The sequence below is a fragment of the Anastrepha obliqua genome, chromosome 2 (assembly GCF_027943255.1).
Source record: "Anastrepha obliqua isolate idAnaObli1 chromosome 2, idAnaObli1_1.0, whole genome shotgun sequence".
In the NCBI taxonomy this organism is placed as follows: Eukaryota; Metazoa; Arthropoda; class Insecta; order Diptera; family Tephritidae; genus Anastrepha; species Anastrepha obliqua.
This window is the reverse complement of record NC_072893.1, coordinates 65,302,234-65,403,903: the sequence shown is the minus strand read 5'-3', so window position 1 is coordinate 65,403,903 and position 101,670 is coordinate 65,302,234. Positions and strand designations below refer to the sequence as shown.

The following is a 101,670-nucleotide window of genomic DNA, read 5'->3' as shown; positions in this document are numbered from 1 at the left end:
TTGGATCAGTTGTTATAGCAAGTCGAATTATTTCATTAAACTGAATTAAATATTTAGTTTCGCGGCTTCAACAAGTATGTATTTTAGCCCAGACTTCACAAACAATTTTTTAGGGGAGTTGTTGGAAACGCGCGTATTGACCTACATATAGACGTGTGATGAGGAGGTGCCAGCAACTTCAGTCTACTTATAGCGTGATCTTCGTAGATTTCCAATCCGTAACGTATTGTCTTATACTTAATTATGCCTAGTTTGGCGCCTATTCTAACTTTTATGTACGAATAGTCCTGTCCAAAAAATGCTTAGAGTTTAGTATTATAACTTAAATTTATTTGTACAATATATTATTACATTTGAGAAAATTAATATTAAACTATTACAATTCTATATATGTAGACATGCAATAATTTCAATTAACTAGGGGATATTAAAGGGACTGAAACCACCAGGAAGTTACATGTGAAAGGATTTGTATCAAGGTTCTCAATACGGCTGTCTGTGGAATTTTAACCAGTTAGCCGAATTGGTTTTGTATTTTAGCTTTGGTTTAGAAACGGTGAGTGGGCGGTTTAAATGGATTTTAGTTAGGACGGAGAAGTGGTCGCTTCCATGCAAATTACAATACTTAAGCTCTATGATAGGTTCCCTACCCCTTCTCTACCCACAAATCTTTTACCCATACTGTCCTCATCCTATGTTCAACTTCATTATCCATTTGGTATCAATTTGGTAGATAATGAAGTTGAACATAGGCTAAGGTCGGTATGGGTAAACGTTGTGTGGGTGGAAAAGTGGTAGGTAATCTATCATAAAGCTTAAGTATTGGAGGTAAGAAACGAGTATTCCAAGTTATTTATCATTGCTAAGGTTGTTTCTTTAGCACCGTAGTGGTTGTTTGCCGCTTATGGTATTTACTGGAATAAGCTTAGGCAGCCAGTTTACAACCTTTAAAACAAACTTTTAAGGGAAATTTTGTGCAAATATTATTTTCAATCAAAATAATGGGAACTGTTTTCTTGTAAATTGGTGTCAACAACATCTACATTGTCCGTTGCACTATTAAGAACTCGAATATCTTCAAACTGTATATCAGTATTTAGTTTATTGCTTAGATATATTTGTAATAATTCGCCTTAACTACAGTGCAAGCTTTAAATATTACATCAATCAATTGCATTTGGGTACTTTGTCACTAAATTTTTTACATGCCTGATGAATCCGATAGTTTTACTCGATGACTCTTAGTATATGTTTTTGCACTTGTACGGCAACGTTGGCTATTGTAAATGTGAGGCAATGTCCAAATAAATGTCAAAACGCAGATTACTACCAGAGACGTTCTGCGCGTACCTAGAAAAAGAAAACGTTGAGTATTATTTTACTTTTTGTTTCTAATTAAATTAATAAAAAATAAGAATCGAATCGTTTTCAAGCTAAATTTGTGAGATAAAGTGATTGGTAAGTTCAGCGCTTCTCAAAAAGAAAATATTAAAGTTGCAGAAGAAAAACCGTATGGAAACGAGCGAGTGAGTGGAACGAATGTGTCTGTCGGTCCATGCCGAGGGGAAGTCGGAAGGCTTTGCAAATTTCACTACATTTGAGAAAAAGTGAAGTGAAATTGTGTAAAAAAAGTATTGATGCGCAAAATGAAGTGTATAGAAAATATAAGTAGTGTAAAATAAGAGTGGCATTGAATAGTCTCCTGGGATATATTAAAATGTGGCGGCTAACAAATAAGTTTGAGATTATTTCAATAATATAGTGATATTTTGACTGGTAAAGTGCGATGTGAGTTAAGAAACAAGGGAGACAGTAAAAGTGATGTTTGATGCGCATAAAGCAGTCGAAATTGAAGCGCAGCAAAGACGAAATAGTGTAAAAATGTTATCGAAAAATGTTAATGTGGATGGCGTTATGCTACGCAACGCCCGCGCCGCCGCAGACGCTGTCTACGCTGCCTCATGTCATCATAAATGTAGTGAAGCTCAGCGACATTGACTGCTTTAAAAAGTTCTAAGTGATTAAGGAAACAATAAAATACAATTTGGGGTGTACTTTGAAGGTGTTTATATTATTCGTTCATTGACAAAAAAAACGTGTGTCCACAAATGTATGAAATATACGATGTGTAAAGTAGCGTGGAAAACGCATGCACTGCCGGTGTAGCGTTATGTGTACATAGTGACGACGGTCGGCTTCGCGCCGTATAACACGCATACGTTGACGTCGGCGGCGTTGTCATGCGAATGGAAACAAAAGAAATCAATGGCAAGAGTTTGTTCGTAGTGTGAGTAAGCGAGTGCGCTCTATTTTATTTGTTTGCCGGACACGGAGAGTGAGAACTCGGTGACTGAAATTGAGCATTGCCATCGCTCACATTTCACTTTGAACTATGCTGTTTATAATTATGATAATCGTAAAGAAAACATTACACGAATAAGTGCGTGTTTATCGACAAGTTACAATATCAATGGATATATAATACGGGGGTTTCTTTTGTAAATTAAGTGTTTGAAGCTACTGCATACCTTTATGTTTGGAAGACATATTTGTTGAGGAAGAGGCTCCTGGTGGAAATAAATACGAACATTTTGTCAAAAAAAAGTATGGAAAAAGAGGTTTGGTCAGGAGATTGTTTTGAAAATTATCAAAAGTGTAGATATACCTATTACATATACAAATATTTTAGCATTATAAAAAGAATGCAAAAATATAAATGCTTGATTTTAAACCGTACCGGTACTGTAACGGTCAGTGATGTATATTTGAACAAAGTGATAATATAAAATAATAAATAATGTTAACATTTTGCTTTGACTGAGAAAAGTAGAAGGTAACCACCAACTAAATTCCCCCTTTGCTTTCCGTGTTTGTCCTCGAACTTCAGGTTATGTATATATGTGTGTATATGCATAACATTCCACTTCTGGCTCTTACTATGTTTCTAATTCATAGTATTGCCGCTATTCAAGTAATACGCTCGCTCTTTTAACACATGAGCAGCTTTTACGTTACAACCCTTTACGCTTATCAGTGCTTTGTAATAATTACGGGCAAAAATATACACCAAGGCATTTCTATTCTGGTAAAGCATTTTCCTGCTAAATCAACTCTGCACAAAGTGCAAGACGTTATTATATCTGGACCTTAGGCCTAATATTATATCGTGATTTGGATCATATTAGATTTATACATTTTACGCTTCTTCGTTACGTAGCTATTTGCCAGTTTCTCCTGCAGACCGAGTCCCAATATTAACAGTACTGTGGACTGTGAAGACGTTATGCAGCCTCGAGCTTCACTATTGCAGGCAATTGGCGGCATGATGCAAGTGAAATGGTGCACTGGGCGCTTGCTATATTACCACACGACTTTCTTTCGGCTTCTTTACGGTTGCGCTCTCGTTTTTATCGTACTATATCGTTTTGCCCATTACTGAATGAATAGATTGCAGAAGTGTAGTGGTTGCTGCAGTAAGTTGTCCAATGTGAAACTGCATTCCGCTCTCCTACAGCTACATCTCCACACATTGTTGCATTACAAAAAATGTGTAGATACTCGGCAATGGATAATATACAACCAATACGTGAGATGAAACCAATGGGCAAACGAAAATAGCGGAAACGATTCGATTGAACGGCATGTGATATTTTTTTGATGGTTCAAAAGCAATATTTTCTTCTCTATATTGTGGCGACATAAACAAAGCGTAAAACTTCTTTACAATAGGGAAGCTAAACCATAGGTGTAGTGAGTTATTGAAATTCGAAAAATCATTAATTGTCAGCTAAAAATGCAGATTTCGAAGCCAAGACGACTCGAAGTGCATCGTAGAATATCCTTGAATATATGAGAAATTATGTGGAATAGAAGTGAAAGTACATAATTGTGAAAATGAAAAGATAAATGTGAATTAATTGATTTAAATGTAAAAGCAACATTTTCCGGCATGCTCCGAATATCTCTCAAATGACACGCCTCTGTTGTCTATTACAGTTTCATGGCTCCATTTTATGTATGGGCCACAGTGTATGCTTACTACAATTATACGTGTATCGAAATAATAAATATGCACAAACGAAACAACTGACCAGTTGAATGAAAAAAAGTGTATGAAATAAATCGACTCTTCTAAAATTGTTTATTACGAATTATTATTATATACAAATATGTATGCCTAAACACATTAACACTAGAAACGTCTGTAGTGGAGTACAAACGTCAATTTCTTAATATTTGTGGATACATCGTTCTAAATACATAGATGCAGTTATGGCTTCAAGTTGGAGATATCCAAATAGAACCAAGTATCGTGCGAAAGGTAAGGAAAAAATCACTTTTAATTGTTGCTAGACATGTGACTACACATATATTTATAAGTAAATATTTATATTTGCATATGTACATAGAAAAGCCTAACATATTTTATGATTCTTAATTATTGAAACAATCTCGAAAAATCCCATACGAACAACAAACATATTTGTGATGTTGTGACATATATTTTAATAATATTATTTCACAAATCTACGAACTGTAATTTTTACAACTTCAACATTTTTTAAAGGCCCACTTGAAATTAACCTAAAATACTTCACTAGTTTTGCATATTTGAATGCCACTTGTATATAACTCCATCCTTCGTACTAAATATTAGTGCAATATATGACCGTTCTATATAAGGCCTGTTCTATTCGCCATTTTCCCGCTCGCTATCTCTATGCTCGATTAACTTGAAAGCAACAACAAAGTTAACGAGTCAGATTTGCCGCTGGCGATTATGGCTATAGCTCATTAGGCCGCACTGCCTTACCAGCACATGTAATTTGGGCAACTCTCTTCCCGCGTTGCCGACATACTTATGTATGTTAATTTGCTTCATCTATTCGCCACTTCCTAAGTCTTGGCGAAAAAAAGAGGCCTATAGTACTACTGGCAGGTTATGAAATCCGTTGTTACTATTACTCCCAATACATTTTTGAGGAACGCTCCTGAAGTGGCAGTACTAATATATGTTACATCCATGGTGAAACGATTTTTAGAGGTGTTCTACCTAGCAGACCGTTGTTCGGCTGTGAGCGAAGTTGACAGATATGCCGACGTCAATCGTTTTGTGTGTCAAGCTAAATTTTGCGAAACACAAAACGAATGACGTAGAATCCAAAGTTCCCCTAAAAAAAAATTTTTTTTTCACCATACCTCACAAGCAAACCTGGTACCTATCATCTTGGTGTAACATCCATATATACATATGTGTGTACGTATTTATATATTTATTTATTTATTAATCAACAAACACGATGCTTACAGACAATATGACTAATAAATAACTTCTTAAAAGTAATCTCAGAGTAAGAAAAATCAAAGTCCACGGAAGAAGAACTAGCATTACATCGAGCCAGCCTACTCCTAAAAGGAGCATTCATTCCAACGAAAAATAGAATGAATTGAGGGAACATTAGAATGAATTTTCATCAGCAGAAAATCTATTGAGCTCGCACAAATATCAAAGACAAAAAAAACAACGACAACAAAGCGATAGGACGAAATGGGATAAACGAATTTCATCGAGCGCACAAAAGCTCTCTGAACAGACTCAAATATATTAATATAGACTGCATGAAACGGTCTCCAAACGAATACTGCGCTTTCTAATCTCGACCGAACTAAGGACGACTGCAACAGTTTGAGAGCATAGGGATCAGAAAACGAAAAACTATTTCTTCGAATGAAGGCTAACATTGTGAATATTTTAGAAATAATATAGTTTATGTGAGTGGGGAAGTTGACCGTCTGGAGTCAAAATGAACACCCAGGTTTTTTAATTCACTAATTGACTTTAGTGGCGAGTTTGAGATGTAGTAAGATGTTGCAACAATATTGAAAACTTTCGCTTACGAAGTTTAGTGACATTTACTAATGTCAAAGAACAAACGGTTACGCCAACACACCAACTCTGTATAAGTTATTCAACTCATGCTGGAGAGTCGATGAATCTTCTGGATATTTAACTTCATAATAGATTTTCTGATTATCCGCGTATAGAAGAAAAGTACACACGGAAAAACAGTAGGAAATATAGTTAATGAAGAGAATAAATGTAATAGTAATGGACCTGAGACACTACCTTATTGGACAATAGAGGAAACAATAAAAGAAAAAGACGATACATTATCGAGTCGAACGATACAGTGGCTATCATTAAGATAGGAAATTAACCACCTGAGAAGCTGAGAGTCAAAGCCAAAACCCTTAAGTTTAGCTGCTAATATTAGATGAGATACCCTACCAAAAGAATTATAAAAATCTCTATAGATTTCAGCCATTTTAAACCCCATTTCAAAGGTAACCAAGCAATCCTCCGTAAAGTCAACTAAATTCGTTAACGCAGATCTGCCCGGTACAAACTCATGATAGTTTGGGACAACAAATATTTGAGCTGGCGCTTACAACCTTTGTTGGTATTTTTCGCCGAGCTCTCCTCCAATTTGTGGTGTGTTTCTTGATGTTGTTCCATAAATGGAGGTACATACTTTTGGGCCATCTCCAAATGGCAGATGAGTTTTTTTGAGAAGCTTTTTAATGGCAGAAATACACTCGAAGTTTTCGTATTGCCTGCTGAGGGGCCACCGCTATTAGAAACCGACCGTTTTAACTATGACGTACGCCTTGGATGTACATATATAAATCCAACTTGCTCCAGGAAAGTTGGCCGGACTGTAGAGAGAATGCTGAAATACATGTTAATGTTGTTGTAACATCATAAACATTCCCAATAAATGTTTAGAGAATGATGCTGGAGTGACAGCCCTTGGATATAAATCTGTGTTGTTCCGATAACGTAGAATCGATTGTCGTAGGAAACATCTGTTATATGACTTCAAAAACTCCACAGAAAATATTCTTACATTTCGCATTGCGTAATTTACGTTTTTTGGATCCTATTTCTATGAAGCGCGATGTATGTCTATTACAATAATTAACTTAAAATCATTGCAGAATAGGAGAATAATCTTTTTTTCGTCTTTCATTTTCGATTTTATCCGTGGTGCTGTTGACTGTCCGGTGCTTCTTAAAAGGATTTTCTTTAATATTCCGACCAACGCTCTTCGTAGCTCGCAGTTTTTCTATGCTGTTCTCTCAAAATATCTCGCCTCGAAATTCTCCTATTACTATTTGAGCTTAATAAAATTTCTAAATTTGTTGAGATAGATTTTTAATTTTCAAAAGTTCGCCAATGGAAATTCTTGAATATTTATTATTGTAAGGCTATGTTACCTATATATGTCATTAACTAAGAAACGGACGTCTTAACGCTAAGAAAGAAGGCTTTATTTGAACTGTGAATATAGGACACAAAGAATGTTGGAAGCAAGGCGATTCTATAAAAGGTGGTGTTGGTAAATCAGCTGGTTGGTTTTTTCTTTCGCCGTGTCCGTGTGGCTGTCAGCTCAGAATGAAACAAGGCGAAATCATTATTTGTTTTCTAGTTTCTCAATACTTTGCTTTGACAATCAAACCTACAGAACATTGTTGTTGGCCTAGTGCCGCCACCTTTAATGAATGCGCCTTGGTTGGATGATACAAATGTAAATGGGTTGCCATACTTCTTACAATTATAAATACAATAGTTTAGTTGTACTTTCTTGTTTTGTTAATGCCTATTACCCTTAAAATATGCCCACTTAGCATGAAAGAAATGATTATATTCATTGGCTTAATAAATAAATAAAAAAATGGGGGTTTTTTTATAAAGAAACTTGCATATGCGGGAAGACAAAAAAACAAATTTTTTTTTCGTCAGAAAGGAAAAATTTATCACTTTGAGAATCCTAGATGAGTACATCTCGATGAACCAGGTCCGTCGAAGTCAAAGCATTATACGTTGACAACAACAACAACACCGTATTCATTACGACTAAGTTAGCACAACCAAGGGGTTTTGGGGTTAAAAAAAATTGCTGAAAACAAGCGAAGAGTCAAAATCAAATTTTTTTAATGCGACTAAATGTATTTATCTGTTCCATTGTGATTTGGATTTAATTTGTTTTCATTTAAAATACTTTTTTGTTATATTACTATTTTTTTTTTGTGGATACCAGATACCAAACGGAAAGGAATTCGTCGATTTATGTGATGGGTTTATTCATATTTACTAAGTGAATTAAGAATTATGCATAGCTAAACATGGAGCTCCATCGATCTCTAAAAGAAATATGCAGTGAATAAGTCAATTGGAGAGTGCAAAAGAGTCCATTGGTATGCTTTAGTCCACTCAATATCTGCATCTGTTATAGGAACAAATTAGTGTTCAATGGACTACTTCAGAACTATGTGAGGTGTTGGCTGCTTGTAGACACGTGTTTTGGTATTTTGGGCTATTCAATTCAATTTATCCTATAGTAAAATTTTCCATTATTGAATTTTGAATGCTTTAGTTTCAAACCCGTCCAAGTGCATTGTAATTGAGTATTTTTAGCGCCACTTGTACAATGGGACACCGCTCGTTGTTTTTCATTCTTATTGTTTACTGTTCAAAAAAATCTGAAACCAGCGTACAATCCGAGACCACAACAATGTACGGAAGTTAGTTTCTACAAATGTATCTATATACATTAGGGTGTATCACTTTCTAAACAAAAAACAAAACAGAAATTCGGTTAACGAAGTAAAATTTATTGTATTTTAAGATTTCCATCAAAATATTTCGGAAAAATATTAAGATTTACCTATCTCCAAAAATCTCATCATTTTAATTACGTTGATAAATTTTTTAAACATTTTTATGCCTCAACTGTTCTACCATCTGAGGTAATCTTTAGATAAAATATGTTTGGAAACTTGTTTTATTTATAAACAACTCATTTTTCGAAGGTATTTCATGATGATTTTGGTGAAATATTTAGGTAAAAGTCTTAAAACATAACAAATTCTATGATTCCGGTGGAAAAATTAAATTCGCTTTGTCTCAATTGCATGTTTCTTTCTAAAACAGAAAAAAAGAAGCATTTGTTATTCGGTCTTAATGTATGGTTGTGAATTCTGGCCAACATCAGTGGATAATGTTTCTAAATTGCAAACGTTTGTAAATTGATGTTTCCGCCTAATAATGCGCGCTTGCTGACTTGCACGGAAGGTGCAATCAATTTACAACTGACGTCGAAATCCGTAAGAGGAAGTAGACGTGGATTGGACGCACCCTCAGAAAACCAGTCGAAGAAATACCAACGATTGCTTTGGAGTGGAACCCACGCGGGTATAGACGCAGGGGTAGACCAAGGGGATCCAGGCGACGTAGCCTGCATGACGGAATAACCCGCAATGTTCTTATCTGGACTCAATTGAGGCAACATACAAATGAGAGAAATAAGTGGAAATCACTAATTTTGGCAATATGCGCAATATAAGCAAACTATAATTCGTTATATGGAAAGTGCACATTACCGCCAGAAAAAAAATGTAAAAATTGTAAAAATCATGGATTTTTTGGGTCACTTCAAGCTTCCTACTTACTGACAGCTTACTATCATAATTTTTTGACAGATCACGCGTGACTACTGTCAAACTAAATACATTTTTTTCAGTATTCATTGACATTTCATCTTGGAAAGACTTACGCTCTCAACAACGTTTAAATCGTACAACTCTACAAGGTCAAGTCCAAAATAAACAAGACTGGCGTCATAAAAATGTGATGGCACCATCTTTTTTAATGAGTTAGTGCGTTGGAAGTTACATCCCTAGCTGACTTCCAGTGAAAGCTTGGTGACATTCGGTTCAGTGGAAGCGAAGTTATTGCGTCTAAAGTGTCGATATGTTTGTGTCATCGGTACAAACATAAGTTTCGAACAAAGAGCTAATATCAAATTTTGTTTTAAAATCGGTAAAATGTTTACCGAAACATTTGAATTGATGAAAAAAATGTATGGCGATGATTGTCCATCTCGCGCCAGAGTTCATGAGAGGTTTACACGTTTCTGAGATGTTGTGAGGACATATGTAAATGACAATGACGAAATCATTGTGAAATTTATAGAATCGGGGTTGAATATCTCCAAAATATCGATTTATCACATTTTAACTGATCTTTAGGCTTACGAAAGATCTGTGCACGTTCCATTCAGCACAAGTTACCTGAGGACCAAAAATTGCTCAGAATTCAACATTCGAAAGAACTCATAAAGAGGCGAGAAAAGACCAGAACTTCCTTTACAACATGAACCTGAAACTAAGCGTGAAAGTGACGAATGGAAGGCCCCAGACGAGCCACCACCTAAAAAATCGCGTTCGGAGAAGTCAAAAATCAAGTCTATGCTCATTTGCTTTTACTATTCCAATGGAATTAATCCACTTTTGTGACTGATTTTTTGACTAGAAATTGCATGAAAGGAAAACGTTTTGCGTCCGTAGTGGCCATCTAAAAGGCTTGCACCGACATTCTGAAGGACATTCCAGTCAATGACCTGAAACACACTGTCGAAAAGCTTTTAGAACGCGCAAAACAGTGCATCGAGGCCAGAGGGGACTATTTTGAATAAATAAGAAGTTATCAGAACAAAGTTCCTGTCGTTTCCATTTTAGCTCAGTCTTGTTTATTTTGGACTTCACCTTGTATATATAGTAGGAGAATGAGTTATATTTTGGGAGAATGAGTTATATTTCCCTAGAAAAATTATTAAAATTAAATAAACAAATAAAATGTCAAAACTTGACAATAAGTTTTGTTTTGCAGTTATTTAACGCGCTATTTATGTTTCTATCCGCAATACATTAAGTAAGTCTGCCTTGCCTTGGTCAATTGTACATAGTCTGTAAAGTTCTGTAAAAGGTATGCGATTGATTGTGGTGGTGGGGGTGATTGGTATTAGAAAACTCTCTCCAATCATTTTGTGTCTCATTTCCACTCTGGTCATCGAACCCTCCACCAACCGTTTGGTAGTCATTTACAAACCTACACCGCGTAGGTTCCGAAATATATAAACAAATATGAAAATAAGAACCTCCCTAAGACATATACACACATACATGCAAACATTTTTTTACTTAAAGTCATACATACATACATATGTATCATATTTCTGTTGTTTTGTAAATAACGCCATAGTGTATTGCATTGCATTGATGCACAGTTACACGTGCGCCACACCATCTGACGAGTCAGCTAATAGCCCACAAGAATAATACCTTAAATAATTGACTGCGCAATTGATGCAATTTCTTACAACGTAAATAAGAGCAGACTTTTATATACACATACGTACATACATACATACAGATATTAATGTGGATGTCGGCAGGTGGGAATCATATCAGAAATAAAATAAGAAGTGCTAAACAGAATTCCATTAAGCTTGTTGTTGTGCCAAAATGCAGTTTGTATGCTTTTGGACATCCTTATGTAGAACATCCAAATCATGCGTGTAAGCATTCCATGGAGAAAATGCTCAAACGCGTGATATCTCTTATACTACGAGCTCCAATGCTATGTTAAGGTAAAATTGAGTGCGCTACAAAAATGTATATGCGAAAAAATTGAATTAACAATTAAATTTTACAAACCCGAAAAAATTTAAAAAATCTCGTATAACATATTTTGAACATTTGATGGTGTACTGTAAAATTGTTGTAAATTTTTAAAAAGCTTGGGACTTTTATTTACTCTGTTTTTCTGAACTATCTTCTTTTACAAGGTAGCACAAAATTAATCATCAATTTTGTTTTTGAATAACTTTTTTACTAACTCAAATTTTTAGTGATGGAAATCTTTATTTTGACCTTTACGTGCTTTCCACTCCGTTACTGTTTGTATACTGCAGCTGCCAGTTCACAAGTGTCAAATATGATTAACCCACAATGCCATTTACAAAAATTAAAAATCTTCCGATAGGGTGATTAATTTTGTAATGCCCTGTATCTTTACTACCTATGCTACCCAAGGATGAGAGATTTACAGGATTTGCTCTTTAATTGTGGTGAAAAAGAACATTGGGAGGGGAACTTTGGCTGCCACTTCACTTGGGCGACTCGGCAGCCGAATTCTGCACGATGATTTCACACATATTCCCACATTCGTCCAATCAGTCCTTGTTCAGGGGGCGACGAAGTGCCATTGGTTGATTTTTTTTTATATCACCAACACAAACTCAGTTTTTTTGTAAACACATCCCAAGGGACGTCAGCCCATCATCTGATTCTGAAAATCAACAGAGAATCAGGCAACTCATAACCCTCCATTCTTATAGATCATTGCAGATTGCGCAGTCATATGCACAGGATTGGGATATTGTCTAATGTGTCCTGTAGTTTTTACGACTGATGCCCGGAGGTTCGAGCACATCTACTTTTTGAATGCGACGCTATAGCGACGATGAGGTTGAGAACATCTCGGCCAGATGTAGTCATAAGAAAGGAATATAAACCTCGCTCTATCTTAAGTTTATTAAGCGAACTGGGTTTGGATGGGGTACTGTGATGAGATAGAGGGCACAAAAGACAATGAGACTGCTGCTAGAGTCACAGTTCTAAGCCGGATATAAATCCGTGTCGTTCCGGTAATGTAGAACCATGAATTGTTCGATACTCTTGCTCGTCGCATCCGAGTTCACCATAGAGGATTAGAAGAAGATATACCACAGTAAGGGATCACATAATGCAAGTGAAATGCTGTATTTTTGAGCTAAGTCTAAATACTCGTAAATTACGGCTTGCAAGTGGCTGTACGGGGAATACTGCTTGCCGTACGGGTAACGTAGAACCAACTATTGTAGGAACGCTTGCAGGTGCCTTGCCATCCTTGTAAAAATCAATATAATTTCTGAGCAGTTAGGCAGATTATAACGGCACTTCTTATGGCGACGGAAGAAAAACTATCTTACTCACTTGGTGGGGCGTTTGATTTTCCTGTCGTGCGCTCTGTGCATCCCAGTTTTAAACTTGTGCCATGAATTTGTACTGGCGAGCTAAAAGACTTAAACTTGAAGGCACTTAATAAAAGAAATATTGCAATTACAGTTTGCAAACGGCTTGATCCGTGTCAAGTATTACTTGAAGCATTATCTGCATATAGCGGCTCCACTCGATGGTAAATTGAGTCATGCCATGCAATAAAAATTACGGGTTGGTTGCTCTTCGAAAGGTGTTCGCGAATAAGCTGTTCATCTGAATATTAACGACATTTCTGCGTCCAATCTCATAGTTGAAGATGTAATACAAGGCGGCACAAAATTAATCACCCTATCAGACGATTTACACATTGCAAATGGTGTCGTATGTCAATCATATTTGACGCTTGTGAACTGGATAGCTGCAGTATATAAACAGCCAAACAATGCGGCGCGTGTAGGTCAAAATGAAGATTTCCTTCACTCAAAATCCTTTTTATTTACTTAATAAAAAAGTTATTCAAAATTAAAGTTGGATGATTGAAAAATTCAAATTAACCTAAAGTTAAAAAATTACAGTGACCATAAAAAATCCAAGCGAACTTTTGCAAATCCAGCTTGACTTTTACTTTAAATAAGTGATATTTTCAGAAAATACCAATAAAAACCGGACTCATTTTGGGACCTGTCGCGTAGTTTAATTTTAAGAGTTTTTTTTTATATTTTTGTTTTTCTTAAAACTATTAAATAGCGAATTTTTTGCGGGCGTTGCTTGCTATCGCTGTCATTGTTTCATCCTCTGCTACTCATACTGGAATTTTCATGTTAGCTCCGTCAAATACTACAACGCGGTACTCACGCACTTGGCAGCGCTGCTGACGTCCTGCTCAGCACACTAACTGCTCAGCTGTTTCTGTTGGTTGCTCTCGTCGTAGCCGTCGTAGCCGCCGTTGTCGAATGTTTTATAGGTAGTACATATGTCATGGAAATTTCACAATTCGCGAAATAGCATATTATTGTATAAACAGCGCTAAAGTTCATGCTCGTGCAAATGAAACGACGAACGAAACGCTAAAAACGCAAACAAAAATAAGTATAAAGCATAAAAAATCAGCAACCGTTTTGTGTTGGTTCATATTGCAATGAGGAATAAAAAAGTAAGATGAAATAAAAATTGTATGTAGTACTTATCTATGCAAAAACATACATATGCACGTACATACATACATATATACATATATACATACATATATACATACATATGTATATATATACTTGCGTTAGTATTGCTATTGAAAGTGCTATTTGTTTCAATGAAAGAAATTTTGACTTCTGGTTGGTTCCTTGCTCATGCTTTAACGCCTCGTTCACTCTTCAACTTAGCCAACCCCACCGCCCCTAAATAACTTAGGCCCGAATTCTCCCTTTGGGTCATTTGTGTTTCTTGCGTATTTCGAACGATCAACTTCGTTTACTTTGGCCTTCGACTGCTTTGGTTTTTTCGACAGTGGTGGTGTTGTGCGTGTAATGTCATTCTGGCAAAGTTTGCTTTTCCATATCATGTTGTATTGTTGTAATGGTGTTGACGTTGCCACTGTTGCTCTCCGTTCCATTGTTTGTATTGCTGAATCCAATATGTGGTTATTGTCATCGTTGTGGCTATTACTATTACTACTGTGTCCAAAAAATAAGGTGACATTGTATTTATTTTGAAAATTCTTTATTTATTCTTCCAAATCAATTTCATCCCCTTCAAAGTAATCCCCTCCCGACACAATGCACTTATGCCAACGTTTTTTCCAATTTTCGAAACACTGGTTGTAGTCACTTTCCGGGATGGCCTTCAGTTCCGTCTTCGTTGCGGCTTGAATCTCCTCTATCGTGTCAAAACGGTGTCCCCGGAGCGGTCTTTTGAGCCTGCTGAACAGCCAGAAGTCGCACGGTGCCAGATCAGGTGAATACGGTGGTTGCGGAACGATATGGGTTGAGTTTTTGATGAAATGATCACGAATTACGAGTCCAAAAAATTCAATGTTTTCGGTACCAGTCGAGATTTGACGCGCTTGAGGCCCAAAACATCCTTCAAAATGGTATTGACTGAGCCTTTCGATATGCCAACATCATCAGCAAGGTCTCTAATCGTTAATCGACGGTTTTTCAACACCAAATCTTTGATTTGTTGGACGTGAGCTTCGTCAGTTGAGGTTGATGGTCGCCCAGGACGCTCTTCGTCTTCGACACGTTCACGACCGGCTTGGAACTCACTATACCACTTGTAAACATTTTTTTTAGACATAGCCTCATCACCAAAGGCTTTCTGCACCATCCTCAACGTATCCGAAAATTGATTCCGCAAACAAAATTTAATGCAAATTCTTTGCTCAACAAATTTCGACATTGCAAAAAACGAGAAACTCACTTTTAGCAGCTCACAAAACGACGCGTATCTCAAACAGTAAATGAATATTTCACATGAAATTTGACATAGATGTCACTCACAGTACTACCAACCTAAAAAAAAAAAGAATTCTCCTAATCCTTCAAAGCGCGCAGTTTAAAATCAAATGTCACCTTATTTTTTGGACACAGTAGTACTCTGTTTTGTGCATTATAAATTGTTATCATCTCTCATCTTCAGTGCCTGTTGGCTGCTTTCGCCTGTCAATGTGTGCGCTTTTTAGCTTCAATATCGAAAATGAATAGGCAAACACCGGTAAAATGAAAGGAGTATGTATATTGAATGCCAATTCAACAACTCAACGTGAATTTGAGTGAGTCTTTCAAGTAATTTTTTTTGGACAATAGGGATTTTGTGGAATTTCGATAAAACAACTTATTGATCTTAACAGGTTCTGCTTCTCGATCAAACAGTTATAATTTTTTATACCAAATTGTATGCTACAGTTTGTAGTACATTTTTTATTGTTTCAAAAATCGCGACAATATTTTTTTCGTACTATTTTTTTAAGTATATTTTATTCTAAAATATTTCACAAAAAAAAAAAAATTATAAAAATGTTGAAAGCACCGAATGTATTTCACTTTTCACATTTCCAACATTGAATAAATCTAAGAATTATTAAATTATTTTGCAAAATTTTTTTACTAAGCTCAAGTCCACAAATAAACCTAGACTACTTGAGTTCGAGGGTAACCATAAAAAATAAAGTAGTAGGCGCCTTCGATTCGCCACTTCTCTGCTCGCTATCTCTGGGCTCTGCTCACTTGATGAAAAATTTGCATTTGAAAGCAACAACAAATTTATTGAGCAATATTCGGTTATTCGAGCAATATTATGATTATATCCAACAAAACTGGCATAACTCTCTATTTTATATGCTGCCAACTTAATTTCAAGAGAGTTTCATTAGACCGCGTTCATACAGGGAGACATTTGTTGCTTCAACATTTTGAATTCTCTTTTGGTTTTGCCCGTCGTGTTTAGTGTCAGTGTTTAGTCTACAGTCAACAACAGCATTGAGAATACCGAAAATACAAACGGTGTTGACAGCACAAGCATCACAAGCAACGAGCTGAAACAACAAATGTTTACCTGTATGAACGCGGTCTTACTAACACTCATTAAGTGCTTCCAAACAAATGTAATTTTATGCTGCTCTTTTCCAGCGCTACCTACCTATATTTATAACAGTTGCTAAGTCTATTCGATACTGGCTAACGCTTGGCGAATCGAAGAGGCCTAAAATAAAGTAAAAAACGTTAATTACTCACGATTATGGCTGAACGATCAATGGGACCATGATCATGAATATTAAGAAACTACTGACGCGCGGGAAATAAATTAATGACACGATTTTTAGAGTACTTCGCGTGGCCGACACTTTTATCGAAGCCTTTGAAATGTGGCCTGATGAGAATAGGCTGGATTGGCAAAGTATGCTAGGTAAGGTTGCTGTGGGGCACACTCAGGCTCATAGCCAGTTCTGATGCCGCTTGGGGAGCTTGTCCCTATATTTCCTAAATCCAGTGTGTGCTTTTCAAAAATTTTAAAATATCTCTGATTTCTACAGAACTGAGATCTTCCAACTCATTAAAAATTGTTTACCTAGTTTAGTAAACCTACGTCTGGATAGAGCAGGACAGTGGCACAGTAGGTGCGAGATTGTCTCTTCCTCCTCCTCATCTAGACAACTTCTTTAGAATTCATGTGTTTGCACACCCATCCTTTGGGCGTGCCTACTTATTAGGCAGTGCCCCGTTATGAATGAAATCAGTGTCCTAAGACTATGCTTATTTTGGCTTAGCAGAGATTCTGTGCGTTTAGCATTGAGAGTCGGCCACAGTTGTCGGGCGATTCTGCAGGTGGTTTCATTACTCCATCTTTTGTTCGCTTACGAGATCTTCTTGAGACTTTTTTGTGAGGAATTTTATCGCCGCTTGGCTATCAGTGAACATTTAGATATCATTTCCGGATATCGCATCGCACTGTATCAGTGTCGCAGCTTTCATTATTGCCATCAGTTCAGCCTGAAAGGCTTTACAGTAGTCGGGGAGCCTAAAACTAAAGGAGATCCCCAGTCTTACATCGTCCGTTCCCACTCTTCCCTTCAGGGTAGGAGGGTCGTAAACGCTGTAATGGCAAGTGTAGGCGAGAGTGCATAGTCCACTAGTGACCATTGTTATTGTCGATGGTGTGGTTGACATCACACCGGTTATAAGAACAGATGCTAGTCTTTCAACCTTTTTTTTATATTCACACCCTTTTCAAGGGCATTCTACCATACTACAGAATTGGCCTAACCACTGCTGTTCAGAGCCAATGTATCATTCTCGGTTCCTATCCCCATTTCTTCCCAATTAGCCTTCCGCAGGAGTACAACGCGCTCATAGCTTTGCGTGCTCTGTCTGCGACTGTGAGCCTCCAATTTAGCTTCCTATCCAGTACAAGTCCTAGGTATTTTGCCCTATCTGTTACTCTAAGTGGTTTCCCTCCTAGGAATATTCGTTTGAATGTTCGTAAATTTTCAGTTTTTGAACAATTTGAGCAGCGAAACTAAAATTGTCAATTTTATTTGTCAGCTTTTCTTTAATTTTCCAACGACATTGTAAAACTTAATAACAGTGCTCAGAAAAAAATCTAATTAATCGAAACAACCATCGCTCAGATTACTTGAAAAAGCTCGACATACGACATCGAATTCATGTTCGAAAAATTTCAAGTAATGAGCATCACACAGGTGTACGGGTACAGGTTGCTCAAAAGCCCATGCCGTAAATGAGCGAACTAAATTTAGAGCTCTAGTTGAAACTAATAAAAAACTCAGATCGAAGATTTGATGAAATCATGCTCGTAATAAGGGGCAGAAGCAATAGGGAAACAATTTATAAAAAAATTTAAACCATTTTAATCTTATTTAAAGTTACAATATTTGAAAATATTCCGTTCATGTTAATTTTTCTTCGCGGCATAAATTTTCCTGGGCCTGGCTTCATCGCTTTATCTCTTCCGAATGTGCATTTGATGAATTCCTTTAAAAGTTCCAGTCTTACTCCATTCTTTCTGTTTTTTATAACGAAATTTCTTGAGGGCCTGGTCGTTGACCATGCAGATCTCCACTTTTGTAATATTTTCGGAAACGTTTCGACGTCTTGAATACACTCTAATGATGCTTTACGGATATTATGACAGTTCACGTAATGTTTGATGAGTCCTAAGATCACAAGCCCCCTTTGATATGTCCCAAAGAGGAAAATATCAATTTTTTTTTTAATTTTTTCGAAAAATTTATCGCGAGAAAGAATCTTCAATTACGAAGATCTGCTGCTGCGGCAATGTGGAAATGTGTAAAAATGCGTAAAAATGCTCAAAACTAACACTCTGGTGTTAATGATTTTTGATATTTAATTTTTGATTTTGAAGTGAAATGCATTGCTGCCTCCCCTCATTGTGTGTTTGTGCATGGTGCACCGCATTCCACAATAATGTAAATAGTTTTTTTTCTAATAACGGTCGCCCCTTGTTAGCGATCAACATACCTCCGAGTACATTTCCGCTAAGAAAAATGTCTTCATAAAAACCGGCTGCCGTTCAAAGATGGCCTAAAATTGATTAATCACCACAGCGGTGTTGAATACTCATTTTTGTTTATGAATTTATAAAAGTCATTGTTCCAAATTTGAAATACTTTTGCTATTATTATAATATTCGGTTATCAAAACGATGACGTTATATGTAAATCCAAAAATATTTGCATAAATTAAAACACAAATAAGAAGTAGACGAAAAACAAACCGTGAGCATAGCTATGCATAAAACGGAACTAAACGGTGCGTCAGTATATAATACATTTGCATGTATGTATGTGTGCGCACATACAGTTGAGGATGCAAAAATAAATATACAAAAATCCGGCCAGGTAAAAAAAAAACTAATGAGCTGTTTTCCATTTGCCACTTTTCTGCTAGCGTAAGGAACAATTTATATGGGATAGCAATAATAAATTAAGCGAGCAGAAGCGACCTCAAGCAAATTTAGCAAGGTGGCACAAAATTAATCACTATCTGAAGATTTATAATTTTTGCAAATGGCGTCGTAGTCAATCATATTGGACATTTGTGAACTAGACAGCTGCAATAGCTGATAGACATGCACTGGGCGCTCCAAAAAGTCCAAAATTAAGATTTCCATCATCTGAATCATAACCTATCAGGAGTTCGCTTAGATCAGTGCTTCCAAGTAATACACTGCGTTAAATAAACATAGCGCTAGGACTTATTGAGAATATTTCGTGTGAAAAGTTACAAAAGCCTCAGTCTTACACGAGTTCAAACTTTGTGCAAGCATAAAAAAATCAATGAAATTTTCATCAACATTGCTTACTTTGTAATGAGAATTTTTAGAAAAACTTTGGATATGCAGTTTTATAACTTATTATTGATTGGCTGTTTGTGCACTGTGATCTAAAACTGCTGTAGGCTTAATTTCTACCAGGAGGTTTGGATCTATAGCCTCATTTCCCAGGTAAGTTAGTCTGCGTTGTGCCACTGCTGGGCAGTCGCATAGAACGTGCTTTACTGTTTCTTGTGCCTCTTAGCAGGGTCTACAAGAATCGTTTTCTATCACACCTATCTTTTTCATGCGATAATTAAATTTACAGTGTCCTGTTAGTAGTTTAGTGTAAAGTTTTATGTCCTTTCTGCTTAGGTTAAGGATTGCTTCTACCTTTATCCGTTCTGGATCTATTAGTCTTTTCGATTGCCGAAATGCACTTTTGAAGCTGTTATTCACCGCAGAAAGGTTCAAGACCTATGAAGGGCGTGTTTGCCCCTTTTTTCGCTAAAGTGTCCGCAATTCCATTCCCTTCGTACTCCTCATGTTCCGGAACCCACATCAAGGTAACAAAGTTTCTTGATGCTAAGGAGTTGAGCATTTTAAAACATTTCCAGAGCAAGCTTGATTGGAATGAAAAGCTATTCAGCGATTTTACAGCTGCTTGACTGTCAGAGAAAATATTAATACTGGCACCGCGGGTGCCTCTCCGTAGACATTCTCTGGCACACAGCTCTAAGGCGTGGGTCTCCGCCTGGAAAATGGAAGGGGTTTTTATCATGTGGTCCGACAATTCCAGCCCCGGCACTACCGTCTTCCATTTTAGATCCATCAGTAAACCACACCTGTGCGCCCTGTTTTAAGAATATTTCATTGTTTCTTAGAGAATTCTAGCTTCCTTTCCATCTTGTTGTGGACTGTCAGGCACGGAGGGTTGAGGATTGAACCCAGAATTCTTACATGCCCTATAAGATTGCTTCTTTGAGATATAATAGATTAGGAAGCCTGAGATCTGCATTGACTGCCGTCCCTTTGGCTACAAGATATAGTGCAATGAGTCCAGTGACCATTCCTAAAGCCGCTGTGGGGCAGGTTCGCATTGCTCCCGTTACTTCTGTATACCTTGTTAAGTGTTATCTGTCAAGTGTTATCTTTTGGCCACTATTATTGTCTTATAAGACCATGCCATCTTCTTTGGCCGCAGACTCCATGTTTTACCGTATAGCCTTTGACATACGTATATTGCTCTCAAGGCTTTATTTGTGATGTACGATAAGTGATTTTTCCAGGTCAAGGTTTTATCAAGGATTACTCCCAGATATTTCATGTCCCAAGATAGAGTTAAGACGGCGTCCGCTAGTTTAAAGGTCGTTAATTTCCTTCTTCGGGTGAAGGGCACCACACATGTTTTGTTCGGATTTAACGAAAATTCTTTCTCCCATCACCAGCTTTGCGTAATGTCGAGAGCTGGTTGCATGCGATCAGTTATAGTAGAATCAAATTTGCCTATAACCATGATGACTAGGTCGTTACAAGTTACTAAATTTTGTTATAGTAAAGTGCAAGTTTTAAGTAGGTCAAAACCGCGTTAATTTTTGAAAAAATTTTTTCGTCGGCAATTTTGTGAATTTTCTCCATTTGTATATGTTTTGTATATTATCTCACTACGTTTGTTAGCATTTCGTTTCTTTAACAGCTGCGAACGAAATCATTCAGTGCTGCCGATACATATCACTAATTTGTTGCAAGAGTGCCGTATTTCAAAAAACTAAAATTTCAAGAAAAAAAGTTTTTAACTTTCTATGTCTATGCTGATATCGATATGTTGATATCGCTACAAAAATTGTTTACATTGCATAAAGAGGAACTTGTAATATCTGCAAACTTACGTAAATTTTTTTTTGATTATGCACCAATGGAGCGAAATGTAACGAGTAACTCGTTTTTTTTTATTCGCAAGTGATTGGCGGATCGCAAGCTGACAAAGGCATTCATTAAAGGGCGGTAGACCTCGCTATTAGAAAAACTTTTTCTATAATTTTTCTAGAATTTTTTTATTAAGCTCCTTTATATAGCCATTTGTTCAATAAGCTTCTTTATATTATTAAAAATAAATCAAAACATTTCCAAGTAAAAAAGTTATGCAACAAATTTTCCAATATCTTGGTGTCCACATTTTTATGCCCGCAACTGTAAGTAGCATACGATGACAATTTATTTTTGGCAGCACCGAATATTTATTTAAAAATATATATTTAGTTCCTACATCTGCTTTGGCTGCAAATATGTAAAGATGTTCATATTTATTTCTTCTACTGTTGATGATGATTTTGTTGATGTTGCCGATGTGGGCGGTTAAGTGCCACCATTTAAATTTAGTTGCAATGACAAACAACTTAAAAATACATATTACATGTTTATGTACGTTTCTATTTTTATTATTTATTGTATTTAAATTGATCACTCGAATAAGGTAAGGCAAGCAGTGTAGAAGTAGAAAACTTGGTGTTAAATGAACCCTATTAGTATTTAAATTTGCACTAACGCAAGGAAAGATGAAGATGGTTTAGTTTACCTTGCAGAAGTTTCAGACCAAATTGCAGAGAAATACACAAAGTTTACTATTAAAATTAAAATAATATAATAATTAATATTTTTACCAACTGATTGTTTTTAGAGAAAACCAAACTCCAATTACTCGTATTCGCACAGCCTACGATAACAGCTCAACATTTTGGCCAGTTGTGACTATTTTGCTTTTCTCTTTAGATGTTCATTATTTTTTTTTTATAAAAGTATATCTCATTGTCTAACAAAAACCAAATAAACTTAAAATTCAAACTTTATACAAAAACTGGCGAAATTCCCCAAACAGCTTATTAAATTTTTGTATAATAAAGTGGAAGTTTGAAGTTGCTGAAATATCCCATTGATTTTTTATAATTTTTTCTTTAACAGGGTTTCCCATATTCTCCCATTCAAATTTTCTCCCAAAATTTTTCGTGCATTTGCTTTGCTTTTCATCAATTGTTTGATGGGCTGTACGTCATTCTGCTGAAACCTGTGATCGACCAAGCCAATGCTTTCAATTTCAGCGCTCAATACACATTTAACTGGAATGGCGTTGCTAGCAATATTTTCGAAATAATTTGGCAATTGCTGCTGGGTGTTGAAAATCCATACCTGGCAAAGGCTTTGACTTCCCCACCATAAAGATGTGTACACTCAGCCTTGTTTCGTTCAAATTCGACGCCTAATTCGAGCTGCTTTAAGACGCTAACTGAAATGTGAAAACGAAGTATAGGGTGGTCCATCTAGAGTTAGGAAATACATTTAATGTGACTGTTAAAAAAAGCATACATAAATATGTTTCCATGCATTTTCTTTTATTGCCAATAAAAATGGCATACGATTTCATTCAAACTACTCTACGGTCGGCTCTATCTTTTAGTCCAATTTTTCAGTACATACTCGAGAGTTTCGACACTTATGTTAGCAATCGTAACTTCGATTTCATATGCAAATTTGGAATCGTCTCTTGAGTGGTTTGCGTAATATTTGTACTAAATGTCGACTCACAAGAAATTGTTTATTGGAGTCAAATCGCAGCTTCGTTTTTCATAATTTCAAATTTCGAGGATTTTTGAAAGGTTTTTAAAAAGCCTTTTTAAGTATTTGCTAATTTTTTTAAGCACAAAGCGATCAATTTTGTAAATTCTTAGGTTAGCTTACTGCGTTTGCTACTCACTGTGAGGACAGATCCATTATTATTGTTTGGACTCAAGTCTTACCACTTGGCTGATGTCATACCTCTTTGGCTGATATTCTAAAGTAATTTTGGAATGCAGTAATAGAGGTAGGAGTTTCGAATACAAACCCAATATTTCTTCAACACTATTTCGTTTTATTGACTCATATGAAATTAGTTTCACTGCACGCAATTTTAACTATTCGATTTCATATTTAAAACGTGGAAATGGCAGAAAACTGGCAAAGGCTTTTAATTTCAAGCATCGTAAATTTTTCTCAAGATAGAAAACGAATCAAATAATAATAAATAATTTTTTGTTTGCAACAGAAATATTAGTGACGCTCGATATGTCAGTGATGCCACTGCCTTTGGGCTGGCAATGCTTGAGAAAGTAGCAGTGCAACCTGTGTTTAGAATGTTAGCCTTCGTCTCTCTAATAAACGAGTAAATAAAGTGGATGCTTGCAGATTCCAAATCTACCAGACTTGTAAATACCAAACTATAAACTAAATTTCCTACCCATTATTTTAGTTGACAAAGCCAAGAGTCGCTAGTTCAATTTCCAAAATCCTTAATAGCTTAGTTTATTGAACCTTTTAAAAGAATAATACTTTTTTTTCATCTTTATAGGATTAAAACCTGTTCTTCAACAAATTTTGTTACAATTTGTTGGGATTATATTGTATGTAAAAAATATTAGTTACCGATAGAACTGGATGTCCAACACTCATTCCAGCGTCCTCGTGGCCTCGTAGTTATCGGTTTTCCCGTCATTGCTGATTTAGCCAACCTATTGTGCACCACGTGATTTTTCCATTCGCTTCTTCGTCTTCGGCTCCGCCTAACAATGTCTTGCGTGTCGCATATCCCTCCAATCTTTTCGTTTCGTATAAGATCTCTGCGAGTATGCCCTGTGATTAATCGCAAAGTTGCCATCTCAACCTTGTTCATTGCTTGTTGTGTTGCAGTTGTATCTGCTCGGGTTTCAACTGCATAGGTGAGTACTAGTCGAACGCATTTTTTAAAAATTCGGACTTTGCCTTTTAAGCTAGCATACAGCGATTTGCGCCGCTTTATGTGGTTGTTTACCTGGGCTGTTAATTCTTTCATAATATGTTCGATACTCTTTCCATATACTGCGAGCTTACACCTGAGCGACTATTTAGATATTGTCTTGTACTTCGACTTGGCTACAAATATCTGGATATTAAATGCAGAAGCAGCCTTCTCGAAGGCATACATCATCCGCTAAAGGTCGTCTTCGTTGTCCGACATTATAACTGCCTCATCGGCGTATCACATTATCTTGACTTCATTTTCCAGTTAATAACTGCTAGAATATTGTTACGGATATTGCGTTTTTCGAGAATTTTAATTGCACCTTTAGGCAAAACCTTATTAAATGCTTTTGTCAGGTAGATAAAACATAAAAAAGCTGTTTTTTTATATTCAATAGTATTTTCAACTCTTTGGCGCAAAATAAAAATGGCATCTAGTGTCGATCTGTTCCGTCTGAATCCTTGTTAAGAAAACCAGTCTTACTTTCCAACTTCTCACAATTTCCTATGTCTATGCCCTCTTTTTCACTGACGGATCCAAGATGGAATCTGGAGTGGGAGCGGGGGTTTTCTCTAAATCAGCCAATATTTCAGTCTCCTTTAAACTGCTGGAAACGAGCAGCGTTTTTCAAGCAGAGGTCTTCGCGATCCTGCAAGCATGCAAAATGCTTAGGGATTGCTGTTGGGAGGGATACATTAATATTATTTCCGATAGTCAAGCTGCGATCAAGGCCCTTTCGTTGACGTATTGCAGCTCTCTTCTGGCTAACTCCTGTAAGAAGGAACTCAAACGTCTCGAACGTGCAGGAAACATTTCCCTTATCAGGGTTCCTGGACACAGGCATATAGAGGGAAATGTAATTGCCCATGAGCTTGCCAGGAAGGAGTCGAAAGGACCGGTTTCAGTTGCCACCTTCTCAGACATCGGTATCCCCTTGACGGTTGTTAAAGGGAAACTATACAATATCTTTCTCAAAAAAAGCGCAAGATAGATGGATGGTCTGTCTCATCGTGTGCTATTTCAAAAATACTATGGCCTCAATACGATAGAAACAGGACGCTTAAGGTGATGGGAATTCCCCGCCATTCAATTTCCTAACTCATTGTGGGGTTTACTGGGTGATCGGAACTCATGCGGAAAAGCTTGGACTTCCGTACAACCCCTATTGCAGAAGCTGTGGGGCTCCTGCGGAGAAAGAGACTGTTGAGCACTTTCTCTGCAAATGCCCGGCTCTGACGGATAGGCGCATGAGATTCCTTAGCGTGCCCTTTGGGGATTACTTGAAGAAATTCTCCAGCCTAGATCCCTTTTCTCTCCTCCACTACATCAACAGCACTGGTTGGCTGTAGATGGTTTTCTCTTCCCTAAATTTTTTCGCAGGTAGTGGTTGACATTATCAGTATCAAAACGTCACGTAAGTGCTACTTGAAGCGTATCTGTGGTACTCTTGCCATCTAACCTATGTACCTACCTACCTATGTCTTATGCACGAAGCTGAAAACTCTTTTGCTCTAAAGAAAAAATGGCAGCAACTTAGTTTTATATCTCCGCGGTACAAAATTCAATGCTTTGGGTTTGCCCAAATATTTTATGCTTTTCTTTCGGCCCATTTTATAAAATTTATTTCGCATATTTTTTGACTCGAGTCAATAGTCGTTTTATGCAAAATTGGTGCTTAAAAAATTTTAGAATTGTGGGTGAGTGTCATATCACTGGCTTTGCTTGCACCACTTTTACAGGCTCACCTGGTCTAGAGTTCGACGTGTTTTTTCAGCTCTTCAATAGTATGTTTTTTGGTAAATGCGCAGTTCGCAGACAATAATGAGATTCGTTTCCGATTAGATACATATTAAAGCCCAAATAAAGCAGCACTTATTGCATTTATGCACAAGTAACAATAGACAACATTGTAATCTAGAAGGCAGTCGATTGTCGGAAGGCAATAAAAAAAGGAAAGCTGCTTGCTGACTTCACCTGTTTATTACACCACAATTAGAATACAAGTCGGAAACTTTACTGATCGGGTTTTTGTTTTTGATTTTTATGCTGATTGTTTTTATTTCTGTGTACAATTGCCATATCTATTTTATAAAAACCATTTGCATGTATCCTAGGGAGGTTCTTAAAAGATGGTCAATCAAAATTTCACAATCTATATCTGTGCACCATGCCAAAAAAATAAAAAATGAAGAAGACAAGAGGTTGAGGATCTGAGAAAAAAGTAATTCGTAAATGAAAGACTTGTCGCGTTGACATGAACTACGTGGTGGTTGAAATCCAAAATTGGCGCACTTAAAATTTTTTTAACTTTTTAGCCGTAATTTGTTAAAAAAAATGTTAATTGATACTTACTATTGTAGTTCATATGTCCAGAATAAGTTGTAAAAATGTAACCGGATCGAAACAGTTGTTTGTCTGTTGTCTGAATCATTTCCACCAGATCGTAAAGCATTGTTTCGAGAAAAAGGCGTTTATAGTTAAAATGCAAAATTATTATTCCCCCACAACCCTATTTACTATAAGAATTTTCACTGTTTTGAAAATCGGTTGTTTGATCATTTTCTTTGGTACTAACCTCTTAAAGAAGAAAAAAGCTATCACTGATTTGAAATCCTCACTTTAGGCTTTACCATATATATAAGTAATATTTTTTAAGCTCCAGTTTCTCAGTGTTAGTTTAGTTGTGATGAATTTCTAAACTGAGTTTAAAAACCTGCAACATTGGGCATTTCACCTTACTAATTTAGTTGGTAAGCATACTTAAACTTGCACTGAAAACTGACCCTGAGACATCATTTAGAATCTGGATATTTGATTCGTAACTGCAATAAATACTGTTCTTCTTCTTCGCCTGTTATATGAAAAAAAACTAATGTTTTTCTTCTTCATCTGTTGTAAGAAATTTTGTGTGTTTCTTCCACGAGGAAGGAGCCACGCCTCGCGTTCGGCTACATCTTTAGCAACTTTGATTGAACAAGCTGGAGCTTTGCATGTCTTGTAAGATTTATTGTAATTTCAATAAGACACAACTGCTTAATTTAGGAAACCTCAGACCACGGATCGAAATTAATAGTTATTTTAGAAATTTCAACTAAAAAAGTCAGAATTTGTTTATTTAACATTTGTATGGAGCAATGTGATGCATGCCAAGAAGTATTAATCCTATCTGATTTAAATTGTTTTCAGTTTTTTCAAAAAAGGTAGCAATTGCCGTTATTTTTTCAATAAAAAGAAAAAAATCAATTTTTATTTTTCCGCTCGAGGTAAAAATCAAATTTTACCTGGCCGAAATTTATATCTGACCGCAAAAAACCAATTATAATTTTTATATTTGACCAAAAAACAATTTTAACATTTATATCTGACAAAAAAATAAAAAAAATAAAAAAATTTTAATTTTTATATTTGATCAAAACTATTTTCCTTTCGAATTTCATAGAACAAAGTAAAATTTTAGTATTTATATCTGGCCGAAAAAAAAAATAAAAAAATTTAATTTATATATTTGACTAAAAAAATTTCCTTTCCAATCTTAAAGTAAAAAGTCAAATTTAACATGTATACCGAAAAAAATAAAAAAAAACAAATTTTAATTTTTATATTTCATCAAAAAAATTTTCCTTTCGAATTCCAAAGTAAACATTAAATTTAAACATTTATATTTGGTCGAAAAAAAAAAAACAATTTTAATTTGTATATTTGATGAAAACTATTTTCCTTTCGAATTTCATAGTACAAAGTTGAATTTTAAAAATAAAATTTTCAATTTTTTTTAATAAAATTTTAATTTTTGATGAAAAACTAAGTAGTAAAAAATACCCATTAAAAATAACAATTATTTATTGACAGTTTGAAAAAAAAAAGTATTACAGTTACGGTCCCTGTTATACGCATTCTACAAGAACTCGTAATTCTACCTTCTTATAGTGATCTCTAAATATTTAAATGTCGACCGTGGTATATGGCGTTCCCCATCCACCGAGCGCACTTGCCACTCAAATTGGCGATGATTAAATATTTTTTATGTATGTATATTACAAAATATGACCGTTTTGTAAATTTTTAATTTTTTATACATTAGTTTCGACCTTTGGTTGTTTTATTTTAATTTTTCGAGTTTTACAATTTTTGAAAGTTTTAAAATTTTGTTGAAATTTGTTGCATATAACACAATGAAAGGGTGTCCCATACAAAATTTAAGAATTCATTTTTAAGGACTATCCTAATGAATGCACAAGTATGTATGTATATATATGTGTGTATGCAAGTACATTTGTGTTGATTTTACATTTTATCTGCAAGGGGATGATCTGAATGAATGCATAAAACGATTCAATGGAATATGAATTTAATTATGATTTTTGTTTTCTAACATCATTTTTTATAGCGTTTGCTTTAGATTGTCTTTTGCTATAATTTAGTGATTTTCGTTATTCCTATTGTCAGCAGTGATCTTCTAAGCATACTTTGAGCTGCAAGTGATTGCGCGATCGCGCACGTTTTTTGTCGCATGAGTTACAGCCAATCTTTTTACTCATGTATGCGCTAAGTGTGTGTATGCAGGGGATATTTCTGTTTTAGAAGTGTAGAACTTTGTTTCAAAAAGTAGTGAAATAGCAAATATTTTGGCTACAAGATGTTTTACACTGATGTGAATATTGGCTCTCTTCGAAAAATGGCATAATTTCATCAGCCGAAATGGCACTTAAAAAGTTTATTAAATCATAGTTTTTTTCTGAAATAAATCAACCTTATATTTTATTTGTATACATTTGTAAGTATGTATAGCGAAAGTTGTTTCTGTAAAAAATTATCAGCAGTCGCATACTGAATTGATTTAATTTCATTCATATATTTGTTCTATTCACATGAATGAATATATGTATGTACGTAAATAGATCTTGTTATCGGACCAATTCAAAAGTATAAATCTGCGGTAACAAGATTATTTTTCCTTGTTGCATGTGTGCGTGTTTGTCTACGGACCCTGTAGGGAAATCAGCAGGCACTGAACTGGTGCGCTTTTAATGTTCTAATTTAGAGCTATGACAAGTTCGTGTTTCTTCTATTTTCCAAATACGAAATTGAGAGACTGGGAACGATGACGTCCTAAGAAGTGTCACACTGCATTCTGTAAAAAGAATGAAATTTGATAATTCATATCTATGAGACACCAAATTGTAACCCAAGACTATTCAAGATGTCTGAAAATAAAAAAATTTTTAAATAGGTAAAACAATAAAAATAGTCGAACTCTCCCCAAATTTCACTACAGTAGAAGAAACCACAAATATCCGAATCCAATAAAATAATATTGAAAATGGCTTTATTGTTTTTCAAAATATTCCTTTTGGAAGTTAACACACTTTTACATTCTCTTGAACAAATTTTGAAAGTGCTTTTGCCACTCAGAAGTGAAACCAAAACGAGTTGTTTAAAGGCTTCAACAGCTTCTTCAGGTGTGGAAAAACATTGATATTTTATTTTTGATGTTCGGGAACAAAAACAAATCATTAGGTTCCAAATCAGGGCTGAAGGCTATTAATTCGATGTTTTGAGTGCTCAAAAACTCGCTTGTATGAGACGATACATGAAAGTTCGCATTTTCTTGGTGAAAGATGATTGTTGTTGTTGTTGTTGTAGCAGCATAAACATTCCCCATACTTACATACATACGGGGAATGCTGCTGGAGTGACAGTCCTTGGCCGGATATAAATCCGGGTCGTTTCGGTAACGTAGAACTGACTGTCGTGGAAACGGTGAAAGATGATTTGTCTTTGGCGGTTGATTTTCCTTAAGAGGTTAAGAGTAGTCAAAATTTTCAAAAAATTTGATTTGTTTTGCATTTTCTTAGAAATATTGTGTGAAAATTTGAAGTGAATCCGACAAATACTTTTCGAGTTATTCAATAATTAACAAAGGGCGCTTGGGCGCTCCGGAGCGTTCGCAAAACTTTAAATGCGTTTTTCTCAAAATTATGTTATTTAAACTGGTGATCACTGTAACTTAAAACCCGTTTGGTAGATTTCAATAAAATTTATAGTGCTTTTGAAAAACATAAAAAACTCGTGCCTAATCGAGAATTTTTTGTTTTCAAAAATTTCGATTTTTTTATATTAAACAATTAATTGCCATTTTTTTCGAAAATCCGAAAAATATATCCTGAGTCCGTCATATTGTTAATTTTGAAAAAAGCTACGATCAGACACAAGATTAAATAAAAAATAAATAATTGGCGCGTACACTTCTGTTAGGTGTTTGGCCGAGCTCCTCCTCCTATTTGTGGTGTGCGTCTTGGTGTTGTTCCACAAATGGAGGGACCACAAGATTATCTACAATATTAATAACACTAATTTCTCTTGTCCGATTGATTTTAGGTGAATCTTCAAGGACTGGTGATGATCTCACTTTTTTTTTTAAACTATGCTAAAGTCAAGTCGAAACATGATGTATTAATGCTATGTTTTTAATTTTGTAAAATAAAGCAACTGACTAGCAAAAAAAAATTATTGAAAACCATCATATTTTCGGGTCTCTGACTACCCCTAAGCCCTTAATTCTCCCAAAATTTATGGCAAGCAAGTATCATAGTTGCCAACCACTCAAAATTTACTGTTTCAAGTTTCTCTAGTGGTACAGTTGTGATATGAGCTATTTTTTCGAAAAATAGGCGACTATTTGCTCTGAGGTGGTTCTTTCAGGAACAACTTTTGTTGGATTAGTCGCATCTTGGAACACTCATCTTATCCACTGCTGTTTTGTTCTCGGCTCATATGCATAGATCGAAAATTCGCCACCTGTTACGAAGTCATAGAAGGGCTTTGAACCACCGAGACTGAATTTCAGCAACATTTCATTATCCAGTAACCAATAGACACGTGCCCTATTTTGGGCAATTGTCATATTATGCGGTATGACGAGAATAAATCATCTTTTGCGATATTGAATGTATGCTGATCCCACTAATGCCCCAGGATGCACCTGTTTAAATATTTTCCATTTTATATTTTTTTAATTTACTTATTAAAAATATAATTATGCATAGTGTAATGAAAGGCTTCTGTTCATATCTGGCTAATCACCAGCGAACTCACAAAGAAACGTACTCAAAATATTATTATATATCAAGGATAACAAAGATTATGAATGCTACTTTCAAATCTATCTACTAGAAAACAGCTGAGGTAATCATGTTTAACAAGCCAGGATAATCAGCACACGATTCCTAGCTTATGAGCAGGCTCTATCCACATACAATAAAGTACTGTTATATAACCAGATGCTCAAACAATGTGGACGTATGAAATCCAATTATGTGGTTGCTCAAACACCAGCAATACCTTGCAGATACAAAGGTTTGAAAACGAAATATTGAGATGTGCTGTTGCTGCGGCAATCACAAAAATATGCCATATCGCACATCAAGAGGCTCTCGCATCATGTTTAAAGGGAAACTTCAGCTCTCATCGATCGGAATGAGTGGAGAGAAAGACTGAAGCGTAAAAAGCCGCATCACCTTACGCAGCAGCCAACTACAACTGCAAGGAGTGTGCAGAGCATCATAACTCATTTGTATAATGAAAAACCCTAAACATACCTATTGTTCGTTAGTTACTTATATTCACTAGTTGCAATAAAAAAAATTACTATCGGCTTTCCAATTTATATTTTTGTAATAAATGTGAACTTGAGAAACATGCCCTTATTAGTTTTGAATTATTTACAATGAAATCACAAAAAGGAAAAAGTTAAAAAAAAAAAAAACGGTAATTTGAATATTTCACCTATTTAAACGATTTTCCGATGTTTTGAATAGCCATGTAATCCAAATGAGTCCGCATACATTTGATGGCCGAAAGTTTGCCGCACGATACGTAAACTGCTGTTAAGTAGCAACAATTTACATTCGCTTAAAATTTTGAGAAATCTCAAACAACTTCTCTGCGTATGTATTTGTGTTAAGTGTGTGGCTGTAGCCAATTTTAATTTCGTATAATGCAACGATGTGTAAAGGCGACTGCCGTTGTTATCGGTCCTGCCTCAATATATTTCTGCTTGTGCATACACCCTTTTTGCTGCTCGTTGCTTTGCTGAATGCAACGAAAGCCGAATGTCCTCTGTTTTGGTTGCTTGTCCTTCATATTTTTGCAGTTCTTTCGTCTGCATTTTTCGTTGGTGTACACACATACATCCATTTCTATCTATGTGTTCACCAAATTACATATTTGCACTCGTGCACATTTGCATACGCACAAGTTTCGGTTTGCTGCACTCAAACAACATAAATAGTTGTGTATGTATATGTTTGTATTGGCTGGCGGCTGCATTGCCTTTGTTATCCTTTACCCCTTTTTTACTCTTCTATGCGGTAATGTGTTGTCCACCCTTTGGTACTCGATTTTCAACACTTTGTTTGTTTGCTCTTTTAATTTTGAGTTCGTTCCTTCACTTTTCGGATAACCGCTTGAAAAGCGTTCAATGACCGAAATTGCACTCCGGGAATGAGAGTAAGTTAACCCGCCATGAAATAAATATCAGACGGATTTTTTATACGAACAAAAAAGGTAATTTCTGAAGTCTGGCGAAACGTCTAATTTCTTATATAATATTATTTGCTTTTCAAAGCGAGCTGCTAAAATGCGACCGAAAGCAATGCTGATGTTTGGCTGACTTTGAGAACTAGTTTGGGAGATACTTTGTATACTTACATATAGAGTTGGTCACGATAATAGCACAGGGTCATTTTTGGAAGTTTTGATTATTTATTTATTTATTTTTATAATTTAATTTTTAATATTTTTTCGTTTATTTTTATAATTTAATTTTTTATATTTTTTTATTTTTTGTTTTATTATTATTATATTTTTTTTATATTTTTTTATTATTATTATTTTTTTTTAATTTTATTATTATTATTTTTTATTTTTGATTTTTTGTATATATATATATCGATTTTTGTTTATAATTTATATTGTTTTCATAAATAAACTTTTTCAAAAATATGGCTTATACTATGACATGATTTCATTTACTACAATCTTCGCTGTGTCCGGTTTTTTTTGTAAATTTTATATCAATGCATTTCTCATTTTAAAATTAGCCTCTCGAGTCACTTTTTGGGTGAATTTTGTAGAAAGTTGGAGGCTTTGCACTCAATGATTTACGTTGTTCGTTTTATAAAACCATACAAAAAATTAAATCCAAAAATAATGGTTAAAACTTGGCTAATTAAAATTACTCAAATTTGACACAAATAATGAAGTCAAGTAAATAAATTAGACGCAGGTAAAATTTTGAAAAATAGGTGATGCCGTGCGTACTTTAAACTCGCCTAAACTTAATACATGCATTGCTCCCCACCTCATTTAATCTAATATGGAATTATCATTGAGATCGGTTTAAGACTTCGTCTACATTTTATATGTTAAGGTTAAGTTTCCGTCCATCTCTATGCTTTAACTCTCATTGTTTATGTGTTTTTTTATTTCCAATAATTGACAACAATCGAAGTTTAAATTTTACTAAAATGTGCGCGAGTATATAAAGCTCGGTTCGGACCAAATTTAGTCTTTCGTACTTGCTTTATAATTTTTTTATTTTTTATTATTTATTTCTTATTTTCTTTTTCTAATTCTTCCATAATGAAAGTAAGTCCAAAAATTATAATTTAGTAATATGCAAAAAATTTACTTGATCATTTCTCCCATTTTTTGGGAATCTATTTAAATTTTGTAATCAACGATTCGACCCTGGAGCTACCATTTTCACGAATAGCGGCTTTGCTATCGTTGCGAGAAACCAACGCGCACTTGCAGATTGTACGCTGGAGCTGATAACTAAAGCAAACCTAGTCGGCCTTGAAGTTAATGCCGATAAGAGAAAATACTTCGTTAAGTGTTTAAGCGCCACATGCTATGGCAACTTGGAGGTCGGGCCAGTGGAGAGTTTTAAATACCTGGGTGTAAACCTTAGTAGCGTTGCAGACTCCCTAATCGACGTGAATGATAGACTACAATGTTCTAATAAAAGTTATTTTGCTTACCTGAAACTTCTCAAAAATAAATTACTATCGAGGTCGTTTAAGCTACAAATCTACAGCCTCCTGCGTAAGGTCAGTAGCAACATATGGCTGAGAAGCATAGTGTTTGAGATGGTTTGGACATCTACTCAGAAGAAACGACAGCAGAATTACAAAAAATACCTCCAACTCTTATTATTATGGGCATTAAAAAGCGCGGAAGACCGCAAAGAAGATGAGGAAACGATGTTGATGCAGATTTACGCCGTATAAATGCTAGAACATGCGACGCAATGAACTGAGTCGTATGGAGCGCGATTGTGAAGGAATCGCTGGCTCACCCCGAATTGTAATTGCTATGATGAGGATGAAATATGTTTTTGATATATGTAATAATTATAAGCCTCGTAGCCCAATGCGTTGGCATCTCCTGTTTTTGTTAATTGCATGTTGCTGAAGAAAGATGCGAATGCAGGTGTGAAGTTTTTCGAAATATATGGACTCCATTTTTCCTACTTCGCCTATCGGCAGAGGTCATCTTTCAACTGAATATGAGCGCCTTGATGCTGTCCTACAATTAAAGAGATTTCCGGTTTTATACCATCACCGAGTGCGGTACGAATAGTTTTTACGAGAAGCTTTTTATGGTAGAAATATGTCGATTTGCCATTGCCTGCTGAGAGGCGTAAGTTACAAAAAGGAAAATTTATGTTATTTTAGTGTAAACAGGGAAGATTATAGAAAAGAAAAGAAGAAAGGGAAGAACAAAATTCTTTGCAGACAAAAAATGTAATCAAACTCTACAAATAAAAATATGTTTTTGGGTATTTTTACTCCCACTTTTATTGGACAAAAAAATTTCAAACTTTTTACTCAGAATTTTTAGAAAAATGCAATTAAATTAATTGGCTAACAAAAAAAAAATTATCAAAAATCAATGTGAATACTCACATTTTGTTTAAAGATTCTAAGTAAACAGTTTGAAATTTTGCCGAATTTTGATAAATTTTGTACAAAGTTTGAACCTTTGCGTTATATATTGTAGTTTTTGTTGTAGTATGAACTATATTTTTATAAAAAATAATTGATATTAAAAAAATATGTAAATAAATAGTCGAAACTTGTCAATATGTGACGTACACTTTCTTTTGACGCTGACAGTATAAATGCAAACCCCAATAAAAACAACACGGCTTAGTCTTAGTAAAAAAAGGAGTTAATCCTTTAAGTCCCATAAATAGCGATCTAAAAGTAATTTATAAAAACTACATTAAGCCAAGCTCATAAAAATTAATATTCGAATTTTTCAAAATTCAAAATGGCGGATCCTAGATGACGAACAAAATTAAAAAATTTCAACTAAGGTTGTGAAAATCACTGCTTTAGGTCCGAGTTTCAGAAAAGTGGTAGTAGAAACCCCAAAGGCCGTTTTTTTGGTTTTTTGCTCCAATTTTTCGCAAAACCATGACATTTTTGACCCAGAATCGAATTCAGCGCACAAAAATGTTGTACATAAGAAATCAGTGTCATATCAAAAATAAAAAAAAAACCTTCTCGACCTGTCTAATTTATAGACTCATTTTAATGGACTCAAAACTCACTATCTCCTAACCTGATAGTGAATTAAAGTAAACGGTTTTTCGAATCACTTTGTTATTATTATTATTTTTTGTACCTATAGCTGTGGATGGATTTTTTTACTTCTAGGTGCGAAATTATTTCATCAACACTTGAGGCTTCTCTGTTAATTGCACTTAAGCGTTCGTCAATGCGTCAATATAGCTATAGGTGCATATACACATGCATCCGCACAGTATGCAAAGCCTTATACTTATATATGTATGTATGCCCATATTTGAGCACATATGCATTCTAGTAACATCTCGATATCCATTCAGAAAATGAAATTTAATCCTTAAGCACTGTACTGTGCTGTTCATCAGCCAATTGGATCGTTGGTATGCCGTAGCCATGCGCGCTCTCATCGTCGGTTGTCCTCAATGTGTGTTCGAGTTTCTTTATTTCTATAGAGCCTTCGCTGCATTTTGTTTTTGTTTTCAGTACAACTATACAAGTGCGTAGACAAACGGTATTGCTGTGCGTAGTTCCTGAATAAATTGCTGTCTCGGTTCAGACAATCAACCTACATAAATGGATGCATTTTTCACATACACATATAAATGCTTGTACACTCACATTACTTTATGTGCGTGTTAAGTTAAATATTCGTTGGAAATTGCGTAAGCTCTGAAGGGACGCAATTTTTCGCTACCCTTTCCGTATACATACATATGCACCAACAAAGTTTGTACTTATACTCGCACATACAAGTGATGGAGCGTTGGAAGGATGTCTGTCATGTGTGTCGTAGGTTAGTGCCGTATTAAATTTCTGCGTTCAACGCCCCAATGAAATTTAAGTTGAGTTCTTCTTTTGTTTTTATTAACTTTCACACCTTGAAGTCCGTTTGAATTTCAACACGTTTGTGGTTATTCGACAGTTGAGGGATTCTTAATTACATGTATTTACTCGTAAACATAAGCTAGGGTATCCCTACCGATGAAATGAACTCCTTCATTTTTTTAATATAATTAAATTGTGGTCATGCGAGGTGTGGTATTTATTTAATTAATTTAATTTTCTTTTAGTAGAACAAATATATGTAGGTGTAGTGCTCATGAATAGAAATCAATTACTTTTGTAGGTATGTGTGGACAGTCAATTTTACAGGCCGCTCTAGAGGCGAATTCTTTTAATGGTGCATACAACTAATTTTGGCAGGAAAATAAGTATTGAAAATCTAAAAAAGAAAATACGAAAACAAAAACGAAATAAAAAATATCACAAAAAAATTTTAAAATTAATATTAAAACAAAAAAAAAACATTTCAAATTAAAAAACAAAAATTTGAATAAAAAAAAAACTAAAAAAAGTTAAATTAAAAAACAAAAAAAAAAAAGAAAATTTAAATAAGAAAGAAAATGTAAATATAAATATAAATAAAATATATAAAAAAAATTAAAAAAATAAAATAAAATAAATAAATAAAAAAAATAAATAAAAAACAAATAAAAAAGATAAATAAAAAAAAATAGATAAATAAAAAAAAATAGATAAATAAAAAAAAAATAGATAAATAAAAAAAAAAATAGATAAATAAAAAAATAATCAATAAGAAACAATTTTAATAAAAAATAATAATAAAAAAAATAAATAAAGGAAAGAAAATTTAAATAAAAAAAAACGAAATTTAAATTAAAAAAAGAAAATTTAAATAAAAAAAGGAAAATTTAAATAAAAAAGAAAATTTAAATAAAAGAAATGAAAAATAGAAAAAAAATTAAAAAAAAAAAATTAAATAAAAATTGAAAAATAAAAAAAAAATTAAATAAAAAAAGAAAATTGAAATAAAAAATAAAATTTTAATAAAAAAAAGAAAATTTAAATAAAAAAAAACATGTTAATTAATATAAAAAAAATGTTAATAAAAAAAAAAAAATGAAAAAATTTTAACAAAGAAATAAATAAATAATTGTGACGATTAGTCGATTAACTGTATTCGCTTATTTTTCGAAGCAACGTTTGCTATCCTAATTAACTAGTCGATTCAGAAGGTATTTTACTCGACCCCAAAATAAAAGTAATTTTTCTTTGTAAATAGGTTCCCTACTATTTTAACGGCCCGGAATATGGCTGTATTTCAACTAATATTATACGAATAATACATGTTTACATACTATTAGCTGTATTTTTTTGCATTCGACCTACAAAATACTCGTAGCTATGAAATTTAGTGAATTATGTGGAAAGCAACTACGCTAAATATCCTAATTGAGTTTATATAATCGGTTTGAGTTGGAAGTGTGCAACTATATGCGATTTCCTGACTAATATTGTTGTTAAATAGAGACTTGGGTATGGGCCTCTGGTACTTCGGAAACTCCAGCCAAACGTTGAAATAATGAATACACCAAAAACTACGGCGCATCTATACAAGGTGATAGCAGCAGAATAGCTGACATGTTTTTTTCTTGCGCATTCTTAATGAAACTATTTTTAAATTTATTTATATATAGGCATATGTATTACATTTGAGGTCTGTCTCACTAGAGCTGGCAGTGGGAGCGGCGGAGGCTTGTCTTGAATGAGGTTAAATAGAAGTGAAATAAAACTCCCGTATCTGGTTGTTCGTTAGGCTTGGCACCCACCATTAAAAAATAAATTCCCTTGAAGAATAAAACAGGGCCTCAGGATTGGATTTGCGGTGTTAGATAGACTTCCCCGCTAAGTTCCTGAAAGGCTTAAAAAAGTATCCTTATAACCAATTTTATGTCACTAATAACTGCCTTGAATTGGTTCCAAGTGGTATTGATTGGTATTTGAGGAACTAAAAAGTCGCCAAGCATCTGCCTCTAGCATCCATCTGCAGATTTGAAGAAGTACAAACAGAGTCAGTATACAATGGAATGATGGTAAACATAAAATTTTATTTGATAGAAAAGTAGCTTCCAATAGCAGTCGCTCCTTGACAGGCAATTGTAAATTTTTGATTTTGTTTTTGCCATGAAAAAGCTTCTTATAAGAAACTATCTTCGATAAAGCGGCGACATAAATCAGGACCGTAAATTTGTAGGGCAGACAAATACGCAATAATCTACTCAAACGGATTATGATGTGCATCTAAAGGGATTCGATCTTGAATTTTTAAATAATCGATGTTTTTAATATTTCAAAAGAATAGTTTTTTGAGAATATATCGCTTAATTTTTTTGCGATATTTAAGGTATTTTTACAGCCTTTTTAACTTTCATTGAACGATTGAATCGCTGTAAGTCCGTATTATGTAAAATTCTAAACTAATTTATCTCGATACATCTTTTTTCTGACGGCTTGAAGGAGTAAAACGATTTATCGGAATCGATTCAAATTTTAATATGCATTTATTCAGCACACCCGTACTATGGCCGCAAGCACAAAAAATTTTCATTTAATAATTAAAAAAAAAAAAAATCAAAATAGTATACTCTGTTTTCGGCCACACTAGTTTACAGCACACAAAACAAGCATAAAAAAACCCACAACCAAATCATCCAATTTTTACGTATAGTCTGCATAATGAAAGCGTGGCCGACAAAATTGAAACTCAGAAAAACATACATTCTGTCAAAAAAATATCGGGAATTGTTCATTTAAAAAGCGCGCGTTTCACATATGTATGTCTAATTTTTTTTGCTGGAATGTTGGTACAACTGTCCTATGTAGTGTCGCAGAGTTTGAGCGTGATCTGTCAATTAGCTTGTTTTTGGCAGTTAATTATATCAGTTAATTATATCTTATATATTTTGATTATGGATAAAAATATCGAACGAAGAGTTTGTCTTAATCTTTGTGTTTCGTACGGGATTTCGTATGCTGAATCGTTGAAAATGTTGCAGAAAGCCTATGGCGAGTGTGCTTTATCAAAAACACGGTATATGGCGCTACGAGTGGTATACGGCTTTTGCAGAGGGCCGAGAAATCATGGAAGATTTGACCCGATCAGGTCGCGCATCAACGTCTTCAACGGTTGAAAATGTTGACAAAGTCAAGGAAATGTTATATGTTATGAAATAAGTTTGAGGGAGGTAGCTCGTGATCTTAGCGTGTCTAACGAAGCAATTCCCAACATTTTACACCATTATTTGGGCATGAGACGCGTGGCTGCTCGACTCGTTCCAAGAGAGTTGAATTTCTTTCAAAAAATTCATCGGAAAAAGGTGGCTAGGGACATGCTTGAGCAAGTGAATTCGGACCTAACGTTTATCCAGCGCATCATAACAGGGGATGAGACATGGGTATATGAGTTTGACATGCAAATCAGGCAACAGTCAACAGGTGGCTGAATGGCGCTATCCACATGAGCCGAAACCCAAAAAACCACGTCCAAGTCGGTCAAAAGTGGAAGTCATGCTACTCGTTTTCTTTGATTATCAGGCTGTTGTGCACTCGGAATTCGTTCCAAATGGTTGTACGGTAAATAAAGAATATTATTCGGAAGTTATGCGACGTTTGAGAGAGAATGTGCATAGCAAACGGCCCAATTTGTGGGAAGAAAACTCATGGACCTACCATGATAACACACAGCTCATTTTGTGAACACTTCTTTGATCGACAACTCGACAAATATCATCGAAAAACCACCGTATTCACGGGACTTAGCCCCCTATGACTTTTTCCTTTTATCAAGACTTAAATTGCCACTCCGCGGACGCAGCTTTGCGTCGATAGAGACCATTAAGGAGAATTCGCTGAAGGAGCTGAGGAAGGTGTTTAAAGGTGCTTTGATGACTGGACTAATCGTTAGCATATATGTATTGCTTCGAATGGAGCCTATTCTGAAGGCGACAAAATAAATTTTGATGATTAAACAATTATTTTACGTTTTATTGAACAATTCCCGGTACTTTTTTGACAGAATGTATCTAAAAAAAATTCAATTCTGCTAAGTAAGCGTATCCCTTTCGCAATGCGCGCGCAATTTGCTAGTTTTGTGAGAAATTTAAAAAGCGTACGTTGCTTGTACAAAATGAGTTCCGTGTAACAAAAACGATTTGAAGCAGTGCCCCAAGTAAACACTCTAATGCTCCAAAAATGCCACGTGCATCTGCAGCAGAAGACGTTCATAGATAAATGGGTACAACCAACGGTATACCGAAGTTTGAAACGTTGACGATTTCACTGGACAAACCCCGAAAAAATACCTCTCCAAAATAAGATAAAAAAATCATTGATTTGCCGCGCTTATTGTAGCGTGAAGCTGAAGCAGCAATTTGTTCCATTTTACATTTGTTGTGTCATTTAAGAATCCATCACAACGGATTTGTCGATTAAGACACTGGCAGTTGGTTGCTGGCAAATTAGCAAATTAAATAATTTTCTTTTATCATTTCGTTCACTCTATTTATATTTATTTTAACACCAACAAAATAGTTTCGTAAATCCAATATTATTTATCCATTACTTGATATTTATAAGCAAGATTTGATAATTAGTACAAATATTCTGCGCTGCTTGAATAATAAATTTTCTTTGACGGCATATTTCTTCTCATTTTCCCTTTGCAGTTCCACAAGATCCCGAAGATTATTATCGGCTGGATCCAAAGAAATCCAATGCAGAGAATACCTATGATATCTACACGGCGCTATGTTGCCGTGACACACGCGACACGAAACGCCTCTTTTTGCTTAATGGGCTGGCCACACTTTGCCAACAACAACAGTCAGAGCAGCAGACTGCAAAAAGCAATTTAGGATTTAACACGGAAGAGTTGCTTTATGGGTAAGTTGAGTGTTTTTATGTTTTTATGTTTTTATTGTTGCCAATATATTTTTTGGTAACGACCAGCAGATTTAAGTTGGATTAACTAGAGGGATTTGCTACATAATTTATTTTTTAAATCTGATATCATTTTGCACTCGCCGCCTCTTGCTAATATGTATTAGTTAGTTTTTATTCAAAAAGAACAACTGGATTACAAAATTTGTTCAAAAAATTACATTACGAAAATAAAATATTACATGCTCTAACAGCGATTAGCATTACGAGGGCAGACCGATAAGTACTTTAACTAATTAAAAAAAAAAAAAAAACTTTTTCGTGAAAATTGTATCTTATTTTTTGTTAGTGTAATGCCCGTACGTCCACAAATTCTTTAATATCGTTCGTAAAATAGTTTTTCTAGAGTCTTCCAAATATGTCTCAGAGGGGTTGGTGTCGAAATTCTGTATGTACAAAATTCTAAAAACAAAATTCTGCTTCTTAAAATTCTGCTTGCTTTCAAAATTCTGTATTACAAAATTCTGTATTAAAATATAATGTTAACAATGTTAAAGAGGTAATGTAATTATTTAATTTATTATTTTTTATTATTATTCGAGATATTAAATAAAAAATAATAATAATTTTTTCTTCAGTTTCGATAGAATCCACAGCATTTTTGCGTAGAACTTCTCTTCGCGTGGGCGGCCTTCGGCCGCGCTTCAAAAAAATAACCCTCATCAGTCCAACTCCGGCTACGCAATCCACCGTATTTTTGCGTAGAACACCTTTTCGCGTGGGCGGCCTTCGGCCGCGCTTTAAAAAAATAACCCTCATCAGTCCGACTCCGGCTACGCAATCCACCGTATTTTTGCGTAGAACTCCTTTTCGCGTAGGCGGCCTTCGGCCGCGCTTCAAAAAAATAACCCTCATCAGTCCGACTCCGGCTACGCAATCCACCGTATTTTTGCGTAGAACACCTTTTCGCGTGGGCGGCCTTCGGCCGCGCTTCAAAAAAATAACCCTCATCCGTCCAACTCCGGCTACGCAATCCACCGTATTTTTGCGTAGAACTCTTCTAAAAAAACGAACAGCTGCGAAGAATTATTAAGAAAAGAAATTAATTAAGTCACACTACATATTTAAAAAGAATTCCAAAAAATATTGTAATTGGCTAAACTAAAATATTGTTATCGCTTAAACATATACATATGTACATTTATGGAATAAATGTTTATTTTGTTACTTCTTGTATGACGAAAATCACAAAACTTGAATAAAGCAGAATTTTTCGCATTAAACATGCAGAATTTTGAAAAAGCAGAATTTTAGAAAGCAGAATTTTAAAAAGCAGAATTTTGAAAAAGCAGAATTTTAAAAAGCAGAATTTTTTTGCAATTTACAGAATTTTGTCACCCAGAATTTTGTAATACAGAATAATGACACGCTCCCGTCTCAGAGTTCAATGTATATTACGAGGGTTGCAATATATATTTCTGGTCTTGATCACTTCTCGTATTGTCAAGAGCCATCTGACATTTCTATTGGAAAGCTCGACATATTTCACCATAAGCGAACTGTTTTGATGTGTGAGCATATTAGCGTTTCCATGCGACAATTTTTCACAAATTTCGACATATATAAACAAGACAAGAATGCATCGATGTGGATGACGAGCGAAGGATGACAAAGCAAAGTTACCTAAATCCTAGCCCCTCGAGAGTCGTGCAGCTAAGGATCAGGTACTGAGATGATTTTATCTCATCCTTCATAAAGCTGACGCAAAAGGGCTGTAAGGCACGGAATTCGAGAGCTGAAATTTTGTTAACTTCTAGCGCTTCCGATCTGTGGTCAGAAATATTTCGCGACCTTCCAAGTTTATGTACTTGCCCAGCGCTCGCTGAGTTGACGCGAACCCCATCCTTTCTGAAGTAGACTGCTGCAAGCGGTAAAGGGAATCTCAATGCTCTTCTTTTGCGGGGAAACTACCTCACAGGTCCCTTGTCTAGTCATTTCACCCGCCTCGCAGTTTCCCGTAATGTCACTATAATCAGGTTCTCAGATGAGCATTATATCGACGAATTTGGATACGATCAAAAGTAAAGTCAGGTATTCCTTGACCAATTTAAAATGCACTGTCATCGAGGCTAGGCCCTAATTGCTGTTTGGCTGTCGGAGTAAATATTTATTTACGTGTCTGTTATAACACAAGTGAGCTGGCAATCAGCTGCTTTTTTATTGCGACTACCCACACACTGTAGTGGTGAGGTAACCTGAACTCGGGTCTGATGGGGAAGCTCCTCGCAGAATACTCTTTCGTCAATCCTTCATTCCAACTTCTAGCCATCCGTGAACAGGTTCATCAGGCCATGTCTTCAAATACTGCATACCGTCCAGGGTGTACGTTGATCAGTCGTCAAGGGGATAAACTCAAAGTTTCAAGTGTTTAGTGTCCGTAAGTGAGATCAAGACTGTAGCCCGAGCCTCTCAGTCTGATTGCGGCACGTACAGCGGCATTTTTGCCTGCGATGTTTACAGGTACCACATTTAACATTGCGTTAAGCGCTAGAGTAGGAGTAGTTGGAAGCGCCCACTGATTCCAGAAGTACAGCTCTCTCCCGCTTCTTAACCGATATCATCCTCTCCAGTGAGTTCCACCAGTCAAATTAGCTTTATAGTGGCATTATAGCCCTTGCATTCATCCAAGGCGACTGTTGCCTTCCTTATCCTGACCTCAATGTTGGGCTTCCACGTAAGCTTCCTGCCACTGATTAGACCTTGGTATTTCACCTTGTTAGAAAGCACCAACGGAGCGCCCCCTATTGAGGGAAGTTGAGCTCTGGATATTTTATATTTCCTCGTAAATATAATAGAACGAGCTCCATCTTAACAGGATTCACCGATAAGCGGCAAACCACCGCCTAATTATCAACTGCGTTTAGATATCCCTAGAGTTCCGATGTGTCTAGAAGCCGCCTAAGCTTCCTATAGGTATCCGCTGGGGTGGCCTCTGCGATAAAACTCAAACTGGAATTAAATTCAGTGCATTACAATATGTTCCTTGAGGAATATTATAAAAGCCTCGATGTGGGCATGGCGTTCAAGAATAACATAGCAGGGAAGAACTGCGATGTATTCCAGCAACGTTGCGTTAATTAAAGCTTTCAATAGGTTATATTTTTGCCTTAGATCACGATTCAGCTGAATGTTCATGGCGTCGAGTTCTGTGGCGGTGAAACTTTGCGAGATGTGCCGAGATGTGTATTGCTGGGGATAACTGGTGCATAAAAGTGGACGTAAAAACGCCTCAAATATTTTAACTACTGTGGGAGAAGATTAAATATCTGGGGATATGTTTCAAACTAGTGGGCGGCATTCCCAGATTTCTGCAGGGGCATCCTCTCTACTCGCTTTACGCATTTCAAGCCTATTCAGAGGAGCTAGGTAGGTAGGTGAAATGGTTGAAGTACCACTCTGACACTTCACAAAGCGCCGTTTTGGTACCATTATGGGACCTCCAACAGGCAGCTATCTACAGCTAGAGCTGTTAATGTAAAGGAGAAGATTATTGGAATTAGGTTGGATGACTTCTACAGGCTGTCTAAGAAAGGAAGACCTAGTGAGCTAAATCATATAGCTGCCGCACCTGGACATTTACAAAGAAAGTGCTTAACAGTCTTCTTCTCTCCAGGTCTCCATAGCTTCTGCAATGGGGGTTAAATGGTAAACCTAGCTTTTTCGCGTGTGAGCCGATCTTCCAATGACTTTCTGAGTCATCCTTATTTTGTACTGGAGCCATAGGGCTTTCGAAATAACAGACGAAGAAATGGAGCCCCATCTTTTCCGCGCTTTCCTAAGTAATTAGTTTTGCAATTTCCTTTTAATAACAGTCAGGGGGAGGCCGATGACCGGGTAGTAGGTCTCTGAGAAAAAATTCAGTCCTCATCAGCAATTTCATTTCCCTCTATGTTCCTATGTTCTGAAACCCTATTTAGAATGATGTGAAACAAATTGATGATTTATTCAAGCATACCCACTCATCATACAGATTCCCTCAGGGGTAATGACTTTGGAGACTTTCGCCTGCCCTTCATGTAATTTTCGGTTAAAGCAAGTGGCGCGTTCTTACTTGGTAGCTTATGCAGCCTTCTGCTAACACGGCCCTTGGTTTCATTATCGAAAAATGCAGTAGAAAGTGTCAGTTGAAATAGCTTGCGTATAGCTTCGGTTGCGACGAATTACATTCACCGAATCAGGTGGATACTCACTTATTGTGCTTCGTGGGATTTATTACAAGCCTAACGGTTGACGTCCTATGCTCCAACCAGAGTGGAAAGGAAAATAATAATAATAATAATAATGGTTGGGCTGGCTCATACTAGAGATAGAGTTTCAGATTTCCAGGTGCACCTATTTTGCCTGCTGCTTCTGGCTTGCGATGTTCGTCCGGTAACAGTTGTATGTATGCGTTTGAAGTTTCGTGTTCAATATCACTTGATTGAATAGCTATAGCATGACATTCTGGAATCTATAGCTTAAATTTTTATAGGAGCTATACCTAGTTTACTTAATAATAGAATACTAAATACCTGATTTTTTGTATTGATCAATAAAAATTTTCTTTAAAGGTTAAGCGCCTCGCTAGTTCACACATTTACGCAAGTGCGTGCCGCCGCATTGCGTACCATCCGCTATATCCTGGTTACACCGCGCGATGTTAAAATATTTAATTCTATGCAGCTGCAACACTTGATATGCCGCTCCATCGATGTGCTGCTAAAGAATGTGCTACTGAAGAATGACGACGAACGCGTACAAGCTCTGAAATTGGTGAGTAAATGTGTAAAATAATGAAAGTCGTCCTCCTACTCTATCACCATTTCCTAATATTCCTATGGCATTCGTATAGATTCGGAAGATGCTGGCCATTTCGCCTGCCGATATCAATCCCGTGCTAGTGCGTTGTCTGGTTTCACTTGCCGATAGTGGCATCGAAGATGGTGATAATATGTTGCGCGCCTGTCTGGCAACACTGTGTGAATTTGCGGTGCTAAATCCTACGCTGTTGATCGTCTGCGGCGGTGTTACGGCAATTACACGCAACGTTCTGGAATGCCACAATCCCCGCATTGCGGAGAGTTTGTGTGGCGTGTTACTCTATTTGCTGGAATGGCCGCAGACTCGCAACATATCGGGTGTGCGGTTAGATTGTCTCGCTGCTCCATATTGTGATTTTACATACCGTTTGGGCATCATGGACAAAAACAAGTACGTACCCCCATTTGGATTTGGCCAAGCGGTTAGTTTACTAATTATTTGTTTCTGTTTTTATTTCTTTATTTACTTTAGAGATGCCCGCGAGTTACGTTACACCAGCTGTCGCCTGGCGTTGTTGTCGGTATTACGCAGCTGGACTGGTACTATTGAGTTTTGTAATCCCAGTAAGCCATCGGGCTTGAAAGCAATAGTGGATACGTTGTATCTGAATCAAATTGAAGTTAGAGTAAGTATAAGAATGCAGTTATTCGATCAACAGCGTTAAATGGGCGGCGCAGAAATTTCACTATTTGCATTCAATTTTTAAACTCCTGCTACTGGTGCGATCTAGAATATTACAACTTTGTTCTGTATAAGGTGGCGCAAAATTATCACCCTATCAGAAGATTTGTAATTTTTGCAATTGGAGTCGTACATGAATCATATTTGACACTTGTGTGCAGCTGCAGTGTACAAACAGACAACCAATAGAGTGCGAAAATGTCAAAATAAATATTGCCATTACTCAAAATTGTTTTTTTTTTATTTAGTAAGAAAGTTATTGAAAAACAAAATGAATGATTAATTTATAATAACATTCAACCTGAACTACTCCGAAGTGGTAACTGCGACGTGGAGGATGCCCCGTGCGCTGGTCGTCCTGAAGTCTTTAACTCCGACGCCAGTCGATATGATAGCTCAGAGGTTAAATTCATCGCATTGAACAGTTCACAGGCAGCTGGTGCAGTTGGGAAAGGTTTCAAAGCTGGGAAAATGGGTTCCGCATAGGTATTGTTTATTATGAACTTCTGGAACCAAACCAGACGATAACTGCTGATTATTATTCCCATCAGCTATCAAACCTGAATGAGGCACTTAAAAAAATCGACCGTCTTTAGTGAATAGACGCAAAGTTTTGTTTCACCACGACCTCATACTGCAAGGCAAACATTACACAAGCTGAACGAGTTCGGATGGGAGCTAATGGCGCATCCACCATACTCTCTGGATATTGCACCTAGTGATTATTACCTTTTCCGTGGACTTCAATCCCATATGAGTAACAAGAACTACTCCTCAAAAGAAGCTATAAAAAGGGATATCGAGGCGTATTTTGGCTCCAAGGACAAAAAATTTTTTGAGCAGGGAATTAAAAATATGCCTAAACGTTGAGAAGACTTTGTAAATAATGAAGGAAAATATTTTATTTATTAATAAATAAGTACTTTAAACATTTTTTTTATTGATTTTAAAACCACCTTTAAAAAACGCCCCGAACTTATGGACTGACCTGATAACTCGAAAAGTATTTGTCGGATTCAGTTCAAATTTTTACACAATATTTTTAAGATATTATACTTTTAGAAAATGAAAAAAAAAAATTTTTTTTTTGAAAATTCTGACTACCCCTAACCTCTTAAAATATTGCCATCGCATTCAATCAAGTTTGACAGTTGTGCTATATAAAATAAAAATTGGGTGTCAAGATGTTGAGTTACGGCCTTCATTGCTTGTCTATTTGTGCATATACTGCAGCTGTCTAGTTCCCAAGTGTCAAATATGATGTATGTACGTGTGACGCAATTCGCAAAAATTATAAATCTTCCGATAGGGTGATTAATTTTGCGCCATCGTATATATCATACATTTGTATAAAAATATTTGAAATTGAAAAATAAATAAGTAAATTGTCAAAATGTGCTAAGAACTGGTGCCTTTATAATAATTTCGGGGCCACTTATATGAAGTTCGGCTGTGCTCGAACTCAGCCTATCTTTACTTGTTTATTTGGTATTTAATTCAATTGTGCATCTATTTCCTCTACAGAAAGCTATATTGGATTTGCTTTATGAGCTTTTAAATGTTCCGCAACTACCCTGGACGGATGACTATTTGGTGGCGCTGCAGACTGTTGATCCTTCAGATTTTCAGGTATGAATAAAGAATTTACAAAATTAACATTAAAATAAATAAAACATGCAAAATGTACAATTTCAGGATGCGTGGTTGCTCAGCAATGGCTTTGTTGCCATGGAGGGTCGCTGTATTCTGCCAAGTTTGGCAGCGCGCGCACCAAATGTTTGTGAACAACATTTGTCATTGTTGTTGTACTGTTTTCTAGAGACTGGACTCCTAAATGCACTCGTCGAGGTAATCAGGTCGAGCGATACACATCTGTCGGTGCGTGCAACTGTGCTAATTGGTATGCAAACATGTGTTTTGGGAATGTGGTTGCCATCTTTTAATACAATCAACTTTTATTGTTTGTAGGTAAAATTCTGAACTTAATGCACACACATTTGCCTGCTGATATTTGTAGTACCAGCCCCGCTCTACCTACACTAATTTCACACGCAACTCAGGGTAATCAAAATGCGACCGCCGCAATATCAGCTTTACAAAATTACCAAAAAATGCTACGCAATCGTCCTGCTTCATGTAGTTTATTTTTGGATAGTATTATACAAGGGGGATGTAAGTTGCTGCTGTTGCTGTTTACTGAATTAAGATCGCAGCCTTATGGAATATATTCCGCTTTTCGTTCTAGCCTTAATACAAACGCGTCTGTTTCGTCGTGAAATCAACGCGCAGGATCATGCGCGTTCGTTTAGTGGTAATGCGCTGCCATCATCTGGAGCTGCTGGCCAAATAACAGGTGGCGGCACTCTGGGTATCACTGCTGGCGGTGGTCTTATTACGGGTGATCGTCAGCGCCTGGACTCGGTTTCATCGAGCGATGAGTCGAACACACAGTCATCTTCATCGCGCCGTTCGAGTTTTCGTTTTAAGCGAAAACTATTGCCTTTCTTCGAAAATCAACGTGTGGCGAAATTAATACGTGATTCCAATGTATTGGCTTCACCCGATATAAGCAATTGGGATTGGGAAATTGTTATAACTATTTTGCGCGTATGTTGCATTTAAATATTTGGTATAACTTACAAAAACAAGCGAGTAATATTTTATCATTGCAGTCCAACGTAATGCGTAGGGTAGATGATACTGTTAATAATTTTTTAAAAACGCTCTTGGACTATTACAAACCGAGTAAAAATCGGTTTTCTCACGAGGATTTAGCACATGGAAGAGCAATACCAGCTTTCGTGGTTGCTGGATTGGATTTCATAGATTGGCTTTTGGCCAGTCCAATGGTATGTAATAAGATGGTGAATAGAATTATTTTAAAGTTAAGAATTATCATAAATGGAAAAAGTAGTAAATAACATTCCGGTGGCGCTTACAATAAATGCGCAGTGTGTAATGGAAATAAAAGCTGCATACGGTTCCGAGCAAGAGTTATGGGCATAAAAATGATATCCTCCATTGATTTTATTTAACAAGGCATTTTTGTATGTGCATATAACAGCACATCTAAAATATGAAGTAATAATGCAGGCTCTAAAAATTGTTTAGTCTCGCTTCAGCTGTACGCTACAGGAAAAGGATGCAAATTCAGAAAAATCGATTATTTTAGCGAAAGTCTAAATTTGGGAGTGTTGTAAATAATAATTTAAATTACATGAGTTGTACAGATTAAGTAACGAAAGCGACGCTATAAACAGGACCGAATACAACTACCACTACTGAATCAGACAGTTTACAGACAATCATTAAACGACAATCATTGGGAGTTTCTTACCACCTTCCTTAACTCCCGATCCCCGAATTCCATCATCAGAGTTCAGCCACCACCCATCGCAGATGAAGAACTTCAGCTACCTCGTGTGACACGCGCTATCTTGGCACAGTATTGGAGTAGACTAAGGGGTTAGGGGGTTAGCATCAAGAGAATGACACTGGGCTGGAACCCGCAAGGGAACAGAGGTCGCGGTCGACCAAAAAACACTTGAAGAAGGTCGATGCTGCGCGACTAGCAGATTCCGACATCTCATGGGACGGTGTAAATACAACAGCACAGAACCGTGTACGATAGAAGAGTCTTGTCGAGGCGCTAAGCTCTCGAGAGGAGTAAACAAGGAAAAAAGGGGTTAGGGGTAGTCAGAGGCACAAAAAAATGATGATTTCCAATAATTTTTTTTGCTAGTCAACTGCTTTGTTTTACGAAAATAAAAACATAGCATAATAAATCATGTTTCGACTTGACTTTAGCAAAATTAAAAAAAAATTAGTAATTGTAAAAGTTATCGCTGTTTGTGTGGAGCCCTTTTCTCCAGAAGTCTCTTGCGGTGATCCTCACAAGTCCTTGGAAATTCATCTAAAATCAATCGGACAAGAGAAATTAATTTAATTAATAGATAATCTTGTGCCTGATCGAAGCTTTTTTTCAAAATTAACAATATGGCGGCATCAGAAAATATTTTTTAGATTTTCGAGAAAAAAACCGACAATTAATTGTTAAAAAAAATAGAAATTTTTGCAAAAAAATCCTTCGTTCAGGCATGAGTTTTTAATTTGTTTCAAAAGCAGTATACATTTTATTAAAATCTACCAAGCGGTTTTTAAGTTACAATTTTGAGAAAAAGGCATTTAAAGTTTTGCTATCGACTTTTGTAGATTTACGTACTTACACTGTGTCATCTATTTCTGGACCATATAATAGTTCTTCAGCCGTCATAGCACCTTCCAAAATATCGATTTGCTGTTGCCTATGCACCATTCTACCTTCTCGTGTGTTATCGTTAGCGCGCTTATCTGCAGCTGCTGCTAGCTACTTGCTCACGCACGCTTCGGAGCGTCCGAGCGCCCTTTGTTAATTGTTAAATAACTCGAAAAGTATTTGTGGGACTCACTTCAAAACTTCAATCAATATTTTAAAGATTTTATACTTTAAGAAAATCCAATTTTTGGAAAATTCTTCACACCCTTTAAACTCGAGAATCGATCTCGACATACTCAACATATCATCGGCATGTGAAGTACTACGCACGATACTAACCACCCATTCCCATGACCCCTTAAGTCCATTTACCTAAAACCTATCTCTCTTTGGACCCAACCTGTCAAAACACACAGACAGACGATGAAGACCGGTAGTTACGCTGTACTGGCAAGTCTTCATGAATTGCTACAAAAACAACAACGCTGTAAACTATTTTATTTTGATTTCTTGCATATACATTTATTATGTTTCAAAAGGCTCTTCCTATTCATCCGAAATCAAACCATTATGAGCAAAAACTTCGACACAAGTGTTTTGCGTGTTCGGCGATTTTCTGCTATCGAAAAAATGGATTAAAGAAGTTGCATTAAATTTTGTGTAAAAATGGAATTAAGAGCTCAAAAACACTTGAAATGTTGACAGTGGCATATGGTGAGAGTACTCTGAGTCGAAAAAATATACGAAGTTTGAAAACTCTCTTTATTTTTTTAACACACCTCGTACATCCCCGATCTTTTCTTACAATGCGCCATTGGAAACTTCCATTGCTCTAAACAGGGATGGAAGTCGTTTTCTACAACTGCTTGTTGTTGATGAGATTGCTGATGAAGTGACAGTTCTTGCTCGAACTTAAATCCGACACACTCTTGAACACCTTCTATGTTCTTGTCCTGCATTAGCTAGAACCCGAATGAAATGCTTAGGAGCTCTACAATATGAGAGGTTAGAATGTCTCTCGGAGTTTGAGCTTCAGAGTATACTTAGATTCGCAAAAGACGCAGGCTTATTACAAGAAGCCTACGTAAGGATCAAGCTCCATCTGGTACCACTAAGGACCAATAGGTCTATGTGATGGCTTTCAGCCAGCCCGGTCAACCTAACCTAACCTACTTTGATTAAAAAACGTTAGCACTCCTTTTATTTCGTTCAAAGCCATAAGCCATAAGTGTCAAAAACAAGTTATTCTGCTCTAAGATAACTACCGCAGCAATAAAATTTTGCTAAATATTTTATTATTAGTGTCCCGTTAAGTGTACCGCTATGTTGGGGCGTCACTTACATGTGTTACAAAACAGTTATGCGTTGATGGTTTTTCGTGCCGGCACTCCTATTATTTTGTGGACAGCTGTAGAGCCGTCTGTAGTAGAAAAACGAGTTCGGTTATTTAAAAATTTGTAATCTGTGATGTAAATGGAGTTTCAACCATTTTGCAATAATTATCAAAAATTTATTTTGCCATCCAAGTATAATTCTAAGACTACTAAAATATATAATTATTTCTACTTTTACCTATAGATGGAGAGCATCCGTATACTCACCGACTACTTTTCGGATATTAGCAAGCAACTGTTAGCAGTGAGCACATCGAGTCGCGTGCACGATTGCCTCTTTAGTCCACAGCACATGAGCAACACAATGTGTCAGCAGTATTTTTTATACATTGGCCGCATGTGTCGCGTACAAAAGGGTATTCGTATTTTAACTGACACGGCTGTTTTTGAGCAGTAAGTCCCGATATTAATTAAATCTATGAGTAGTAAATGTAATTATTTGTTTATATTTCATTTGCAGCTTAATCAATTTAGTGCGCAACACAGATCATATATGCTATGTGAAGCTAACTGTCTCTGGTCTGGATTACTCTTTGGAATCGGTGACACGTAAAGTGCTGGAGAAGGCTTTAACTGCAGCAAAGATTCGAAGTGGTCGCTTGTATGCCACACAATTTTTAACGGTGTTATTGCGTGCGCGATTACACAACTTCGAAGTGTGGGGTATACCGTTGATAATCCAGCAAACGAAAGACCCAGATCGCAGTGTGGTGCTGGCAGCTTTGGATGTGCTCGAAGAGGCTTGTCATGAAAAGGTACCTCAGAAAAGATATTAATTAGATGTTGTTCTATTAAAGTTTTAAATTTGTTCTCTTCTTCATGTTAAGTATTATCTCGAAGAGATTGTTAGCATCTGGCCGAATCTTAAGTCACTCGGCGATGTTGGGCGTTTACTAATGGCGCGTTACTACTCCCTTTCACGTGGCTTAAATCATTTGAAAGCGCGCATTCAGGAAGACATTGAGTACTGGAAGAATGGCTACAATAAGCGGTAAGAGAGAGAGAAAGTAAGAGGGCGAGAGAGACAAAGAGAGAGAAAGAAAGAAAGAGAGAGAATGAGAGAAAGAAAGAAAGAGAGAAAGATTGGGAGAGAGAAAGAGAAATAGAGAAAGAGAGAGAAGAAGAGATAGACAGAGAGAAGAGAGAGAAAGAGGGAGGAAAAAAACTAAAATTTTGATTGTTTCATATTTTATAAACCATATTTTTTGGTTTTATTGTTATTGTTTTATACATAAAATTCATATTCGCAGATATGTGCTGCTTGTCGAGGCTAACACACATTCCAGCTTAACATTGCATGTACGCAATGAGGATGGATACTATAGTCGCCGCAATTGCAATACCCGACCGATTATAATTCCTCCAAATATAGCACCTCATCTGTACGGGCAAATGATTCAAACGGCTCAAGGCACAACAGCTTTGAGAAAATATGGTGATTTGCCACATTTGGTTGAAGTGATTAGTAGAGGCAAGTGCTCAGATGATGCGGAGTGTCTGGATTTGAAAGCGGCCATTTGGGCTGTGGGGCATGCATCAACACACTCGAATGGAATTGAATATTTTACAGAATCCGGTTCAAGGTAAGTGTAGATTTGAATGAAAACCAGAGGAGGAGGGGTATGCCATGTAAAATATCGATAAATGGGGTTAAATATGGCGCATGTGTTGCACGAGCGAACAATTCGTAACCTAATTCATGCAATTGTGTCACTGCTACTATGGACTTTAAGGACGTTTCGTTGTCCGGGTAACAGATAACTTTTTTTATTTACCAAAGATTTTATTTTTGCTTGTATCCGACTCAGCGAGAATTAATGTGAAAATTTGGTATTTAATCAAACCATACTTTCTGTGAGTGGATTCCTTTGAAATATACTAATTACTAATTAGTTGTAAAACATTACCTGTACAAGTACGGAAGTGACTGTAGATGTCAAGTTTCGGGGAAAAAATCGGTTTGTAAGATTTGTGGTATTCCTCCTTTTGTAAACTAAGACTCCTTGATGGCCGTCGTCCCTCCATTTGTGTAACAACATCAAGACGCACACCACAAGTAGTAGTAGGAGGAGCTCCTTCCTCTTTATAATGAAATAAACATCCGATCATTTATATTAAGAAATAGTATTTTTTTTTTAATATCAAAATAACACTTCTTATTGGAAAACCCTTTATATATATAAGACTCCTTCGATTCATTAGACCACAGAACATTCGACCAATCTTTTTAGGTAAAACGTTGGTATCGGAAAGTCCATTCTAAACGCTTTTTCCGATTTCCTTCGGAAAATCAGGGCTTCTTTCGGGCTTTGCATCCTTCTAAGCCTGCTATCTGAAGCCTTCTTCTAGCTGTTCGAGCACTAATGGATTTTCTAGTTCCTTCCGACAGGGCAGATGCAAGGGCAGGAGAGTATTTTTTACGATGCTTGAGAGACTTACGTATAAGTTTTCGGCCATCTCGTACACTAGTGAGGCGTTGCCTTCCACTCTTTGATTTATTATGGTGGGATTTTGTATCCGCCAATTGCTTGGCGACTGATTACCGCGAACACCCCACCAAGCTGACAATCTCAATCTGAGACTTCCATTCCTCACTTAAAACTTGGATTCTCACTCTTTTGTCGTAGCAAAGTTCATTTTTTTTTTGTTTTCGATAAAAAGAAATTATTTATATTCGCGCGATAATTTTGCACTAAAAAGTTTTTTATAATATTTATTAATAATAATATTAATATAAAATTTATATTGACTTCAATTTTAGAATTTACGAGAAATTGGTAATCCTAGCAACAAAATGTGTTGTCTACTCGATACGTGCCACCTGCTTCAATGTATTGGGCTTAATTGGTGGCACAAATGATGGTGCAAATATACTCTACAAACTAAGTATGTGTTTTTTTTATATTATCTATTGTGACGTCATTTCCTTTCACTTATCATTTTGAATTGATTCTCTTTGTAGATTGGCTGAGTGTACGCCATGATCGTAACACAGTTTGGCCAGTGCACCAGCCCGAAGATTGGATGTCGAATAATTATACACCGGTGCGGCATCATTATGAAGACATGCCGCCGTACAATTATACAGGCATTGACGATCAAATCGATGGTTCCTATACAGGCAGCTATTGGAATTTGCTATTGAGCAGCAGTAGTACAACTGGTCAGGAAGGCGGTGGAGCAAGCGCTAGCTCAGATGCTCCAGATGCTGTTAATACCAACGCGGAGAATAGCAAAACGTGTGACGATAATGCCACAACAAAACCGCCACAACAACAACAGTCGCAACAGCAAGCGGCTGCTGCAAAATCAAAAACCTTACCTGAAGGAACGCATATGCGTCATGGTAAACATCAGCGTTCACTATCTGAATCGAAAACGACAGATGTAATTAGCTTAATAAGCGGTACAGCTGTGGGCGTGATTGGCATGTATTATCCAGCGCATCGCGTCCGCTACAACTCGTGCACCGATTCGAATACATCGGGCGTGAGCAGTTGTGAGTCGGTGACAATGCGCATACCGCCTGTGGGGTGAGCACTTGTTTGCCTATTGCTTTCAATTTGTGATGCATTTTTAACATTGTAACACTGTACTAAATTTAAATTAATTTTACAGCGATTTTCAACAATTCCCTTTAAGTCCTATACCGAGCATGTCAAATCTTGTTGTCGACTTGCCGCCACAAAGAAATTTGCTATTGCGTGGCTCTTCCTTAGTTGGTGCTTCATATCTGCATACCTCACTCAGTCCGGCGGACATAAAAGGTTATGCACAACTGCGTTCACTGCGGAAATACTGTCGGCCGATGGTTTCGGAATCCGCCACTGACGTTTACGATATCATCGACCGCATTGAGTTTCTGTCACTCGGTTCGTCGGTGATGCGTCCACGAAAATCTTCTTTCGGTGAATCGCAACGTCGCATAAAAGTGCGTAGCTTGGATAGACAATCTTCACTGCGCATTCCGTAAGCTATTTTGCTATTGTTCCCCCAAGGACTTTTAATCAGTTTATTGTTTTCCAGGCGTTTGGATTTCGAAGAGTTGCAGCAAGTACCGCTGCCGACATTAGCCGCACCAAAGTTTCTAGCACAAAATGACTCCAAAGGTCCCTGTTATGCAGGTAAGACTGTCAAAGAGATCTATTAATTCAAACAATATTAATAGGATAAATCTAATAGCTGTATACTCTTACAACTAATTTGAGTATTGTTGAAAATGTGCTAGTTATAACTGTATAGTAGTTCTAAATGAATTATTTATTAAAAAAAGTAAAGAAATTACAAATTTAAATTTAATTTCTAGCACTAGCAGCTGAAGGCCTTCGGCTCGAAAAACGATGCGTTTGCTTTTAGGCAAATTGTTTAGTAATTTCTCGAAATTATAAATTAAGATTATAGGTTAGGTATATACTTAGGCCTGTCATAAGTTCTATTACAAGATAAGACCGTTATAGCTATCAAATTATAATACTTTTTTTTAATGAAGATCATTTTAAAGATTTTAAATTTTCATTCGAAATGGCCACCGTTCACTTTTACACAAGTCTTCAAACGATTAGGCCATTCTGCTGCACGCACGGTTTCCATGGTAATTGGTATCGCTGCGCGAATCAGAGATTGTTTGAGAATCTCCAAACTTCAGTGAGGTCCTCGACAGACAGGCCATGTTCGCCAATTCTAACCACAAACTGTAGTCCAATGGACTCAGATCTGGACTTCCAGATGGCCAATCTTCTGCGGCTATGAACGCAGGAGTATTGTTTTTTAGACACTGCTGGGTGGTGTTTGCCTTATGGACTAGAGCGGAAGCTTGGTGAATGATCCAACGCTCTCCGTTGAACAGGGTGGAGATTAACGGCCTCACCACTTCCCCGATCTTAATCCCTTTTTCGCAGAAATGAAGAGATTTAACTCCTTTATAAGACACTCCCCACCAAACTTTTACGGAGGTTGGATAGTGGCCTCGCTGAACCTTTGGAACAACATTTTTTGCGTCTTTAGAAGGTTTAGCATTGATTTTGACGTTTTGCTTATTAAAAACTTCTTCAACAGTGAACATTTTCTCAACTGTAAAAATAATATTTTCATCGCCGTTGACCGCTTGCCACCGAAGAAGTTGCCTGCATTTGTCGAGTCTAATATTCAAGCGCGTTGTCAAACAATGGCCAGTTGAGCGACGGGCATGGATCTGGTCGGTACATTCATTTTCCTGGACATGATTCTTTTTCGAATGGCTTTTATGACTGCACTGGTTCGACCTACGCGAGGACGATCACTTCTTTTTCTGTCTGCCACTTCAGACGTTGGGGGAAAACGATTGATCGTGCGGTAAACAAACATTCTTGGTATATTAAGATTTTTCAGCAATTCGTAAATCTCACTGGCACTTTTACCACACTTGCAATGCGATTTTCCTTAACTCTCCATTCCATTCTTCCATTCCAATTTGCCACGAAACTGAGTATAATTTATGAGCAGACAATGCATACGAACAAAAGCAAAAATGGATGAGGTTATATCTTTTCCTGTCCTATAAAAGATACGGAATATTTTATATTTAATTTATTTTATTTTTGAAAAGTAAATTATATTTACTTATTTAATTAATTATACTTTATAATTAAAAAAAAATATTAATCTAATTTAATTCTTGTTTTTAGGTATTTGTCTTCCGAAAAATTTGCTTGATCTCTTTCCCACGCGCAACCTCGGCCGTACTTACGTCTCCCGGGATATTCAAGATCAGGATTTGATGGACATAAATTTGCTTACTGCAAATCAACAATTCTTGAATGATTCCCTCAACAATGAATGTGGCGATGAGTCCTCGGTTATTTCGTCGCTTTCCGATGTCTCGTCGGTGAGCAAGCGATCAAAGTGGCTCGGTGCAAAGCACGGTCGTAATAATTGTCTGCATTGTTCGCGTGCGCGTCGCAATCGGACGCACACACAACGCCTTGACAGCGATGCAGCCGCGGCATCGGCAGCGGCGGTGACATCGGCAGCAGGCGTAGCGCTCGCAATGGGTGGCGAACTTTATACAAGCAGCGGCACGCTAGTAGCTGCAACAACGGGTTCACACACCGCACGCAAGACGAATAAACAACCGCCAATCACACAGCAACAGCCAAAGTCCCAAACGTCACAACAAAATGCACAAAGCTCTTCAACTATACAGTTATCTGACATCTCGTTTAACTCGCCCGAAAGTATACTCAGCGATGAGAGTATGCCCGATCGTCTGACCGCGAGCATATTGTTTAACGTTCAGCGCTTGGCGAATCCAGTCAGTGCGAAGCAGTCGAAGATGGCGTTGCTGGAGCTGAAACAGAAGCATCCAACATCTTTTCAAGATATTTGCCTCTATTCGGAGGTGTGCAAAGCATTGGGACGTAGTAGTTATCGGATGAACGCACGTCGTTTTGTACAAGAACTGTTCCTTGATTTGAATTTCGACTCATTTTACGCCGAGCCTACAGATATATTATTAAAAAAGGAAAAAGACTTTGCTGCGTTGTCAGAGCGCACTGAGGCGGGGCAGGGGCAAGAGCAAAGCGGGAATGTACGTTTAGCGAAAGGGATGAATAGTGTGCCGTCTATATTGGGTGCAAGTGCTGCAGCTGTGCATGGTGATATAAGTGGCGGTGCTGTTAAGTCACTAACGGCGCAAGCATCAGCTGGTGGGTTGATATATATGCCAACTCATAAGGTGGTAACGCATCTTGGTGGTAAACTGCAACCGTTAGCTAGTGTTTACGAAGCAAGCTGTGAAAATCTGTTACAGGATGGCTCAACGAAACTGGAAACAAGCACAAAATCGAAACTAAAAGGTGATAATACCCAAGCGGATAAAACGTCTGCACGGTCAAAAGTCAAAAGCTTAGGAATCACATCATCGTCGGTGAGTGTCACTTCGTCGTTAGGTCGTGAAATTCAAAACGAGCTACGTATAACCTCCGATAGCGACGAAAGTGATTACGAGGATACCAATCGTTCAACGCAGTGGATAGCGACACCATCAGTGCTGACGAATGATGATGTCGACGAAGTAGACTACATTGCGATACAACGTTGCGACATTACCCCTGCCTCATCGACGACTGCAGCATTTTCATGCAATACGACATGCACCAGCACAACCTCCAGCCATCCGACGATCAGCAGCAGCAATTGCAGCAGCGAACAGACAACCAACAGCAGTAATCGAAGCAGTATTTGCACAGTTAGTCGACAACCTACGATGAGCAGTGTATTCGCGGACAGCAACTTGGAACGTGTTAATACAAATAACAATAACAACAACAACAACCACAACACTAACGCCAATTTGAATAGCAGCAATAGTAGTACGAATTTGAATGCGAACGTAAACACGAGTGTGAGCAGCGGCAGCATCGGCGGTGGCAGTAGCAGAGGCGGCGCGGTCATATTAGAGAACCAAAATAAAAAGTATACACGTGGACGTTTTTATACGCTTGAATTGGACTTGAGTTGTACGAAAAATAAATTTCCCATTACAGATCGTAGCCGCAGTAAGGCAAATTGGCAAACGGAAAGTGCTGTCGCTGTCGTTGCTGCTGCTGCTGCTGCTGCCACACCTGCCACTACAGCTGCGTCCAGTGCCGTGACAACAACTAAAGTACTTATGCGGCGTGGTGGCGGTGTGGAAGATGTGGGAAGGAATGGAGGAAAACCAACGGGAAGCGCGCCAGCGACGAACCAAATAGCAAATTCACTATCAACCACAGCCGCGACGACGACAACGACGACGACGACCAGCAGTAATACTAATTTTCACTATCGATTGCCAATCATGCGACAATCATACACTGCGGGCATTATGCCGCAAATACAATACACCAACATAACTGGCAGTAATTCTGGCGATAGCGCTGCCGATAATAGCAACACTGGTATGATTCCTGGCGGCGAAGGCGTCGTCAACCCGGCAACAGTTGGGAATAATGTTCCTATAAGCAATCAGCCAACAAACACGACCGCTAGCATAACCACGCTAACAATAACGAAAAGCTTGGCCGCGTCCTTGGCAAAGCCCATCGGCAGTTTGTACTGTGAAAAACGATTGCAGGCGCTCAAGATGGATGCGAAAGCAACTGACACGTAAATGTGTACGTACTATAATGCTGGCATAAAAAGAAACGGCAAAAACAACCAAAACCAACAGCTCAGTTTGTTAATTTTTTTCGCATACTACCTTTTTAATTGTTTTCTATCTGTCAGTTTGTTATAACTTGAAAACGGTATTTGTTTACGTTTATGCTTATCCCATTAGGAATTGAGTTTAGTGAAGTGTGCGAGCAAGTAGAGTCTGTGATAAAAAAAAGTAATTTTCTTTATCAAGGCGAGTCAGTGAGGTCAGTTTTAGAATATTAAGTTGTGGCATTTGAATTTCTTGAGGATTTAAAGTATAAACCAATATCAAAACAATCTATATTTTATGTAGCTTTAAAAATATTGAAAAAATTGGACATATGAAAAAGACTTTGAATTGTATTTTATTTATTTGTGAACATATCTATGCAATTCTTCTAAATCTCTTTAATATAATTTTGAAAATATGAAATTAGATCTGCCTTTTTTTGTTTAAGTTTAAAGTGTTGAACAAATTATCGAAAAAAGAAGAAGAGAGGTGCAAATAAATGTGTGTATTTTATACTCAATGCATTTTAAAACAGCTTTTCCTCATTGAAAAAAAAAAAAAACAAATTGAAATTCTTCTGCTGAAGGAAAGTCATTTAGCAGCAATCTGCTCGCCTTGTACTTCGAGAGCATTTTTAAACATGGCTTTAAAGCTAAACATGATGCTATGTAAATAAAAAAAAAACAAATCATTTTGTGTATTAACTGAATATTATGTTTCCCATAATTCTGTTGCAATCGAAGATTCTAAAATATAGTATATGTATATATAAAATGTATCCGAAGCAATCGAAAAGCAAAACAAAACAAAAAGCAAATGACAAAGTAAAAAACGCATAAAGCTCAGAACATTACGATTTTATGAAAATAATTTCTCATTGTAAAATTTCAAATAATATACTCTGTATATTCTGCATTCAGCTATACTTACACAAAAACATCAACAAAAGCCAGACGATGATGGGTTTGATAATAAGTCGAAATCGTAATAAAGGTAAAGTTACAATTAAGAAACAAAAAAATGGGGGAAAAATTAGGCTTTAAAACACGCAAATCGGGAGGAAAACGGCCAACTTAGAAGAAGTATTTTATTTGAAATTTAAATTTATATTGTCTTTTTGCGTGTGAGTTGCACGTATGCATGCGTTTTGGTTCTGTTAAGTAAACAAATAATGTTGAAATACTCGGTGTTTGCAGTATGCACAAAAAACGATCAGGAGAACACAAAAAAAAAAAAAAAACAATCGAAAAAGTACTGACATTTTATTTTCATTGAATTCATGCTCCATAGGCGGCGACTATCAACGTTTGTTGAAATTCGAATTGGATTTTTTTTTCCGTGACGGCAGTTTGAACTGAAAGGCAGAAACGATGCTCACAGCAGTCACTATAATGATCAATAGTTGCTCAGCATACAATATTTGCCATAAATTTTGTTTGTTCTTGCTGTAACAGCATAAACATTCCCCATAAATATTTGGCGAATGTTGCTGAAGTTGGTCGAATATAAATTCGGGTAACGTAGATATATTTTGCTCGAATGATTGAGGTGGCATTACTTGGTTGTTCCGGCCACAGTGTAATCGTACACAGTGAGCTGGCTATTGGCAACATACTTTTTTGACAAAATGTATGTGAAGTGATTTATATGTGTTTATATGCGTTAGTAGCATAAAGAAAATGTTCAACCAATACATTCTAGTCCGGGAGCCAGGGGTCATTTTGACCTCATCATTTCATGCCGACTGATTTTAATACTGAAAGCAGGCGCCATCCAATGGATGACGAAACCAACTGTCAGCTGGTGCAGTAGCGGTGGGTACGTAAGTGGGATGCTGCGAAACGTGTCGAAAAAAATTTTTAACAACTCATTTAATACCGGCTTAAATTTTTTTTGTGTATTGTTAACATTTAGTAGAATAAAAAAAAACAGGACACATATGAAAATATAATAATGATAGTCAGCTGCGTTTATAGCGGTGGGAAGACCGTCAGCCGAAGTAAGAATGCATCATTGCGTGCATACATCTCGGCGACGCGCGGAATTTTCAAAGCTAAAAATGCCCGGACTAAAAATTATGTAAAAAAATTTCAAGCGGCATAAACTAGTTTTACTTTTCAATTTTTTTTTTCAAATTCACCTGTTCAGCTGACGTGTTTTCCCCACTCTACCACGCAGCTGACTATTTTTTTTTTATTCTACTAAATGTGAATAAAACATGAAAAAAATTTCAGCCGGTATAAAACGAGTTGGTAGAAATTTTTTTTCGACACGTTTCGTACCCTATCACAGTCACTCCCACCGCGGGTGCGCCAGCTGACGTTCACTTTCGTTATTCATGCAAGCTAAATCACAAGTATAGTCAAGAATTTAACGGTATAAAAACGCAGTCCAAAATCGACCCCTGGCTCCCGGACTATTCGAACGACTAGTCAAATAAGCATGAATACATTTTTTTTATTTTGACTACTAGGCTCACTGTATATGCACACTGTGGTTCCGGTAAAGGGTACTTAATGCTCACTATTGACTGCTGTTTGAATCTGGAAATATGCACCATACATTTAGTTATACCATTAATTTTTTTTTTTTTTTTTTTTTGAAATAGGCGTCCATAATTTTTTAGTAAAAAAAAAAATATTTTCAAAATCATTGAAAATTACTTTTTATTTAAACAGCTTCTATGCACTTTTTTCTGGCATAACTTATATCTTTTTAAAAAATTTGTTTATAAAAAATAAAAAAATTTTTTTTAATAACAATAAAAGTATCATATACATAAAAAGCCGTTATTTTCATAAATATTTGTGGTATAAAAAAGAAAAACGCTATTAAATCACTAGTTGCGATCGTAAAAAATAGTCACTCATATTGACTGTTGCTTGAATGCCGGTATAACTTCACATAGTAAATACGAATTTGCGCAGCCCAAGTATGCTTTATTTTTTTTTTAAACAGTCCCTTGTCTCGTTCCTAAAATGGTTTCGGCCGCTCACATTTATTTCAATGAAATATCTAAAAACCAAATTTAGGAACATTTTACAGACGATTTGTTCTCTCCTAATTTTTAATGTACAACAACTGTTCCTTAATTTTATATTTCAAAGAAATAGAAAAGTTTATGTTTGTGGATGCTTGACAAAACAATCTATTATTTCGTTATGGCTTCTTTAATTGATGAGCAATAAAAAATGAGATTTTGGGAATATACATATTTGCCTGCAATCTGTGGCTGCATAGACCTATGCATGTTTAATATACATCTCAAATGTAGTAAATCTCTTAGAATATGTATGTGTTTGGAGGCTTTCTAACGGCAAACAGGTTTTCTATGTTACTTTATGTCAACAAATGCAATCGGTGGTCTGTCTGCCATTGCCTGAATGTTTTTGATATTTGATGTTCGCATGCAAAACCATCCGACTAAGAGCCAGTTTGCTACGATAAATCATCCTCGTCTACGGCGGCGGTCATTGTGTGCATGTCAATATACCGGCAGGAAACCACTTTCAGATGGAGAAACGATAGCAAAGCGCCTTCGAAGCCCACTGCATTTTGCCGATTTAACACAAAAATTAAATGCCTTTCGATGGTACACAAGCGCTCACATAATCAAGTCACTTTATCTTTTTTAGAATGTACGCTATATTTTTTATGCAAATTTGTTTTCCTAATTTTTTCACAAAAATATAGTTTGTCGCATAACAAAAACTTTATAAATCAAAGTCCCAAACTTGGTAGAATATTCGCGGAAATTTCAAAAAAATGTCTTCAACATTTTTAGAAGCTTTATAAGGATGTACTTTTATAGCTCAGTCTATTGTAGTTTAAACTTTCAGAAGAATTTAACAAATTTAAAAAAATTGTTAAAATTTCAAAATTTTTAAAAACTTTTTGGGATGCACTTTTATAGCTCAGTCAATTTAAGGTTAAAGTCTCATAAAAATTCAACATATTTCAAAAAATTCTCATTAAAATTTAAAATTTTTTAGAAGCTTTTTGGGGATGCAATTTTATAGCTCAGCCACTTTTAGTTTAAAGTTTCGCAGGAATTCAGCAAACTTCAAAAAATTGTCATCAAAATTGGAAAATTTTTAGAAGATTTTTGCGGAGCTTTTTTCATTCAATTTCAGTTTTCAGTAAATTTAATTTTCGAACTTTTTAACTCGAATTTCTGGCCCAGTTTTATAGCCCATTCAATCTTAGTATAATGAAATGTAGGTTTGAAATTGGGTCAATTTTGGATACATTTCTTTAGCATACGATGTTGAACGTTTTCTTTTATACATAGTAAAGGGTGTAGGTATTGTTTTAAAATAAAACATGTCAGAATTTAGATTTCTTCATGTTTCATTATTTTTATCACAAATTTTGTTTCCTTCAGATCTCACTATTTTTATGCAAAATGCATAGAATTGTTATTCTATGTGAAAAATGACATCATTTAAATGTTCACCATGCCACATTATCATACAAGAATTAAAATTTTCTAGAACTCGCTCACACATCCCAATGAGTTCAGCAATCCTGATCCGCATTTTTTATTTCAGCTCTGGAATCGTTGTTGTTTTATTCACATAGACTTAAAACAAAAACCCAGTCTGATTTGCCAGTCCTTTTTCTATCCTTGACAGTAACAGTTTCTTGAAATTTTTTCACCAAACTTTGAATTGTCGACTCATTCGGACGATTATTTCCACGAAAAAATTACGAAATTTTCCATTTGTTGTTCTTAAAGATCGATCATTTTTACTCGTTGTTTTTCTGTGTAAAATTGTACATCTGTCTACTTGAAAAATATCAAAGATGACATAACAAAGGTAACGTCTAGGAATTATTCACTACCGACACTTAGGCTTCACTTTTGAAAGACCTTTTACTTCCGAACATGCGCTTTATATGGAAGAAAGAAGACTAAAAGTACTTAATTATGTGAGCGAAAGTGTAGGATAATTTCCATCGTAATTGAAGGCGCCACATCGATATTTTTTACCAATCAAAAATTGGTGTATTCCTTTTGCTTTACTGGAAGAATACACTAAGTAGAAATGTTTTGTTTTGTCATAAATCCACAAACACACATGCATATGCATATACTTATATATGTAAATTAGTATTAAAGAGATTCTATCATAAATATATTTACTTGCATATTATATGTAGTTCAATGAAAGCCGCATTTCCACAATAGTTAGTTACCATTTTGTTAAAATATTTATAAATATACCGAGGTACGATTTTACTATTTAGTAAAATATAGAAAAAAGACAAAACACAACAACACAAACATTATACTAAAAAATAAATTGCAGCATTTCCCAATACAAACACACACGTGGGCACACAATTAAGTCATTTATGAGCTATGCGCTATTATTTTTACTAAAACGATTTTTAGATGAAATATGAATGAAAAAAAATTGTTTTTGTCTTATTTAAGATGTAGCTTACTTTTATAATACATATAAGAATTAATAAACATATTTTTATTAAATTTTTTTATTGCTTCTGCATATTGAGTGGATATGTAAGCATAATGTTCGCAAATATTTTATTATATAGGAAAAAAATGCTCAATATTATATGCAAAAAAAAAAAACAACAAATTCAAAAATCAACGCGATTTTTGAGCGAATTCAAATTTGCACTTTAATTGAATGGGCTATAAAACTGTTTACTCGAAATTTTCCCAGAAATTCTAGTTAAAAAATTTAAATTTAAATATACTGAAACTTTAGCGCAGTTTGGCGGTCTGGAGGATCTCAAAAATAGATTCAGCAATAGATCCTCTAGCGCTGTTTAGATTTGCTAAAAGCGTTGACATCCTCCGTGATGCCCACTTTGAATTTTAATAGAGGTCAGCCTCCATCTGGTATCTCTAGGGACCAAAGGGTCTATGATGGCTTAATGCCAGGCGGGTTAGCCTTACCTAATTCACTGAATACTGATGTTGATTGAGCTATGGAACTAAATCCCTAAAAAGTATCTACATTTTTTTTAGTTTTAATGACAATGTTTGTTGAATCTTGCGAATCTTTAACGAAGTTTTTTTTTTTGTTTTAAAGAAAGAACTATAATTTTCTAAAAGATTCAACACGGCAAGCATGGCTGAATATTGTAGAGAAGAAAAATTTGTAAAAAGAAGAACCGAATGCGGCCATTTTCTACTTAGTGTAATTTTTTTTTTTATTTTTATCAAATTGACCACCTGGTAGAATATCTCGTTTGACGTATTACAGACATCTGTTTTCACAAGAACTTACAACAATCGGGTCTACGTTAAGAAATCGAGTCCGATTTATATAGGACTAAGGCCTATCACTACTTATACAGCAGCATTCTCCAAAAATGTAAGAGACATTTTTCAAATTTCATTGCCTTCTGCAGAACGGGTGCATTTGAATGCTTCGGCTCATTTAATAAAATCTCATAAATTCTCTGTAGCGTTTCAATTCGAGTTTGTGGTCGGTCGTTCGAAAACTCGTACGCGTTCAACCTGAGTCATGTATTTATTTCGAGTCGTTGTCGTTCTGAGTTCTTCATGTAAATGCAATAGGTAGCAAAACAAAAAAAAAAAAACAACAACAACAAACAGAAAGAGGAGATTCTCACCTTCGTTCAGAGATGGTACAAAATTGTTCAGTCAGTGGCGAGCATAACTGTTGTTGTTGAAGTGGTTGAGTATTTCTATTGAAATAATCCTAATGAGCGACTAACGCCGTTTTACTAGCTACACTGCTCTCTTGTTATGCCTTCTGTTTTTTTTTGTTTTTGTTTTTAATTTTTTTGTTTGTTTTCAGTCTAACTGAGACATAACGATGATTTGACATGATGATTTATTTTTTAATATTTGCAATGTTTTTCGAGTTATATAATATTTTTTTTCTTATTTGTTTATTATTTTTCATTCTATAACCAAAACAAAATAAATTAAAATTTTAAACTTCACATCTAAATTTGAAAATTTTCAACAAATTTTCAATTCAAATTTGAAAATTTTAATGTGAATATTTAGATAAATTCTGAGTAGTTCATTGAATTTTGGTAAAATAAAGTGGAAGTTTTAAGTGGCCAAAGAATTCCAAATGCAGTAAAAAGCCTTTTCTACGGCTCCTATCTTTAGCTGTCTTCTTCGCGCAATTTTGATCTTAGTGAGAGTTCCTTGATTGACTGACCATAATTTTTAAAATGTGTTTGGGGTTAACTCTCCGATACAGAAATTTAGCTCATGTGGTAACGTAGGCGTGGCATAGTAATGGTCTTTACATTTGACTTTCGTTGGGCTATTTGCCCATGTATTGTTTTTGTTTTTGTTTTTTGGGTTTTTTTATTTATTATTTTGTTTTGGTTATTTATTTATTTTTTTTTTGCTATTTTCTTATTTGATTGGGTTGGCAACTAAGTAATTGCTGATTTACTTTAGAAAATGAAAAACAATTTTTTCATGGAACTAAATAACTTCATTCTGTAATGCATTGCCCATTTTGATCATCATAATCCCACGTTCACAAACTTTTGGTTTTTATTAGCAAAAAATTGAATCAGGTACGATTTGACATCATCATCATTATTGAAATTTCTACCATTCAAAGAGTTTTGTAAAGATCAAAACAAAAAGTAATCAGATGGTGCAGGTCGGGACTATATGGTGGATGTGGCAAAACTTCCCAGCCAAGCTCCAATAATTTTTCCCGAATGGCCAAAGCTGTGTGTGGCCTTGCATTGTCATGATGAAATACAATACTTTTCCGATTTGTTAATTCGGGCCGCTTTCTTCAACTGCATTGTTTAATTTCGATAGTTGTTCAATGTAGATATCAGAATTGATCGTTCGATTGGGTGGTAAGAGTTCAAAGTAGACAATTCCTTTGTAATCCCACCAAACTGATAACAAAACCTTCTTTTGATGAATATCAGCTTTTGATGTTGTTTGAGTTCGTTCACCTGGCCTGCTCCACGATCTATCCGCTTGATATTGGCAATTTTTCATCGCCAGTTATCAGGCCTTTTAAAAATGAATCATTTTCATAACGTTTCTTTAGCAAATCGCAGCTGGTAATGCGTTGCGTTAAATGCGTTTCTTTCAGTTCGTGAGGAACTCATTCATCGAGTTTTTGAACATAGCCCAGTTGTTTTACCATAAGTGATTTTCAGTGCATGTCTGTGATACATGAAGCTTCTCTGCAAACTCACGTGTTGTTCGGTGACGATCCGAATCGATTATTGCTTTGATTAGGGTGTGATCAAGTTCAACTGGAAGCCCAGGGCGTTTTTCATCTTTGAATGAAAAATCACCACAACGAAATTTGGCAAACGAATTTTGACACTGCCGTTCTTTTAAGGCTTTGTCACCATAAACAGCACATAATTTTTCATGAGCTTGCGGTGCGGTTTTCCCTTTGCGGAAATAAAAAAGCAAAATGTGACGAAAATGTTCCTTTTGATTTTCGATTTTTCAACGAACGCCAAACGAAAACTACGCAATGGAACAAAAACGTTTTCTACTGATTGACAGCTGAATTGCCAACTATCAAATAAAAAAATGTGTTTTACATTTGTACTACGTCTGCGAACCTAAAAATTCAACTGAAGTCATCTATGAGTGAAATCCGCAATTACTTAGTTGCCAACCCAATATTTTTTTAAATTTTTTTTCTTATTTTTCTTTTCTTATTTTTTTTCTTCTTTTTTTCCTTATTTTTGTGTTTTCTCTTTTTTTTTTGTTGTGTGTTTTGTTGGTAAGCCATTTATTATTGTAAAAACATAAATTAATACTACTGAAGTGGCTGTTTTTGGTGGAATATAAATCTTGGTTATCCCGTTGATCTATACCCGACTGTCATGCCCGTGCTGATGTTTTCAGATCATGTGCTAGATCCAAGTGCAACTTTATATATTATTTGTTTGATTTTTTTTTGTCTTACTATAACTGGTTTACTTTTTCTGTCATAGAGGTTATTTAACGTTAAAATTTGCAAAAATCTCTGGCTTTGTTAGTTTTTCCGCGCGGTAGGGTCAATGTTTTCATCATTGTGCCACACAACTTCTGCTTACGTGGCACTTCTAAACAAATATCCTTCATGAAAAAGGATGTAGTGCGCTCGTTTGTGGCATTTACATATAAAGAAATACCTTTTCAATGGAAAATATGCTGAAATTGGAATGATTTTCATTTCCTGAACACACGAATGAAAACTGAAATGGCTTAAATATGTGCCCACTTAACACGGCAGGAACTAACGAGCATTTGTCTACAATTTAAAGCTATTAATTATCTCGAGTTTCAATATCGTCAGTGGTGAATAACGTAATAATACTCTAGTAGTACAGGCATTACGAAGAAAATAATGTGCATTGTTAGTAAAAATATTAATTCAGTCACAGTCTTTGGTTATGTGTCCACGTGTGTATGCAAAAATGTATGTGGCCGGAAGTTGCAGAAATATTTTACAACCGTAAATATTGTACAAAAAGCGAATAGAAAGTAAACACGAAAAGAAAAACAATATATAAAAGAGTTAAAGAGGCAAAAAAAAAAAAACAAAAACAAAATTTAAATAAATTTACAATTTGCGTGTAATTCAAATTTTATTTAATTTTTTTAGTTAAATTGAGCAAAATAGTGCAAGTGGATGCAATAACTCATAGGGAATATTGTAGCGAAATATAAATGTAAAATGTATTAGTAGATAACACCAAAACTGATGACTGCCAACATGGAAACTAGAAACTTCATCTGCACTACCTTACAAACGTTTTTTTTAAAATGATATTTCAGTTATTTCGAGTATTTTTCAATTAGTTTCGAAAATAAATAAAACATTTGTAATTCTGTGCCTGCTATTTACGATTATACTGTGTGACACTGAAAATATACTTTCTTCGATATATACATACATCTAACTGGGCCTAATTAGGTAGAAAAAAATTACATACTCAGAGTTTTGAAATAACCATCGAAATTTGCACTTAGAACTGAAAATGCATTTTTTCACGGTAAGAAGTATTTATATACTCGACCGTAGCTGTATATTTATTTATAGGGTGAAAAAGGATTGTAGAAGAAGAAGCTGTTCGCTAGACTACTAACACACACAAACGAAGAAATGCTGAAAACTCCACATTTAGTACTGCAAAAACGAAGACTAAAACGAATAGCTCCGACCGCCCTAGCAGATGCGACATCATTAAAATAGATATCAGCTATAATTCTTATGTCAACCTATTCTCTGTTTTATGTCATATAATGCCTCTGTGTATTTATCCGTCTTTTGTCATATAATTTTTTCACGTATTAGCTCTCTTATGCCGTAAAAAGAAATGTACTTTAAATAAAGATTTAGCTTATATTTCCATAATTGTTATAAAAAATACTAAGCGTCCAAATTTGACAGGAGTAATAAATTGGGGGAAAAATACTGCTGAAAATAACATATTAGGTGCGTATAGTGGTGTATGAAGTGTTAATATATCTCAAGTTATGAAGAGAGTAACAGGTAAAACACAAGAAAAATTGAAAATTTTAGTACATTTTTACTTTTTGAATAGCGTTTACCAGTGTAAAGGTGAGATTATATGAGAATGAACTACTTTCAATTCTGTTTTAAAGGAGCTTTAAATTACACTGTGGAACAAATTCAGGTGAGCAAAAATTAGGTCCATTCTGAGAGTGGCGGGTGAAAATAGAGGCGAAATTAGAAGACCCGTATCGCGCCGTTTTTTTATGTTAGTTCGAATTTTTTTTAATCGGCTTTCGAAGTTCGAAATCGGAGCCGATTTTCGGTATATTGTTTCATAAGTACCACAAAAATTTTCGAAACCAATTTTTTCAAAAATTGTAATTGTTGCACAGATCTCTAGGAATAATTTGGCTTTTACAGATTGAAAAAATATCAATTAGTCGACGAGTTATAGCCAAAAAACTATATAAACAATTTTGCTCCGATTTCGAACTTCGAAGGCCGATTAAAAAAAAATTCGAACTAACATAAAAAAACGGCGCGATACGGGTCTTCTAATTTCGCCTCTATTTTCACCCGCCACTCTCAGAATGGACTTAATTTTTGCTCATCTGAATTTGTTCCACAGTGTTATGAAAATCCAATGAGGGTCGGCGCAGATTTTTCATCCTCTTATTTAATCAGAAACAACTCTCCATATTTACTATTCAGAAAAACAGAGCCAAACAAAAAAAATGGGAATGAAACGATTGAGTGAATTTTTTAATTGAATGTAATTGTTTCTTTTTTGGGTATGGAATGCTGATATTTTTATGATGAAATAAATATAAAGTTTGCTACATTGCATTGAAGTGCTATAGCACTAGAACTTATTGCAAAGTTTTGAACTTACCACTTTTGAAAATTAATTTTTTTTATTATTGAATTTCAAATCTTGTTTTCTGAAAAAAATACATATTATAAATTGAAGTTTAAAACTTGTTAGTGACAAAAAAAAATCCACTAATACTCACATTTTTTAAACAGAATTTTTAGAAAGAATTTGAGCATGCGGTTTTATAGCTTCTTGAATTTTGTTCTAATAAAGCGCAAGTTTCAGCTGACCAACCGTCACAGTTTTGTTGTTTGCCAACCAATTTTCATGATTCTTGCATATTTGGAAAGACTGACGCTTCTGCAATTACGTCACGCCAATCAGAGCAAAGATGAGCCAGTTAGAGTACTTTTACTGGAAGGTCAAAGTTTCAGTCGCCGACGACTTCTGCAATTCTTCATTCCTTCCATACAAAATAATGAAGAAAATGCACAGATCACCAGCAAAAAATTTTTTTTCAAAAATCAATACGATTTTTGAGTCAGTTAAAACTTGCACTTTAACAGCACAAAATTCAAGAGATTATAAAACTGCATACTAGAATTTTTTCTAATTTTTTAGAATTTTGTGCTGATAAAGTACAAGTTTCAGCTGACACAAAAAACACGTTAAATTTTGTTAATTTTTTTTAGCCAGCGACCTGTGCATTTCCTTCATTATTTTGTATGGAGGGAAACACCCAACATCTTTAGCAAAAGAAATCGTCTAAAATCAACGCGATTTCTGAGCTACGTAAGACTTGCCTATTCTTATACTAAATTCAATGGGCTAAAAAACTGCGTGCTCGGATTTCTGATGAAAAAATGTGAAATTTTGATGTAAATTTTTTGTATTTTTGTTTTGTTTTAAATTTGCATAAAGTTTGAAACCTGGATTTAAAGGGCTTTTGCAGGATAATGAAATATATTTTAATACAAAAATTATTCAAATTAAAAACGAAACAAATAAATTGTTAAAACTTTTCATTAAGTCTCTGTGCTATTTTGTTTAACGCAGTGTAGTTAACTTGTTATTTATTTATTCTACTTTTGACCCTTTTATTTCATCATAAAAAATCACCATACATACGAGTATACCCCCAAAAACAAGAAAATCACATTAAATTAAAAATGTCACTCAAGCAATCAATCAATAGACAAATATCTCCCTAGTCTCCTAGTTTAAGGTTCGTTGAAAACAAAATTGAAAGAAGTTTATTCTAATAGAATCTCACATTGACACCAGAAAACAAAATGGTGGTTAAAAATGGAAAACATGTACTAAAATTTAAGTTTTCTTTTTCTGGCATTTCTAAAGATATATTATTCATTTTTATTTTATTTTAAAAATCTACATTACAAATTACCTTGCAGACTAGAAAAAATGTAAAGAAAAACAAGCCAAATTTGGCAACTAAAATATCACCAAGCAGTATGAATAGAATATTAAGTAACTAAATTTAATTTTTTTACAAAGTCAGATCTAGATAAAGCGAAATTAAGCAGGCTGGAATTGGATAATGAATTATAGTCTTTAAGCGCGCGCGCAATAGGTGCATAATTTGCCGCAAATTTAGTCTTACAGTTTTCCCCATAAAAAGGGTAAACATTATGAAGATATTTTTGTGGAACATTAAAGCTCATCCGCACAAGTGGAACTGAACAAGGCGACGATGTCATTAACAACACTGAAAATAAACGAGATTCTAAAGATTCGAAATTAATTAGCTTTAGCCGAGAATTATAGAATGGAAATAGAGAACGTAATGTTTGCCTAACCCCTTGCCGTGCTTTAACGAGTCTGACTCGTGATGAAAATGTTGGTCCAATCATGAATATGGCGAGCCAGGCTCGCCGGGCCAAACGTGTACAACACAACCAGAGTTAGTCACGAGTCTCATAATTGCTGGTACAAAGTAGTTTATATTATTCTGATCTGTTTATCACGCGTTCACGCGTAACACTTGGACCCGAGTTTCTTCGAGCTAAATGGCATGGCAAGGGGTTAAGAAATATTTTTTGAACGCGCTCAATTCTATTTATCGAAAGTTGGTCGCAAGCTCTGTAAGTGAGAACGAACAAGAGCCGCAAGCAGCAGATCAGAAAATCCAGATGCATTGCGAGGAATGAAGCATAGAACCGAATACGATTTGAATATTTTATATACCATTGTAAGCAGCTAAATATCTTATGTTCAATGACATAAAAAAATGTTTCACGGAATAAATAAATTTACAGTTATGTGTAAGAAGTGCATGAATGCTTCAACTTATGAAAAATTGGTTTTTCGAACATAAATAAGTGCGGATTTTGAGTGTCAATTTAAAGTTTTGAGTGTGTAATTTTTTTTTTTTTACTTGACTTGAAAGTATATTGAAACATTTTTTTTTATTAAATTTATTAGTTATGTTTTTTTTTAATTTATTTTTTTTTTTCTGAATTTATTATTTTTGTTTTTACTAATATATATTTATTATTTGTTTTATGTCCCAAATATTTGTTATTTTATTTAAAATAATTTCTTTATTTTTTCATTTATTTTCATTTATATTTCTATTTTTTATTTATTTTATTTAAAATTAGTGTTTTATTTTTATTTTTTTATTTATATATCTATTTTTATTTATTTAAATTTATTGCTTATGTTTTTTTACTAAATTTATTATTTTGTTTTTACTAAATTTATTATTTTGTTTTACTAAATTTATTATTTTGTTTTTACTCAATTTATTATTAATGTTTTTTGTACTATCAAATAATATTTGTTATTTATTTAAAATTATTATTTTATTTTTAATTTAAACTTTTTTTATTTGTTTTTTTTTTTACTAAATTTATTTTTCTTACTGAATTTATTATTATTTTTCTTACTAAATTTACTATTTTTTTTACTAAATTTCTTATTAATATTTTTTTACCAAATATTTTTTATTTTATTTAAAATTATTTTTTTATTTTTTCATTAATATTTCTATTTTTTATTTATTGTATTTAAAATTAGTGTTTTATTTTTATTTTTTATCTATATTTCTATTTTTATTTATTTAAATTTATTATATAATTTTTTTTACTAAATTTATTATTTTGTTTTTACTAAATTTAAATTTATTATTCATGTTTTTTTGTACTAAATATTTGCTATTTATTTAAAATCATTATTTTATTTTTATTTTTATTTTTATTTTTATTTTTTTGATTTATGTTTTTTTTACTAAATTTTTTTTTACTGAATTTATTATTTTTTTTTTACTAAATTTACTATTTTTTACTAAATTTATTCTTAATGTTTTTTGGGCCAAATATTTGTTATTTTATTTAAAATTATTATTTTATTTTTAATTTATTTTTTATTTTTTAATTTATATTTTTGTTTTTATTTACAATATTTAAATTTTTTGTTTATGTTTTTTACTAAATTTATTTTTTTTTTTACTAAATTTATTATATCTTTTTTTTTACTAAATTTATTATTTTCCTTTGTTTACTAAATATTTGTTATTTTATTTAAGAACCGCGTAAGTTTTGTTATCATGTATGTTTGTATGTTTAATATTTTTTCATATTTTGTGCACTTAAACCATTTTAATATCCTTTTATTTTCCCTTACTGCCCCCTAAAAATGTACAAATCTTAAAATGTTTTACTTCATCGTGTTTTTGATTTTTTGACCAACTAAAAATGTACAAATCTAAAAAATGTATTACTTTTTCGTGTGTTTTTTTTTGTACCAACTATAGTAGTGTTTTAGTTCCTTTCAGCAACACACACACACACACAAGCACACACACATACGCTCAAACTGAAAATAAATCATCTGCTGTTTAGACAGAGAGCAATGAAACATATTTAGGTGCACACGTACATAAATAAATGTACATATATATTGAAAAAAAAAACACCAACAAATACAAAATATTAAATAACCAATGTAACTGCGTTTTTGTTTCCTATTACAACTACAAAACTTAAAACTAAAATACAAATGAAATAGTTAACTTACATGAAAAGCTAAATAAGAAAACAATAATTTATTCGAGTTCATTTACATATATACATATTTACTTAGTAAAATAATTTAGTATACGCGGCGTTTTCCTACAATTTCGTAAAGTTTTGCGTGCATATTAGTTTAATCTTAAATATACTTGTAAATTACGTTGTTAGTTCAGTATCTATAGCAAGATTTTATTTCTAGTAAGCGAGAAATTAATAATCCTAAAAAGTAAATTCTCTGCTCACACAAAGAGTTTGCATACTTACAGAAATTCAAATAAATTTGTTTAATTACATTAAATTGTATATTACATACATACTTACGTGTTGTTTGCATACAAAGCAGTGCATTGTTCAAGGAAACTCAAATTTCCAGCCGAAAAAATACACCTCAGAGTGTGGTATTTCTTCTATTCTATTGTATGTGGATTTTTGTATACCTTTTTAAAATGATAAATATTTTCAATTAAAATATAATATATTAGAGTTAACGTTCAACAGATTATGTAAGTAGCATTAAGTTAAAGTAATTTAAGTTGTAGCGTAAGCAAAATGAAAGCAGAAAAAATCTACTTTACTGCTCTACAAAGCATGCGTGAGGTTTATTTTTCAGTTGTTATATACATAAAAACAACTACAAATGTAATAAAAACAATAAAAAAAAAACAAGTGTATATTATGAAGTAGACGAAAGGCATCGTATAGACATAAGGTTAGCTCGAACATTGCAATAAAACAAAAGAAAAGAAAAAGCAAAAAAAATCCAAAAAAATGAAAAAGCGATTGTCCGAATCTAAAATTTATATATCAATATATATATATATGAGTCTTATGTTGTGTTAATAAAAGTGCGCAAAGTACGCCAGTAGCAGCGCACCGACACAAATGTTACAGAGATATCCTAATACATAGATATTTAAATCGTAAAGTTGTATTTGTATAAGAAAGCAACTATATACATACAGATAAACCTATACATAGAACTGCGCTAAAAATCAATTCTTATTTATTATTTAACAACTAAACTGTAAAATGTTTAGATGATTCTATAAACTAAAGAAGAAAAAAAAATAATCACATAGATATGTAAGTAAAATACAATGCGTAATCGCAAAGAAAAATTACCGAAAATCTGTGTTTGTCTTTTGCTTAAAATTGAAGGTATGTAAATAAAAAAAACTGCCGTTCGGAGTCGGCTTAAAACTGTAGGTCCCTCCATTTGTGGAACATCAAGACGCACGCCATAAATAGGAGCAGGAGCTCGGCCAAACATTAAAAAGGGTGTAGCATCAATTATATACAGTGACGGACATAAGTATAGGCACAATAACGACAATGGAATAAAAATTAAGTTTTTCAAATCAACAATAACAAACACTGTTTATTCCACATAAGTTACGCATACTCATACATTTTTGATTTAGAAAACGTGTGCCAAATTTGAAAAGAATCGGTTGAATAGTTTCGGAGTTGTGATTGGCACCGACTTTTAAGAAGTCGTTTCGGGAAAAACGCGTTTGAAAAAATGACTCTGAAAAATTATCGATGCTCCGCATTCGAGGTAGAGTGCCTACAAAGGCTATAACTTTGAGAGTTCTGCTCCGATCCACTTAAAATTTTGACACAACATTCTTGAAATGATTTACTATAAGATGAGTGAAGAAAAAAAATTTCGATTTTGTGAGAAAAATTGGGTTATTGCATTATATTTGGCTGTAAAATCACAACCAGCGATTGTTCGTGAGCTCGAACCCCTTAAAGTAAATACAATTTTTGTTTATCGCACCATTACTCGTTACAATGATACTGGTAGCATCGCGAAACGTCATGGAGGTGACCATCAAAAGATTGCAACGTCGCGTGAAATGGTTCAAAAAGGGAAGAAGCGACTTGAGCGAAATCCCCGACGAAGTGCCAATCAAATGGCGAGAGAACTGAAAATATCTGACCGAGCATCCGGCGCATACTCAAAAATGATCTGAAAGTCAAGTCTTACAAGATCCAAAAGGCGCATAATCTCACACCAAAGCAGCAACAAGCCAGACTTGAGAGAGCGAAGGAGTTGCTTCGCTTTGCCGAAGGCGGTTAATTTAATTTTTCAAATTTAGCAATTCGTAAACTCCCAAAACGATAGAGTTTATTTGACCAAACGTTCATACGAGAATTTGAGTCCTCGATTGGCCACCAGGAGGCAGCACCTGCCACAGGTAATGGTTTGGGCCGCTGTAACCGCAGATGGGCGCTCGCCAATCATTTTCATCGAGTCTGGCGTTAAGGTAAATGCGAAATATTATCGGGAAAGTATTTTGGAGGTTGCTTTGAAGCCGTGGACAGTCAAACATTTCAGTGCAGACCATGGACGTTTCAACAGGGCTCGGCACCGTCTCATAAAGCTCGAGTGACCCAAAAATGGTTAAGAAACAACGTTCCAAGCTTCATAACATCCACACAATGGCTCTCAAATTCACCAGACGTGAATCCGATGGATTACTCTGTTTGGGCCATTTTGGAGAGCAAGGTCCGAACTAAAAGGTTCACCAGTCTCGAGGAGATAAAAAAAGCCATTGTCCGCAAGTAGGCGAAAATACCTGCAAGTCACATTCGGGCAGCTTGCGACTCGTTTCTGGACCGTCTGAAAGTCATAGTCAAGGTAAAAGGTGATCATATCGAGCAAAAGTAAATTGATTCTTAACTTTATATTATTTTCACACATTTTTTACTTTGAATTGAATAAAAGTACTTTTCCAAACCAAATTTATGGCCTTTTTAATTGGTTACACTTCGAGCACCGGACCCTGTAGATGAGAATAAAAACGCATTGGTTGTTTTATCATTTCATAATTAAGTTTATTTTCATAATTTTTTCGAAACAATGGTTTTCGTTCACACAAACTTTGTGTGTATTAGTTAATAACTATTACAATATATTATATTTTTATTTGTATGCATGCGGACATCTCATACGTGAGCACTCTTCATTACTCAATACAATTTCATTGATTCAATTACTCAAAAAAATCTCTATGACTCTATAGCATTTGCAATATGCAAAATAATTGATGCAATACTGCAACTTTTCAAATTTTATCACTTTTCTTCTTTCTCAATAATACAAAATTTCGCTACGGAGATCTACACAACTTCTATGTATGTATGTATGTTTGTATATTCGAAAATTATGTGTTTTATTGTATGTATGTATATGTAAATATACAAATTTCGAAACATATGCATTATATCTATATAACTGCATACATATGCACATATCATTTACTATACTTACTAGCACATGCGTTAGTATGTACGCCTTCAAAGTCTTTGGGATTGTTGTGCGTGCGATGATAAATAAAAATGAGAACGTCAACATTAAGCTCGTAAAAAATGCCATTAATTCTTACATTTCATAATAATTACTTTATCGAGTATTTAATTGTAATGATTGATCTACATACTCGTACATAAATATCTATGTGAGTATATTTGTATGTAAATACTTTATAAATCGCACTACTTTGATTGAATACTAAATGGAACTACCTGTTTTTTTTTTTAAATTGCAGTGATACTTTTTAAAACAATTATTACTCACTTTCGGTCTTAGTGAAGACATTTTAATGTTTAAAAAACTTATATATATATATTTGTGTGTAGTGTAAAGCATAAAATTATTTGTCATTTGTAAATAATTCACTTATTTATCAAAAAAAAAATATATATTAAGTCTGTTGAGAGGTTAAGATATGTTTAATCAGAACACATATTTTTGCCAAGTTCCGCTGAAAGTGAAAAAATGACATCCACTAATATGAAAACCTAGTAAAATGTTTCGAAAACAAGAGCTTTCTTGAAAATTCGTAACACTATTGAAATAAATATTTTAATATTCGGCTTGCATGGCGATCAATATAACACAGAATTTTCGCCATCAGACGGTGCCCAGGATGAGAGATTATCAGGTTACAAAATCAGACCGGTAAGCGGCTCTCAGCGAATTTGAAAGAATCAGCTGATTGGCTGATGTAACCCATGGAGAAGAAATTTTTAGAGGTGTGCTCATTAACATACCGTTATTCGGCTTTGAGCGAATCAGCTGATGGGCTGACGTCAATTGGATCACGAAGTGGTTTGTTTACGAAAAATCTGATATTGTGTTAGTGATATACGAAAAAAATCCACCAATGACACTTTATTGCTATCTGAATAATGACTGATTGGACGAGTGTGTGAATGCATGAGAAATGATTCGGCTACCGAATCTCCCAAGTGATGTGGCAGCCGAAGTTCTCCCTCAATTTCCTTTTGCATCATAGTTAAACAGCAAATCTTGTAAATCTACTATCGTTGAAGATTTCTAGATTTGGCCATCAGCTATGGTGAAAAACAAAATTTCCCGAGTAACAAATTTCAAGCATATTCACACGCCGCAGGATACTCGACAGCAGAATCAGTCGTTTTTCAGACGCCAATGCACAATGTCAATTTTTTCGTAAACAACCAATCAGCTGATTCCTTCAAAATTGCTGAGAGCTGGTCAACGTTCTGATGTTGGCTACACCGCTGCATTCAGTACAGCTTCTGTATGTCTCGCCATGTTTGGATTGCTCATAAACGAGTTAGTAATATAAAGGGTGATCAGATTGGAGGTACTTTTTCCAATAGGGTTTTTTCACAGGTCACTCGTGACTGCTGTCAAACTAAATACATAATTTTTCCCGTATTCATTGACATTTTATCATAGAAAGACTTACGCCTCATTGGATATTATTGGATGATACTCGACCGATTAGATCACGTACAGCCCGAAATGAAGAGACTATTGCGGTTGTAAATGAGGGTTTTGGCGCAGATCCGGAATAATCAGTTCAGGGCCGATCTTAACAACTTGGTCTATCTTATGGCACTACTTGGGCGATTTTATGCAAAGATCTTGGTTTGAAAGCAATACGACTAGTCCAAGATCTGAAGCCGGCGATCTTCCAATTGTGTTCAGCGATGAGGCTCATTTTTGGCTTAATGGCTATGCCAATAAGCAACATTTTTCTATTTGGGCTGAAGCACAACTGGAAGTCATTCAAGAACAGTCATTACATCCATTAAAAACAACCGTTTGGTGCGGCTTATGGGCTGGAGGATTCATCGGCCCATATTTCTTCAAAGGCGAGGCAGGCGTCCATGTAAATAGTGAATGGCGAACGCTACCGCGCCATGATAAACGATTTTTTGATGCCGAAAATCGAAGCCCGTAATCTTCACAACATTTGGTCCCATCAAAACGGTGTTACTAGCCATACAGCCAGTGAAACAATGGATTTACAGTGTCACCGTTTCGGTGGATTGGCCAGCAATATCATGTGATGTCACACCTTTGGGCTTTCATTTGTGAGGGCATGTAAAGTATAAATGCTTTGTGGATTAACCAGCTTCGATTGGGGCATTGGAAGCCAACATTACCAAAGTTATTCACGAGAGACCGACGGAAGTCCTCCAGCGAGTCATTCAAAATTGGTGTTTACGGATGACCGAATTACAGCGCAGTTGCGGCCAACATTTGAAGGCGATTATCTTTAAAAAATAAATGTCATGAATGGTTCTATACAAAAATAATAAAAATTGCCTAATCAACTTAAATTTTCGTTGTTTGATTTCAATTTAAAACTCGATGGCTCTTAATTGTTTATCTTTTATATAATACACCTTTTTTTCAATTTTACCAGTAGCGAATGAACAATAGCGACCACTTTTCTGCCAATCATACTCAAAGAGTGATCGATATCATAAAAAAGGTATTTCTTAATATACTTGTGACAAAAAATAATGTATGGAAAAAAGTGAAAAGTTCTTAGCAGCGATCGTGGCTTAAAATAAAAAATTATTTGTCTTTTATAAATAATTTAGTAATTTAATTACATATATGTTTATCAAAAAAAAATAAAAATGTATTAAATCTATTAAAATATAGGATATGTTTACTTAAAACACTTACATATTTCTGCTAAATTTTTCGAGAATTTTCATGGAATAATCCATCAAATAGATAGCGAAAATTGCATTTATTATGAAAATCCATAAAAACACCGTGCGACAGTAAAAGTTGTTCAGGAGAAATTGCGTATCTACGTGAAACTATAAATTTTATATAGCAATGCTGAATACTGCAGTTCTTTAACTTTAAGGACTTCAAATTTTAAATACTTATAATGAGTCTATGATATTAATATGGATATTAAACGAAAACGGATATGTCCAGATATTAAAAAATACACAGTTTTACTATATACAATTTATAGTTAGTATAGTTTTAGTATAGAAATCGATATAAAAATTTTCCGGGTACACAAAAGGAGTTGAAAAAACTGAAAAATGTGCACGGCGTTATAATCGAAAGAATTAAGCGCAAAAACGCTCTGAACTTTTCACTTCGCCTAGTATTAAAAAAGAAGGAATTATTGCACAGTTTTCAACAACCTTTTTGGACCATTTATCTTAGGCCAAAGCTCTCAAAAAAGGATTAAGAACAACTTTCTTTTAATTCGGAGCTGTCCAAATATCTTGCCGAATTAATCGAGCGTGACAAATCAGACTTTCTTTATTTACTGTTTTCTTTGAAAACCTTTAAAACATGTAGTAGAAAAATTGGTTAATTTTGGGACACTTGTGAATTAGACTGCGCATTATACAAACAGACCAACAATGGAGCGCTGAAAAGCCAAATGAAGATTTCTAACACTCAAAATCATTTTTTTATTTAGTAAAAAATTATCTAAAAAAAATTGTTGATGAATAATTTTGATCCACCTTGTATAACCTATAACTAACGTAAAATATACCATTGTTTATATACGGGGTTAAGAATCTTTCTTGAGGATATCATAAGCGCCCAGGCTATGTGTGATGAATTTTATGCTGCAATTAGTGGTGCCGTAGCCATAACGCCATAGCCGTAACCATAATCATGACCGGAACATTAAAGCATGCGTCGATTAGTCATGCCATTACCATAAACAGCGATATTAATTGATATTGCTGAATTAATGACAATATTTTCATTTTATCATAAAAACATAGATAATTTTCCACTAAGTCAATTAATTAATGGTGGAGCTGAAGAAGACGCAGAAAACCGTTTGCGTAAAGCTAGGTCAGCCTTTGGACGGTTACAGCCAATTTGGAAAAAAGGCGAATCTCGCAGAAAACTAAAAGAAGAGTATTCAACTCATCGTAAAATCCACACTATTATATGGCAAGGAAACAGGACTGGTGTCGAGAAACATTACGTAGAAACTACAATGCTTCACAAATAAATGCCTTCGGATAATATGTAAGATCCAATCCAAAAGGTGATAAGTGGTCGTAAATGGCGATGGATCGGGCACACTCTCAGAAAGGACCGGGAAAGCATTAGCAGAACAGCATTGGAATGGAACTCTCAAGGACACAGACGACCCGGTCGTCTACGAAATACTTGGAGGCGTTCTAAACTTCGTGAAGTAGAAGCAATTAACCAAATGTGGGATGTCGTAAGGAGAACAGCGCTTAACAGTATAAGTGAGCAGTTGAGCAATGAACGAGTTTCGAGCAAGTATGGAGCTTCTTGCACCATAGTGGAGCTCTAATAAAAGTATGCAACACAGGGGTAGTTGTAGTCAGAAGGTAAGGGTAGTCAGAATTTTGAAAAAATTAAATTTTTTTTTGCACTTTCTTAAAGTATGATATAATATCTTAAAAATATTGTGAGAAAATTTGAAGTGAATCCGACAAATACTTTTCGAGTTATTCAACAATTAACAAAGGGAGCTCCGGAGCGTTCGAGAGCAAGTAGCAAAACTTGAAATGCGTTTTTCTCAAAACTATGTTTTTTAAGAATTGGTAGTCAATTTGAAAAACATAAACACCTGACTTTTTTTTTTTGAAATGTTGTAAGAGACAAGTGGAAACAGGATGTATTAATGCTATCTTTTTATTTTTGTAAAATAAAGTAATTGACTAGCAAAAAAAATTATTGAAAATCATCATTTTTTCGGGCTTCTGACTACCCCTAACCCCTTAAATTTGATTTGATATCTATATTTTTTTCTGTTTTATGCGCTCTTTTAAGTGTATTTTATATTTTCGTTTTCTTTTCAGTCAACAGAAAAAAGAAAAGCTTTTTTTAAAGCGATTAATCGATTATTGATATTTTGATATTAGTTGAGCGTATTTTTTAGTGTTTGTTATATTTCGGGTTTATTTTCAGTAAACGTAAAAAGTCAAGTTATAATCCAGCTTTTTTGATTGATTTTCAGTTTTGCGTGTTTTTTAGTGTTTTTCATGTTTCGATTTTCTTTTCGATAAAAAGAGAAAATCAGGTTGTAATACAGTTTTTTGTTTGAACGCTAGTAAACAAAAACTGATATTTTGTAAGCGTTGCTCGTCCTCAGTTCAGGCTCACATGGACACCAATAGAAAAGACATTTTTAAATAAAAATCATGGCCATGTATCAAATTTAATTGCCCTTTGAATTAGATACTCTTTTCTCAATTAAGAACGCTATTAAAAATCATCGATATGTTATCGGTTGTACGCCAAAAAATATTCGCCACTATCGATTGTACGTAACAGTTTCAGATTTTTAGCCAAAAATAACCAAAATCTTATCATTTTTAAGATATATATTTTTTTTTGATGAGATCAAGCAGCCTGTCACAAAAAAATTTCGCTACCTCCATAACTATAATTCGAGTTTTTTCACTTTCCAAAATTTTCTGTCTTTTTTTATGTTTGTACAAAAATTATCTTATGTTAAATCAAATAAATATTTAAATATCTCTATTTTAATTATTAAAATTATACTTGTACATGTGCGTTTGTAGTTGAAATAGTAATAGTTGAGAAAAAAGTTGTTCTTACACAAAATATTCCTTTCGTAAATTCTAAATGGACTTTCGCTACAGTCTCTCTAAGTATTTGTATATGTATGTATGTATATCTTACACCTATAGGCCTGTGAGCCTTTTATATAAATGTGCAAGTAAAATTAATGGAAGATCGCTCAGTAATTTCATTTATCTAATTTTTTTAAGTCGCTAAATATTTTTCTGCTTTGTTGTTTTGTTTTGAGAGTAAGTTTTGTGAATAGATCTTTTTGACGAAAATAGTTATTTCATTAGTATTTTCATGTGTATGTGTACGCATTATATCGCATGTAAACAAGCTCCGATATTTTTCTTTAAGACTCATTGCATGCAAACTTATATTTCTTTTACTATAAGTAAATATTTTTAGTTCTATTTAAAATCGATGCATTAATTTTTATCTTGTATGATTTAGTATTTTGTGTTACCTTTTCTATTGCATTGGCTTTGATGGCTTCGTGTGGTTTCGTATGGCTTTTTAAGTGCATACATAAATATTTTTTATTCGTACTGTTTACAGGTAGTCGATATCGGTAGTATTTATTATTGAAAATGCAGAGAGCAAAAAGGAACTATGATGATGCTTGATAAATAGTGTGCAAGAAAAAAGCTACTACGATTTTTTTGTATATTTCATATCTATTTGTTTCTATTAAAAATATTATATGTATGTATGCATTTGTGTGTGTATATGAATTGGTTATTATTATTCAGCGACTGAAAGGTGAATGTGCTTTGAGAATAGTAAATACAAATTGAGTTCTATACCAGCCGATATTTTAAGCAAAAAGCTACTAAAGCTAATGTCTATGATGAGGGCGTCGAATGCGCGCGCGACCATAAATTTGTAAAAAAAGAACAGGTTCATACTTTTAAAACTTTTTGTTTTTGTGTTTTCTTACGTTTAAGCTGGCTGTCATAAAATGTGCCTCACTTAGTTCTATCAGAAGAAGCCCGACATAAGGCGTAAAACAATGTACACTACAGATTTGGGGTTTCAAGAGAGAGAGAGAGAGAGAGAGAGACACTGGGAAAGAATAATTACGTAGTTCTGCAAAATTAAAAATCTTTTGCGCAAAAAAATTGGCTGTTAGGATTCTTCGTGATATGACTGAAAGTGGAATTAACCTTTTGGGGACTGAGCTGCTCGACGGGCGAACGTCGCTGAGGACGAGAGGTATTGGAGTGCGCAGTAAAGAATATAAATGCGTTGAACGTTATAAAAACTAAAGCTTTATTTAACACAAGAACAATATTTCATAAAATTAAAAAATAATTATAAACAAATTTCTATCACTGCTAATGTTGAAATGCCTGAGTAGATTCCTTATTGCACGGATTTCATTTCCAATTGACGAAGTAATGCCGTCATCTTCCGTCTTATCAGATTCAAAGTAATATTCGTCAGAACTGCCACTATCTAACGTATATACAATATATGAAAAACCTGCTGGTTCCTCTGGCAGTGACACTGAGAAACTGAATCGAAGAACTGAAATTCGTTCTGACTCTACCATCGTCTCACATCGTAAGTTTACATTATAAGGAAGATAAGACATCATCGCTAATGGCTCCTAATGTCTTTGAATGAAAACGTGACTCTTTTACTATACCTATGCGTATCTTATCACTCAGAACGACAGACGTCGCTAGCCTTGCAGGTACGAACTAATTTGGGCGGCTATGTGCCGACACGCGTACGGAACGGTAAAACGGCTTGAGCGGCTATGTGTCGACAGGCGTCCCCAAAGGGTTTTAAATAAGTATTTTCCATGATCTGACGTTGAATGAAATAGAATGAACCGAAACGCTTATATATAAATATATTATGGACGCTTGCACCTTTTTTGGATGTTTGACCGAGCTTCTCCTCCTATTTGTGGTGTGGGTCTTGAGGTTTTCCTACAATTTTTCGCCGCCTCCGAACGGCAGATGGTTTTTTATGAGAGCTTTTTCTTGGCAGAAATACACTGGTAGGTCTGCTGGCTGCTAAGGAGTGACCGCCAACTGTTTCTATTACATAATATTTGGCGCCGATGATTTTGATTCGATTGGTAGTCACGCACCATGCATTCTTGGTAATATTTTGAAAATGTTTAGAACTCTCCCCTGCTATAATACAATCTTCTTTATTTTTGCTATTTATTTGTTCATTATTTACATTCAGTCAAAGTCCCAAATTAATCTGTTGTCCTCTAGACGTTCTCAAGTTCTCTCGAAATTAAGCGCAAGATGCCGCTTTTCTACGATTTCTTTATTGGGTTGAGCTGAAACCTTGCGTTTCTGATAATTTCAAACTGAAATTTCGCTGAAAGATTTCGTTGATTTGTGGCAATTTTTTTTGCTCCCGGTGTTGGGCGTTTTCTTCCATATAAAGAAAAGTTATATAGAGAAAATGCGCAAATCCTCCAGCAAAAAAAATTTCCAAAAATCAAGCCGAGTCAATCAAATAATTTACAAAATAGCTTTGATTTGGCGGTGGAATAAAGCTGGAATGTGTTTTTTAGTATTAATAAATGCTATACCATAAAGAAGAGTGCATTTTTGGAGCACAACAATAACATTATGGCTCTTAAATTTGTACTGCCGGACAGCAAAAACTTTTAAGGTAGCTCTCGTAAGCTATAAAGTTGTAAGTCTACTCTCGAGATTGAGCTTTTTACTTAAGTATTTCAATGTAGCTGGAAAAAGTTAATATTTCACGGAAATATTTTTAAAATTTCTCACCGATGATCACGATCTTAAAATGTAATCAATATCATATTTGATCAAATTCATATAAAACAAAAAGTATTGACTTCTTAAAACACAATCACCGTTCAGTTATATATTCAAATATATATATGAAAGTAGTATTAAATCGATTTGCAGTTTGAGTGATTAAGAAATTGCCTTTTTTTTTTTTTAAACTCGCCAGTATTTGAGCAATAGTTTCTTCTTACATTGGCTTTAGATGGAGGATTTTTTCAAATCGTTTCACTTTATTGCTTAATAAAGGTGTACATATATTGTAAATTTTCTAGTATTCTCGGTTTTTGATTCCTTAACATTTTTATTCAAAGATTAAATTACTATTCAAAATTAAATATAAAATGTGAGTCTAATCGGCTTAGGTTGATTAATTAATTTTTTCCTAAAGATTTATAAGACCCACTTTTTCCTTGAATATGGCTAATGATTGGTTAACTAAAAATAAGAAAAATACGAGGTTTTTTTAAATAGTAGGGTGACTTTTTACTTTTTTCCAAAAAATATTCATTTTCCCATCAGTATCTATTTTTCCACTCAAAGTAATCGCCCTCAGATATAACACATTTGAACAAACGACTTTTCCAATTCTCGAACCCTATCCATCGTTGAAATTGCCTGTCCTTTCATAGCTGTCTCTTCGGTTTAGGGAACAGGAAAAGTAGCAAGGACTAAAGATTACAACCCTTTGGAGCAGATCAGGATCATCATTGACGTCGTTCAATACCTCCTGAACGATACTGATGAGAGGGCCCTTACGGTCAAATTAAGGCAGTGTCGGAACAAACTTCGCTGAAACACATCCGAAAAAGTTGCATGGCACGAGCCGACCGATATGTAAGGATCTTTAGCAACTTCCTAGCAGTGATTTGACGATTTTCTAAAACAATTTTCTTCACTGTCTCAATGTTTTCATGTGTTGTTAATGTTTGGGGCCTAGAGCACACAATATTGGGGGAATATTGGGGCCTAGAGCACACAAACCCTAACAATAACCACGACTTTCCAAGTGGAGCTCTTCGTCTTAATGGAAACAGTGGAAATCATATCCAAAAGAGGGTTCGACAAAGTAAAAATTAAAATACTTTCGGACAGCCAATCGGTTCGCAAAGCCTTGAATAACTTCACATTCAAGTCAAAAGTCCTAATAGAGTGTAACAATGCACTCAACAAACTGGCCACTCATAATCAGGTCTCACTGATTTGGATATCAGAACATGAGGGACACGAAGGAAACGAGAAGGTAGACTTTTATGCCAAAAAGCGGTAGAAGGGCTATTTATTGGACCAACCCAATTTTTTGGCTTTAACAAAAATAATATAAAACAGGAAACCAAAAAATGGATCCAAACAAAAATCAGGGAACACTAGAACGGCACAAGCGGCCTTAATCACTCCAAACAGTTTTTGAACTTCAATGCCAATAGAGCAAAATATGCTCTAACCCTATATAAAAAGGGCCTCAGATTACTCTGTGGAGCACTTACAGGTCACTTTGCCTGTAATAAACACTTTAACACAATAGGGTTATCTAGTATTTACAAGACCATGCAGGTTCTGCTGTGATGAAGAGGCGTCTATGGAACACTTAATCACCAACTGTCAGGCATTAGTTCACAGGAGACACAGTAAGGAGGAGAAAGACCTGCAATTGCTCCCTCCTAAGGAGCTGGTTCGATTGCTCGGTATACTAAATAATTAATAGATCAATCACGTCGCAGTGAATAAAGACCTTAGCCTAACCCGTACAACCATTACCAATGTTTAAGAGCGTTCAGAATGAGGTTCGTCTTTGGTATTTTTTCTTGGAGAAACTTGTACTACTTTGAACATTATTTTTACTCAGAGCAGGCTAATCGTATGCCTAAAAATTCCATTTTTTACACAAAATTTGATGCAAATCCTTGGATCCACTTTTTCGATAGATGAAAATTTGAGCGCATCAAAACAAAAAAAGTTAAAAAATCGGTGTACATTTCCCGCGAAATTTGAAAAATCAACCTACTTTTTGAACACACCTCGTATTTCTTATGGGCAACCTAGGTAGGTAGGTTGGTGAAATGGTTAAAATCAGACTGACACTCCTCAAATAGCACTAAAGTGCCGTTTTGATACCATTAAGAGGCCTTCAATAGGCAGATATCTACAGCCAGCCATAGTTGTTGATAAAATGAAGAAGATAGGTTAGCGCACTGCCCCAGGCTGTCGAAGAAATGAGCTCCCAGTGATGTTAATTGTCTAGCTGGACATTTACAGAGAAAGTGTTCAACAGTCTTCTTCCTGAAAGGTCCCCACAGCTCCTGAAATGGGTAATAAATGATAAACCCAGCATTTCTGTGTGAGTTCCGATCGTCTAGTGACCGGTAAGCACAGCTACAAGTTTGGAAATTGAATGGCGTGGAGTCCCAGGACTATCTTCGTTCTGCGTCTATTGTACTGGGCCCATTGGATTTTCAAAATACGATACGATTCCTGAGAAATAAGTTGTGCAATTCCCCTTTAACAACAGTCAAGGAGATGCCCATGATCGGTGCAACCTAATTTCGGTCACATTAAAACTAAGCTGATCGGACACAAATCTTATGTTCTACGTCTTAAGAATATCAACTTTTAAAGAGTAAGGAGACAAAAACCGAAAGAACTGTAAATTTAAACATATCTAATATACATATATGTGTATATATATACATACCTTCTGCTCAAATATGAACGAGACGTTATCAATAAAACGGTCCGCGGATGACATATGGCAAAAATAAATTTTTTGTTCTTTGGTAGGACTGTTATAAGCTTACATGGCAAATTTCAGCGTGATATGTCACATAGTTTATTTTCTGTGCTACTGTAAATAAGTCAAGCTCGAGTGTGTTCTTCGAATTCTCTTTTATGACTTCAATTATCACAAAATGTTTTCCACGGAGCGGCAACTTGAGCTTGGGAAACCGGAAAAAGTCACATGGAGCCATATCAGGCGAATACGGTGCTTGCGGAACGATATTAACATTATTTTTGTTCAAATAATCGCGAACAAGACGTGATGTATGAGCTGGTGTATTATCGTGATGCAAGAACCATGACTTGTTGTCCCACAATTCCTTCCTTTTAAGACGAATGTTCTCGCGCAAACGCTTTAAAATGTCTAAATAATATTCAGCGGTAACCGATTTTGCGATTTGTGTGATTTTCAAGCACAATTTTCTTTACTTTTCCGATGTTTTCGTCGTTTACTGATGTTGCTGGACGACGTTCATGAGGCAAGTTTTCAATCAATTTTGAACGATCTTTGAACGATTTGTACCACTGGAAAATACGTGCACGCGATAGAGCAGAGTCCCCATAGGTTGTCTGCAACATTTTTAAGGCCTCTGAAGCCGAAATTTTGTTGGAATAACAAAATTTCAAACAAATTCTTTGTTCAACTTGAATTTCCATCGTTAAATTCGAAGAACACACTCGAGCTTGACTTGTTTACAGTAGCACAGAAAACAAACTATGTGACATATCACGCTGAAATTTGCCATGTAAGCTTATAACAGTCCTACCAAAAAACAAAAAATATATTTTTGCCATATGTCATCCGCGGACCGTTTTATTGATAACGTCTCGTTCATATTTGAGTAGAAGGTATATGCCTGTACAACAAATCGATACAAATACATGAATTAATAGTTTTGTATGTATGTATGTATGTGTCTATTTACAATTGCTAAGCATTCAATTTGAGTCCATAAGTGCGTGATGCAATGATTTTTCGCTTATATATAGGTATGTATGTATGTATGCATATTATTGATGCTTCAGCATGTATCAAACACTTACATTATTTATCTCCGTACGTACCTATTTATGTATATATATCGCAATTATAACCTAGGAGATTGCAAAGTTCGTTTATATGTAAAGTTTCGAAGCAAAAAATTGTGCGTTTTTGGGGCGCTCTCTAAAAGTAGCGCCCATGTATGTATAGTCGTTTAGCAACAGCTCCATATGTATGCTTGTAACGATGTATGTAACTATGTATGTATATTTGGCTAACAACTTTAGTTGGGTCCAAAATTGTACGCTTGTATATCATAGCCTTCTAGACGATTATCCAAAAAATTGCTTTTTTAACGCTTTAAGCGTTAATAAAAAAAAAACATCTTTTACATTCATACCCACCACCACCTCTCTAGGGCCATGCGAAATTGATACCAGTCATTTGATAAAATTTATTATTGAACGGCCGATAGAATTCACGCAATCGTTCAATGGCAGCTTCCTCAATATGTGGATGATTGCGTCCTTTCGTTTTGCCCAAACAATGTGGCGTAGAACGAGCCTCCGATTTGAACAGACATGGGAAACCTTTGGTGGCATTAAAGTAAAAATGCTTCTCGGTCACGACACGTTTGAGACCTAAAAAGTCTTGCACACGTCCAATCTCGTAAGCTGGATCCATAATGAGTCGTTCGCCGCTGATAAAAAGTAGTTGGGAGAGCGGAAAGTATTTCAACCATTTTTCCAGATAACGTGAGTAAACACCTATTTTGACTGGTCCCCAGGCGGTGTCAACTACAGCGAAAGAACCATTGACGAAGGCTAAATCTTCGAAACGTTTCATATCCGATTTTTTGCTGGCCGCTTGTGTATAGTCTGATATGGCGCGTGTAACGGGATCACGCACCACTATGAGGAGCCTGAAGAGAAGAAAATATATGTATTTAGTTATTTGAATATTTAGATCCTCAGCTCAATATTTTTACGTTATGTACAATATATGTGGTAGCGGCAGGCTAATGACGTACCCTGGCAGAAAGCAAAATAGATTAACGAAACCAACTTAAGACTGAGTCTTGTCGAGGCCCTAAACTCCGGAGTGGAGTCAACAGGAAAAAAATATACAATATACCTATGTACATACATCAAAGATATTTTTCTAGGCTGGCAATCGTCAGGGCATTTCTCTCTTGAAAACAAAAATTATAAATTTCATAAAAAACTATCTATGTATCTTTCGGATACTGCGTAAAACTCTTTAAGATTATTTTTTTAATTTTTCATATGCGTTGTGGTAGCGCGCTATCCTCAAGTGACCTTCTGACACCAGGCTAAGCCTGTTTATTTCCATTATATCGCGGAGAGGGAAGCCGATTAGCCGCTGCTGCTGTGTCTCAGCTTTTCCAAACGCCTCATTTCTTTCATAGTCTCGGCCACTAAGTCGCATGTCACATTCCACTTTTCTTTCGAGCGCAGCATTTGTTGCACGAATGCGTCCGGCGAAGGAGGTTCTCCAAAGGATATATGGAATTTTCTTTTGCAGAACGGAAGCGTGAGCATGTGAAGAATGTGTCATGAACATCTTCAAAAACGTTTTCGTCGCAGTAATCGTAATAGGGATAGTCGCCGTGGTTGAACCTGTGTAAAATAAGCTTTGAAGCAGCCACGTCCACTCAAGAACTGGGTCAGGTAAAGGTCCACTTCTCTATCTGGTCTCGTTAGCTTAAGCTTTCTGTGGGGATTGGATTTGCGCGTCCAACGACCCTTTGGAGAGTTGATGCATTAATGCAGTTTTCTCGTAACGCCGCACGAGTAGACAAGCTTATAGACCTCTGTGTTCTCGCTATTTGAGCAGCTCCCATTGCTAGTAAGTCTAGCGGATACATGCCAAATATAACTAGGGCTGCATCGTCGGACACCGTTTAAAGGTGGTTTGGTGGTGTTTTAGTAAGTCCGTAAAAATCAAAAGAGACAACCTCAAATGCAATATTTTGCTTATTAAAGGGGTATGCTAATTTTCCATCTGTTTTGAATTCTGTTGTGATTTGAAACTGACACCTCCTAGGCGTGAGAGCGAACTTCGTGCGCTCATTAAACGTTATTTTTCCGTAAAACTCCACTCTTAATCATCGATTACAAATAAAGAACGACCGAACATCGACGTTTAAGGCGCAACCGAGCCGAACTGAACTTTGTTAAGGGCCCAATAGCTCGGCGGCATTTACACCTTGCTAGCGACGCAATTACTCGATGGAGGAGCAGATAGATATTTCAAAGTAATGCAATTTTTTAGCAGAAAACTTGGGTTTGACACCAGAATCCAAAAAACAAAATTGGCACTAGCAATAAAAACAAACAGTAATAAAAATAAAAAGATAAAATTTCAGAAAATGTTCGTCTAAAGTTCGATTTTTTTTGCCGATCTGAACTGAAATGAACTTTTGAGACTAAACATGACCGACTTCGAAGTCGAAGCTAAAGCTCGGTTGTTTTTTCATTACGGTTTTCCACTACTGGTACCTGAAAAGTAGCCCCGAAGATTTTGGTTACCAAACTGACGCCATAACACCAAAAATAACCCATGAAATTCATGGCTGATGGATGAGTAAAAACGCGCCAACTTGAAAAGGCTTATCACGTAGATTAGAAATTTTGCTTACATATTTTGACAAGTATGAGGGGGCCGCCGAGGCCGAATGTGTTGGTGTGTGATTGCAATTCGGTAGTGCACAGGTTCGAAATCCCGTGCACTTAAACACCAATTGATAGAAACAGTTTTTTGTCTTAGCGGCCGCTCCTTGACAGACTGTGACAAACCTCTAAGAAAAAGCTCGTCGTAAAAAAACATCTATCGTTCGGAGGCGGCGTAAAACTGTAGGTTCTTCCATTTGTGGAACAACATCAAGACGCTCACCACAAATAGGAGGAAGAGCTTGGCCAAACACCGAAAAAAGTCAATTTTACTTAAGTATATGTATATGTGAAGAAAAGTTGATTGCCGTGATTGACGACTTTAAAGAAGTTTTTGGCGATGTCCAATAGCATTCCGAGCGAGTTATTATGACATTTTATATCTATGAGCGAAAAATCTACTCAACACAACTCACTAGATTCCATGACAGCGCCGAGAGAGTGGACACCTCGTGGACACCTCGAAAACGGAAGAAGTCCAAGGGGGGTCTGTCGATCAACAGGATTGTGACGAGATGTTTTGTGTTTTGTTACGAGGGTATTTTCATTAAAATCTGTCAACTTGAAAAGGGTAAACCGATCACAGGCGCACATCGCATAAATTAGGTTCCTCACTTGACATTAGTTTGACGCAAAAACACTCTCATTTGGCAAGAAAAAAGCTCACTTGAAGTATGTTTAATACTTCATTAGCGAATAGAGAACATTATTTTCAAGTCAAAACGGTCATTGCCCGACAAGTTATGAATCTTTTAATTTTGTTTAGTACGTACTATAGACCAATTCAATATATTTACATAGGACTAGCGCAGTCCTATGGGGCTGGCGACATAAGATTACATGAAATTATATTTTTTTTTAGTTTTTTGCCACTTTCTACATTTCACTTACTTTGTCGCCGCATTCATTTGATGCACCCGCTGAGGTACCTCCTTTGTCACAAAATAGCTTGGCGTCTTCTCCATTGTTATCTGCCCCTCGATGGTATACGGCATATGGTGGCGATACCAGCGCAAACCACGCTGATAGTGGCGATCAAAAAAATGCACTTCACAGCCGGCGGCGCGCACATCCGGATGCAGCCGTATGAATTCAAGTAGAGCGCGTGTGCCACTCTTCTTCACGCCAATGATGAGCGTGTCGGGAAGATGACGCGACGGATGTAGACCTTGTTGGCGCAGGAAACGATATTTGGGTGAACCGTCGGCGGCCTCCTGTGTTGCGGTACTTGCATTATTATTAGCGTTATTGTTGTTGCTGTTGCTGTTTGAGCCACTTAGTGGCATAATGCGTGCAACGGAAGGCCCACGATTCTTTACGCTTAGTGCTTCCGGCGTGCGCTTCGTTGATATGTCGGCATTAGCGTTACCGGTTGGGAAGCCTTTCTCAGGCGCTGAACGAAAATTTGCGGCATTTGTGGCAGTGGCAGAATCAGCTAAGATATCGGTGGAGAAGAGCAGACTGCGTAAGGGATTCTGCACAGTGGAAGAGGAAAATGGAAAAAAAAAATTGTTTAGCAATAAGCTTATTTGCCATAAAAGTGTACGTGTGTGTGTTGATGTAAATATTTTAGTAATTTGGCAAAGTGGTTATATCAATTATTAGCACACCTTTTGGAATGTACGACTAATGCTCGTCAATAGGCACGAATTAAATGTATATGATACATATATTAAGGATATGCAAATTAGCAGCGTTATCGCCAAACTGCGATTACTCAGATTGTTGAACCAGTTCATCACAAACATTCTTCTGGCTTTCGCTTGTTTTCTCCATCAAATCACATTCAGCGCACAATTTCTGCCAATTTGACGATAATAAAAATGCTCTTCGAAATCTATTCCTATGCGTACACACACACATATGCACAACACAAATGCACTCAATACTTTGCTAATGCAACTACATTTTTCCAAAATCACTTATTTTCGGCAGTCAACTGGCTTGATGCAGCGATAATTGCACAATTGCACTGATTTCGCGAAGAGGAAAATTTCCAAATTTCCTGCAACGATTTCCCATCGAAAAGGGTTGATTACATATATACAAATATATATGCATGTAAGTAGGTGTATTACTCCGTTCGTATTGCGGTTGAATGTGTGTGCCAATGAGGCCGATTTATATGTATTTGTGTACACGTATGCAAGCAAGCCAAGCATTTCCAATAAGTGTGGACTGGTGGTATGTGTATGGTTTGGTGCGGGCGCGATAAATGTCAAATATCCGCCATGAAAATAGCGAGCTATACTTGTTCGTTCTTCACTTCACACAGTTCTCTTATTGAATATTATCAATTGCTACATCTAGTCTCAAAGCTGCCACAGCCACAGCTGTACAGCTGCCATACAACCACAACAAACGCTAAAGGCGAAAACACAGAATGTGAAGAAGCAGCAGAGGCAGAAGCAGGAGCAGACGCAGAAGCAGAAGCCGCAACAGAAACAACTCAAAAACAACTACTAAAAAGTATAAATGACAGTTTGGATTGCTGGTTGCTGCTGGTGCAGGTGGTTGGTTGTTGGCTTGGCCCAAAAGTTCATAAAACTAGAGCCATACACAGAACGCCAAAAAGCGTTTTCCGTGCGTATTTATTCATAAGGATACCTCATTTCACTTTGTGGGGTTGACATTTGTAACGGCACTCATTACATTGCGCCACTTACTCTCCCCGTATTCTCGTCGTGAGCGACAGTGGCGGCTAGTTGTTGTATACAATTGTGCCGAATATTGAAGGGTGCACAACGACAATCAACCATCCGGTAGATTCATTCATGAAAAGCGGCGCAAAATGTGTACGTATATGCCGAGTTATTTGTACTTGCGCAGTTGGGCAAGCCGCTCAACTCAGCAGTGGCGGTCAGTGCTTGTGGCTGGGTATACAGAGCGTATGAGTTGCGCTGGGCTAGCGGTGCTGTGTTGAGTGCAGGATTCTCTTGAAATTACTATACTCACGAAAAACTTCAACCGTGTGCCGAGTTGACTAGCAAAGGCTGTACAATTTAATACATAATTCATTCAAATTTTAAAATCTAAAAAAGGATACAAGAAAGAAAACTTTATTTTTTTTTTATAAAATAATCGTCAGAAAAAATTACAACAGCCTTCTGTGCTCTTGATAATTCATATATATTGCTTATTTATAAAGATCAAGGCGCATTTATTAAAGGTGGTGACACTAGACCAACAACAATGTTTTGTACGTTTGATTGCCACGGGAAAGTATAAAAAAATTAGAAAACAAAAAATTAATTCACCTTTTTTATTCTGTGCTGACAGCCACATGAACACAGCGAAAGAAAAAAAAAAAAACAATCAGCTGATTTACCAACACCACCTTTAATACATAGATTCGCCTTGATAAAGATTGAATATTTATCATGAGTTGGTACTGTCAGAAATGAAAAATTATTTTCTTGCAAGAATTCCAGAATTTTCAAAAAATCGATTTTTTTACAGATTATTATTCTTTATGTTGGTTCGAATCTCGAAGAAACAAATGAAAATGAAGAAAAAGTTTTTTGTAATAGTGGCCATCCCTCGGCAGACAATGGCAAACCTCCAAGTGTATTTCTGCCATGAAAAGCTCCGCATAAAAAATATCTGCCGTTCGAAGTCGACTTGAAACTGTAGATTCCTCCATTTGTGGAACAACATGAAGACGCACACCACAAATAGGAGGAGGAGCTCGGCCAAACATCCAAAAACATCAAAATAAAAAATATATATATATGTATATGATGGCCACTGTTGAAAGAAATATTCATCTATACTCTGCGAGAAGTTCCTGTCATAATCTTAACATGAATGTGAAATATGCGGATCGTTTGATAAATCTATGCAAAGTCAGAGAGATGGCACTACTGGCGCGTTTTGAGGTTCTGTTTGTTTAGTAGCTTCTCTTGAAAGAACGCATATCAAGTTTCAGCAAAATCGGTATATTTCTTGTGTTTGGCATTCGTTTGAATTGGACGAACGCAAAGCACAAACTCACGCTTAGCAGTTGTGGTCGCAAAATAATGGAAAGAGAGCTCAAACTCGATTCACTTCCCCTCCATTTCTTCAGGCTTATGATTTTGCATCTTCCTATAACTTTTGGATTTTGTCGATGTCTATTGCACAGTTTTCAGTTAAAGTTGGCTTGATGTGAAACCCATCACATATAACTGAAGACCCGACAATTCTATTTTTTCGCTGCTTATTTTTAAAGGTGCGTAAATAATTTTCCATATTTTTACTACAAGGTGGCACAAATTTAATCATCCAAAATGTGTGTGATTCATGTCAAGTGAACACAATATTTTGGAAATTATCGTAATTTCTTCTACAAATCGTTTTATTTGGAGGCTTTGATCAGGGTAAAAGAAAACAGAAAAAATTTTGAAAATGTTTTTGATGCTTTCCATTTCAATTCAACCGGGCTATTCGGGTCATGTTCTTCGATTTCGATGTAACTCAAATATGTTGCTCTCTGGTCAAAATAATGAGACACGTATTTTTTTGTTCGCCCGAAAAAAATTTTTTTCAAGAGTTATCGGCAATTTTGTTTTTCGGCTCAAACTCGATTTTTTTTAATAATATAAGAATTTTTTTTTTAAATGCTCATAACTTAGTCAAAAATGAACCGATTTTAATAATTTTGGGTTCAAAATGAGCGTCATTACTTGCACGAGCGATTTCATGTAGAAACAGTTGCAAAAAAGTAGTTGAAAATTTTTTATTTTGCAAAAAACAAAAAGTGCGAAACAGGTTTTTTACAAAAATTCATTACTCAAAAACAACTCATTTTAGCTACTGGGAATTCAGCTTAATTAAAGTTTGACATGTCCTCTTGATTTGGAAACAGTTATAAAAAAAAATACGCTTTTTGAAATATTGAATTTCGAAAAAATTTCAATTTTTTTTCTTTTTTGCTAAATAAAAAATTTTGAACTACTTTTTTGCAATTGTTTCTACATGAAGTCGCTCGTGTAAGTAATTACGATCATTTTGAACCCAGAATTATTAAAATCGGTTCATTTTTGACTAAGTTATGAGCATTTAAAAAAAAAATTTCTTATGTAATTAAAAAAAATCGAGTTTGAGCCGAAAAACAAAATTGCCGATAACTCTTGAAAAAAATGTTTTTCGGGCGAACAAAAAAATACGTGTCTCATTATTTTGACCAGAGAGCAACATCGAACAAGAAGCAACATTGAGTTACATCGAAATCGAAGAACATGACCCGAATAGCCCGGTTGAATTGAAATGGAAAGCATCTTTTATAATTTTGAAATTTTTTCAATGCTGGAAATTATGACATATTTTTTTGAATTTTCATTCATTCATTTATTGCCCAAAATCATTTTAATATAAGAGTTTACAAAGTTATGATAAAATTACATTGTTTAGCATTATCCTAACATACATTTGTATTTATCTAGGAGTTTAAAACTTATTTTTCTTTTGATATATAACAACAGATAAGGTTGGCGGTTAAAACCGCTACAAATTCTTAAAACATATGGTTCAAATCGTCTTGGCGTCTCCATTTGGTTCGACGAAATGTTGAACCATATCGGATGAGCATAAGATATGATTGGTCTAATTATTTGTTTGTAATTATTTATTTTAATGAATTGAATTATGTTCGGTATTTGTTCGCATTTTTATAAATGGAACATTTTGAAAATAAAAAAAATTGAAAAGAATTAAAAAAAAATATTCTTAGACTTGATTAATGGAAATTTTTTATCAATATGAAATTTTTTATGTATATTATTTCATAAAAAAATCTTGTTTTATAGCTCTAATTGACTTAAACCATTTTCAAAATTAATTAAATGTCCCATAAATGACTTAATGCAATAAAGAACTATAAGTTTTATTTGAAACAATAACTTAAATAAAAAAATTCATGAACATTTATTAATCATTTTTAAAAAGTAATCCATTTTTTCTAGTTTCTAAGATTCTTAAAATGTTCATGGTAAACTGGATGAATGTATGGTAGTAAACACGTAATATCTTTATGTTTTTTCGTTACTGGTCTAGGCTGCTGTATAATGGATGTAATTTAATATTTTCGTATATGTTTGGTCTTCCTCTTTTAGATGAAAGACCTAAAACGCAGAATAGAGGATAATCTAAAGAAGTTTTGTAGAACATTTTATAAGGTTAGTTTTTCAATAAACGCAATGAATTTTCAGTCAAGAGACAGATCTGCTCGCGGTATTTTTTGCTCTTTTTGCTATTGATCCTTCTAGTGACTTCGTCGAAATAAAATCCGGCTGTAACATTCGTTTTATAGAAAATGCATTTATTTTTCCTTCTACATTTTTCTTTCAATTCATAATAATGCTCAGGTTGTATAAGTCATTCGGTTTTTTCTTTTAATTTCTATCAACCCAAAATCACGTTCGTTCGGTAGAAAGGAATGAACCATTACCAAAAATTTGTGGTTTAGTTATTATTATATATATATTAAATTTTTTACTTAAGTTTTATGCCAAAAAATTAAAAAAAAATTATGAAAATGTTAAATGAACCGAAGATATTTCATTTCGAAAAATTCTATACCATAATTTTCCATATTGATTAAGTCGCAAAAAAAATTCTTTATAAAAAATTTTAAATAAAAAAATAAGAAATATCTATTTTCAAAAATATTTTAAGGATATTTTATCCTTAAAAATTAAAAACAGGTTTTATACAAATTTTAAAAAGACCCGAAGATACGAGTATTTCAATTCAAAAAACTTTATACCATAATTGGTAACAATAAATAAATTTAAAATTTATAATTTTTTTTGTACAATGTTTTCAGTTTAGTTCTTATATCAGCCCAGCCAATAAATAAATCAATTTTTAAAAGAATTGACGACAATGTTCAAAATAACGGGTCTTCCAAAAGACGCACCTTGATGTTGTTTTAAAATAAAATATGTAAAAATTTGGTTCTTCCAGGTTTCACTACTTTTACTCAAAATACGGCTCTTAGCAATTATATGTGAAAAACGACATCATTTAAATTTCCGCCATGAGCAGGTTTACTTGTAAAATCCGCTAAACAGTCAATTCATGAATGCCCAATAGTTGAGAACGTCGAGATATCGATATTGAAGG

At 35.3% G+C, this 101,670-nt stretch overlaps 2 protein-coding genes across 8 annotated transcripts; one reads left to right on the top strand and one right to left on the bottom strand.

The window, feature by feature from the left end:
• The first annotated feature begins 1,249 nt into the window (after positions 1-1,249).
• LOC129237312 (rapamycin-insensitive companion of mTOR) lies at positions 1,250-62,350 on the top strand. 6 transcript variants are annotated; one of them, XM_054871981.1, is made up of 21 exons: positions 1,250-1,458; positions 3,800-4,321; positions 41,604-41,820; positions 46,428-46,629; positions 46,709-47,067; positions 47,149-47,302; positions 48,883-48,987; positions 49,054-49,258; positions 49,327-49,530; positions 49,604-49,965; positions 50,031-50,207; positions 53,192-53,400; positions 53,468-53,762; positions 53,835-53,998; positions 54,258-54,590; positions 55,769-55,893; positions 55,970-56,540; positions 56,626-56,976; positions 57,034-57,131; positions 58,671-60,459; positions 60,531-60,642. In XM_054871981.1, the coding sequence occupies exons 2-21, from the start codon at positions 4,273-4,275 to the stop codon at positions 60,535-60,537; spliced, it is 5,976 nt and encodes a 1,991-aa protein (XP_054727956.1). In that variant the 5' UTR covers positions 1,250-1,458; positions 3,800-4,272; the 3' UTR covers positions 60,538-60,642. The 6 variants fall into 6 exon arrangements, with proteins under 6 accessions (XP_054727956.1, XP_054727952.1, XP_054727954.1 ...); XM_054871977.1 differs by having other exon boundaries at positions 1,251-1,458; positions 3,997-4,321; positions 58,671-62,350; XM_054871979.1 differs by having other exon boundaries at positions 1,251-1,458; positions 3,936-4,321; positions 58,671-62,350.
• Positions 62,351-92,002: 29,652 nt separating this feature from the next.
• On the bottom strand, positions 92,003-97,609 carry LOC129238936 (heparan sulfate glucosamine 3-O-sulfotransferase 6). 2 transcript variants are annotated; one of them, XM_054874178.1, is made up of 4 exons: positions 97,522-97,609; positions 95,458-96,041; positions 92,266-92,795; positions 92,003-92,231 (listed from the first exon to the last, which is right to left on the bottom strand). In XM_054874178.1, the coding sequence occupies exons 1-3, from the start codon at positions 97,582-97,584 to the stop codon at positions 92,288-92,290; spliced, it is 1,155 nt and encodes a 384-aa protein (XP_054730153.1). In that variant the 5' UTR covers positions 97,585-97,609; the 3' UTR covers positions 92,003-92,231; positions 92,266-92,287. The 2 variants fall into 2 exon arrangements, with proteins under 2 accessions (XP_054730153.1, XP_054730152.1); XM_054874177.1 differs by lacking the exon at positions 97,522-97,609 and adding an exon at positions 96,177-96,314.
• Positions 97,610-101,670: the final 4,061 nt, after the last annotated feature.

What these genes read in the sequence shown, in the direction of transcription:
- LOC129237312 (XM_054871977.1), top strand. Translation starts at nt 4,273, where the DNA reads ATGGCTTCAAGTTGGAGATATCCAAATAGAACCAAGTATCGTGCGAAA. An exon ending in GCGTACAAGCTCTGAAATTG is followed by an intron (nt 46,630 to 46,708) that starts GTGAGTAAATGT and finishes GCATTCGTATAG; the next exon opens with ATTCGGAAGATGCTGGCCAT. An exon ending in TGAATCAAATTGAAGTTAGA is followed by an intron (nt 47,303 to 48,882) that starts GTAAGTATAAGA and finishes TTTCCTCTACAG; the next exon opens with AAAGCTATATTGGATTTGCT.
- LOC129238936 (XM_054874177.1), bottom strand. Translation starts at nt 96,314, where the DNA reads ATGTTTGTGATGAACTGGTTCAACAATCTGAGTAATCGCAGTTTGGCG. An exon ending in TTAGTCGTACATTCCAAAAG is followed by an intron (nt 96,042 to 96,176) that starts GTGTGCTAATAA and finishes TCCACTGTGCAG; the next exon opens with AATCCCTTACGCAGTCTGCT. An exon ending in CAAATGAATGCGGCGACAAA is followed by an intron (nt 92,796 to 95,457) that starts GTAAGTGAAATG and finishes TCTTCTCTTCAG; the next exon opens with GCTCCTCATAGTGGTGCGTG.